The following is a 141,963-nucleotide window of genomic DNA, read 5'->3' on the forward strand; positions in this document are numbered from 1 at the left end:
CTCATCTATCCAGGAGCTCCAATCCCAGCTTCAGGAAAGTTCAAATGATATAGAGTTTAAGGGCCCCCACCTCAGTCTCTTTGTCTCTCTATCTCACCCCCCACTTCTATCCAGGAGCTCCAATCCCAGCTTCAGGAAGCTTCAAATGATATGGAGTTTAAGGCCCCCACCTCAGTCTCTTTGTCTCTGTGACTCACCCCTCATCTATCCAGGAGCTCCAATCCCAGCTTCAGGAACGTTCAAATGATATGGAGTTCAAGGGCCCCCACCTCAGTCTCTTTGTCTCTCTCTCTCACCCCCCCCCCAATTCTATCCAGGAGCTCCAATCCCAGCTTCAGGAAAGTTCAAATGATATGGAGTTTAAGGCCCCCACCTCAGTCTCTTTGTCTCTGTGACTCACCCCCCTTCTATCCAGCAGCTCCAATCCCAGCTTCAGGAAGGTTCAAATGTTATGGAGTTTAAGGGCCCCCAACTCAGTCTCTTTGTCTCTGTGACTCACCCCCCTTCTATCCAGCAGCTCCAATCCCAGCTTCAGGAAGGTTCAAATGATATTGAGTTTAAGGGCCCCCACATCAGTCTCTTTGTCTCTCTATCTCACCCCCCACTTCTATCCAGGAGCTCCAATCCCAGCTTCAGGAACGTTCAAATGATATGGAGTTTAAGGGCCCCTACCTCAGTCTCTTTGTCTCTGTGACTCACCCCCTTCTATCCAGGAACTCCAATCCCAGCTTCAGGAAAGTTCAAATGATATGGAGTTCAAGGGCCCCCACCTCAGTCTCTTTGTCTCTGTGACTCACCCCCTTCTATCCAGGAACTCCAATCCCAGCTTCAGGAAAATTCAAATGATATAGAGTTTAAGGGCCCCCACCTCAGTCTCTTTGTCTCTCTATCTCACCCCCCACTTCTATCCAGGAGCTCCAATCCTAGCTTCAGGAAGCTTCAAATGATATGGAGTTTAAGGCCCCCACCTCAGTCTCTTTGTCTCTGTGACTCACCCCCCTTCTATCCAGCAGCTCCAATCCCAGCTTCAGGAAGGTTCAAATGATATGGAGTTTAAGGGCCCCCACATCAGTCTCTTTGTCTCTGTGACTCACCCCCCTTCTATCCAGGAGCTCCAATCCCAGCTTCAGGAAAGTTCAAATGATATGGAGTTTAAGGGCCCCCACCTCAGTCTCTTTGTCTCTGTGACTCACCCCTCATCTATCCAGGAGCTCCAATCCCAGCTTCAGGAACGTTCAAATGATATGGAGTTCAAGGGCCCCCACCTCAGTCTCTTTGTCTCTCTCTCTCACCCCCCCCCCCCAATTCTATCCAGGAGCTCCAATCCCAGCTTCAGGAAAGTTCAAATGATATGGAGTTTAAGGGCCACTACCCCAGTCTCTTTTTCTCTGTGACTCACCCCCCTTCTATCCAGCAGCTCCAATCCCAGCTTCAGGAAAGTTCAAATGATATGGAGTTTAAGGGCCCCCACCTCAGTCTCTTTGTCTCTGTGACTCACCCCTCATCTATCCAGGAGCTCCAAACCCAGCTTCAGGAAAGTTCAAATGATATAGAGTTTAAGGGCCCCCACCTCAGTCTCTTTGTCTCTCTATCTCACCCCCCACTTCTATCCAGGAGCTCCAATCCCAGCTTCAGGAAGCTTCAAATGATATGGAGTTTAAGGCCCCCACTTCAGTCTCTTTGTCTCTGTGACTCACCCCCCTTCTATCCAGCAGCTCCAATCCCAGCTTCAGGAAGGTTCAAATGTTATGGAGTTTAAGGGCCCCCACCTCAGTCTCTTTGTCTCTGTGACTCACCCCCCTTCTATCCAGCAGCTCCAATCCCAGCTTCAGGAAGGGTCAAATGATATGGAGTTTAAGGGCCCCCACATCAGTCTCTTTGTCTCTGTGACTCACCCCCCTTCTATCCAGCAGCTCCAATCCCAGCTTCAGGAACGTTCAAATGATATGGAGTTTAAGGGCCCCCACCTCAGTCTCTTTGTCTCTGTGACTCACCCCCCTTCCATCCAGCAGCTCCAATCCCAGCTTCAGGAAGGTTCAAATGATATGGAGTTTAAGGGCCCCCACATCAGTCTCTTTGTCTCTGTGACTCACCCCCCTTCTATCCAGGAGCTCCAATCCCAGCTTCAGGAAAGTTCAAATGATATGGAGTTTAAGGGCCCCCACCTCAGTCTCTTTGTCTCTGTGACTCACCCCTCATCTATCCAGGAGCTCCAAACCCAGCTTCAGGAAAGTTCAAATGATATAGAGTTTATGGGCCCCCACCTCAGTCTCTTTGTCTCTCTATCTCACCCCCCACTTCTATCCAGGAGCTCCAATCCCAGCTTCAGGAAGCTTCAAATGATATGGAGTTTAAGGCCCCCACCTCAGTCTCTTTGTCTCTGTGACTCACCCCCCTTCTATCCAGCAGCTCCAATCCCAGCTTCAGGAAGGTTCAAATGATATGGAGTTTAAGGGCCCCCACATCAGTCTCTTTGTCTCTGTGACTCACCCCCCTTCTATCCAGGAGCTCCAATCCCAGCTTCAGGAAAGTTCGAATGATATGGAGTTTAAGGGCCCCCACCTCAGTCTCTTTGTCTCTGTGACTCACCCCTCATCTATCCAGGAGCTCCAATCCCAGCTTCAGGAAAGTTCAAATGATATAGAGTTTAAGGGCCCCCACCTCAGTCTCTTTGTCTCTCTATCTCACCCCCCACTTCTATCCAGGAGCTCCAATCCCAGCTTCAGGAAGCTTCAAATGATATGGAGTTTAAGGCCCCCACCTCAGTCTCTTTGTCTCTGTGACTCACCCCCCTTCTATCCAGCAGCTCCAATCCCAGCTTCAGGAACGTTCAAATGATATGGAGTTTAAGGGCCCCCACCTCAGTCTCTTTGTCTCTGTGACTCACCCCCCTTCTATCCAGCAGCTCCAATCCCAGCTTCAGGAAGGTTCAAATGATATGGAGTTTAAGGGCCCCCACATCAGTCTCTTTGTCTCTGTGACTCACCCCCCTTCTATCCAGGAGCTCCAATCCCAGCTTCAGGAAAGTTCGAATGATATGGAGTTTAAGGGCCCCCACCTCAGTCTCTTTGTCTCTGTGACTCACCCCTCATCTATCCAGGAGCTCCAATCCCAGCTTCAGGAAAGTTCAAATGATATAGAGTTTAAGGGCCCCCACCTCAGTCTCTTTGTCTCTCTATCTCACCCCCCACTTCTATCCAGGAGCTCCAATCCCAGCTTCAGGAAGCTTCAAATGATATGGAGTTTAAGGCCCCCACCTCAGTCTCTTTGTCTCTGTGACTCACCCCCCTTCTATCCAGCAGCTCCAATCCCAGCTTCAGGAACGTTCAAATGATATGGAGTTTAAGGGCCCCCACCTCAGTCTCTTTGTCTCTGTGATTCACCCCCCTTCTATCCAGCAGCTCCAATCCCAGCTTCAGGAAGGTTCAAATGATATGGAGTTTAAGGGCCCCCACATCAGTCTCTTTGTCTCTGTGACTCACCCCCCTTCTATCCAGGAGCTCCAATCCCAGCTTCAGGAAAGTTCAAATGATATGGAGTTTAAGGGCCCCCACCTCAGTCTCTTTGTCTCTGTGACTCACCCCTCATCTATCCAGGAGCTCCAAACCCAGCTTCAGGAAAGTTCAAATGATATAGAGTTTATGGGCCCCCACCTCAGTCTCTTTGTCTCTCTATCTCACCCTCCACTTCTATCCAGGAGCTCCAATCCCAGCTTCAGGAAGCTTCAAATGATATGGAGTTTAAGGCCCCCACCTCAGTCTCTTTGTCTCTGTGACTCACCCCCCTTCTATCCAGCAGCTCCAATCCCAGCTTCAGGAAGGTTCAAATGATATGGAGTTTAAGGGCCCCCACATCAGTCTCTTTGTCTCTGTGACTCACCCCCCTTCTATCCAGGAGCTCCAATCCCAGCTTCAGGAAAGTTCGAATGATATGGAGTTTAAGGGCCCCCACCTCAGTCTCTTTGTCTCTGTGACTCACCCCTCATCTATCCAGGAGCTCCAATCCCAGCTTCAGGAAAGTTCAAATGATATAGAGTTTAAGGGCCCCCACCTCAGTCTCTTTGTCTCTCTATCTCACCCCCCACTTCTATCCAGGAGCTCCAATCCCAGCTTCAGGAAGCTTCAAATGATATGGAGTTTAAGGCCCCCACCTCAGTCTCTTTGTCTCTGTGACTCACCCCCCTTCTATCCAGCAGCTCCAATCCCAGCTTCAGGAACGTTCAAATGATCTGGAGTTTAAGGGCCCCCACCTCAGACTCTTTGTCTCTGTGACTCACCCCCCTTCTATCCAGCAGCTCCAATCCCAGCTTCAGGAAGGTTCAAATGATATGGAGTTTAAGGGCCCCCACATCAGTCTCTTTGTCTCTGTGACTCACCCCCCTTCTATCCAGGAGTTCCAATCCCAGCTTCAGGAAAGTTCAAATGATATGGAGTTTAAGGGCCCCCACCTCAGTCTCTTTGTCTCTGTGACTCACCCCTCATCTATCCAGGAGCTCCAAACTCAGCTTCAGGAAAGTTCAAATGATATAGAGTTTATGGGCCCCCACCTCAGTCTCTTTGTCTCTCTATCTCACCCCCCACTTCTATCCAGGAGCTCCAATCCCAGCTTCAGGAAGCTTCAAATGATATGGAGTTTAAGGCCCCCACCTCAGTCTCTTTGTCTCTGTGACTCACCCCCCTTCTATCCAGGAGCTCCAATCCCAGCTTCAGGAAGCTTCAAATGATATGGAGTTTAAGGGCCCCCACATCAGTCTCTTTGTCTCTGTGACTCACCCCCCTTCTATCCAGGAGCTCCAATCCCAGCTTCAGGAAAGTTCGAATGATATGGAGTTTAAGGGCCCCCACCTCAGTCTCTTTGTCTCTGTGACTCACCCCTCATCTATCCAGGAGCTCCTATCCCAGCTTCAGGAAAGTTCAAATGATATAGAGTTTAAGGGCCCCCACCTCAGTCTCTTTGTCTCTCTATCTCACCCCCCACTTCTATCCAGGAGCTCCAATCCCAGCTTCAGGAAGCTTCAAATGATATGGAGTTTAAGGCCCCCACCTCAGTCTCTTTGTCTCTGTGACTCACCCCCCTTCTATCCAGCAGCTCCAATCCCAGCTTCAGGAAGGTTCAAATGTTATGGAGTTTAAGGGCCCCCAACTCAGTCTCTTTGTCTCTGTGACTCACCCCCCTTCTATCGAGCAGCTCCAATCCCAGCTTCAGGAAGGTTCAAATGATATGGAGTTTAAGGGCCCCCACATCAGTCTCTTTGTCTCTGTGACTCACCCCCCTTCTATCCAGGAGCTCCAATCCCAGCTTCAGGAAAGTTCAAATGATATGGAGTTTAAGGGCCCCCACCTCAGTCTCTTTGTCTCTGTGACTCACCCCTCATCTATCCAGGAGCTCCAATCCCAGCTTCAGGAACGTTCAAATGATATGGAGTTCAAGGGCTCCCACCTCAGTCTCTTTGTCTCTCTCTCTCACACCCCCCCCCCCAATTCTATCCAGGAGCTCCAATCCCAGATTCAGGAAAGTTCAAATGATATGGAGTTTAAGGGCCACTACCCCAGTCTCTTTGTCTCTGTGACTCACCCCCCTTCTATCCAGCAGCTCCAATCCCAGCTTCAGGAAAGTTCAAAGGATATGGAGTTTAAGGGCCCCCACCTCAGTCTCTTTGTCTCTGTGACTCACCCCTCATCTATCCAGGAGCTCCAAACCCAGCTTCAGGAAAGTTCAAATGATATAGAGTTTAAGGGCCCCCACCTCAGTCTCTTTGTCTCTCTATCTCACCCCCCACTTCTATCCAGGAGCTCCAATCCCAGCTTCAGGAAGCTTCAAATGATATGGAGTTTAAGGCCCCCACCTCAGTCTCTTTGTCTCTGTGACTCACCCCCCTTCTATCCAGCAGCTCCAATCCCAGCTTCAGGAAGGTTCAAATGATATGGAGTTTAAGGGCCCCCACATCAGTCTCTTTGTCTCTGTGACTCACCCCCCTTCTATCCAGGAGCTCCAATCCCAGCTTCAGGAAAGTTCGAATGATATGGAGTTTAAGGGCCCCCACCTCAGTCTCTTTGTCTCTGTGACTCACCCCTCATCTATCCAGGAGCTCCAATCCCAGCTTCAGGAAAGTTCAAATGATATAGAGTTTAAGGGCCCCCACATCAGTCTCTTTGTCTCTCTATCTCACCCCCCACTTCTATCCAGGAGCTCCAATCCCAGCTTCAGGAACGTTCAAATGATATGGAGTTTAAGGGCCCCTACCTCAGTCTCTTTGTCTCTGTGACTTACCCCCTTCTATCCAGGAACTCCAATCCCAGCTTCAGGAAAGTTCAAATGATATGGAGTTCAAAGGCCCCCACCTCAGTCTCTTTGTCTCTGTGACTCACCCCCTTCTATCCAGGAACTCCAATCCCAGCTTCAGGAAAATTCAAATGATATAGAGTTTAAGGGCCCCCACCTCAGTCTCTTTGTCTCTCTATCTCACCCCCCACTTCTATCCAGGAGCTCCAATCCCTGCTTCAGGAAGCTTCAAATGATATGGAGTTTAAGGCCCCCACCTCAGTCTCTTTGTCTCTGTGACTCAACCCCCTTCTATCCAGCAGTTCCAATCCCAGTTTCAGGAAGGTTCAAAATTTATGGAGTTTAAGGGCCCCCACCTCAGTCTCTTTGTCTCTGTGACTCACCCCCCTTCTATCCAGCAGCTCCAATCCCAGCTTCAGGAAGGTTCAAATGATATGGAGTTTAAGGGCCCCCACATCAGTCTCTTTGTCTCTGTGACTCACCCCCCTTCTATCCAGGAGCTCTAATCCCAGCTTCAGGAAAGTTCAAAGGATATGGAGTTTAAGGGCCCCCACCTCAGTCTCTTTGTCTCTGTGACTCACCCCTCATCTATCCAGGAGCTCCAAACCCAGCTTCAGGAAAGTTCAAATGATATAGAGTTTAAGGGCCCCCACCTCAGTCTCTTTGTCTCTCTATCTCACCCCCCACTTCTATCCAGGAGCTCCAATCCCAGCTTCAGGAAGCTTCAAATGATATGGAGTTTAAGGCCCCCACCTCAGTCTCTTTGTCTCTGTGACTCACCCCCCTTCTATCCAGCAGCTCCAATCCCAGCTTCAGGAACGTTCAAATGATATGGAGTTTAAGGGCCCCCACCTCAGTCTCTTTGTCTCTGTGACTCACCCCCCTTCTATCCAGCAGCTCCAATCCCAGCTTCAGGAAGGTTCAAATGATATGGAGTTTAAGGGCCCCCACATCAGTCTCTTTGTCTCTGTGACTCACCCCCCTTCTATCCAGGAGCTCCAATCCCAGCTTCAGGAAAGTTCGAATGATATGGAGTTTAAGGGCCCCCACCTCAGTCTCTTTGTCTCTGTGACTCACCCCTCATCTATCCAGGAGCTCCAATCCCAGCTTCAGGAAAGTTCAAATGATATAGAGTTTAAGGGCCCCCACCTCAGTCTCTTTGTCTCTCTATCTCACCCCCCACTTCTATCCAGGAGCTCCAATCCCAGCTTCAGGAAGCTTCAAATGATATGGAGTTTAAGGCCCCCACCTCAGTCTCTTTGTCTCTGTGACTCACCCCCCTTCTATCCAGCAGCTCCAATCCCAGCTTCAGGAACGTTCAAATGATATGGAGTTTAAGGGCCCCCACCTCAGTCTCTTTGTCTCTGTGATTCACCCCCCTTCTATCCAGCAGCTCCAATCCCAGCTTCAGGAAGGTTCAAATGATATGGAGTTTAAGGGCCCCCACATCAGTCTCTTTGTCTCTGTGACTCACCCCCCTTCTATCCAGGAGCTCCAATCCCAGCTTCAGGAAAGTTCAAATGATATGGAGTTTAAGGGCCCCCACCTCAGTCTCTTTGTCTCTGTGACTCACCCCTCATCTATCCAGGAGCTCCAAACCCAGCTTCAGGAAAGTTCAAATGATATAGAGTTTATGGGCCCCCACCTCAGTCTCTTTGTCTCTCTATCTCACCCCCCACTTCTATCCAGGAGCTCCAATCCCAGCTTCAGGAAGCTTCAAATGATATGGAGTTTAAGGCCCCCACCTCAGTCTCTTTGTCTCTGTGACTCACCCCCCTTCTATCCAGCAGCTCCAATCCCAGCTTCAGGAAGGTTCAAATGATATGGAGTTTAAGGGCCCCCACATCAGTCTCTTTGTCTCTGTGACTCACCCCCCTTCTATCCAGGAGCTCCAATCCCAGCTTCAGGAAAGTTCGAATGATATGGAGTTTAAGGGCCCCCACCTCAGTCTCTTTGTCTCTGTGACTCACCCCTCATCTATCCAGGAGCTCCAATCCCAGCTTCAGGAAAGTTCAAATGATATAGAGTTTAAGGGCCCCCACCTCAGTCTCTTTGTCTCTCTATCTCACCCCCCACTTCTATCCAGGAGCTCCAATCCCAGCTTCAGGAAGCTTCAAATGATATGGAGTTTAAGGCCCCCACCTCAGTCTCTTTGTCTCTGTGACTCACCCCCCTTCTATCCAGCAGCTCCAATCCCAGCTTCAGGAACGTTCAAATGATCTGGAGTTTAAGGGCCCCCACCTCAGACTCTTTGTCTCTGTGACTCACCCCCCTTCTATCCAGCAGCTCCAATCCCAGCTTCAGGAAGGTTCAAATGATATGGAGTTTAAGGGCCCCCACATCAGTCTCTTTGTCTCTGTGACTCACCCCCCTTCTATCCAGGAGTTCCAATCCCATCTTCAGGAAAGTTCAAATGATATGGAGTTTAAGGGCCCCCACCTCAGTCTCTTTGTCTCTGTGACTCACCCCTCATCTATCCAGGAGCTCCAAACTCAGCTTCAGGAAAGTTCAAATGATATAGAGTTTATGGGCCCCCACCTCAGTCTCTTTGTCTCTCTATCTCACCCCCCACTTCTATCCAGGAGCTCCAATCCCAGCTTCAGGAAGCTTCAAATGATATGGAGTTTAAGGCCCCCACCTCAGTCTCTTTGTCTCTGTGACTCACCCCCCTTCTATCCAGCAGCTCCAATCCCAGCTTCAGGAAGGTTCAAATGATATGGAGTTTAAGGGCCCCCACATCAGTCTCTTTGTCTCTGTGACTCACCCCCCTTCTATCCAGGAGCTCCAATCCCAGCTTCAGGAAAGTTCAAATGATATGGAGTTTAAGGGCCCCCACCTCAGTCTCTTTGTCTCTCTATCTCAGCCCCCACTTCTATCCAGGAGCTCCAATCCCAGCTTCAGGAAGCTTCAAATGATATGGAGTTTAAGGCCCCCACCTCAGTCTCTTTGTCTCTGTGACTCACCCCCCTTCTATCCAGCAGCTCCAATCCCAGCTTCAGGAACGTTCAAATGATCTGGAGTTTAAGGGCCCCCACCTCAGACTCTTTGTCTCTGTGACTCACCCCCCTTCTATCCAGCAGCTCCAATCCCAGCTTCAGGAAGGTTCAAATGATATGGAGTTTAAGGGCCCCCACATCAGTCTCTTTGTCTCTGTGACTCACCCCCCTTCTATCCAGGAGTTCCAATCCCAGCTTCAGGAAAGTTCAAATGATATGGAGTTTAAGGGCCCCCACATCAGTCTCTTTGTCTCTGTGACTCACCCCCCTTCTATCCAGCAGCTCCAATCCCAGCTTCAGGAACGTTCAAATGATATGGAGTTTAAGGGCCCCCACCTCAGTCTCTTTGTCTCTGTGACTCACCCCCCTTCTATCCAGCAGCTCCAATCCCAGCTTCAGGAAGGTTCAAATGATATGGAGTTTAAGGGCCCCCACATCAGTCTCTTTGTCTCTGTGACTCACCCCCCTTCTATCCAGGAGCTCCAATCCCAGCTTCAGGAAAGTTCAAATGATATGGAGTTTAAGGGCCCCCACCTCAGTCTCTTTGTCTCTGTGACTCACCCCTCATCTATCCAGGAGCTCCAAACCCAGCTTCAGGAAAGTTCAAATGATATAGAGTTTATGGGCCCCCACCTCAGTCTCTTTGTCTCTCTATCTCACCCCCCACTTCTATCCAGGAGCTCCAATCCCAGCTTCAGGAAGCTTCAAATGATATGGAGTTTAAGGCCCCCACCTCAGTCTCTTTGTCTCTGTGACTCACCCCCCTTCTATCCAGCAGCTCCAATCCCAGCTTCAGGAAGGTTCAAATGATATGGAGTTTAAGGGCCCCCACATCAGTCTCTTTGTCTCTGTGACTCACCCCCCTTCTATCCAGGAGCTCCAATCCCAGCTTCAGGAAAGTTCGAATGATATGGAGTTTAAGGGCCCCCACCTCAGTCTCTTTGTCTCTGTGACTCACCCCTCATCTATCCAGGAGCTCCAATCCCAGCTTCAGGAAAATTCAAATGATATAGAGTTTAAGGGCCCCCACCTCAGTCTCTTTGTCTCTCTATCTCACCCCCCACTTCTATCCAGGAGCTCCAATCCCAGCTTCAGGAACGTTCAAATGATATGGAGTTTAAGGGCCCCTACCTCAGTCTCTTTGTCTCTGTGACTCACCCCCTTCTATCCAGGAACTCCAATCCCAGCTTCAGGAAAGTTCAAATGATATGGAGTTCAAAGGCCCCCACCTCAGTCTCTTTGTCTCTGTGACTCACCCCCTTCTACACAGGAACTCCAATCCCAGCTTCAGGAAAATTCAAATGATATAGAGTTTAAGGGCCCCCACCTCAGTCTCTTTGTCTCTCTATCTCACCCCCCACTTCTATCCAGGAGCTCCAATCCCTGCTTCAGGAAGCTTCAAATGATATGGAGTTTAAGGCCCCCACCTCAGTCTCTTTGTCTCTGTGACTCAACCCCCTTCTATCCAGCAGTTCCAATCCCAGTTTCAGGAAGGTTCAAAATTTATGGAGTTTAAGGGCCCCCACCTCAGTCTCTTTGTCTCTGTGACTCACCCCCCTTCTATCCAGCAGCTCCAATCCCAGCTTCAGGAAGGTTCAAATGATATGGAGTTTAAGGGCCCCCACATCAGTCTCTTTGTCTCTGTGACTCACCCCCCTTCTATCCAGGAGCTCTAATCCCAGCTTCAGGAAAGTTCAAATGATATGGAGTTTAAGGGCCCCCACCTCAGTCTCTTTGTCTCTGTGACTCACCCCCTTCTATCCAGGAACTCCAATCCCAGCTTCAGGAAAGTTCAAATGATATGGAGTTCAAAGGCCCCCACCTCAGTCTCTTTGTCTCTGTGACTCACCCCCTTCTATCCAGGAACTCCAATCCCAGCTTCAGGAAAATTCAAAAGATATAGAGTTTAAGGGCCCCCACCTCAGTCTCTTTGTCTCTCTATCTCACCCCCCACTTCTATCCAGGAGCTCCAATCCCTGCTTCAGGAAGCTTCAAATGATATGGAGTTTAAGGCCCCCACCTCAGTCTCTTTGTCTCTGTGACTCAACCCCCTTCTATCCAGCAGTTCCAATCCCAGTTTCAGGAAGGTTCAAAATTTATGGAGTTTAAGGGCCCCCACCTCAGTCTCTTTGTCTCTGTGACTCACCCCCCTTCTATCCAGCAGCTCCAATCCCAGCTTCAGGAAGGTTCAAATGATATGGAGTTTAAGGGCCCCCACATCAGTCTCTTTGTCTCTGTGACTCACCCCCCTTCTATCCAGGAGCTCCAATCCCAGCTTCAGGAAAGTTCAAATGATATGGAGTTTAAGGGCCCCCACCTCAGTCTCTTTGTCTCTGTGACTCACCCCTCATCTATCCAGGAGCTCCAATCCCAGCTTCAGGAACGTTCAAATGATATGGAGTTTAAGGGCCCCCACCTCAGTCTCTTTGTCTCTCTCTCTCACCCCCCCCCCCCAATTCTATCCAGGAGCTCCAATCCCAGCTTCAGGAAGGTTCAAATGATATGGAGATTAAGGGCCACTACCCCAGTCTCTTTGTCTCTGTGACTCACCCCCCTTCTATCCAGGAGCTCCAATCCCAGCTTCAGGAAAGTTCGAATGATATGGAGTTTAAGGGCCCCCACCTCAGTCTCTTTGTCTCTGTGACTCACCCCTCATCTATCCAGGAGCTCCAATCCCAGCTTCAGGAAAGTTCAAATGATATAGAGTTTAAGGGCCCCCACATCAGTCTCTTTGTCTCTCTATCTCACCCCCCACTTCTATCCAGGAGCTCCAATCCCAGCTTCAGGAACGTTCAAATGATATGGAGTTTAAGGGCCCCTACCTCAGTCTCTTTGTCTCTGTGACTCACCCCCTTCTATCCAGGAACTCCAATCCCAGCTTCAGGAAAGTTCAAATGATATGGAGTTCAAAGGCCCCCACCTCAGTCTCTTTGTCTCTGTGACTCACCCCCTTCTATCCAGGAACTCCAATCCCAGCTTCAGGAAAATTCAAATGATATAGAGTTTAAGGGCCCCCACCTCAGTCTCTTTGTCTCTCTATCTCACCCCCCACTTCTATCCAGGAGCTCCAATCCCTGCTTCAGGAAGCTTCAAATGATATGGAGTTTAAGGCCCCCACCTCAGTCTCTTTGTCTCTGTGACTCAACCCCCTTCTATCCAGCAGTTCCAATCCCAGTTTCAGGAAGGTTCAAAATTTATGGAGTTTAAGGGCCCCCACCTCAGTCTCTTTGTCTCTGTGACTCACCCCCCTTCTATCCAGCAGCTCCAATCCCAGCTTCAGGAAGGTTCAAATGATATGGAGTTTAAGGGCCCCCACATCAGTCTCTTTGTCTCTGTGACTCACCCCCCTTCTATCCAGGAGCTCTAATCCCAGCTTCAGGAAAGTTCAAATGATATGGAGTTTAAGGGCCCCCACATCAGTCTCTTTGTCTCTGTGACTCACCCCCTTCTATCCAGGAACTCCAATCCCAGCTTCAGGAAAGTTCAAATGATATGGAGTTCAAAGGCCCCCACCTCAGTCTCTTTGTCTCTGTGACTCACCCCCTTCTATCCAGGAACTCCAATCCCAGCTTCAGGAAAATTCAAATGATATAGAGTTTAAGGGCCCCCACCTCAGTCTCTTTGTCTCTCTATCTCACCCCCCACTTCTATCCAGGAGCTCCAATCCCTGCTTCAGGAAGCTTCAAATGATATGGAGTTTAAGGCCCCCACCTCAGTCTCTTTGTCTCTGTGACTCAACCCCCTTCTATCCAGCAGTTCCAATCCCAGCTTCAGGAAGGTTCAAATGATATGGAGTTTAAGGGCCCCCACCTCAGTCTCTTTGTCTCTGTGACTCACCCCCCTTCTATCCAGCAGCTCCAATCCCAGCTTCAGGAAGGTTCAAATGATATGGAGTTTAAGGGCCCCCACATCAGTCTCTTTGTCTCTGTGACTCACCCCCCTTCTATCCAGGAGCTCCAATCCCAGCTTCAGGAAAGTTCAAATGATATGGAGTTTAAGGGCCCCCACCTCAGTCTCTTTGTCTCTGTGACTCACCCCTCATCTATCCAGGAGCTCCAATCCCAGCTTCAGGAACGTTCAAATGATATGGAGTTTAAGGGCCCCCACCTCAGTCTCTTTGTCTCTCTCTCTCACCCCCCCCCAATTCTATCCAGGAGCTCCAATCCCAGCTTCAGGAAAGTTCAAATGATATGGAGTTTAAGGGCCACTACCCCAGTCTCTTTGTCTCTGTGACTCACCCCCCTTCTATCCAGCAGCTCCAATCCCAGCTTCAGGAAGCTTCAAATGATATGGAGTTTAAGGCCCCCACCTCAGTCTCTTTGTCTCTGTGACTCACCCCTCTTCTATCCAGCAGCTCCAATCCCAGCTTCAGGAAGGTTCAAACGATATGGAGATTAAGGGCCCCCACCTCAGTCTCTTTGTCTCTGTGACTCACCCCCCTTCTATCCAGGAGCTCCAATCCCAGCTTCAGGAAAGTTCAAATGATATGGAGTTTAAGGGCCCCCACCTCAGTCTCTTTGTCTCTGTGACTCACCCCCCTTCTATCCAGCAGCTCCAATCCCAGCTTCAGGAACGTTCAAATGATATGGAGTTTAAGGGCCCCCACCTCAGTCTCTTTGTCTCTGTGACTCACCCCCCTTCTATCCAGGAGCTCTAATCCCAGCTTCAGCAAAGTTCAAATGATATAGAGTTTAAGGGGCCCCACCTCAGTCTCTTTGTCTCTCTATCTCACCCCCCACTTCTATCCAGGAGCTCCAATCCCAGCTTCAGGAACGTTCAAATGATATGGAGTTTAAAGGCCCCTACCTCAGTCTCTTTGTCTCTGTGACTCACCCCCTTCTATCCAGGAACTCCAATCCCAGCTTCAGGAAAGTTCAAATGATATGGAGTTCAAAGGCCCCCACCTCAGTCTCTTTGTCTCTGTGACTCACCCCCTTCTATCCAGGAACTCCAATCCCAGCTTCAGGAAAATTCAAATGATATAGAGTTTAAGGGCCCCCACCTCAGTCTCTTTGTCTCTCTATCTCACCCCCCACTTCTATCCAGGAGCTCCAATCCCTGCTTCAGGTAGCTTCAAATGATATGGAGTTTAAGGCCCCCACCTCAGTCTCTTTGTCTCTGTGACTCAACCCCCTTCTATCCAGCAGTTCCAATCCCAGTTTCAGGAAGGTTCAAAATTTATGGAGTTTAAGGGCCCCCACCTCAGTCTCTTTGTCTCTGTGACTCACCCCCCTTCTATCCAGCAGCTCCAATCCCAGCTTCAGGAAGGTTCAAATGATATGGAGTTTAAGGGCCCCCACATCAGTCTCTTTGTCTCTGTGACTCACCCCCATTCTATTGAGGAGCTCCAAACCCAGCTTCAGGAAAGTTCAAATGATATAGAGTTTAAGGGCCCCCACCTCAGTCTCTTTGTCTCTCTATCTCACCCCCCACTTCTATCCAGGAGCTCCAATCCCAGCTTCAGGAAGCTTCAAATGATATGGAGTTTAAGGCCCCCACCTCAGTCTCTTTGTCTCTGTGACTCACCCCCCTTCTATCCAGCAGCTCCAATCCCAGCTTCAGGAAGGTTCAAATGATATGGAGTTTAAGGGCCCCCACATCAGTCTCTTTGTCTCTGTGACTCACCCCCCTTCTATCCAGGAGCTCCAATCCCAGCTTCAGGAAAGTTCGAATGATATGGAGTTTAAGGGCCCCTACCTCAGTCTCTTTGTCTCTGTGACTCACCCCTCATCTATCCAGGAGCTCCAATCCCAGCTTCAGGAAAGTTCAAATGATATAGAGTTTAAGGGCCCCCACATCAGTCTCTTTGTCTCTCTATCTCACCCCCCACTTCTATCCAGGAGCTCCAATCCCAGCTTCAGGAACGTTCAAATGATATGGAGTTTAAGGGCCCCTACCTCAGTCTCTTTGTCTCTGTGACTCACCCCCTTCTATCCAGGAACTCCAATCCCAGCTTCAGGAAAGTTCAAATGATATGGAGTTCAAAGGCCCCCACCTCAGTCTCTTTGTCTCTGTGACTCACCCCCTTCTATCCAGGAACTCCAATCCCAGCTTCAGGAAAATTCAAATGATATAGAGTTTAAGGGCCCCCACCTCAGTCTCTTTGTCTCTCTATCTCACCCCCCACTTCTATCCAGGAGCTCCAATCCCTGCTTCAGGTAGCTTCAAATGATATGGAGTTTAAGGCCCCCACCTCAGTCTCTTTGTCTCTGTGACTCAACCCCCTTCTATCCAGCAGTTCCAATCCCAGTTTCAGGAAGGTTCAAAATTTATGGAGTTTAAGGGCCCCCACCTCAGTCTCTTTGTCTCTGTGACTCACCCCCCTTCTATCCAGCAGCTCCAATCCCAGCTTCAGGAAGGTTCAAATGATATGGAGTTTAAGGGCCCCCACATCAGTCTCTTTGTCTCTGTGACTCACCCCCATTCTATTGAGGAGCTCCAATCCCAGCTTCAGGAAAGTTCAAATGATATGGAGTTTAAGGGCCCCCACCTCAGTCTCTTTGTCTCTGTGACTCACCCCTCATCTATCCAGGAGCTCCAATCCCAGCTTCAGGAACGTTCAAATGATATGGAGTTTAAGGGCCCCCACCTCAGTCTCTTTGTCTCTGTGACTCACCCCCCTTCTATCCAGGAGCTCTAATCCCAGCTTCAGCAAAGTTCAAATGATATAGAGTTTAAGGGGCCCCACCTCAGTCTCTTTGTCTCTCTATCTCACCCCCCACTTCTATGCAGGAGCTCCAATCCCAGCTTCAGGACGTTCAAATGATATGGAGTTTAAGGGCCCCCACCTCAGTCTCTTAGTCTCTGTGACTCACCCCCCTTCTATCCAGCAGCTCCAATCCCAGCTTCAGGAAGGTTCAAATGATATGGAGATTAAGGGCCCCCAACTCAGTCTCTTTCTCTCTGTTACTCACCCCCCTTCTATCCAGCAGCTCCAATCCCAGCTTCAGGAAGGTTCAAATGTTATGGAGTTTAAGGGCCCCCACATCAGTCTCTTTGTCTCTGTGACTCACCCCCCTTCTATCCAGGAGCTCCAATCCCAGCTTCAGTAAAGTTCAAATGATATGGAGTTTAAGGGTCCCCACCTCAGTCTCTTTGTCTCTGTGACTCACCCCCCTTCTATCCAGCAGCTCCAATCCCAGCTTCAGGAAAGTTCAAATGATATAGAATTTAAGGGCCCACACCTCAGTGTCTTTGTCTCTCTATCTCACCCCCCACTTCTATCCAGGAGCTCCAATCCCAGCTTCAGGACGTTCAAATGATATGGAGTTTAAGGGCCCCCACCTCAGTCTCTTTGTCTCTGTGACTCACCCCCCTTCTATCCAGGAGCTCCAATCCCAGCTTAAGGAAAGTTCAAATGATATGGAGTTTAAGGGCCCCCACCTCAGTCTCTTTGTCTCTGTGACAAACCCCCTTCTATCCAGCAGCTCCAATCCCAGCTTCAGGAAGGTTCAAACGATATGGAGATTAAGGGCCCCCACCTCAGTCTCTTTGTCTCTGTGACTCACCCCCCTTCTATCCAGGAGCTCCAATCCCAGCTTCAGGAAAGTTCAAATGATATGGAGTTTAAGGGCCCCCACCTCAGTCTCTTTGTCTCTGTGACTCACCCCCCTTCTATCCAGCAGCTCCAATCCCAGCTTCAGGAAGGTTCAAGTGATATGGAGTTCAAGGGCCCCCACCTCAGTCTCTTTGTCTCTCTCTCTCACCCCCCCCCCCCCAATTCTATCCAGGAGCTCCAATCCCAGCTTCAGGAAAGTTCAAATGATATGGAGTTTAAGGGCCACTACCCCAGTCTCTTTGTCTCTGTGACTCACCCCCCTTCTATCCAGCAGCTCCAATCCCAGCTTCAGGAAAGTTCAAATGATATGGAGTTTAAGGGCCCCCACCTCAGTCTCTTTGTCTCTGTGACTCACCCCTCATCTATCCAGGAGCTCCAAACCCAGCTTCAGGAAAGTTCAAATGATATAGAGTTTAAGGGCCCCCACCTCAGTCTCTTTGTCTCTCTATCTCACCCCCCACTTCTATCCAGGAGCTCCAATCCCAGCTTCAGGAAGCTTCAAATGATATGGAGTTTAAGGCCCCCACCTCAGTCTCTTTGTCTCTGTGACTCACCCCCCTTCTATCCAGCAGCTCCAATCCCAGCTTCAGGAGGGTTCAAATGATATGGAGTTTAAGGGCCCCCACATCAGTCTCTTTGTCTCTGTGACTCACCCCCCTTCTATCCAGGAGCTCCAATCCCAGCTTCAGGAAAGTTCGAATGATATGGAGTTTAAGGGCCCCCACCTCAGTCTCTTTGTCTCTCTATCTCACCCCCCACTTCTATCCAGGAGCTCCAATCCCAGCTTCAGGAAGCTTCAAATGATATGGAGTTTAAGGCCCACACCTCAGTCTCTTTGTCTCTGTGACTCACCCCCCTTCTATCCAGCAGCTCCAATCCCAGCTTCAGGAACGTTCAAATGATATGGAGTTTAAGGGCCCCCACCTCAGTCTCTTTGTCTCTGTGACTCACCCCCCTTCTATCCAGGAGCTCTAATCCCAGCTTCAGCAAAATTCAAATGATATAGAGTTTAAGGGGCCCCACCTCAGTCTCTTTGTCTCTCTATCTCACCCCCCACTTCTATGCAGGAGCTCCAATCCCAGCTTCAGGACGTTCAAATGATATGGAGTTTAAGGGCCCCCACCTCAGTCTCTTAGTCTCTGTGACTCACCCCGCTTCTATCCAGCAGCTCCAATCCCAGCTTCGGGAAGGTTCAAATGATATGGAGATTAAGGGCCCCCAACTCAGTCTATTTCTCTCTGTGACTCACCCCCCTTCTATCCAGGAGCTCCAATCCCAGCTTCAGGAAAGTTCAAATGATATGGAGTTTAAGGGCCCCCACCTCAGTCTCTTTGTCTCTGTGACTCACCCCCCTTCTATCCAGCAGCTCCAATCCCAGCTTCAGGAAGGTTCAAATGATATGGAGTTTAAGGGCCCCCACATCAGTCTCTTTGTCTCTGTGACTCACCCCCCTTCTATCCAGGAGCTCTAATCCCAGCTTCAGGAAAGTTCAAATGATATGGAGTTTAAGGGCCCCCACCTCAGTCTCTTTGTCTCTGTGACTCACCCCCTTCTATCCAGGAACTCCAATCCCAGCTTCAGGAAAATTCAAAAGATATAGAGTTTAAGGGCCCCCACCTCAGTCTCTTTGTCTCTCTATCTCACCCCCCACTTCTATCCAGGAGCTCCAATCCCTGCTTCAGGAAGCTTCAAATGATATGGAGTTTAAGGCCCCCACCTCAGTCTCTTTGTCTCTGTGACTCAACCCCCTTCTATCCAGCAGTTCCAATCCCAGTTTCAGGAAGGTTCAAAATTTATGGAGTTTAAGGGCCCCCACCTCAGTCTCTTTGTCTCTGTGACTCACCCCCCTTCTATCCAGCAGCTCTAATCCCAGCTTCAGGAAGGTTCAAATGATATGGAGTTTAAGGGCCCCCACATCAGTCTCTTTGTCTCTGTGACTCACCCCCCTTCTATCCAGGAGCTCCAATCCCAGCTTCAGGAAAGTTCAAATGATATGGAGTTTAAGGGCCCCCACCTCAGTCTCTTTGTCTCTGTGACTCACCCCTCATCTATCCAGGAGCTCCAATCCCAGCTTCAGGAACGTTCAAATGATATGGAGTTTAAGGGCCCCCACCTCAGTCTCTTTGTCTCTCTCTCTCACCCCCCCCCCCCCCCAATTCTATCCAGGAGCTCCAATCCCAGCTTCAGGAAGGTTCAAATGATATGGAGATTAAGGGCCACTACCCCAGTCTCTTTGTCTCTGTGACTCACCCCCCTTCTATCCAGGAGCTCCAATCCCAGCTTCAGGAAAGTTCGAATGATATGGAGTTTCAGGGCCCCCACCTCAGTCTCTTTGTCTCTGTGACTCACCCCTCATCTATCCAGGAGCTCCAATCCCAGCTTCAGGAAAGTTCAAATGATATAGAGTTTAAGGGCCCCCACATCAGTCTCTTTGTCTCTCTATCTCACCCCCCACTTCTATCCAGGAGCTCCAATCCCAGCTTCAGGAACGTTCAAATGATATGGAGTTTAAGGGCCCCTACCTCAGTCTCTTTGTCTCTGTGACTCACCCCCTTCTATCCAGGAACTCCAATCCCAGCTTCAGGAAAGTTCAAATGATATGGAGTTCAAAGGCCCCCACCTCAGTCTCTTTGTCTCTGTGACTCACCCCCTTCTATCCAGGAACTCCAATCCCAGCTTCAGGAAAATTCAAATGATATAGAGTTTAAGGGCCCCCACCTCAGTCTCTTTGTCTCTCTATCTCACCCCCCACTTCTATCCAGGAGCTCCAATCCCTGCTTCAGGAAGCTTCAAATGATATGGAGTTTAAGGCCCCCACCTCAGTCTCTTTGTCTCTGTGACTCAACCCCCTTCTATCCAGCAGTTCCAATCCCAGTTTCAGGAAGGTTCAAAATTTATGGAGTTTAAGGGCCCCCACCTCAGTCTCTTTGTCTCTGTGACTCACCCCCCTTCTATCCAGCAGCTCCAATCCCAGCTTCAGGAAGGTTCAAATGATATGGAGTTTAAGGGCCCCCACATCAGTCTCTTTGTCTCTGTGACTCACCCCCCTTCTATCCAGGAGCTCTAATCCCAGCTTCAGGAAAGTTCAAATGATATGGAGTTTAAGGGCCCCCACATCAGTCTCTTTGTCTCTGTGACTCACCCCCTTCTATCCAGGAACTCCAATCCCAGCTTCAGGAAAGTTCAAATGATATGGAGTTCAAAGGCCCCCACCTCAGTCTCTTTGTCTCTGTGACTCACCCCCTTCTATCCAGGAACTCCAATCCCAGCTTCAGGAAAATTCAAATGATATAGAGTTTAAGGGCCCCCACCTCAGTCTCTTTGTCTCTCTATCTCACCCCCCACTTCTATCCAGGAGCTCCAATCCCTGCTTCAGGAAGCTTCAAATGATATGGAGTTTAAGGCCCCCACCTCAGTCTCTTTGTCTCTGTGACTCAACCCCCTTCTATCCAGCAGTTCCAATCCCAGCTTCAGGAAGGTTCAAATGATATGGAGTTTAAGGGCCCCCACCTCAGTCTCTTTGTCTCTGTGACTCACCCCCCTTCTATCCAGCAGCTCCAATCCCAGCTTCAGGAAGGTTCAAATGATATGGAGTTTAAGGGCCCCCACATCAGTCTCTTTGTCTCTGTGACTCACCCCCCTTCTATCCAGGAGCTCCAATCCCAGCTTCAGGAAAGTTCAAATGATATGGAGTTTAAGGGCCCCCACCTCAGTCTCTTTGTCTCTGTGACTCACCCCTCATCTATCCAGGAGCTCCAATCCCAGCTTCAGGAACGTTCAAATGATATGGAGTTTAAGGGCCCCCACCTCAGTCTCTTTGTCTCTCTCTCTCACCCCCCCCCAATTCTATCCAGGAGCTCCAATCCCAGCTTCAGGAAAGTTCAAATGATATGGAGTTTAAGGGCCACTACCCCAGTCTCTTTGTCTCTGTGACTCACCCCCCTTCTATCCAGCAGCTCCAATCCCAGCTTCAGGAAGCTTCAAATGATATGGAGTTTAAGGCCCCCACCTCAGTCTCTTTGTCTCTGTGACTCACCCCTCTTCTATCCAGCAGCTCCAATCCCAGCTTCAGGAAGGTTCAAACGATATGGAGATTAAGGGCCCCCACCTCAGTCTCTTTGTCTCTGTGACTCACCCCCCTTCTATCCAGGAGCTCCAATCCCAGCTTCAGGAAAGTTCAAATGATATGGAGTTTAAGGGCCCCCACCTCAGTCTCTTTGTCTCTGTGACTCACCCCCCTTCTATCCAGCAGCTCCAATCCCAGCTTCAGGAACGTTCAAATGATATGGAGTTTAAGGGCCCCCACCTCAGTCTCTTTGTCTCTGTGACTCACCCCCCTTCTATCCAGGAGCTCTAATCCCAGCTTCAGCAAAGTTCAAATGATATAGAGTTTAAGGGGCCCCACCTCAGTCTCTTTGTCTCTCTATCTCACCCCCCACTTCTATCCAGGAGCTCCAATCCCAGCTTCAGGAACGTTCAAATGATATGGAGTTTAAAGGCCCCTACCTCAGTCTCTTTGTCTCTGTGACTCACCCCCTTCTATCCAGGAACTCCAATCCCAGCTTCAGGAAAGTTCAAATGATATGGAGTTCAAAGGCCCCCACCTCAGTCTCTTTGTCTCTGTGACTCACCCCCTTCTATCCAGGAACTCCAATCCCAGCTTCAGGAAAATTCAAATGATATAGAGTTTAAGGGCCCCCACCTCAGTCTCTTTGTCTCTCTATCTCACCCCCCACTTCTATCCAGGAGCTATAATCCCTGCTTCAGGTAGCTTCAAATGATATGGAGTTTAAGGCCCCCACCTCAGTCTCTTTGTCTCTGTGACTCAACCCCCTTCTATCCAGCAGTTCCAATCCCAGTTTCAGGAAGGTTCAAAATTTATGGAGTTTAAGGGCCCCCACCTCAGTCTCTTTGTCTCTGTGACTCACCCCCCTTCTATCCAGCAGCTCCAATCCCAGCTTCAGGAAGGTTCAAATGATATGGAGTTTAAGGGCCCCCACATCAGTCTCTTTGTCTCTGTGACTCACCCCCATTCTATTGAGGAGCTCCAAACCCAGCTTCAGGAAAGTTCAAATGATATAGAGTTTAAGGGCCCCCACCTCAGTCTCTTTGTCTCTCTATCTCACCCCCCACTTCTATCCAGGAGCTCCAATCCCAGCTTCAGGAAGCTTCAAATGATATGGAGTTTAAGGCCCCCACCTCAGTCTCTTTGTCTCTGTGACTCACCCCCCTTCTATCCAGCAGCTCCAATCCCAGCTTCAGGAAGGTTCAAATGATATGGAGTTTAAGGGCCCCCACATCAGTCTCTTTGTCTCTGTGACTCACCCCCCTTCTATCCAGGAGCTCCAATCCCAGCTTCAGGAAAGTTCGAATGATATGGAGTTTAAGGGCCCCTACCTCAGTCTCTTTGTCTCTGTGACTCACCCCTCATCTATCCAGGAGCTCCAATCCCAGCTTCAGGAAAGTTCAAATGATATAGAGTTTAAGGGCCCCCACATCAGTCTCTTTGTCTCTCTATCTCACCCCCCACTTCTATCCAGGAGCTCCAATCCCAGCTTCAGGAACGTTCAAATGATATGGAGTTTAAGGGCCCCTACCTCAGTCTCTTTGTCTCTGTGACTCACCCCCTTCTATCCAGGAACTCCAATCCCAGCTTCAGGAAAGTTCAAATGATATGGAGTTCAAAGGCCCCCACCTCAGTCTCTTTGTCTCTGTGACTCACCCCCTTCTATCCAGGAACTCCAATCCCAGCTTCAGGAAAATTCAAATGATATAGAGTTTAAGGGCCCCCACCTCAGTCTCTTTGTCTCTCTATCTCACCCCCCACTTCTATCCAGGAGCTCCAATCCCTGCTTCAGGTAGCTTCAAATGATATGGAGTTTAAGGCCCCCACCTCAGTCTCTTTGTCTCTGTGACTCAACCCCCTTCTATCCAGCAGTTCCAATCCCAGTTTCAGGAAGGTTCAAAATTTATGGAGTTTAAGGGCCCCCACCTCAGTCTCTTTGTCTCTGTGACTCACCCCCCTTCTATCCAGCAGCTCCAATCCCAGCTTCAGGAAGGTTCAAATGATATGGAGTTTAAGGGCCCCCACATCAGTCTCTTTGTCTCTGTGACTCACCCCCATTCTATTGAGGAGCTCCAATCCCAGCTTCAGGAAAGTTCAAATGATATGGAGTTTAAGGGCCCCCACCTCAGTCTCTTTGTCTCTGTGACTCACCCCTCATCTATCCAGGAGCTCCAATCCCAGCTTCAGGAACGTTCAAATGATATGGAGTTTAAGGGCCCCCACCTCAGTCTCTTTGTCTCTGTGACTCACCCCCCTTCTATCCAGGAGCTCTAATCCCAGCTTCAGCAAAGTTCAAATGATATAGAGTTTAAGGGGCCCCACCTCAGTCTCTTTGTCTCTCTATCTCACCCCCCACTTCTATGCAGGAGCTCCAATCCCAGCTTCAGGACGTTCAAATGATATGGAGTTTAAGGGCCCCCACCTCAGTCTCTTAGTCTCTGTGACTCACCCCCCTTCTATCCAGCAGCTCCAATCCCAGCTTCAGGAAGGTTCAAATGATATGGAGATTAAGGGCCCCCAACTCAGTCTCTTTCTCTCTGTTACTCACCCCCCTTCTATCCAGCAGCTCCAATCCCAGCTTCAGGAAGGTTCAAATGTTATGGAGTTTAAGGGCCCCCACATCAGTCTCTTTGTCTCTGTGACTCACCCCCCTTCTATCCAGGAGCTCCAATCCCAGCTTCAGTAAAGTTCAAATGATATGGAGTTTAAGGGTCCCCACCTCAGTCTCTTTGTCTCTGTGACTCACCCCCCTTCTATCCAGCAGCTCCAATCCCAGCTTCAGGAAAGTTCAAATGATATAGAATTTAAGGGCCCACACCTCAGTGTCTTTGTCTCTCTATCTCACCCCCCACTTCTATCCAGGAGCTCCAATCCCAGCTTCAGGACGTTCAAATGATATGGAGTTTAAGGGCCCCCACCTCAGTCTCTTTGTCTCTGTGACTCACCCCCCTTCTATCCAGGAGCTCCAATCCCAGCTTAAGGAAAGTTCAAATGATATGGAGTTTAAGGGCCCCCACCTCAGTCTCTTTGTCTCTGTGACAAACCCCCTTCTATCCAGCAGCTCCAATCCCAGCTTCAGGAAGGTTCAAACGATATGGAGATTAAGGGCCCCCACCTCAGTCTCTTTGTCTCTGTGACTCACCCCCCTTCTATCCAGGAGCTCCAATCCCAGCTTCAGGAAAGTTCAAATGATATGGAGTTTAAGGGCCCCCACCTCAGTCTCTTTGTCTCTGTGACTCACCCCCCTTCTATCCAGCAGCTCCAATCCCAGCTTCAGGAAGGTTCAAGTGATATGGAGTTCAAGGGCCCCCACCTCAGTCTCTTTGTCTCTCTCTCTCACCCCCCCCCCCAATTCTATCCAGGAGCTCCAATCCCAGCTTCAGGAAAGTTCAAATGATATGGAGTTTAAGGGCCACTACCCCAGTCTCTTTGTCTCTGTGACTCACCCCCCTTCTATCCAGCAGCTCCAATCCCAGCTTCAGGAAAGTTCAAATGATATGGAGTTTAAGGGCCCCCACCTCAGTCTCTTTGTCTCTGTGACTCACCCCTCATCTATCCAGGAGCTCCAAACCCAGCTTCAGGAAAGTTCAAATGATATAGAGTTTAAGGGCCCCCACCTCAGTCTCTTTGTCTCTCTATCTCACCCCCCACTTCTATCCAGGAGCTCCAATCCCAGCTTCAGGAAGCTTCAAATGATATGGAGTTTAAGGCCCCCACCTCAGTCTCTTTGTCTCTGTGACTCACCCCCCTTCTATCCAGCAGCTCCAATCCCAGCTTCAGGAGGGTTCAAATGATATGGAGTTTAAGGGCCCCCACATCAGTCTCTTTGTCTCTGTGACTCACCCCCCTTCTATCCAGGAGCTCCAATCCCAGCTTCAGGAAAGTTCGAATGATATGGAGTTTAAGGGCCCCCACCTCAGTCTCTTTGTCTCTCTATCTCACCCCCCACTTCTATCCAGGAGCTCCAATCCCAGCTTCAGGAAGCTTCAAATGATATGGAGTTTAAGGCCCACACCTCAGTCTCTTTGTCTCTGTGACTCACCCCCCTTCTATCCAGCAGCTCCAATCCCAGCTTCAGGAACGTTCAAATGATATGGAGTTTAAGGGCCCCCACCTCAGTCTCTTTGTCTCTGTGACTCACCCCCCTTCTATCCAGGAGCTCTAATCCCAGCTTCAGCAAAATTCAAATGATATAGAGTTTAAGGGGCCCCACCTCAGTCTCTTTGTCTCTCTATCTCACCCCCCACTTCTATGCAGGAGCTCCAATCCCAGCTTCAGGACGTTCAAATGATATGGAGTTTAAGGGCCCCCACCTCAGTCTCTTAGTCTCTGTGACTCACCCCGCTTCTATCCAGCAGCTCCAATCCCAGCTTCGGGAAGGTTCAAATGATATGGAGATTAAGGGCCCCCAACTCAGTCTATTTCTCTCTGTGACTCACCCCCCTTCTATCCAGGAGCTCCAATCCCAGCTTCAGGAAAGTTCAAATGATATGGAGTTTAAGGGCCCCCACCTCAGTCTCTTTGTCTCTGTGACTCACCCCCCTTCTATCCAGCAGCTCCAATCCCAGCTTCAGGAAGGTTCAAATGATATGGAGTTTAAGGGCCCCCACATCAGTCTCTTTGTCTCTGTGACTCACCCCCCTTCTATCCAGGAACTCCAATCCCAGCTTCAGGAAAATTCAAATGATATAGAGTTTAAGGGCCCCCACCTCAGTCTCTTTGTCTCTCTATCTCACCCCCCACTTCTATCCAGGAGCTCCAATCCCATCTTCAGGAAGCTTCAAATGATATGGAGTTTAAGGCCCCCACCTCAGTCTCTTTGTCTCTGTGACTCACCCCCCTTCTATCCAGCAGCTCCAATCCCAGCTTCAGGAACGTTCAAATGATATGGAGTTTAAGGGCCCCCACCTCAGTCTCTTTGTCTCTGTGACTCACCCCCCTTCTATCCAGGAGCTCTAATCCCAGCTTCAGCAAAGTTCAAATGATATAGAGTTTAAGGGGCCCCACCTCAGTCTCTTTGTCTCTCTATCTCACCCCCCACTTCTATGCAGGAGCTCCAATCCCAGCTTCAGGACGTTCAAATGATATGGAGTTTAAGGGCCCCCACCTCAGTCTCTTAGTCTCTGTGACTCACCCCCCTTCTATCCAGCAGCTCCAATCCCAGCTTCGGGAAGGTTCAAATGATATGGAGATTAAGGGCCCCCAACTCAGTCTATTTCTCTCTGTGACTCACCCCCCTTCTATCCAGGAGCTCCAATCCCAGCTTCAGCAAAGTTCAAATGATATGGAGTTTAAGGGCCCCCACCTCAGTCTCTTTGTCTCTGTGACTCACTCCCCTTCTATCCAGCAGCTCCAATCCCAGCTTCAGGAAAGTTCAAATGATATAGAGTTTAAGGGCCCCCACCTCAGTGTCTTTGTCTCTCTATCTCACCCCTCACTTCTATCCAGGAGCTCCAATCCCAGCTTCAGGACGTTCAAATGATATGGAGTTTAAGGGCCCCCACCTCAGTCTCTTTGTCTCTGTGACTCACCCCCCTTCTATCCAGGAGCTCCAATCCCAGCTTAAGGAAAGTTCAAATGATATGGAGTTTAAGGGCCCCCACCTCAGTCTCTTTGACTCTGTGACAAACCCCCTTCTATCCAGCAGCTCCAATCCCAGCTTCAGGAAGGTTCAAATGATATGGAGTTTAAGGGCCCCCACATCAGTCTCTTTGTCTCTGTGACTCACCCCTCATCTATCCAGGAGCTCCAATCCCAGCTTCAGGAAAGTTCAAATGATATAGAGTTTAAGGGCCCCCACCTCAGTCTCTTTGTCTCTCTATTTCACCCCCCAATTCTATCCAGGAGCTCCAATCCCAGGTTCAGGAAGCTTCAAATGATATGGAGTTTAAGGGCACCCACCTCAGTCTCTTTGTCTCTGTGACTCACCCCGCTTCTATCCAGCAGCTCCAATCCCAGCTTCAGGAAGGTTCAAATGATATGGAGTTTAAGGGCCCCCACCTCAGTCTCTTTGTCTCTGTGACTCACCCCGCTTCTATCCAGCAGCTCCAAACCCAGCTTCACGAAGGTTCAAACGATATGGAGTTTAAGGGCCCCCACATCAGTCTCTTTGTCTCTGTGACTCACCCCTCATCTATCCAGGAGCTCCAATCCCAGCTTCAGGAAAGTTCAAATGATATAGAGTTTAAGGGCCCCCACCTCAGTCTCTTTGTCTCTCTATTTCACCCCCCAATTCTATCCAGGAGCTCCAATCCCAGGTTCAGGAAGCTTCAAATGATATGGAGTTTAAGGGCACCCACCTCAGTCTCTTTGTCTCTGTGACTCACCCCGCTTCTATCCAGCAGCTCCAATCCCAGCTTCAGGAAGGTTCAAATGATATGGAGTTTAAGGGCCCCCACCTCAGTCTCTTTGTCTCTGTGACTCACCCCGCTTCTATCCAGCAGCTCCAAACCCAGCTTCACGAAGGTTCAAACGATATGGAGTTTAAGGGCCCCCACCTCAGTCTCTTTGTCTCTGTGACTCACCCCCCTTCCATCCAGGAGCTCCAATCCCAGCTTCAGGAAAGTTCAAATGATATAGAGTTTAAGGGCCCCCACCTCAGTCTCTTTGTCTCTCTATCTCACCCCCCACTTCTATCCAGGAGCTCCAATCCCAGCTTCAGGAACGTTCAAATGATATGGAGTTTAAGGGCCCCTACCTCAGTCTCTTTGTCTCTGTGACTCACCCCCCTTCTATCCAGCAGCTCCAATCCCAGCTTCAGGAAGGTTCAAATGATATGGAGTTTAAGGGCCCCCACATCAGTCCCTTTGTCTCTGTGACTCACCCCCCTTCTATCCAGGAGCTCCAATCCCAGCTTCAGGAAAGTTCAAATGATATGGAGTTTAAGGGCCCCCACCTCAGTCTCTTTGTCTCTGTGACTCACCCCCCTTCTATCCAGCAGCTCCAATCCCAGCTTCAGGAAAGTTCAAATGATATGGAGTTTAAGGGCCCCCACCTCAGTCTCTTTGTCTCTGTGACTCACCCCCCTTCTATCCAGCAGCTCCAATCCCAGCTTCAGGAAGGTTCAAATGATATGGAGTTTAAGGGCCCCTACCTCAGTCTCTTTGTCTCTGTGACTCACCCCCCTTCTATCCAGCAGCTCCAATCCCAGCTTCAGGAACGTTCAAATGATATGGAGTTTAAGGGCCCCCACCTCAGTCTCTTTGTCTCTGTGACTCACCCCCCTTCTATCCAGGAGATCTAATCCCAGCTTCAGCAAAGTTCAAATGATATAGAGTTTAAGGGGCCCCACCTCAGTCTCTTTGTCTCTCTATCTCACCCCCCACTTCTATGCAGGAGCTCCAATCCCAGCTTCAGGACGTTCAAATGATATGGAGTTTAAGGGCCCCCACCTCAGTCTCTTAGTCTCTGTGACTCACCCCCCTTCTATCCAGCAGCTCCAATCCCAGCTTCAGGAAGGTTCAAATGATATGGAGATTAAGGGCCCCCAACTCAGTCTCTTTCTCTCTGTTACTCACCCCCCTTCTATCCAGCAGCTCCAATCCCAGCTTCAGGAAGGTTCAAATGTTATGGAGTTTAAGGGCCCCCACATCAGTCTCTTTGTCTCTGTGACTCACCCCCCTTCTATCCAGGAGCTCCAATCCCAGCTTCAGTAAAGTTCAAATGATATGGAGTTTAAGGGCCCCCACCTCAGTCTCTTTGTCTCTGTGACTCACCCCCCTTCTATCCAGCAGTTCCAATCCCAGCTTCAGGAAAGTTCAAATGATATAGAATTTAAGGGCCCCCACCTCAGTGTCTTTGTCTCTCTATCTCACCCCCCACTTCTACCCAGGAGCTCCAATCCCAGCTTCAGGACGTTCAAATGATATGGAGTTTAAGGGCCCCCACCTCAGTCTCTTTGTCTCTGTGACTCACCCCCCTTCTATCCAGGAGCTCCAATCCCAGCTTAAGGAAAGTTCAAATGATATGGAGTTTAAGGGCCCCCACCTCAGTCTCTTTGTCTCTGTGACAAACCCCCTTCTATCCAGCAGCTCCAATCCCAGCTTCAGGAAGGTTCAAACGATATGGAGATTAAGGGCCCCCACCTCAGTCTCTTTGTCTCTGTGACTCACCCCCCTTCTATCCAGGAGCTCCAATCCCAGCTTCAGGAAAGTTCAAATGATATGGAGTTTAAGGGCCCCCACCTCAGTCTCTTTGTCTCTGTGACTCACCCCCCTTCTATCCAGCAGCTCCAATCCCAGCTTCAGGAAGGTTCAAATGATATGGAGTTTAAGGGCCCCTACCTCAGTCTCTTTGTCTCTGTGACTCACCCCCCATCTATCCAGCAGCTCCAATCCCAGCTTCAGGAACGTTCAAATGATATGGAGTTTAAGGGCCCCCACCTCAGTCTCTTTGTCTCTGTGACTCACCCCCCTTCTATCCAGGAGCTCTAATCCCAGCTTCAGCAAAGTTCAAATGATATAGAGTTTAAGGGGCCCCACCTCAGTCTCTTTGTCTCTGTCACTCACCCCCCACTTCTATGCAGGACCTCCAATCCCAGCTTCAGGACGTTCAAATGATATGGAGTTTAAGGGCCCCCACCTCAGTCTCTTAGTCTCTGTGACTCACCCCCCTTCTATCCAGCAGCTCCAATCCCAGCTTCGGGAAGGTTCAAATGATATGGAGATTAAGGGCCCCCAACTCAGTCTATTTCTCTCTGTTACTCACCCCCCTTCTATCCAGCAGCTCCAATCACAGCTTCAGGAAGGTTCAAATGTTATGGAGTTTAAGGGCCCCCACATTAGTCTCTTTGTCTCTGTGACTCACCCCCCTTCTATCCAGGAGCTCCAATCCCAGCTTCAGGAAAGTTCAAATGATATGGAGTTTAAGGGCCCCCACCTCAGTCTCTTTGTCTCTGTGACTCACCCCCCTTCTATCCAGCAGCTCCAATCCCAGCTTCAGGAAGGTTCAAATGATATGGAGTTTAAGGGCCCCTACCTCAGTCTCTTTGTCTCTGTGACTCACCCCCCATCTATCCAGCAGCTCCAATCCCAGCTTCAGGAACGTTCAAATGATATGGAGTTTAAGGGCCCCCACCTCAGTCTCTTTGTCTCTGTGACTCACCCCCCTTCTATCCAGGAGCTCTAATCCCAGCTTCAGCAAAGTTCAAATGATATAGAGTTTAAGGGGCCCCACCTCAGTCTCTTTGTCTCTGTCACTCACCCCCCACTTCTATGCAGGACCTCCAATCCCAGCTTCAGGACGTTCAAATGATATGGAGTTTAAGGGCCCCCACCTCAGTCTCTTAGTCTCTGTGACTCACCCCCCTTCTATCCAGCAGCTCCAATCCCAGCTTCGGGAAGGTTCAAATGATATGGAGATTAAGGGCCCCCAACTCAGTCTATTTCTCTCTGTTACTCACCCCCCTTCTATCCAGCAGCTCCAATCACAGCTTCAGGAAGGTTCAAATGTTATGGAGTTTAAGGGCCCCCACATTAGTCTCTTTGTCTCTGTGACTCACCCCCCTTCTATCCAGGAGCTCCAATCCCAGCTTCAGGAAAGTTCAAATGATATGGAGTTTAAGGGCCCCCACCTCAGTCTCTTTGTCTCTGTGACTCACCCCCCTTCTATCCAGCAGCTCCAATCCCAGCTTCAGGAAAGTTCAAATGATATAGAGTTTAAGGGCCCCCACCTCAGTGTCTTTGTCTCTCTATCTCACCCCTCACTTCTATCCAGGAGCTCCAATCCCAGCTTCAGGACGTTCAAATGATATGGAGTTTAAGGGCCCCCACATCAGTCTCTGTCTCTGTGATCACCCCCCTTCTATCCAGGAGCTCCAATCCCAGCTTCAGTAAAGTTCAAATGATATGGAGTTTAAGGGCCCCCACCTCAGTCTCTTTGTCTCTGTGACTCACCCCCCTTCTATCCAGCAGCTCCAATCCCAGCTTCAGGAAAGTTCAAATGATATAGAATTTAAGGGCCCCCACCTCAGTGTCTTTGTCTCTCTATCTCACCCCCCACTTCTATCCAGGAGCTCCAATCCCAGCTTCAGGACGTTCAAATGATATGGAGTTTAAGGGCCCCCACCTCAGTCTCTTTGTCTCTGTGACTCACCCCCCTTCTATCCAGGAGCTCCAATCCCAGCTTAAGGAAAGTTCAAATGATATGGAGTTTAAGGGCCCCCACCTCAGTCTCTTTGTCTCTGTGACAAACCCCCTTCTATCCAGCAGCTCCAATCCCAGCTTCAGGAAGGTTCAAACGATATGGAGATTAAGGGCCCCCACCTCAGTCTCTTTGTCTCTGTGACTCACCCCCCTTCTATCCAGGAGCTCCAATCCCAGCTTCAGGAAAGTTCAAATGATATGGAGTTTAAGGGCCCCCACCTCAGTCTCTTTGTCTCTGTGACTCACCCCCCTTCTATCCAGCAGCTCCAATCCCAGCTTCAGCAAAGTTCAAATGATATAGAGTTTAAGGGGCCCCACCTCAGTCTCTTTGTCTCTCTATCTCACCCCCCACTTCTATGCAGGAGCTCCAATCCCAGCTTCAGGACGTTCAAATGATATGGAGTTTAAGGGCCCCCACCTCAGTCTCTTAGTCTCTGTGACTCACCCCCCTTCTATCCAGCAGCTCCAATCCCAGCTTCGGGAAGGTTCAAATGATATGGAGATTAAGGGCCCCCAACTCAGTCTATTTCTCTCTGTTACTCACCCCCCTTCTATCCAGCAGCTCCAATCCCAGCTTCAGGAAGGTTCAAATGTTATGGAGTTTAAGGGCCCCCACATCAGTCTCTTTGTCTCTGTGACTCACCCCCCTTCTATCCAGGAGCTCCAATCCCAGCTTCAGGAAAGTTCAAATGATATGGAGTTTAAGGGCCCCCACCTCAGTCTCTTTGTCTCTGTGACTCACCCCCCTTCTATCCAGCAGCTCCAATCCCAGCTTCAGGAAAGTTCAAATGATATAGAGTTTAAGGGCCCCCACCTCAGTGTCTTTGTCTCTCTATCTCACCCCTCACTTCTATCCAGGAGCTCCAATCCCAGCTTCAGGACGTTCAAATGATATGGAGTTTAAGGGCCCCCACCTCAGTCTCTTTGTCTCTGTGACTCACCCCCCTTCTATCCAGGAGCTCCAATCCCAGCTTAAGGAAAGTTCAAATGATATGGAGTTTAAGGGCCCCCACCTCAGTCTCTTTGTCTCTGTGACAAACCCCCTTCTATCCAGCAGCTCCAATCCCAGCTTCAGGAAGGTTCAAATGATATGGAGTTTAAGGGCCCCCACCTCAGTCTCTTTGTCTCTGTGACAAACCCCCTTCTATCCAGCAGCTCCAATCCCAGCTTCAGGAAGGTTCAAATGATATGGAGTTTAAGGGCCACTACCCCAGTCTCTTTGTCTCTGTGACTCACCCCCCTTCTATACAGCAGCTCCAATCCCAGCTTCAGGAAGCTTCAAATGATATGGAGTTTAAGGCCCCCACCTCAGTCTCTTTGTCTCTGTGACTCACCCCTCTTCTATCCAGCAGCTCCAATCCCAGCTTCAGGAAGGTTCAAACGATATGGAGATTAAGGGCCCCCACCTCAGTCTCTTTGTCTCTGTGACTCACCCCCCTTCTATCCAGGAGCTCCAATCCCAGCTTCAGGAAAGTTCAAATGATATGGAGTTTAAGGGCCCCCACCTCAGTCTCTTTGTCTCTGTGACTCACCCCCCTTCTATCCAGCAGCTCCAATCCCAGCTTCAGGAAGGTTCAAATGATATCGAGTTTAAGGGCCCCTACCTCAGTCTCTTTGTCTCTGTGACTCACCCCCCTTCTATCCAGCAGCTCCAATCCCAGCTTCAGGAACGTACAAATGATATGGAGTTTAAGGGCCCCCACCTCAGTCTCTTTGTCTCTGTGACTCACCCCCCTTCTATCCAGGAGCTCTAATCCCAGCTTCAGCAAAGTTCAAATGATATAGAGTTTAAGGGGCCCCACCTCAGTCTCTTTGTCTCTCTATCTCACCCCCCACTTCTATGCAGGAGCTCCAATCCCAGCTTCAGGACGTTCAAATGATATGGAGTTTAAGGGCCCCCACCTCAGTCTCTTAGTCTCTGTGACTCACCCCCCTTCTATCCAGCAGCTCCAATCCCAGCTTCAGGAAGGTTCAAATGATATGGAGATTAAGGGCCCCCAACTCAGTCTATTTCTCTCTGTTACTCACCCCCCTTCTATCCAGCAGCTCCAATCCCAGCTTCAGGAAGGTTCAAATGTTATGGAGTTTAAGGGCCCCCACATCAGTCTCTTTGTCTCTGTGACTCACCCCCCTTCTATCCAGCAGCTCCAATCCCAGCTTCAGGAAGGTTCAAATGTTATGGAGTTTAAGGGCCCCCACCTCAGTCTCTTTGTCTCTGTGACTCACCCCCCTTCTATCCAGCAGCTCCAATCCCAGCTTCAGGAAGGGTCAAATGATATGGAGTTTAAGGGCCCCCACATCAGTCTCTTTGTCTCTGTGACTCACCCCCCTTCTATCCAGCAGCTCCAATCCCAGCTTCAGGAACGTTCAAATGATATGGAGTTTAAGGGCCCCCACCTCAGTCTCTTTGTCTCTGTGACTCACCCCCCTTCTATCCAGCAGCTCCAATCCCAGCTTCAGGAAGGTTCAAATGATATGGAGTTTAAGGGCCCCCACATCAGTCTCTTTGTCTCTGTGACTCACCCCCCTTCTATCCAGGAGCTCCAATCCCAGCTTCAGGAAAGTTCAAATGATATGGAGTTTAAGGGCCCCCACCTCAGTCTCTTTGTCTCTGTGACTCACCCCTCATCTATCCATGAGCTCCAAACCCAGCTTCAGGAAAGTTCAAATGACATAGAGTTTATGGGCCCCCACCTCAGTCTCTTTGTCTCTCTATCTCACCCCCCACTTCTATCCAGGAGCTCCAATCCCAGCTTCAGGAAGCTTCAAATGATATGGAGTTTAAGGCCCCGACCTCAGTCTCTTTGTCTCTGTGACTCACCCCACTTCTATCCAGGAGCTCCAATCCCAGCTTCAGGACGTTCAAATGATATGGAGTTTAAGGGCCCCCACCTCAGTCTCTTTGTCTCTGTGACAAACCCCCTTCTATCCAGCAGCTCCAATCCCAGCTTCAGGAAGGTTCAAATGATATGGAGTTTAAGGGCCACTACCCCAGTCTCTTTGTCTCTGTGACTCACCCCCCTTCTATCCAGCAGCTCCAATCCCAGCTTCAGGAAGCTTCAAATGATATGGAGTTTAAGGCCCCCACCTCAGTCTCTTTGTCTCTGTGACTCACCCCTCTTCTATCCAGCAGCTCCAATCCCAGCTTCAGGAAGGTTCAAACGATATGGAGATTAAGGGCCCCCACCTCAGTCTCTTTGTCTCTGTGACTCACCCCCCTTCTATCCAGCAGCTCCAATACCAGCTTCAGGAAAGTTCAAATGATATGGAGTTTAAGGGCCCCCACCTCAGTCTCTTTGTCTCTGTGACTCACCCCCCTTCTATCCAGCAGCTCCAATCCCAGGTTCAGGAAGGTTCAAATGATATCGAGTTTAAGGGCCCCTACCTCAGTCTCTTTGTCTCTGTGACTCACCCCCCTTCTATCCAGCAGCTCCAATCCCAGCTTCAGGAACGTACAAATGATATGGAGTTTAAGGGCCCCCACCTCAGTCTCTTTGTCTCTGTGACTCACCCCCCTTCTATCCAGGAGCTCTAATCCCAGCTTCAGCAAAGTTCAAATGATATAGAGTTTAAGGGGCCCCACCTCAGTCTCTTTGTCTCTCTATCTCACCCCCCACTTCTATGCAGGAGCTCCAATCCCAGCTTCAGGACGTTCAAATGATATGGAGTTTAAGGGCCCCCACCTCAGTCTCTTTGTCTCTGTGACTCACCCCCCTTCTATCCAGCAGCTCCAATCCCAGCTTCAGGAACGTTCAAATGATATGGAGTTTAAGGGCCCCCACCTCAGTCTCTTTGTCTCTGTGACTCACCCCCCTTCTATCCAGCAGCTCCAATCCCAGCTTCAGGAAGGTTCAAATGATATGGAGTTTAAGGGCCCCCACATCAGTCTCTTTGTCTCTGTGACTCACCCCCCTTCTATCCAGGAGCTCCAATCCCAGCTTCAGGAAAGTTCGAATGATATGGAGTTTAAGGGCCCCCACCTCAGTCTCTTTGTCTCTGTGACTCACCCCTCATCTATCCAGGAGCTCCAATCCCAGCTTCAGGAAAGTTCAAATGATATAGAGTTTAAGGGCCCCCACCTCAGTCTCTTTGTCTCTCTATCTCACCCCCCACTTCTATCCAGGAGCTCCAATCCCAGCTTCAGGAAGCTTCAAATGATATGGAGTTTAAGGCCCCCACCTCAGTCTCTTTGTCTCTGTGACTCACCCCCCTTCTATCCAGCAGCTCCAATCCCAGCTTCAGGAACGTTCAAATGATATGGAGTTTAAGGGCCCCCACCTCAGTCTCTTTGTCTCTGTGACTCACCCCCCTTCTATCCAGCAGCTCCAATCCCAGCTTCAGGAACGTTCAAATGATATGGAGTTTAAGGGCCCCCACCTCAGTCTCTTTGTCTCTGTGACTCACCCCCCTTCTATCCAGCAGCTCCAATCCCAGCTTCAGGAACGATCAAATGATATGGAGTTTAAGGGCCCCCACCTCAGTCTCTTTGTCTCTGTGACTCACCCCCCTTCTATCCAGCAGCTCCAATCCCAGCTTCAGGAAGGTTCAAATGATATGGAGTTTAAGGGCCCCCACATCAGTCTCTTTGTCTCTCTATCTCACCCCTCAATTCTATCCAGGAGCTCCAATCCCAGCTTCAGGAAGCTTCAAATGATATGGAGTTTAAGGGCACCCACCTCAGTCTCTTTGTCTCTGTGACTCACCCCCCTTCTATCCAGCAGCTCCAATCCCAGCTTCAGGAAGGTTCAAATGATATGGAGTTTAAGGGCCCTCACATCAGTCTCTTTGTCTCTGTGACTCACCCCCCTTCTATCCAGGAGCTCCAATCCCAGCTTCAGGAAAGTTCGAATGATATGGAGTTTAAGGGCCCCCACCTCAGTCTCTTTGTCTCTGTGACTCACCCCTCATCTATCCAGGAGCTCCAATCCCAGCTTCAGGAAAGTTCAAATGATATAGAGTTTAAGGGCCCCCACCTCAGTCTCTTTGTCTCTCTATCTCACCCCCCACTTCTATCCAGGAGCTCCAATCCCAGCTTCAGAAATCTTCAAATGATATGGAGTTTAAGGCCCCTACCTCAGTCTCTTTGTCTCTGTGACTCACCCCCCTTCTATCCAGCAGCTCCAATCCCAGCTTCAGGAACGTACAAATGATATGGAGTTTAAGGGCCCCCACCTCAGTCTCTTTGTCTCTGTGACTCACCCCCCTTCTATCCAGGAGCTCTAATCCCAGCTTCAGCAAAGTTCAAATGATATAGAGTTTAAGGGGCCCCACCTCAGTCTCTTTGTCTCTCTATCTCACCCCCCACTTCTATGCAGGAGCTCCAATCCCAGCTTCAGGACGTTCAAATGATATGGAGTTTAAGGGCCCCCACCTCAGTCTCTTAGTCTCTGTGACTCACCCCCCTTCTATCCAGCAGCTCCAATCCCAGCTTCAGGAAGGTTCAAATGATATGGAGATTAAGGGCCCCCAACTCAGTCTATTTCTCTCTGTTACTGACCCCCCTTCTATCCAGCAGCTCCAATCCCAGCTTCAGGAAGGTTCAAATGTTATGGAGTTTAAGGGCCCCCACATCAGTCTCTTTGTCTCTGTGACTCACCCCCCTTCTATCCAGCAGCTCCAATCCCAGCTTCAGGAAGGTTCAAATGTTATGGAGTTTAAGGGCCCCCACCTCAGTCTCTTTGTCTCTGTGACTCACCCCCCTTCTATCCAGCAGCTCCAATCCCAGCTTCAGGAAGGGTCAAATGATATGGAGTTTAAGGGCCCCCACATCAGTCTCTTTGTCTCTGTGACTCACCCCCCTTCTATCCAGCAGCTCCAATCCCAGCTTCAGGAACGTTCAAATGATATGGAGTTTAAGGGCCCCCACCTCAGTCTCTTTGTCTCTGTGACTCACCCCCCTTCTATCCAGCAGCTCCAATCCCAGCTTCAGGAAGGTTCAAATGATATGGAGTTTAAGGGCCCCCACATCAGTCTCTTTGTCTCTGTGACTCACCCCCCTTCTATCCAGGAGCTCCAATCCCAGCTTCAGGAAAGTTCAAATGATATGGAGTTTAAGGGCCCCCACCTCAGTCTCTTTATCTCTGTGACTCACCCCTCATCTATCCATGAGCTCCAAACCCAGCTTCAGGAAAGTTCAAATGATATAGAGTTTATGGGCCCCCACCTCAGTCTCTTTGTCTCTCTATCTCACCCCCCACTTCTATCCAGGAGCTCCAATCCCAGCTTCAGGAAGCTTCAAATGATATGGAGTTTAAGGCCCCGACCTCAGTCTCTTTGTCTCTGTGACTCACCCCCCTTCTATCCAGCAGCTCCAATCCCAGCTTCAGGAAGGTTCAAATGATATGGAGTTTAAGGGCCCCCACATCAGTCTCTTTGTCTCTGTGACTCACCCCCCTTCTATCCAGGAGCTCCAATCCCAGCTTCAGGAAAGTTCGAATGATATGGAGTTTAAGGGCCCCCACCTCAGTCTCTTTGTCTCTGTGACTCACCCCCCTTCTATCCAGCAGCTCCAATACCAGCTTCAGGAAAGTTCAAATGATATAGAGTTTAAGGGCCCCCACCTCAGTGTCTTTGTCTCTCTATCTCACCCCCCACTTCTATCCAGGAGCTCCAATCCCAGCTTCAGGACGTTCAAATGATATGGAGTTTAAGGGCCCCCACCTCAGTCTCTTTGTCTCTGTGACAAACCCCCTTCTATCCAGCAGCTCCAATCCCAGCTTCAGGAAGGTTCAAATGATATGGAGTTTAAGGGCCACTACCCCAGTCTCTTTGTCTCTGTGACTCACCCCCCTTCTATCCAGCAGCTCCAATCCCAGCTTCAGGAAGCTTCAAATGATATGGAGTTTAAGGCCCCCACCTCAGTCTCTTTGTCTCTGTGACTCACCCCTCTTCTATCCAGCAGCTCCAATCCCAGCTTCAGGAAGGTTCAAACGATATGGAGATTAAGGGCCCCCACCTCAGTCTCTTTGTCTCTGTGACTCACCCCCCTTCTATCCAGGAGCTCCAATCCCAGCTTCAGGAAAGTTCAAATGATATGGAGTTTAAGGGCCCCCACCTCAGTCTCTTTGTCTCTGTGACTCACCCCCCTTCTATCCAGCAGCTCCAATCCCAGGTTCAGGAAGGTTCAAATGATATCGAGTTTAAGGGCCCCTACCTCAGTCTCTTTGTCTCTGTGACTCACCCCCCTTCTATCCAGCAGCTCCAATCCCAGCTTCAGGAACGTACAAATGATATGGAGTTTAAGGGCCCCCACCTCAGTCTCTTTGTCTCTGTGACTCACCCCCCTTCTATCCAGGAGCTCTAATCCCAGCTTCAGCAAAGTTCAAATGATATAGAGTTTAAGGGGCCCCACCTCAGTCTCTTTGTCTCTCTATCTCACCCCCCACTTCTATGCAGGAGCTCCAATCCCAGCTTCAGGACGTTCAAATGATATGGAGTTTAAGGGCCCCCACCTCAGTCTCTTAGTCTCTGTGACTCACCCCCCTTCTATCCAGCAGCTCCAATCCCAGCTTCAGGAAGGTTCAAATGATATGGAGATTAAGGGCCCCCAACTCAGTCTATTTCTCTCTGTTACTCACCCCCCTTCTATCCAGCAGCTCCAATCCCAGCTTCAGGAAGGTTCAAATGTTATGGAGTTTAAGGGCCCCCACATCAGTCTCTTTGTCTCTGTGACTCACCCCCCTTCTATCCAGCAGCTCCAATCCCAGCTTCAGGAAGGTTCAAATGTTATGGAGTTTAAGGGCCCCCACCTCAGTCTCTTTGTCTCTGTGACTCACCCCCCTTCTATCCAGCAGCTCCAATCCCAGCTTCAGGAAGGGTCAAATGATATGGAGTTTAAGGGCCCCCACATCAGTCTCTTTGTCTCTGTGACTCACCCCCCTTCTATCCAGCAGCTCCAATCCCAGCTTCAGGAACGTTCAAATGATATGGAGTTTAAGGGCCCCCACCTCAGTCTCTTTGTCTCTGTGACTCACCCCCCTTCTATCCAGCAGCTCCAATCCCAGCTTCAGGAAGGTTCAAATGATATGGAGTTTAAGGGCCCCCACATCAGTCTCTTTGTCTCTGTGACTCACCCCCCTTCTATCCAGGAGCTCCAATCCCAGCTTCAGGAAAGTTCAAATGATATGGAGTTAAAGGGCCCCCACCTCAGTCTCTTTGTCTCTGTGACTCACCCCTCATCTATCCAGGAGCTCCAAACCCAGCTTCAGGAAAGTTCAAATGATATAGAGTTTAAGGGCCCCCACCTCAGTCTCTTTGTCTCTCTATCTCACCCCCCACTTCTATCCAGGAGCTCCAATCCCAGCTTCAGGAAGCTTCAAATGAAATGGAGTTTAAGGCCCCCACCTCAGTCTCTTTGTCTCTGTGACTCACCCCCCTTCTATGCAGCAGCTCCAATCCCAGCTTCAGGAAGGTTCAAATGATATGGAGTTTAAGGGCCCCCACATCAGTCTCTTTGTCTCTGTGACTCACCCCCCTTCTATCCAGGAGCTCCAATCCCAGCTTCAGGAAAGTTCGAATGATATGGAGTTTAAGGGCCCCCACCTCAGTCTCTTTGTCTCTGTGACTCACCCCTCATCTATCCAGGAGCTCCAATCCCAGCTTCAGGAAAGTTCAAATGATATAGAGTTTAAGGGCCCCCACCTCAGTCTCTTTGTCTCTCTATCTCACCCCCCACTTCTATCCAGGAGCTCCAATCCCAGCTTCAGGAAGCTTCAAATGATATGGAGTTTAAGGCCCCCACCTCAGTCTCTTTGTCTCTGTGACTCACCCCCCTTCTATCCAGCAGCTCCAATCCCAGCTTCAGGAAGGTTCAAATGTTATGGAGTTTAAGGGCCCCCAACTCAGTCTCTTTGTCTCTGTGACTCACCCCCCTTCTATCCAGCAGCTCCAATCCCAGCTTCAGGAAGGTTCAAATGATATGGAGTTTAAGGGCCCCCACATCAGTCTCTTTGTCTCTCTATCTCACCCCCCACTTCTATCCAGGAGCTCCAATCCCAGCTTCAGGAACGTTCAAATGATATGGAGTTTAAGGGCCCCTACCTCAGTCTCTTTGTCTCTGTGACTCACCCCCTTCTATCCAGGAACTCCAATCCCAGCTTCAGGAAAGTTCAAATGATATGGAGTTCAAGGGCCCCCACCTCAGTCTCTTTGTCTCTGTGACTCACCCCCTTCTATCCAGGAACTCCAATCCCAGCTTCAGGAAAATTCAAATGATATAGAGTTTAAGGGCCCCCACCTCAGTAGCTTTGTCTCTCTATCTCACCCCCCACTTCTATCCAGGAGCTCCAATCCCAGCTTCAGGAAGCTTCAAATGATATGGAGTTTAAGGCCCCCACCTCAGTGTCTTTGTCTCTGTGACTCACCCCCCTTCTATCCAGCAGCTCCAATCCCAGCTTCAGGAAGCTTCAAATGTTATGGAGTTTAAGGGCCCCCACCTCAGTCTCTTTGTCTCTGTGACTCACCCCCCTTCTATCCAGCAGCTCCAATCCCAGCTTCAGGAAAGTTCAAATGATATGGAGTTCAAGGGCCCCCACCTCAGTCTCTTTGTCTCTCTCTCTCACCCCCCCCCCCAATTCTATCCAGGAGCTCCAATCCCAGCTTCAGGAAAGTTCAAATGATATGGAGTTTAAGGGCCACTACCCCAGTCTCTTTGTCTCTGTGACTCACCCCCCTTCTATCCAGCAGCTCCAATCCCAGCTTCAGGAAAGTTCAAATGATATGGAGTTTAAGGGCCCCCACCTCAGTCTCTTTGTCTCTGTGACTCACCCCTCATCTATCCAGGAGCTCCAAACCCAGCTTCAGGAAAGTTCAAATGATATGGAGTTCAAGGGCCCCCACCTCAGTCTCTTTGTCTCTCTCTCTCACCCCCCCCCCCCAATTCTATCCAGGAGCTCCAATCCCAGCTTCAGGAAAGTTCAAATGATATGGAGTTTAAGGGCCACTACCCCAGTCTCTTTGTCTCTGTGACTCACCCCCCTTCTATCCAGCAGCTCCAATCCCAGCTTCAAGAAAGTTCAAATGATATGGAGTTTAAGGGCCCCCACCTCAGTCTCTTTGTCTCTGTGACTCACCCCTCATCTATCCAGGAGCTCCAATCCCAGCTTCAGGAAAGTTCAAATGATATGGAGTTTAAGGGCCCCCACCTCAGTCTCTTTGTTTCTCTATCTCACCCCCCACTTCTATCCAGGAGCTCCAATCCCAGCTTCAGGAAGCTTCAAATGATATGGAGTTTAAGGCCCCCACCTCAGTCTCTTTGTCTCTGTGACTCACCCCCCTTCTATCCAGCAGCTCCAATTCCAGCTTCAGGAAGGTTCAAATGATATGGAGTTTAAGGGCCCCCACATCAGTCTCTTTGTCTCTGTGACACACCACCCTTCTATCCAGGAGCTCCAATCCCAGCTTCAAGAAAGTTCGAATGATATGGAGTTTAAGGGCCCCCACCTCAGTCTCTTTGTCTCTGTGACTCACCCCTCATCTATCCAGGAGCTCCAATCCCAGCTTCAGGAAAGTTCAAATGATATAGAGTTTAAGGGCCCCCACCTCAGTCTCTTTGTCTCTCTATCTCACCCCCCACTTCTATCCAGGAGCTCCAATCCCAGCTTCAGGAAGCTTCAAATGATATGGAGTTTAAGGCCCCCACCTCAGTCTCTTTGTCTCTGTGACTCACCCCTCATCTATCCAGGAGCTCCAATCCCAGCTTCAGGAACGTTCAAATGATATGGAGTTCAAGGGCCCCCACCTCAGTCTCTTTGTCTCTCTCTCTCACCCCCCCCCCCAATTCTATTCAGGAGCTCCAATCCCAGCTTCAGGAAAGTTCAAATGATATGGAGTTTAAGGCCCCCACCTCAGTCTCTTTGTCTCTGTGACTCACCCCCCTTCTATCCAGCAGCTCCAATCCCAGCTTCAGGAAGGTTCAAATGTTATGGAGTTTAAGGGCCCCCAACTCAGTCTCTTTGTCTCTGTGACTCACCCCCCTTCTATCCAGCAGCTCCAATCCCAGCTTCAGGAAGGTTCAAATGATATTGAGTTTAAGGGCCCCCACATCAGTCTCTTTGTCTCTCTATCTCACCCCCCACTTCTATCCAGGAGCTCCAATCCCAGCTTCAGGAACGTTCAAATGATATGGAGTTTAAGGGCCCCTACCTCAGTCTCTTTGTCTCTGTGACTCACCCCCTTCTATCCAGGAACTCCAATCCCAGCTTCAGGAAAGTTCAAATGATATGGAGTTCAAGGGCCCCCACCTCAGTCTCTTTGTCTCTGTGACTCACCCCCTTCTATCCAGGAACTCCAATCCCAGCTTCAGGAAAATTCAAATGATATAGAGTTTAAGGGCCCCCACCTCAGTCTCTTTGTCTCTCTATCTCACCCCCCACTTCTATCCAGGAGCTCCAATCCTAGCTTCAGGAAGCTTCAAATGATATGGAGTTTAAGGCCCCCACCTCAGTCTCTTTGTCTCTGTGACTCACCCCCCTTCTATCCAGCAGCTCCAATCCCAGCTTCAGGAAGGTTCAAATGATATGGAGTTTAAGGGCCCCCACATCAGTCTCTTTGTCTCTGTGACTCACCCCCCTTCTATCCAGGAGCTCCAATCCCAGCTTCAGGAAAGTTCAAATGATATGGAGTTTAAGGGCCCCCACCTCAGTCTCTTTGTCTCTGTGACTCACCCCTCATCTATCCAGGAGCTCCAATCCCAGCTTCAGGAACGTTCAAATGATATGGAGTTCAAGGGCCCCCACCTCAGTCTCTTTGTCTCTGTGACTCACCCCCTTCTATCCAGGAACTCCAATCCCAGCTTCAGGAAAGTTCAAATGATATGGAGTTCAAGGGCCCCCACCTCAGTCTCTTTGTCTCTGTGACTCACCCGCTTCTATCCAGGAACTCCAATCCCAGCTTCAGGAAAATTCAAATGATATAGAGTTTAAGGGCCCCCACCTCAGTCTCTTTGTCTCTCTATCTCACCCCCCACTTCTATCCAGGAGCTCCAATCCTAGCTTCAGGAAGCTTCAAATGATATGGAGTTTAAGGCCCCCACCTCAGTCTCTTTGTCTCTGTGACTCACCCCCCTTCTATCCAGCAGCTCCAATCCCAGCTTCAGGAAGGTTCAAATGATATGGAGTTTAAGGGCCCCCACCTCAGTCTCTTTGTCTCTGTGACTCACCCCCCTTCTATCCAGGAGCTCCAATCCCAGCTTCAGGAAGGTTCAAATGATATGGAGTTTAAGGGCCCCCACATCAGTCTCTTTGTCTCTCTATCTCACCCCCCAATTCTATCCAGGAGCTCCAATCCCAGCTTCAGGAAGCTTCAAATGATATGGAGTTTAAGGGCACCCACCTCAGTCTCTTTGTCTCTGTGACTCACCCCCCTTCTATCCAGCAGCTCCAATCCCAGCTTCAGGAAGGTTCAAATGATATGGAGTTTAAGGGTCCCCACATCAGTCTCTTTGTCTCTGTGACTCACCCCCCTTCTATCCAGGAGCTCCAATCCCAGCTTCAGGAAAGTTCAAATGATATGGAGTTTAAGGGCCCCCACCTCAGTCTCTTTGTCTCTGTGACTCACCCCTCATCTATCCAGGAGCTCCAAACCCAGCTTCAGGAAAGTTCAAATGATATAGAGTTTAAGGGCCCCCACCTCAGTCTCTTTGTCTCTCTATCTCACCCCCCACTTCTATCCAGGAGCTCCAATCCCAGCTTCAGGAAGCTTCAAATGATATGGAGTTTAAGGCCCCCACCTCAGTCTCTTTGTCTCTGTGACTCACCCCCCTTCTATCCAGCAGCTCCAATCCCAGCTACAGGAAGGTTCAAATGATATGGAGTTTAAGGGCCCTCACATCAGTCTCTTTGTCTCTGTGACTCACCCCCCTTCTATCCAGGAGCTCCAATCCCAGCTTCAGGAAAGTTCGAATGATATGGAGTTTAAGGGCCCCCACCTCAGTCTCTTTGTCTCTGTGACTCACCCCTCATCTATCCAGGAGCTCCAATCCCAGCTTCAGGAAAGTTCAAATGATATGGAGTTTAAGGGCACCCACCTCAGTCTCTTTGTCTCTCTATCTCACCCCCCAATTCTATCCAGGAGCTCCAATCCCAGCTTCAGGAAGCTTCAAATGATATGGAGTTTAAGGGCACCCACCTCAGTCTCTTTGTCTCTGTGAATCACCCCGGTTCTATCCAGCAGCTTCAATCCCAGCTTCAGGAAGGTTCAAATGATATGGAGTTTAAGGGCCCCCACCTCAGTCTCTTTGTCTCTGTGACTCACCCCTCATCTATCCAGGAGCTCCAATCCCAGCTTCAGGGAAGTTCAAATGATATAGAGTTTAAGGGCCCCCACCTCAGTCTCTTTGTCTCTCTATCTCAACCCCCAATTCTATCCAGGAGCTCCAATCCCAGCTTCAGGAAGCTTCAAATGATATGGAGTTTAAGGGCACCCACCTCAGTCTCTTTGTCTCTGTGACTCACCCCCCTTCTATCCAGCAGCTCCAATCCCAGCTTCAGGAAGGTTCAAATGATATGGAGTTTAAGGGCCCCCACCTCAGTCTCTTTGTCTCTGTGACTCACCCCCCTTCCATCCAGGAGCTCCAATCCCAGCTTCAGGAAAGTTCAAATGATATAGAGTTTAAGGGCCCCCACCTCAGTCTCTTTGTCTCTCTATCTCACCCCCCACTTCTATCCAGGAGCTCCAATCCCAGCTTCAGGAATCTTCAAATGATATGGAGTTTAAGGCCCCCACCTCAGTCTCTTTGTCTCTGTGACTCACCCCCCTTCTATCCAGCAGCTCCAATCCCAGCTTCACGAAGGTTCAAATGTTATGGAGTTTAAGGGCCCCCACCTCAGTCTCTTTGTCTCTGTGACTCACCCCCCTTCTATCCAGCAGCTCCAATCCCAGCTTCAGGAAGGTTCAAATGATATGGAGTTTAAGGGCCCCCACATCAGTCTCTTTGTCTCTGTGACTCACCCCCCTTCTATCCAGCAGCTCCAATCCAAGCTTCAGGAACGTTCAAATGATATGGAGTTTAAGGGCCCCCACCTCAGTCTCTTTGTCTCTGTGACTCACCCCCCTTCTATCCAGCAGCTCCAATCCCAGCTTCAGGAAGGTTCAAATGATATGGAGTTTAAGGGCCCCCACATCAGTCTCTTTGTCTCTGTGAATCACCCCGGTTCTATCCAGCAGCTTCAATCCCAGCTTCAGGAAGGTTCAAATGATATGGAGTTTAAGGGCCCCCACCTCAGTCTCTTTGTCTCTGTGACTCACCCCTCATCTATCCAGGAGCTCCAATCCCAGCTTCAGGAAAGTTCAAATGATATAGAGTTTAAGGGCCCCCACCTCATTCTCTTTGTCTCTCTATCTCACCCCCCACTTCTATCCAGGAGCTCCAATCCCAGCTTCAGGAATCTTCAAATGATATGGAGTTTAAGGCCCCCACCTCAGTCTCTTTGTCTCTGTGACTCACCCCCCTTCTATCCAGCAGCTCCAATCCCAGCTTCACGAAGGTTCAAATGTTATGGAGTTTAAGGGCCCCCACCTCAGTCTCTTTGTCTCTGTGACTCACCCCCCTTCTATCCAGCAGCTCCAATCCCAGCTTCAGGAAGGTTCAAATGATATGGAGTTTAAGGGCCCCCACATCAGTCTCTTTGTCTCTGTGACTCACCCCCCTTCTATCCAGCAGCTCCAATCCCAGCTTCACGAACGTTCAAATGATATGGAGTTTAAGGGCCCCCACCTCAGTCTCTTTGTCTCTGTGACTCATCCCCCTTCTATCCAGCAGCTCCAATCCCAGCTTCAGGAAGGTTCAAATGATATGGAGTTTAAGGGCCCCCACATCAGTCTCTTTGTCTCTGTGACTCACCCCCCTTCTATCCAGGAGCTCCAATCCCAGCTTCAGGAAAGTTCAAATGATATGGAGTTAAAGGGCCCCCACCTCAGTCTCTTTGTCTCTGTGACTCACCCCTCATCTATCCAGGAGCTCCAAACCCAGCTTCAGGAAAGTTCAAATGATATAGAGTTTAAGGGCCCCCACCTCAGTCTCTTTGTCTCTCTATCTCACCCCCCACTTCTATCCAGGAGCTCCAATCCCAGCTTCAGGAAGCTTCAAATGAAATGGAGTTTAAGGCCCCCACCTCAGTCTCTTTGTCTCTGTGACTCACCCCCCTTCTATGCAGCAGCTCCAATCCCAGCTTCAGGAAGGTTCAAATGATATGGAGTTTAAGGGCCCCCACATCAGTCTCTTTGTCTCTGTGACTCACCCCCCTTCTATCCAGGAGCTCCAATCCCAGCTTCAGGAAAGTTCGAATGATATGGAGTTTAAGGGCCCCCACCTCAGTCTCTTTGTCTCTGTGACTCACCCCTCATCTATCCAGGAGCTCCAATCCCAGCTTCAGGAAAGTTCAAATGATATAGAGTTTAAGGGCCCCCACCTCAGTCTCTTTGTCTCTCTATCTCACCCCCCACTTCTATCCAGGAGCTCCAATCCCAGCTTCAGGAAGCTTCAAATGATATGGAGTTTAAGGCCCCCACCTCAGTCTCTTTGTCTCTGTGACTCACCCCCCTTCTATCCAGCAGCTCCAATCCCAGCTTCAGGAAGGTTCAAATGTTATGGAGTTTAAGGGCCCCCAACTCAGTCTCTTTGTCTCTGTGACTCACCCCCCTTCTATCCAGCAGCTCCAATCCCAGCTTCAGGAAGGTTCAAATGATATGGAGTTTAAGGGCCCCCACATCAGTCTCTTTGTCTCTCTATCTCACCCCCCACTTCTATCCAGGAGCTCCAATCCCAGCTTCAGGAACGTTCAAATGATATGGAGTTTAAGGGCCCCTACCTCAGTCTCTTTGTCTCTGTGACTCACCCCCTTCTATCCAGGAACTCCAATCCCAGCTTCAGGAAGGTTCAAATGATATGGAGTTTAAGGGCCCCCACATCAGTCTCTTTGTCTCTCTATCTCACCCCCCAATTCTATCCAGGAGCTCCAATCCCAGCTTCAGGAAGCTTCAAATGATATGGAGTTTAAGGGCACCCACCTCAGTCTCTTTGTCTCTGTGACTCACCCCCCTTCTATCCAGCAGCTCCAATCCCAGCTTCAGGAAGGTTCAAATGATATGGAGTTTAAGGGTCCCCACATCAGTCTCTTTGTCTCTGTGACTCACCCCCCTTCTATCCAGGAGCTCCAATCCCAGCTTCAGGAAAGTTCAAATGATATGGAGTTTAAGGGCCCCCACCTCAGTCTCTTTGTCTCTGTGACTCACCCCTCATCTATCCAGGAGCTCCAAACCCAGCTTCAGGAAAGTTCAAATGATATAGAGTTTAAGGGCCCCCACCTCAGTCTCTTTGTCTCTCTATCTCACCCCCCACTTCTATCCAGGAGCTCCAATCCCAGCTTCAGGAAGCTTCAAATGATATGGAGTTTAAGGCCCCCACCTCAGTCTCTTTGTCTCTGTGACTCACCCCCCTTCTATCCAGCAGCTCCAATCCCAGCTACAGGAAGGTTCAAATGATATGGAGTTTAAGGGCCCTCACATCAGTCTCTTTGTCTCTGTGACTCACCCCCCTTCTATCCAGGAGCTCCAATCCCAGCTTCAGGAAAGTTCGAATGATATGGAGTTTAAGGGCCCCCACCTCAGTCTCTTTGTCTCTGTGACTCACCCCTCATCTATCCAGGAGCTCCAATCCCAGCTTCAGGAAAGTTCAAATGATATGGAGTTTAAGGGCACCCACCTCAGTCTCTTTGTCTCTCTATCTCACCCCCCAATTCTATCCAGGAGCTCCAATCCCAGCTTCAGGAAGCTTCAAATGATATGGAGTTTAAGGGCACCCACCTCAGTCTCTTTGTCTCTGTGAATCACCCCGGTTCTATCCAGCAGCTTCAATCCCAGCTTCAGGAAGGTTCAAATGATATGGAGTTTAAGGGCCCCCACCTCAGTCTCTTTGTCTCTGTGACTCACCCCTCATCTATCCAGGAGCTCCAATCCCAGCTTCAGGGAAGTTCAAATGATATAGAGTTTAAGGGCCCCCACCTCAGTCTCTTTGTCTCTCTATCTCAACCCCCAATTCTATCCAGGAGCTCCAATCCCAGCTTCAGGAAGCTTCAAATGATATGGAGTTTAAGGGCACCCACCTCAGTCTCTTTGTCTCTGTGACTCACCCCCCTTCTATCCAGCAGCTCCAATCCCAGCTTCAGGAAGGTTCAAATGATATGGAGTTTAAGGGCCCCCACCTCAGTCTCTTTGTCTCTGTGACTCACCCCCCTTCCATCCAGGAGCTCCAATCCCAGCTTCAGGAAAGTTCAAATGATATAGAGTTTAAGGGCCCCCACCTCAGTCTCTTTGTCTCTCTATCTCACCCCCCACTTCTATCCAGGAGCTCCAATCCCAGCTTCAGGAATCTTCAAATGATATGGAGTTTAAGGCCCCCACCTCAGTCTCTTTGTCTCTGTGACTCACCCCCCTTCTATCCAGCAGCTCCAATCCCAGCTTCACGAAGGTTCAAATGTTATGGAGTTTAAGGGCCCCCACCTCAGTCTCTTTGTCTCTGTGACTCACCCCCCTTCTATCCAGCAGCTCCAATCCCAGCTTCAGGAAGGTTCAAATGATATGGAGTTTAAGGGCCCCCACATCAGTCTCTTTGTCTCTGTGACTCACCCCCCTTCTATCCAGCAGCTCCAATCCAAGCTTCAGGAACGTTCAAATGATATGGAGTTTAAGGGCCCCCACCTCAGTCTCTTTGTCTCTGTGACTCACCCCCCTTCTATCCAGCAGCTCCAATCCCAGCTTCAGGAAGGTTCAAATGATATGGAGTTTAAGGGCCCCCACATCAGTCTCTTTGTCTCTGTGAATCACCCCGGTTCTATCCAGCAGCTTCAATCCCAGCTTCAGGAAGGTTCAAATGATATGGAGTTTAAGGGCCCCCACCTCAGTCTCTTTGTCTCTGTGACTCACCCCTCATCTATCCAGGAGCTCCAATCCCAGCTTCAGGAAAGTTCAAATGATATAGAGTTTAAGGGCCCCCACCTCATTCTCTTTGTCTCTCTATCTCACCCCCCACTTCTATCCAGGAGCTCCAATCCCAGCTTCAGGAATCTTCAAATGATATGGAGTTTAAGGCCCCCACCTCAGTCTCTTTGTCTCTGTGACTCACCCCCCTTCTATCCAGCAGCTCCAATCCCAGCTTCACGAAGGTTCAAATGTTATGGAGTTTAAGGGCCCCCACCTCAGTCTCTTTGTCTCTGTGACTCACCCCCCTTCTATCCAGCAGCTCCAATCCCAGCTTCAGGAAGGTTCAAATGATATGGAGTTTAAGGGCCCCCACATCAGTCTCTTTGTCTCTGTGACTCACCCCCCTTCTATCCAGCAGCTCCAATCCCAGCTTCACGAACGTTCAAATGATATGGAGTTTAAGGGCCCCCACCTCAGTCTCTTTGTCTCTGTGACTCATCCCCCTTCTATCCAGCAGCTCCAATCCCAGCTTCAGGAAGGTTCAAATGATATGGAGTTTAAGGGCCCCCACATCAGTCTCTTTGTCTCTGTGACTCACCCCCCTTCTATCCAGGAGCTCCAATCCCAGCTTCAGGAAAGTTCAAATGATATGGAGTTAAAGGGCCCCCACCTCAGTCTCTTTGTCTCTGTGACTCACCCCTCATCTATCCAGGAGCTCCAAACCCAGCTTCAGGAAAGTTCAAATGATATAGAGTTTAAGGGCCCCCACCTCAGTCTCTTTGTCTCTCTATCTCACCCCCCACTTCTATCCAGGAGCTCCAATCCCAGCTTCAGGAAGCTTCAAATGAAATGGAGTTTAAGGCCCCCACCTCAGTCTCTTTGTCTCTGTGACTCACCCCCCTTCTATGCAGCAGCTCCAATCCCAGCTTCAGGAAGGTTCAAATGATATGGAGTTTAAGGGCCCCCACATCAGTCTCTTTGTCTCTGTGACTCACCCCCCTTCTATCCAGGAGCTCCAATCCCAGCTTCAGGAAAGTTCGAATGATATGGAGTTTAAGGGCCCCCACCTCAGTCTCTTTGTCTCTGTGACTCACCCCTCATCTATCCAGGAGCTCCAATCCCAGCTTCAGGAAAGTTCAAATGATATAGAGTTTAAGGGCCCCCACCTCAGTCTCTTTGTCTCTCTATCTCACCCCCCACTTCTATCCAGGAGCTCCAATCCCAGCTTCAGGAAGCTTCAAATGATATGGAGTTTAAGGCCCCCACCTCAGTCTCTTTGTCTCTGTGACTCACCCCCCTTCTATCCAGCAGCTCCAATCCCAGCTTCAGGAAGGTTCAAATGTTATGGAGTTTAAGGGCCCCCAACTCAGTCTCTTTGTCTCTGTGACTCACCCCCCTTCTATCCAGCAGCTCCAATCCCAGCTTCAGGAAGGTTCAAATGATATGGAGTTTAAGGGCCCCCACATCAGTCTCTTTGTCTCTCTATCTCACCCCCCACTTCTATCCAGGAGCTCCAATCCCAGCTTCAGGAACGTTCAAATGATATGGAGTTTAAGGGCCCCTACCTCAGTCTCTTTGTCTCTGTGACTCACCCCCTTCTATCCAGGAACTCCAATCCCAGCTTCAGGAAAGTTCAAATGATATGGAGTTCAAGGGCCCCCACCTCAGTCTCTTTGTCTCTGTGACTCACCCCCTTCTATCCAGGAACTCCAATCCCAGCTTCAGGAAAATTCAAATGATATAGAGTTTAAGGGCCCCCACCTCAGTAGCTTTGTCTCTCTATCTCACCCCCCACTTCTATCCAGGAGCTCCAATCCCAGCTTCAGGAAGCTTCAAATGATATGGAGTTTAAGGCCCCCACCTCAGTGTCTTTGTCTCTGTGACTCACCCCCCTTCTATCCAGCAGCTCCAATCCCAGCTTCAGGAAGCTTCAAATGTTATGGAGTTTAAGGGCCCCCACCTCAGTCTCTTTGTCTCTGTGACTCACCCCCCTTCTATCCAGCAGCTCCAATCCCAGCTTCAGGAAAGTTCAAATGATATGGAGTTCAAGGGCCCCCACCTCAGTCTCTTTGTCTCTCTCTCTCACCCCCCCCCCCCAATTCTATCCAGGAGCTCCAATCCCAGCTTCAGGAAAGTTCAAATGATATGGAGTTTAAGGGCCACTACCCCAGTCTCTTTGTCTCTGTGACTCACCCCCCTTCTATCCAGCAGCTCCAATCCCAGCTTCAGGAAAGTTCAAATGATATGGAGTTTAAGGGCCCCCACCTCAGTCTCTTTGTCTCTGTGACTCACCCCTCATCTATCCAGGAGCTCCAAACCCAGCTTCAGGAAAGTTCAAATGATATGGAGTTCAAGGGCCCCCACCTCAGTCTCTTTGTCTCTCTCTCTCACCCCCCCCCCCAATTCTATCCAGGAGCTCCAATCCCAGCTTCAGGAAAGTTCAAATGATATGGAGTTTAAGGGCCACTACCCCAGTCTCTTTGTCTCTGTGACTCACCCCCCTTCTATCCAGCAGCTCCAATCCCAGCTTCAGGAAAGTTCAAATGATATGGAGTTTAAGGGCCCCCACCTCAGTCTCTTTGTCTCTGTGACTCACCCCTCATCTATCCAGGAGCTCCAATCCCAGCTTCAGGAAAGTTCAAATGATATGGAGTTTAAGGGCCCCCACCTCAGTCTCTTTGTTTCTCTATCTCACCCCCCACTTCTATCCAGGAGCTCCAATCCCAGCTTCAGGAAGCTTCAAATGATATGGAGTTTAAGGCCCCCACCTCAGTCTCTTTGTCTCTGTGACTCACCCCCCTTCTATCCAGCAGCTCCAATTCCAGCTTCAGGAAGGTTCAAATGATATGGAGTTTAAGGGCCCCCACATCAGTCTCTTTGTCTCTGTGACACACCACCCTTCTATCCAGGAGCTCCAATCCCAGCTTCAAGAAAGTTCGAATGATATGGAGTTTAAGGGCCCCCACCTCAGTCTCTTTGTCTCTGTGACTCACCCCTCATCTATCCAGGAGCTCCAATCCCAGCTTCAGGAAAGTTCAAATGATATAGAGTTTAAGGGCCCCCACCTCAGTCTCTTTGTCTCTCTATCTCACCCCCCACTTCTATCCAGGAGCTCCAATCCCAGCTTCAGGAAGCTTCAAATGATATGGAGTTTAAGGCCCCCACCTCAGTCTCTTTGTCTCTGTGACTCACCCCTCATCTATCCAGGAGCTCCAATCCCAGCTTCAGGAACGTTCAAATGATATGGAGTTCAAGGGCCCCCACCTCAGTCTCTTTGTCTCTCTCTCTCACCCCCCCCCCCAATTCTATTCAGGAGCTCCAATCCCAGCTTCAGGAAAGTTCAAATGATATGGAGTTTAAGGCCCCCACCTCAGTCTCTTTGTCTCTGTGACTCACCCCCCTTCTATCCAGCAGCTCCAATCCCAGCTTCAGGAAGGTTCAAATGTTATGGAGTTTAAGGGCCCCCAACTCAGTCTCTTTGTCTCTGTGACTCACCCCCCTTCTATCCAGCAGCTCCAATCCCAGCTTCAGGAAGGTTCAAATGATATTGAGTTTAAGGGCCCCCACATCAGTCTCTTTGTCTCTCTATCTCACCCCCCACTTCTATCCAGGAGCTCCAATCCCAGCTTCAGGAACGTTCAAATGATATGGAGTTTAAGGGCCCCTACCTCAGTCTCTTTGTCTCTGTGACTCACCCCCTTCTATCCAGGAACTCCAATCCCAGCTTCAGGAAAGTTCAAATGATATGGAGTTCAAGGGCCCCCACCTCAGTCTCTTTGTCTCTGTGACTCACCCCCTTCTATCCAGGAACTCCAATCCCAGCTTCAGGAAAATTCAAATGATATAGAGTTTAAGGGCCCCCACCTCAGTCTCTTTGTCTCTCTATCTCACCCCCCACTTCTATCCAGGAGCTCCAATCCTAGCTTCAGGAAGCTTCAAATGATATGGAGTTTAAGGCCCCCACCTCAGTCTCTTTGTCTCTGTGACTCACCCCCCTTCTATCCAGCAGCTCCAATCCCAGCTTCAGGAAGGTTCAAATGATATGGAGTTTAAGGGCCCCCACATCAGTCTCTTTGTCTCTGTGACTCACCCCCCTTCTATCCAGGAGCTCCAATCCCAGCTTCAGGAAAGTTCAAATGATATGGAGTTTAAGGGCCCCCACCTCAGTCTCTTTGTCTCTGTGACTCACCCCTCATCTATCCAGGAGCTCCAATCCCAGCTTCAGGAACGTTCAAATGATATGGAGTTCAAGGGCCCCCACCTCAGTCTCTTTGTCTCTGTGACTCACCCCCTTCTATCCAGGAACTCCAATCCCAGCTTCAGGAAAGTTCAAATGATATGGAGTTCAAGGGCCCCCACCTCAGTCTCTTTGTCTCTGTGACTCACCCCCTTCTATCCAGGAACTCCAATCCCAGCTTCAGGAAAATTCAAATGATATAGAGTTTAAGGGCCCCCACCTCAGTCTCTTTGTCTCTCTATCTCACCCCCCACTTCTATCCAGGAGCTCCAATCCTAGCTTCAGGAAGCTTCAAATGATATGGAGTTTAAGGCCCCCACCTCAGTCTCTTTGTCTCTGTGACTCACCCCCCTTCTATCCAGCAGCTCCAATCCCAGCTTCAGGAAGGTTCAAATGATATGGAGTTTAAGGGCCCCCACCTCAGTCTCTTTGTCTCTGTGACTCACCCCCCTTCTATCCAGGAGCTCCAATCCCAGCTTCAGGAAGGTTCAAATGATATGGAGTTTAAGGGCCCCCACATCAGTCTCTTTGTCTCTCTATCTCACCCCCCAATTCTATCCAGGAGCTCCAATCCCAGCTTCAGGAAGCTTCAAATGATATGGAGTTTAAGGGCACCCACCTCAGTCTCTTTGTCTCTGTGACTCACCCCCCTTCTATCCAGCAGCTCCAATCCCAGCTTCAGGAAGGTTCAAATGATATGGAGTTTAAGGGTCCCCACATCAGTCTCTTTGTCTCTGTGACTCACCCCCCTTCTATCCAGGAGCTCCAATCCCAGCTTCAGGAAAGTTCAAATGATATGGAGTTTAAGGGCCCCCACCTCAGTCTCTTTGTCTCTGTGACTCACCCCTCATCTATCCAGGAGCTCCAAACCCAGCTTCAGGAAAGTTCAAATGATATAGAGTTTAAGGGCCCCCACCTCAGTCTCTTTGTCTCTCTATCTCACCCCCCACTTCTATCCAGGAGCTCCAATCCCAGCTTCAGGAAGCTTCAAATGATATGGAGTTTAAGGCCCCCACCTCAGTCTCTTTGTCTCTGTGACTCACCCCCCTTCTATCCAGCAGCTCCAATCCCAGCTACAGGAAGGTTCAAATGATATGGAGTTTAAGGGCCCTCACATCAGTCTCTTTGTCTCTGTGACTCACCCCCCTTCTATCCAGGAGCTCCAATCCCAGCTTCAGGAAAGTTCGAATGATATGGAGTTTAAGGGCCCCCACCTCAGTCTCTTTGTCTCTGTGACTCACCCCTCATCTATCCAGGAGCTCCAATCCCAGCTTCAGGAAAGTTCAAATGATATGGAGTTTAAGGGCACCCACCTCAGTCTCTTTGTCTCTCTATCTCACCCCCCAATTCTATCCAGGAGCTCCAATCCCAGCTTCAGGAAGCTTCAAATGATATGGAGTTTAAGGGCACCCACCTCAGTCTCTTTGTCTCTGTGAATCACCCCGGTTCTATCCAGCAGCTTCAATCCCAGCTTCAGGAAGGTTCAAATGATATGGAGTTTAAGGGCCCCCACCTCAGTCTCTTTGTCTCTGTGACTCACCCCTCATCTATCCAGGAGCTCCAATCCCAGCTTCAGGGAAGTTCAAATGATATAGAGTTTAAGGGCCCCCACCTCAGTCTCTTTGTCTCTCTATCTCAACCCCCAATTCTATCCAGGAGCTCCAATCCCAGCTTCAGGAAGCTTCAAATGATATGGAGTTTAAGGGCACCCACCTCAGTCTCTTTGTCTCTCTATCTCACCCCCCACTTCTATCCAGGAGCTCCAATCCCAGCTTCAGGAATCTTCAAATGATATGGAGTTTAAGGCCCCCACCTCAGTCTCTTTGTCTCTGTGACTCACCCCCCTTCTATCCAGCAGCTCCAATCCCAGCTTCACGAAGGTTCAAATGTTATGGAGTTTAAGGGCCCCCACCTCAGTCTCTTTGTCTCTGTGACTCACCCCCCTTCTATCCAGCAGCTCCAATCCCAGCTTCAGGAAGGTTCAAATGATATGGAGTTTAAGGGCCCCCACATCAGTCTCTTTGTCTCTGTGACTCACCCCCCTTCTATCCAGCAGCTCCAATCCAAGCTTCAGGAACGTTCAAATGATATGGAGTTTAAGGGCCCCCACCTCAGTCTCTTTGTCTCTGTGACTCACCCCCCTTCTATCCAGCAGCTCCAATCCCAGCTTCAGGAAGGTTCAAATGATATGGAGTTTAAGGGCCCCCACATCAGTCTCTTTGTCTCTGTGAATCACCCCGGTTCTATCCAGCAGCTTCAATCCCAGCTTCAGGAAGGTTCAAATGATATGGAGTTTAAGGGCCCCCACCTCAGTCTCTTTGTCTCTGTGACTCACCCCTCATCTATCCAGGAGCTCCAATCCCAGCTTCAGGAAAGTTCAAATGATATAGAGTTTAAGGGCCCCCACCTCATTCTCTTTGTCTCTCTATCTCACCCCCCACTTCTATCCAGGAGCTCCAATCCCAGCTTCAGGAATCTTCAAATGATATGGAGTTTAAGGCCCCCACCTCAGTCTCTTTGTCTCTGTGACTCACCCCCCTTCTATCCAGCAGCTCCAATCCCAGCTTCACGAAGGTTCAAATGTTATGGAGTTTAAGGGCCCCCACCTCAGTCTCTTTGTCTCTGTGACTCACCCCCCTTCTATCCAGCAGCTCCAATCCCAGCTTCAGGAAGGTTCAAATGATATGGAGTTTAAGGGCCCCCACATCAGTCTCTTTGTCTCTGTGACTCACCCCCCTTCTATCCAGCAGCTCCAATCCCAGCTTCACGAACGTTCAAATGATATGGAGTTTAAGGGCCCCCACCTCAGTCTCTTTGTCTCTGTGACTCATCCCCCTTCTATCCAGCAGCTCCAATCCCAGCTTCAGGAAGGTTCAAATGATATGGAGTTTAAGGGCCCCCACATCAGTCTCTTTGTCTCTGTGACTCACCCCCCTTCTATCCAGGAGCTCCAATCCCAGCTTCAGGAAAGTTCAAATGATATGGAGTTAAAGGGCCCCCACCTCAGTCTCTTTGTCTCTGTGACTCACCCCTCATCTATCCAGGAGCTCCAAACCCAGCTTCAGGAAAGTTCAAATGATATAGAGTTTAAGGGCCCCCACCTCAGTCTCTTTGTCTCTCTATCTCACCCCCCACTTCTATCCAGGAGCTCCAATCCCAGCTTCAGGAAGCTTCAAATGAAATGGAGTTTAAGGCCCCCACCTCAGTCTCTTTGTCTCTGTGACTCACCCCCCTTCTATGCAGCAGCTCCAATCCCAGCTTCAGGAAGGTTCAAATGATATGGAGTTTAAGGGCCCCCACATCAGTCTCTTTGTCTCTGTGACTCACCCCCCTTCTATCCAGGAGCTCCAATCCCAGCTTCAGGAAAGTTCGAATGATATGGAGTTTAAGGGCCCCCACATCAGTCTCTTTGTCTCTCTATCTCACCCCCCACTTCTATCCAGGAGCTCCAATCCCAGCTTCAGGAACGTTCAAATGATATGGAGTTTAAGGGCCCCTACCTCAGTCTCTTTGTCTCTGTGACTCACCCCCTTCTATCCAGGAACTCCAATCCCAGCTTCAGGAAAGTTCAAATGATATGGAGTTCAAGGGCCCCCACCTCAGTCTCTTTGTCTCTGTGACTCACCCCCTTCTATCCAGGAACTCCAATCCCAGCTTCAGGAAAATTCAAATGATATAGAGTTTAAGGGCCCCCACCTCAGTAGCTTTGTCTCTCTATCTCACCCCCCACTTCTATCCAGGAGCTCCAATCCCAGCTTCAGGAAGCTTCAAATGATATGGAGTTTAAGGCCCCCACCTCAGTGTCTTTGTCTCTGTGACTCACCCCCCTTCTATCCAGCAGCTCCAATCCCAGCTTCAGGAAGCTTCAAATGTTATGGAGTTTAAGGGCCCCCACCTCAGTCTCTTTGTCTCTGTGACTCACCCCCCTTCTATCCAGCAGCTCCAATCCCAGCTTCAGGAAAGTTCAAATGATATGGAGTTCAAGGGCCCCCACCTCAGTCTCTTTGTCTCTCTCTCTCACCCCCCCCCCCAATTCTATCCAGGAGCTCCAATCCCAGCTTCAGGAAAGTTCAAATGATATGGAGTTTAAGGGCCACTACCCCAGTCTCTTTGTCTCTGTGACTCACCCCCCTTCTATCCAGCAGCTCCAATCCCAGCTTCAGGAAAGTTCAAATGATATGGAGTTTAAGGGCCCCCACCTCAGTCTCTTTGTCTCTGTGACTCACCCCTCATCTATCCAGGAGCTCCAAACCCAGCTTCAGGAAAGTTCAAATGATATGGAGTTCAAGGGCCCCCACCTCAGTCTCTTTGTCTCTCTCTCTCACCCCCCCCCCCCCAATTCTATCCAGGAGCTCCAATCCCAGCTTCAGGAAAGGTCAAATGATATGGAGTTTAAGGGCCACTACCCCAGTCTCTTTGTCTCTGTGACTCACCCCCCTTCTATCCAGCAGCTCCAATCCCAGCTTCAGGAAAGTTCAAATGATATGGAGTTTAAGGGCCCCCACCTCAGTCTCTTTGTCTCTGTGACTCACCCCTCATCTATCCAGGAGCTCCAATCCCAGCTTCAGGAAAGTTCAAATGATATGGAGTTTAAGGGCCCCCACCTCAGTCTCTTTGTTTCTCTATCTCACCCCCCACTTCTATCCAGGAGCTCCAATCCCAGCTTCAGGAAGCTTCAAATGATATGGAGTTTAAGGCCCCCACCTCAGTCTCTTTGTCTCTGTGACTCACCCCCCTTCTATCCAGCAGCTCCAATTCCAGCTTCAGGAAGGTTCAAATGATATGGAGTTTAAGGGCCCCCACATCAGTCTCTTTGTCTCTGTGACACACCACCCTTCTATCCAGGAGCTCCAATCCCAGCTTCAAGAAAGTTCGAATGATATGGAGTTTAAGGGCCCCCACCTCAGTCTCTTTGTCTCTGTGACTCACCCCTCATCTATCCAGGAGCTCCAATCCCAGCTTCAGGAAAGTTCAAATGATATAGAGTTTAAGGGCCCCCACCTCAGTCTCTTTGTCTCTCTATCTCACCCCCCACTTCTATCCAGGAGCTCCAATCCCAGCTTCAGGAAGCTTCAAATGATATGGAGTTTAAGGCCCCCACCTCAGTCTCTTTGTCTCTGTGACTCACCCCTCATCTATCCAGGAGCTCCAATCCCAGCTTCAGGAACGTTCAAATGATATGGAGTTCAAGGGCCCCCACCTCAGTCTCTTTGTCTCTCTCTCTCACCCCCCCCCCCAATTCTATTCAGGAGCTCCAATCCCAGCTTCAGGAAAGTTCAAATGATATGGAGTTTAAGGCCCCCACCTCAGTCTCTTTGTCTCTGTGACTCACCCCCCTTCTATCCAGCAGCTCCAATCCCAGCTTCAGGAAGGTTCAAATGTTATGGAGTTTAAGGGCCCCCAACTCAGTCTCTTTGTCTCTGTGACTCACCCCCCTTCTATCCAGCAGCTCCAATCCCAGCTTCAGGAAGGTTCAAATGATATTGAGTTTAAGGGCCCCCACATCAGTCTCTTTGTCTCTCTATCTCACCCCCCACTTCTATCCAGGAGCTCCAATCCCAGCTTCAGGAACGTTCAAATGATATGGAGTTTAAGGGCCCCTACCTCAGTCTCTTTGTCTCTGTGACTCACCCCCTTCTATCCAGGAACTCCAATCCCAGCTTCAGGAAAGTTCAAATGATATGGAGTTCAAGGGCCCCCACCTCAGTCTCTTTGTCTCTGTGACTCACCCCCTTCTATCCAGGAACTCCAATCCCAGCTTCAGGAAAATTCAAATGATATAGAGTTTAAGGGCCCCCACCTCAGTCTCTTTGTCTCTCTATCTCACCCCCCACTTCTATCCAGGAGCTCCAATCCTAGCTTCAGGAAGCTTCAAATGATATGGAGTTTAAGGCCCCCACCTCAGTCTCTTTGTCTCTGTGACTCACCCCCCTTCTATCCAGCAGCTCCAATCCCAGCTTCAGGAAGGTTCAAATGATATGGAGTTTAAGGGCCCCCACATCAGTCTCTTTGTCTCTGTGACTCACCCCCCTTCTATCCAGGAGCTCCAATCCCAGCTTCAGGAAAGTTCAAATGATATGGAGTTTAAGGGCCCCCACCTCAGTCTCTTTGTCTCTGTGACTCACCCCTCATCTATCCAGGAGCTCCAATCCCAGCTTCAGGAACGTTCAAATGATATGGAGTTCAAGGGCCCCCACCTCAGTCTCTTTGTCTCTCTCTCTCACCCCCCCCCCAATTCTATCCAGGAGCTCCAATCCCAGCTTCAGGAAAGTTCAAATGATATGGAGTTTAAGGGCCACTACCCCAGTCTCTTTTTCTCTGTGACTCACCCCCCTTCTATCCAGCAGCTCCAATCCCAGCTTCAGGAAAGTTCAAATGATATGGAGTTTAAGGGCCCCCACCTCAGTCTCTTTGTCTCTGTGACTCACCCCTCATCTATCCAGGAGCTCCAAACCCAGCTTCAGGAAAGTTCAAATGATATAGAGTTTAAGGGCCCCCACCTCAGTCTCTTTGTCTCTCTATCTCACCCCCCACTTCTATCCAGGAGCTCCAATCCCAGCTTCAGGAAGCTTCAAATGATATGGAGTTTAAGGCCCCCACTTCAGTCTCTTTGTCTCTGTGACTCACCCCCCTTCTATCCAGCAGCTCCAATCCCAGCTTCAGGAAGGTTCAAATGATATGGAGTTTAAGGGCCCCCACATCAGTCTCTTTGTCTCTGTGACACACCACCCTTCTATCCAGGAGCTCCAATCCCAGCTTCAGGAAAGTTCGAATGATATGGAGTTTAAGGGCCCCCACCTCAGTCTCTTTGTCTCTGTGACTCACCCCCCTTCTATCCAGCAGCTCCAATACCAGCTTCAGGAAAGTTCAAATGATATAGAGTTTAAGGGCCCCCACCTCAGTGTCTTTGTCTCTCTATCTCACCCCCCACTTCTATCCAGGAGCTCCAATCCCAGCTTCAGGACGTTCAAATGATATGGAGTTTAAGGGCCCCCACCTCAGTCTCTTTGTCTCTGTGACAAACCCCCTTCTATCCAGCAGCTCCAATCCCAGCTTCAGGAAGGTTCAAATGATATGGAGTTTAAGGCCCCCACCTCAGTCTCTTTGTCTCTGTGACTCACCCCTCTTCTATCCAGCAGCTCCAATCCCAGCTTCAGGAAGGTTCAAACGATATGGAGATTAAGGGCCCCCACCTCAGTCTCTTTGTCTCTGTGACTCACCCACCTTCTATCCAGGAGCTCCAATCCCAGCTTCAGGAAAGTTCAAATGATATGGAGTTTAAGGGCCCCCACCTCAGTCTCTTTGTCTCTGTGACTCACCCCCCTTCTATCCAGCAGCTCCAATCCCAGCTTCAGGAAGGTTCAAATGATATCGAGTTTAAGGGCCCCTACCTCAGTCTCTTTGTCTCTGTGACTCACCCCCCTTCTATCCAGCAGCTCCAATCCCAGCTTCAGGAACGTTCAAATGATATGGAGTTTAAGGGCCCCCACCTCAGTCTCTTTGTCTCTGTGACTCACCCCCCCTTCTATCCAGGAGCTCTAATCCCAGCTTCAGCAAAGTTCAAATGATATAGAGTTTAAGGGGCCCCACCTCAGTCTCTTTGTCTCTCTATCTCACCCCCCACTTCTATGCAGGAGCTCCAATCCCAGCTTCAAGACGTTCAAATGATATGGAGTTTAAGGGCCCCCACCTCAGTCTATTTCTCTCTGTGACTCACCCCCCTTCTATCCAGCAGCTCCAATCCCAGCTTCAGGAAGGTTCAAATGATATGGAGATTAAGGGCCCCCAACTCAGTCTATTTCTCTCTGTTACTCACCCCCCTTCTATCCAGCAGCTCCAATCCCAGCTTCAGGAAGGTTCAAATGTTATGGAGTTTAAGGGCCCCCACATCAGTCTCTTTGTCTCTGTGACTCACCCCCCTTCTATCCAGCAGCTCCAATCCCAGCTTCAGGAAGGTTCAAATGTTATGGAGTTTAAGGGCCCCCACCTCAGTCTCTTTGTCTCTGTGACTCACCCCCCTTCTATCCAGCAGCTCCAATCCCAGCTTCAGGAAGGGTCAAATGATATGGAGTTTAAGGGCCCCCACATCAGTCTCTTTGTCTCTGTGACTCACCCCCCTTCTATCCAGCAGCTCCAATCCCAGCTTCAGGAACGTTCAAATGATATGGAGTTTAAGGGCCCCCACCTCAGTCTCTTTGTCTCTGTGACTCACCCCCCTTCTATCCAGGAGCTCCAATCCCAGCTTCAGGAAGCTTCAAATGATATGGAGTTTAAGGCCCCCACCTCAGTCTCTTTGTCTCTGTGACTCACCCCCCTTCTATCCAGCAGCTCCAATCCCAGCTTCAGGAAGGTTCAAATGATATGGAGTTTAAGGGCCCCCACATCAGTCTCTTTGTCTCTGTGACTCACCCCCCTTCTATCCAGGAGCTCCAATCCCAGCTTCAGGAAAGTTCGAATGATATGGAGTTTAAGGGCCCCCACCTCAGTCTCTTTGTCTCTGTGACTCACCCCTCATCTATCCAGGAGCTCCAATCCCAGCTTCAGGAAAGTTCAAATGATATAGAGTTTAAGGGCCCCCACCTCAGTCTCTTTGTCTCTCTATCTCACCCCCCACTTCTATCCAGGAGCTCCAATCCCAGCTTCAGGAAGCTTCAAATGATATGGAGTTTAAGGCCCCCACCTCAGTCTCTTTGTCTCTGTGACTCACCCCTCATCTATCCAGGAGCTCCAATCCCAGCTTCAGGAACGTTCAAATGATATGGAGTTCAAGGGCCCCCACCTCAGTCTCTTTGTCTCTCTCTCTCACCCCCCCCCCCCAATTCTATCCAGGAGCTCCAATCCCAGCTTCAGGAAAGTTCAAATGATATGGAGTTTAAGGCCCCCACCTCAGTCTCTTTGTCTCTGTGACTCACCCCCCTTCTATCCAGCAGCTCCAATCCCAGCTTCAGGAAGGTTCAAATGTTATGGAGTTTAAGGGCCCCCAACTCAGTCTCTTTGTCTCTGTGACTCACCCCCCTTCTATCCAGCAGCTCCAATCCCAGCTTCAGGAAGGTTCAAATGATATTGAGTTTAAGGGCCCCCACATCAGTCTCTTTGTCTCTCTATCTCACCCCCCACTTCTATCCAGGAGCTCCAATCCCAGCTTCAGGAACGTTCAAATGATATGGAGTTTAAGGGCCCCTACCTCAGTCTCTTTGTCTCTGTGACTCACCCCCTTCTATCCAGGAACTCCAATCCCAGCTTCAGGAAAGTTCAAATGATATGGAGTTCAAGGGCCCCCACCTCAGTCTCTTTGTCTCTGTGACTCACCCCCTTCTATCCAGGAACTCCAATCCCAGCTTCAGGAAAATTCAAATGATATAGAGTTTAAGGGCCCCCACCTCAGTCTCTTTGTCTCTCTATCTCACCCCCCACTTCTATCCAGGAGCTCCAATCCTAGCTTCAGGAAGCTTCAAATGATATGGAGTTTAAGGCCCCCACCTCAGTCTCTTTGTCTCTGTGACTCACCCCCCTTCTATCCAGCAGCTCCAATCCCAGCTTCAGGAAGGTTCAAATGATATGGAGTTTAAGGGCCCCCACATCAGTCTCTTTGTCTCTGTGACTCACCCCCCTTCTATCCAGGAGCTCCAATCCCAGCTTCAGGAAAGTTCAAATGATATGGAGTTTAAGGGCCCCCACCTCAGTCTCTTTGTCTCTGTGACTCACCCCTCATCTATCCAGGAGCTCCAATCCCAGCTTCAGGAACGTTCAAATGATATGGAGTTCAAGGGCCCCCACCTCAGTCTCTTTGTCTCTCTCTCTCACCCCCCCCCCCAATTCTATCCAGGAGCTCTAATCCCAGCTTCAGGAAAGTTCAAATGATATGGAGTTTAAGGGCCACTACCCCAGTCTCTTTTTCTCTGTGACTCAACCCCCTTCTATCCAGCAGCTCCAATCCCAGCTTCAGGAAAGTTCAAATGATATGGAGTTTAAGGGCCCCCACCTCAGTCTCTTTGTCTCTGTGACTCACCCCTCATCTATCCAGGAGCTCCAAACCCAGCTTCAGGAAAGTTCAAATGATATAGAGTTTAAGGGCCCCCACCTCAGTCTCTTTGTCTCTCTATCTCACCCCCCACTTCTATCCAGGAGCTCCAATCCCAGCTTCAGGAAGCTTCAAATGATATGGAGTTTAAGGCCCCCACTTCAGTCTCTTTGTCTCTGTGACTCACCCCCCTTCTATCCAGCAGCTCCAATCCCAGCTTCAGGAAGGTTCAAATGATATGGAGTTTAAGGGCCCCCACATCAGTCTCTTTGTCTCTGTGACACACCACCCTTCTATCCAGGAGCTCCAATCCCAGCTTCAGGAAAGTTCGAATGATATGGAGTTTAAGGGCCCCCACCTCAGTCTCTTTGTCTCTGTGACTCACCCCCTTTCTATCCAGCAGCTCCAATACCAGCTTCAGGAAAGTTCAAATGATATAGAGTTTAAGGGCCCCCACCTCAGTGTCTTTGTCTCTCTATCTCACCCCCCACTTCTATCCAGGAGCTCCAATCCCAGCTTCAGGACGTTCAAATGATATGGAGTTTAAGGGCCCCCACCTCAGTCTCTTTGTCTCTGTGACAAACCCCCTTCTATCCAGCAGCTCCAATCCCAGCTTCAGGAAGGTTCAAATGATATGGAGTTTAAGGCCCCCACCTCAGTCTCTTTGTCTCTGTGACTCACCCCTCTTCTATCCAGCAGCTCCAATCCCAGCTTCAGGAAGGTTCAAACGATATGGAGATTAAGGGCCCCCACCTCAGTCTCTTTGTCTCTGTGACTCACCCACCTTCTATCCAGGAGCTCCAATCCCAGCTTCAGGAAAGTTCAAATGATATGGAGTTTAAGGGCCCCCACCTCAGTCTCTTTGTCTCTGTGACTCACCCCCCTTCTATCCAGCAGCTCCAATCCCAGCTTCAGGAAGGTTCAAATGATATCGAGTTTAAGGGCCCCTACCTCAGTCTCTTTGTCTCTGTGACACACCACCCTTCTATCCAGGAGCTCCAATCCCAGCTTCAGGAAAGTTCGAATGATATGGAGTTTAAGGGCCCCCACCTCAGTCTCTTTGTCTCTGTGACTCACCCCCCTTCTATCCAGCAGCTCCAATACCAGCTTCAGGAAAGTTCAAATGATATAGAGTTTAAGGGCCCCCACCTCAGTGTTTTTGTCTCTCTATCTCACCCCCCACTTCTATCCAGGAGCTCCAATCCCAGCTTCAGGACGTTCAAATGATATGGAGTTTAAGGGCCCCCACCTCAGTCTCTTTGTCTCTGTGACAAACCCCCTTCTATCCAGCAGCTCCAATCCCAGCTTCAGGAAGGTTCAAATGATATGGAGTTTAAGGCCCCCACCTCAGTCTCTTTGTCTCTGTGACTCACCCCTCTTCTATCCAGCAGCTCCAATCCCAGCTTCAGGAAGGTTCAAACGATATGGAGATTAAGGGCCCCCACCTCAGTCTCTTTGTCTCTGTGACTCACCCACCTTCTATCCAGGAGCTCCAATCCCAGCTTCAGGAAAGTTCAAATGATATGGAGTTTAAGGGCCCCCACCTCAGTCTCTTTGTCTCTGTGACTCACCCCCCTTCTATCCAGCAGCTCCAATCCCAGCTTCAGGAAGGTTCAAATGATATCGAGTTTAAGGGCCCCTACCTCAGTCTCTTTGTCTCTGTGACTCACCCCCCTTCTATCCAGCAGCTCCAATCCCAGCTTCAGGAACGTTCAAATGATATGGAGTTTAAGGGCCCCCACCTCAGTCTATTTCTCTCTGTGACTCACCCCCCTTCTATCCAGCAGCTCCAATCCCAGCTTCAGGAAGGTTCAAATGATATGGAGATTAAGGGCCCCCAACTCAGTCTATTTCTCTCTGTTACTCACCCCCCTTCTATCCAGCAGCTCCAATCCCAGCTTCAGGAAGGTTCAAATGTTATGGAGTTTAAGGGCCCCCACATCAGTCTCTTTGTCTCTGTGACTCACCCCCCTTCTATCCAGCAGCTCCAATCCCAGCTTCAGGAAGGTTCAAATGTTATGGAGTTTAAGGGCCCCCACCTCAGTCTCTTTGTCTCTGTGACTCACCCCCCTTCTATCCAGCAGCTCCAATCCCAGCTTCAGGAAGGGTCAAATGATATGGAGTTTAAGGGCCCCCACATCAGTCTCTTTGTCTCTGTGACTCACCCCCCTTCTATCCAGCAGCTCCAATCCCAGCTTCAGGAACGTTCAAATGATATGGAGTTTAAGGGCCCCCACCTCAGTCTCTTTGTCTCTGTGACTCACCCCCCTTCTATCCAGCAGCTCCAATCCCAGCTTCAGGAAGGTTCAAATGATATGGAGTTTAAGGGCCCCCACATCAGTCTCTTTGTCTCTGTGACTCACCCCCCTTCTATCCAGGAGCTCCAATCCCAGCTTCAGGAAAGTTCAAATGATATGGAGTTTAAGGGCCCCCACCTCAGTCTCTTTGTCTCTGTGACTCACCCCTCATCTATCCAGGAGCTCCAAACCCAGCTTCAGGAAAGTTCAAATGATATAGAGTTTATGGGCCCCCACCTCAGTCTCTTTGTCTCTCTATCTCACCCCCCACTTCTATCCAGGAGCTCCAATCCCAGCTTCAGGAAGCTTCAAATGATATGGAGTTTAAGGCCCCCACCTCAGTCTCTTTGTCTCTGTGACTCACCCCCCTTCTATCCAGCAGCTCCAATCCCAGCTTCAGGAAGGTTCAAATGATATGGAGTTTAAGGGCCCCCACATCAGTCTCTTTGTCTCTGTGACTCACCCCCCTTCTATCCAGGAGCTCCAATCCCAGCTTCAGGAAAGTTCGAATGATATGGAGTTTAAGGGCCCCCACCTCAGTCTCTTTGTCTCTGTGACTCACCCCTCATCTATCCAGGAGCTCCAATCCCAGCTTCAGGAAAGTTCAAATGATATAGAGTTTAAGGGCCCCCACCTCAGTCTCTTTGTCTCTCTATCTCACCCCCCACTTCTATCCAGGAGCTCCAATCCCAGCTTCAGGAAGCTTCAAATGATATGGAGTTTAAGGCCCCCACCTCAGTCTCTTTGTCTCTGTGACTCACCCCCCTTCTATCCAGCAGCTCCAATCCCAGCTTCAGGAACGTTCAAATGATATGGAGTTTAAGGGCCCCCACCTCAGTCTCTTTGTCTCTGTGACTCACCCCCCTTCTATCCAGCAGCTCCAATCCCAGCTTCAGGAAGGTTCAAATGATATGGAGTTTAAGGGCCCCCACATCAGTCTCTTTGTCTCTGTGACTCACCCCCCTTCTATCCAGGAGCTCCAATCCCAGCTTCAGGAAAGTTCGAATGATATGGAGTTTAAGGGCCCCCACCTCAGTCTCTTTGTCTCTGTGACTCACCCCTCATCTATCCAGGAGCTCCAATCCCAGCTTCAGGAAAGTTCAAATGATATAGAGTTTAAGGGCCCCCACCTCAGTCTCTTTGTCTCTCTATCTCACCCCCCACTTCTATCCAGGAGCTCCAATCCCAGCTTCAGGAAGCTTCAAATGATATGGAGTTTAAGGCCCCCACCTCAGTCTCTTTGTCTCTGTGACTCACCCCCCTTCTATCCAGCAGCTCCAATCCCAGCTTCAGGAACGTTCAAATGATATGGAGTTTAAGGGCCCCCACCTCAGTCTCTTTGTCTCTGTGATTCACCCCCCTTCTATCCAGCAGCTCCAATCCCAGCTTCAGGAAGGTTCAAATGATATGGAGTTTAAGGGCCCCCACATCAGTCTCTTTGTCTCTGTGACTCACCCCCCTTCTATCCAGGAGCTCCAATCCCAGCTTCAGGAAAGTTCAAATGATATGGAGTTTAAGGGCCCCCACCTCAGTCTCTTTGTCTCTGTGACTCACCCCTCATCTATCCAGGAGCTCCAAACCCAGCTTCAGGAAAGTTCAAATGATATAGAGTTTATGGGCCCCCACCTCAGTCTCTTTGTCTCTCTATCTCACCCCCCACTTCTATCCAGGAGCTCCAATCCCAGCTTCAGGAAGCTTCAAATGATATGGAGTTTAAGGCCCCCACCTCAGTCTCTTTGTCTCTGTGACTCACCCCCCTTCTATCCAGCAGCTCCAATCCCAGCTTCAGGAAGGTTCAAATGATATGGAGTTTAAGGGCCCCCACATCAGTCTCTTTGTCTCTGTGACTCACCCCCCTTCTATCCAGGAGCTATAATCCCAGCTTCAGGAAAGTTCGAATGATATGGAGTTTAAGGGCCCCCACCTCAGTCTCTTTGTCTCTGTGACTCACCCCTCATCTATCCAGGAGCTCCAATCCCAGCTTCAGGAAGGTTCAAATGATATGGAGTTTAAGGGCCCCCACATCAGTCTCTTTGTCTCTGTGACTCACCCCCCTTCTATCCAGGAGCTCCAATCCCAGCTTCAGGAAAGTTCGAATGATATGGAGTTTAAGGGCCCCCACCTCAGTCTCTTTGTCTCTGTGACTCACCCCTCATCTATCCAGGAGCTCCAATCCCAGCTTCAGGAAAGTTCAAATGATATAGAGTTTAAGGGCCCCCACCTCAGTCTCTTTGTCTCTCTATCTCACCCCCCACTTCTATCCAGGAGCTCCAATCCCAGCTTCAGGAAGCTTCAAATGATATGGAGTTTAAGGCCCCCACCTCAGTCTCTTTGTCTCTGTGACTCACCCCCCTTCTATCCAGCAGCTCCAATCCCAGCTTCAGGAACGTTCAAATGATATGGAGTTTAAGGGCCCCCACCTCAGTCTCTTTGTCTCTGTGACTCACCCCCCTTCTATCCAGCAGCTCCAATCCCAGCTTCAGGAAGGTTCAAATGATATGGAGTTTAAGGGCCCCCACATCAGTCTCTTTGTCTCTGTGACTCACCCCCCTTCTATCCAGGAGCTCCAATCCCAGCTTCAGGAAAGTTCGAATGATATGGAGTTTAAGGGCCCCCACCTCAGTCTCTTTGTCTCTGTGACTCACCCCTCATCTATCCAGGAGCTCCAATCCCAGCTTCAGGAAAGTTCAAATGATATAGAGTTTAAGGGCCCCCACCTCAGTCTCTTTGTCTCTCTATCTCACCCCCCACTTCTATCCAGGAGCTCCAATCCCAGCTTCAGGAAGCTTCAAATGATATGGAGTTTAAGGCCCCCACCTCAGTCTCTTTGTCTCTGTGACTCACCCCCCTTCTATCCAGCAGCTCCAATCCCAGCTTCAGGAACGTTCAAATGATATGGAGTTTAAGGGCCCCCACCTCAGTCTCTTTGTCTCTGTGATTCACCCCCCTTCTATCCAGCAGCTCCAATCCCAGCTTCAGGAAGGTTCAAATGATATGGAGTTTAAGGGCCCCCACATCAGTCTCTTTGTCTCTGTGACTCACCCCCCTTCTATCCAGGAGCTCCAATCCCAGCTTCAGGAAAGTTCAAATGATATGGAGTTTAAGGGCCCCCACCTCAGTCTCTTTGTCTCTGTGACTCACCCCTCATCTATCCAGGAGCTCCAAACCCAGCTTCAGGAAAGTTCAAATGATATAGAGTTTATGGGCCCCCACCTCAGTCTCTTTGTCTCTCTATCTCACCCCCCACTTCTATCCAGGAGCTCCAATCCCAGCTTCAGGAAGCTTCAAATGATATGGAGTTTAAGGCCCCCACCTCAGTCTCTTTGTCTCTGTGACTCACCCCCCTTCTATCCAGCAGCTCCAATCCCAGCTTCAGGAAGGTTCAAATGATATGGAGTTTAAGGGCCCCCACATCAGTCTCTTTGTCTCTGTGACTCACCCCCCTTCTATCCAGGAGCTCCAATCCCAGCTTCAGGAAAGTTCGAATGATATGGAGTTTAAGGGCCCCCACCTCAGTCTCTTTGTCTCTGTGACTCACCCCTCATCTATCCAGGAGCTCCAATCCCAGCTTCAGGAAAGTTCAAATGATATAGAGTTTAAGGGCCCCCACCTCAGTCTCTTTGTCTCTCTATCTCACCCCCCACTTCTATCCAGGAGCTCCAATCCCAGCTTCAGGAAGCTTCAAATGATATGGAGTTTAAGGCCCCCACCTCAGTCTCTTTGTCTCTGTGACTCACCCCCCTTCTATCCAGCAGCTCCAATCCCAGCTTCAGGAACGTTCAAATGATATGGAGTTTAAGGGCCCCCACCTCAGTCTCTTTGTCTCTGTGATTCACCCCCCTTCTATCCAGCAGCTCCAATCCCAGCTTCAGGAAGGTTCAAATGATATGGAGTTTAAGGGCCCCCACATCAGTCTCTTTGTCTCTGTGACTCACCCCCCTTCTATCCAGGAGCTCCAATCCCAGCTTCAGGAAAGTTCAAATGATATGGAGTTTAAGGGCCCCCACCTCAGTCTCTTTGTCTCTGTGACTCACCCCTCATCTATCCAGGAGCTCCAAACCCAGCTTCAGGAAAGTTCAAATGATATAGAGTTTATGGGCCCCCACCTCAGTCTCTTTGTCTCTGTGACTCACCCCCCTTCTATCCAGCAGCTCCAATCCCAGCTTCAGGAAGGTTCAAATGATATGGAGTTTAAGGGCCCCCACATCAGTCTCTTTGTCTCTGTGACTCACCCCCCTTCTATCCAGGAGTTCCAATCCCAGCTTCAGGAAAGTTCAAATGATATGGAGTTTAAGGGCCCCCACCTCAGTCTCTTTGTCTCTGTGACTCACCCCTCATCTATCCAGGAGCTCCAAACCCAGCTTCAGGAAAGTTCAAATGATATAGAGTTTATGGGCCCCCACCTCAGTCTCTTTGTCTCTCTATCTCACCCCCCACTTCTATCCAGGAGCTCCAATCCCAGCTTCAGGAAGCTTCAAATGATATGGAGTTTAAGGCCCCCACCTCAGTCTCTTTGTCTCTGTGACTCACCCCCCTTCTATCCAGGAGCTCCAATCCCAGCTTCAGGAAGCTTCAAATGATATGGAGTTTAAGGGCCCCCACATCAGTCTCTTTGTCTCTGTGACTCACCCCCCTTCTATCCAGGAGCTCCAATCCCAGCTTCAGGAAAGTTCGAATGATATGGAGTTTAAGGGCCCCCACCTCAGTCTCTTTGTCTCTGTGACTCACCCCTCATCTATCCAGGAGCTCCAATCCCAGCTTCAGGAAAGTTCAAATGATATAGAGTTTAAGGGCCCCCACCTCAGTCTCTTTGTCTCTCTATCTCACCCCCCACTTCTATCCAGGAGCTCCAATCCCAGCTTCAGGAAGCTTCAAATGATATGGAGTTTAAGGCCCCCACCTCAGTCTCTTTGTCTCTGTGACTCACCCCCCTTCTATCCAGCAGCTCCAATCCCAGCTTCAGGAAGGTTCAAATGTTATGGAGTTTAAGGGCCCCCAACTCAGTCTCTTTGTCTCTGTGACTCACCCCCCTTCTATCGAGCAGCTCCAATCCCAGCTTCAGGAAGGTTCAAATGATATGGAGTTTAAGGGCCCCCACATCAGTCTCTTTGTCTCTGTGACTCACCCCCCTTCTATCCAGGAGCTCCAATCCCAGCTTCAGGAAAGTTCAAATGATATGGAGTTTAAGGGCCCCCACCTCAGTCTCTTTGTCTCTGTGACTCACCCCTCATCTATCCAGGAGCTCCAATCCCAGCTTCAGGAACGTTCAAATGATATGGAGTTCAAGGGCTCCCACCTCAGTCTCTTTGTCTCTCTCTCTCACCCCCCCCCCCCAATTCTATCCAGGAGCTCCAATCCCAGCTTCAGGAAAGTTCAAATGATATGGAGTTTAAGGGCCACTACCCCAGTCTCTTTGTCTCTGTGACTCACCCCCCTTCTATCCAGCAGCTCCAATCCCAGCTTCAGGAAAGTTCAAAGGATATGGAGTTTAAGGGCCCCCACCTCAGTCTCTTTGTCTCTGTGACTCACCCCTCATCTATCCAGGAGCTCCAAACCCAGCTTCAGGAAAGTTCAAATGATATAGAGTTTAAGGGCCCCCACCTCAGTCTCTTTGTCTCTCTATCTCACCCCCCACTTCTATCCAGGAGCTCCAATCCCAGCTTCAGGAAGCTTCAAATGATATGGAGTTTAAGGCCCCCACCTCAGTCTCTTTGTCTCTGTGACTCACCCCCCTTCTATCCAGCAGCTCCAATCCCAGCTTCAGGAAGGTTCAAATGATATGGAGTTTAAGGGCCCCCACATCAGTCTCTTTGTCTCTGTGACTCACCCCCCTTCTATCCAGGAGCTCCAATCCCAGCTTCAGGAAAGTTCGAATGATATGGAGTTTAAGGGCCCCCACCTCAGTCTCTTTGTCTCTGTGACTCACCCCTCATCTATCCAGGAGCTCCAATCCCAGCTTCAGGAAAGTTCAAATGATATAGAGTTTAAGGGCCCCCACATCAGTCTCTTTGTCTCTCTATCTCACCCCCCACTTCTATCCAGGAGCTCCAATCCCAGCTTCAGGAACGTTCAAATGATATGGAGTTTAAGGGCCCCTACCTCAGTCTCTTTGTCTCTGTGACTCACCCCCTTCTATCCAGGAACTCCAATCCCAGCTTCAGGAAAGTTCAAATGATATGGAGTTCAAAGGCCCCCACCTCAGTCTCTTTGTCTCTGTGACTCACCCCCTTCTATCCAGGAACTCCAATCCCAGCTTCAGGAAAATTCAAATGATATAGAGTTTAAGGGCCCCCACCTCAGTCTCTTTGTCTCTCTATCTCACCCCCCACTTCTATCCAGGAGCTCCAATCCCTGCTTCAGGAAGCTTCAAATGATATGGAGTTTAAGGCCCCCACCTCAGTCTCTTTGTCTCTGTGACTCAACCCCCTTCTATCCAGCAGTTCCAATCCCAGTTTCAGGAAGGTTCAAAATTTATGGAGTTTAAGGGCCCCCACCTCAGTCTCTTTGTCTCTGTGACTCACCCCCCTTCTATCCAGCAGCTCCAATCCCAGCTTCAGGAAGGTTCAAATGTTATGGAGTTTAAGGGCCCCCAACTCAGTCTCTTTGTCTCTGTGACTCACCCCCCTTCTATCGAGCAGCTCCAATCCCAGCTTCAGGAAGGTTCAAATGATATGGAGTTTAAGGGCCCCCACATCAGTCTCTTTGTCTCTGTGACTCACCCCCCTTCTATCCAGGAGCTCCAATCCCAGCTTCAGGAAAGTTCAAATGATATGGAGTTTAAGGGCCCCCACCTCAGTCTCTTTGTCTCTGTGACTCACCCCTCATCTATCCAGGAGCTCCAATCCCAGCTTCAGGAACGTTCAAATGATATGGAGTTCAAGGGCTCCCACCTCAGTCTCTTTGTCTCTCTCTCTCACCCCCCCCCCCCCCAATTCTATCCAGGAGCTCCAATCCCAGCTTCAGGAAAGTTCAAATGATATGGAGTTTAAGGGCCACTACCCCAGTCTCTTTGTCTCTGTGACTCACCCCCCTTCTATCCAGCAGCTCCAATCCCAGCTTCAGGAAAGTTCAAAGGATATGGAGTTTAAGGGCCCCCACCTCAGTCTCTTTGTCTCTGTGACTCACCCCTCATCTATCCAGGAGCTCCAAACCCAGCTTCAGGAAAGTTCAAATGATATAGAGTTTAAGGGCCCCCACCTCAGTCTCTTTGTCTCTCTATCTCACCCCCCACTTCTATCCAGGAGCTCCAATCCCAGCTTCAGGAAGCTTCAAATGATATGGAGTTTAAGGCCCCCACCTCAGTCTCTTTGTCTCTGTGACTCACCCCCCTTCTATCCAGCAGCTCCAATCCCAGCTTCAGGAAGGTTCAAATGATATGGAGTTTAAGGGCCCCCACATCAGTCTCTTTGTCTCTGTGACTCACCCCCCTTCTATCCAGGAGCTCCAATCCCAGCTTCAGGAAAGTTCGAATGATATGGAGTTTAAGGGCCCCCACCTCAGTCTCTTTGTCTCTGTGACTCACCCCTCATCTATCCAGGAGCTCCAATCCCAGCTTCAGGAAAGTTCAAATGATATAGAGTTTAAGGGCCCCCACATCAGTCTCTTTGTCTCTCTATCTCACCCCCCACTTCTATCCAGGAGCTCCAATCCCAGCTTCAGGAACGTTCAAATGATATGGAGTTTAAGGGCCCCTACCTCAGTCTCTTTGTCTCTGTGACTCACCCCCTTCTATCCAGGAACTCCAATCCCAGCTTCAGGAAAGTTCAAATGATATGGAGTTCAAAGGCCCCCACCTCAGTCTCTTTGTCTCTGTGACTCACCCCCTTCTATCCAGGAACTCCAATCCCAGCTTCAGGAAAATTCAAATGATATAGAGTTTAAGGGCCCCCACCTCAGTCTCTTTGTCTCTCTATCTCACCCCCCACTTCTATCCAGGAGCTCCAATCCCTGCTTCAGGAAGCTTCAAATGATATGGAGTTTAAGGCCCCCACCTCAGTCTCTTTGTCTCTGTGACTCAACCCCCTTCTATCCAGCAGTTCCAATCCCAGTTTCAGGAAGGTTCAAAATTTATGGAGTTTAAGGGCCCCCACCTCAGTCTCTTTGTCTCTGTGACTCACCCCCCTTCTATCCAGCAGCTCCAATCCCAGCTTCAGGAAGGTTCAAATGATATGGAGTTTAAGGGCCCCCACATCAGTCTCTTTGTCTCTGTGACTCACCCCCCTTCTATCCAGGAGCTCTAATCCCAGCTTCAGGAAAGTTCAAATGATATGGAGTTTAAGGGCCCCCACCTCAGTCTCTTTGTCTCTGTGACTCACCCCCTTCTATCCAGGAACTCCAATCCCAGCTTCAGGAAAGTTCAAATGATATGGAGTTCAAAGGCCCCCACCTCAGTCTCTTTGTCTCTGTGACTCACCCCCTTCTATCCAGGAACTCCAATCCCAGCTTCAGGAAAATTCAAATGATATAGAGTTTAAGGGCCCCCACCTCAGTCTCTTTGTCTCTCTATCTCACCCCCCACTTCTATCCAGGAGCTCCAATCCCTGCTTCAGGAAGCTTCAAATGATATGGAGTTTAAGGCCCCCACCTCAGTCTCTTTGTCTCTGTGACTCAACCCCCTTCTATCCAGGAGCTCCAATCCCAGTTTCAGGAAGGTTCAAAATTTATGGAGTTTAAGGGCCCCCACCTCAGTCTCTTTGTCTCTGTGACTCACCCCCCTTCTATCCAGCAGCTCCAATCCCAGCTTCAGGAAGGTTCAAATGATATGGAGTTTAAGGGCCCCCACATCAGTCTCTTTGTCTCTGTGACTCACCCCCCTTCTATCCAGGAGCTCCAATCCCAGCTTCAGGAAAGTTCAAATGATATGGAGTTTAAGGGCCCCCACCTCAGTCTCTTTGTCTCTGTGACTCACCCCTCATCTATCCAGGAGCTCCAATCCCAGCTTCAGGAACGTTCAAATGATATGGAGTTTAAGGGCCCCCACCTCAGTCTCTTTGTCTCTCTCTCTCACCCCCCCCCCCAATTCTATCCAGGAGCTCCAATCCCAGCTTCAGGAAGGTTCAAATGATATGGAGATTAAGGGCCACTACCCCAGTCTCTTTGTCTCTGTGACTCACCCCCCTTCTATCCAGGAGCTCCAATCCCAGCTTCAGGAAAGTTCGAATGATATGGAGTTTAAGGGCCCCCACCTCAGTCTCTTTGTCTCTGTGACTCACCCCCCTTCTATCCAGGAGCTCCAATCCCAGCTTCAGGAAAGTTCAAATGATATGGAGTTTAAGGGCCCCCACCTCAGTCTCTTTGTCTCTGTGACTCACCCCTCATCTATCCAGGAGCTCCAATCCCAGCTTCAGGAACGTTCAAATGATATGGAGTTCAAGGGCTCCCACCTCAGTCTCTTTGTCTCTCTCTCTCACCCCCCCCCCCAATTCTATCCAGGAGCTCCAATCCCAGCTTCAGGAAAGTTCAAATGATATGGAGTTTAAGGGCCACTACCCCAGTCTCTTTGTCTCTGTGACTCACCCCCCTTCTATCCAGCAGCTCCAATCCCAGCTTCAGGAAAGTTCAAAGGATATGGAGTTTAAGGGCCCCCACCTCAGTCTCTTTGTCTCTGTGACTCACCCCTCATCTATCCAGGAGCTCCAAACCCAGCTTCAGGAAAGTTCAAATGATATAGAGTTTAAGGGCCCCCACCTCAGTCTCTTTGTCTCTCTATCTCACCCCCCACTTCTATCCAGGAGCTCCAATCCCAGCTTCAGGAAGCTTCAAATGATATGGAGTTTAAGGCCCCCACCTCAGTCTCTTTGTCTCTGTGACTCACCCCCCTTCTATCCAGCAGCTCCAATCCCAGCTTCAGGAAGGTTCAAATGATATGGAGTTTAAGGGCCCCCACATCAGTCTCTTTGTCTCTGTGACTCACCCCCCTTCTATCCAGGAGCTCCAATCCCAGCTTCAGGAAAGTTCGAATGATATGGAGTTTAAGGGCCCCCACCTCAGTCTCTTTGTCTCTGTGACTCACCCCTCATCTATCCAGGAGCTCCAATCCCAGCTTCAGGAAAGTTCAAATGATATAGAGTTTAAGGGCCCCCACATCAGTCTCTTTGTCTCTCTATCTCACCCCCCACTTCTATCCAGGAGCTCCAATCCCAGCTTCAGGAACGTTCAAATGATATGGAGTTTAAGGGCCCCTACCTCAGTCTCTTTGTCTCTGTGACTCACCCCCTTCTATCCAGGAACTCCAATCCCAGCTTCAGGAAAGTTCAAATGATATGGAGTTCAAAGGCCCCCACCTCAGTCTCTTTGTCTCTGTGACTCACCCCCTTCTATCCAGGAACTCCAATCCCAGCTTCAGGAAAATTCAAATGATATAGAGTTTAAGGGCCCCCACCTCAGTCTCTTTGTCTCTCTATCTCACCCCCCACTTCTATCCAGGAGCTCCAATCCCTGCTTCAGGAAGCTTCAAATGATATGGAGTTTAAGGCCCCCACCTCAGTCTCTTTGTCTCTGTGACTCAACCCCCTTCTATCCAGCAGTTCCAATCCCAGTTTCAGGAAGGTTCAAAATTTATGGAGTTTAAGGGCCCCCACCTCAGTCTCTTTGTCTCTGTGACTCACCCCCCTTCTATCCAGCAGCTCCAATCCCAGCTTCAGGAAGGTTCAAATGATATGGAGTTTAAGGGCCCCCACATCAGTCTCTTTGTCTCTGTGACTCACCCCCCTTCTATCCAGGAGCTCTAATCCCAGCTTCAGGAAAGTTCAAATGATATGGAGTTTAAGGGCCCCCACCTCAGTCTCTTTGTCTCTGTGACTCACCCCCTTCTATCCAGGAACTCCAATCCCAGCTTCAGGAAAGTTCAAATGATATGGAGTTCAAAGGCCCCCACCTCAGTCTCTTTGTCTCTGTGACTCACCCCCTTCTATCCAGGAACTCCAATCCCAGCTTCAGGAAAATTCAAATGATATAGAGTTTAAGGGCCCCCACCTCAGTCTCTTTGTCTCTCTATCTCACCCCCCACTTCTATCCAGGAGCTCCAATCCCTGCTTCAGGAAGCTTCAAATGATATGGAGTTTAAGGCCCCCACCTCAGTCTCTTTGTCTCTGTGACTCAACCCCCTTCTATCCAGGAGCTCCAATCCCAGTTTCAGGAAGGTTCAAAATTTATGGAGTTTAAGGGCCCCCACCTCAGTCTCTTTGTCTCTGTGACTCACCCCCCTTCTATCCAGCAGCTCCAATCCCAGCTTCAGGAAGGTTCAAATGATATGGAGTTTAAGGGCCCCCACATCAGTCTCTTTGTCTCTGTGACTCACCCCCCTTCTATCCAGGAGCTCCAATCCCAGCTTCAGGAAAGTTCAAATGATATGGAGTTTAAGGGCCCCCACCTCAGTCTCTTTGTCTCTGTGACTCACCCCTCATCTATCCAGGAGCTCCAATCCCAGCTTCAGGAACGTTCAAATGATATGGAGTTTAAGGGCCCCCACCTCAGTCTCTTTGTCTCTCTCTCTCACCCCCCCCCCCCAATTCTATCCAGGAGCTCCAATCCCAGCTTCAGGAAGGTTCAAATGATATGGAGATTAAGGGCCACTACCCCAGTCTCTTTGTCTCTGTGACTCACCCCCCTTCTATCCAGGAGCTCCAATCCCAGCTTCAGGAAAGTTCGAATGATATGGAGTTTAAGGGCCCCCACCTCAGTCTCTTTGTCTCTGTGACTCACCCCTCATCTATCCAGGAGCTCCAATCCCAGCTTCAGGAAAGTTCAAATGATATAGAGTTTAAGGGCCCCCACATCAGTCTCTTTGTCTCTCTATCTCACCCCCCACTTCTATCCAGGAGCTCCAATCCCAGCTTCAGGAACGTTCAAATGATATGGAGTTTAAGGGCCCCTACCTCAGTCTCTTTGTCTCTGTGACTCACCCCCTTCTATCCAGGAACTCCAATCCCAGCTTCAGGAAAGTTCAAATGATATGGAGTTCAAAGGCCCCCACCTCAGTCTCTTTGTCTCTGTGACTCACCCCCTTCTATCCAGGAACTCCAATCCCAGCTTCAGGAAAATTCAAATGATATAGAGTTTAAGGGCCCCCACCTCAGTCTCTTTGTCTCTCTATCTCACCCCCCACTTCTATCCAGGAGCTCCAATCCCTGCTTCAGGAAGCTTCAAATGATATGGAGTTTAAGGCCCCCACCTCAGTCTCTTTGTCTCTGTGACTCAACCCCCTTCTATCCAGCAGTTCCAATCCCAGTTTCAGGAAGGTTCAAAATTTATGGAGTTTAAGGGCCCCCACCTCAGTCTCTTTGTCTCTGTGACTCACCCCCCTTCTATCCAGCAGCTCCAATCCCAGCTTCAGGAAGGTTCAAATGATATGGAGTTTAAGGGCCCCCACATCAGTCTCTTTGTCTCTGTGACTCACCCCCCTTCTATCCAGGAGCTCTAATCCCAGCTTCAGGAAAGTTCAAATGATATGGAGTTTAAGGGCCCCCACATCAGTCTCTTTGTCTCTGTGACTCACCCCCTTCTATCCAGCAGTTCCAATCCCAGTTTCAGGAAGGTTCAAAATTTATGGAGTTTAAGGGCCCCCACCTCAGTCTCTTTGTCTCTGTGACTCACCCCCCTTCTATCCAGCAGCTCCAATCCCAGCTTCAGGAAGGTTCAAATGATATGGAGTTTAAGGGCCCCCACATCAGTCTCTTTGTCTCTGTGACTCACCCCCCTTCTATCCAGGAGCTCCAATCCCAGCTTCAGGAAAGTTCAAATGATATGGAGTTTAAGGGCCCCCACCTCAGTCTCTTTGTCTCTGTGACTCACCCCTCATCTATCCAGGAGCTCCAATCCCAGCTTCAGGAACGTTCAAATGATATGGAGTTTAAGGGCCCCCACCTCAGTCTCTTTGTCTCTCTCTCTCACCCCCCCCCCCCCCAATTCTATCCAGGAGCTCCAATCCCAGCTTCAGGAAGGTTCAAATGATATGGAGATTAAGGGCCACTACCCCAGTCTCTTTGTCTCTGTGACTCACCCCCCTTCTATCCAGGAGCTCCAATCCCAGCTTCAGGAAAGTTCGAATGATATGGAGTTTAAGGGCCCCCACCTCAGTCTCTTTGTCTCTGTGACTCACCCCTCATCTATCCAGGAGCTCCAATCCCAGCTTCAGGAAAGTTCAAATGATATAGAGTTTAAGGGCCCCCACATCAGTCTCTTTGTCTCTCTATCTCACCCCCCACTTCTATCCAGGAGCTCCAATCCCAGCTTCAGGAACGTTCAAATGATATGGAGTTTAAGGGCCCCTACCTCAGTCTCTTTGTCTCTGTGACTCACCCCCTTCTATCCAGGAACTCCAATCCCAGCTTCAGGAAAGTTCAAATGATATGGAGTTCAAAGGCCCCCACCTCAGTCTCTTTGTCTCTGTGACTCACCCCCTTCTATCCAGGAACTCCAATCCCAGCTTCAGGAAAATTCAAATGATATAGAGTTTAAGGGCCCCCACCTCAGTCTCTTTGTCTCTCTATCTCACCCCCCACTTCTATCCAGGAGCTCCAATCCCTGCTTCAGGAAGCTTCAAATGATATGGAGTTTAAGGCCCCCACCTCAGTCTCTTTGTCTCTGTGACTCAACCCCCTTCTATCCAGCAGTTCCAATCCCAGTTTCAGGAAGGTTCAAAATTTATGGAGTTTAAGGGCCCCCACCTCAGTCTCTTTGTCTCTGTGACTCACCCCCCTTCTATCCAGCAGCTCCAATCCCAGCTTCAGGAAGGTTCAAATGATATGGAGTTTAAGGGCCCCCACATCAGTCTCTTTGTCTCTGTGACTCACCCCCCTTCTATCCAGGAGCTCTAATCCCAGCTTCAGGAAAGTTCAAATGATATGGAGTTTAAGGGCCCCCACATCAGTCTCTTTGTCTCTGTGACTCACCCCCTTCTATCCAGGAACTCCAATCCCAGCTTCAGGAAAGTTCAAATGATATGGAGTTCAAAGGCCCCCACCTCAGTCTCTTTGTCTCTGTGACTCACCCCCTTCTATCCAGGAACTCCAATCCCAGCTTCAGGAAAATTCAAATGATATAGAGTTTAAGGGCCCCCACCTCAGTCTCTTTGTCTCTCTATCTCACCCCCCACTTCTATCCAGGAGCTCCAATCCCTGCTTCAGGAAGCTTCAAATGATATGGAGTTTAAGGCCCCCACCTCAGTCTCTTTGTCTCTGTGACTCAACCCCCTTCTATCCAGCAGTTCCAATCCCAGTTTCAGGAAGGTTCAAAATTTATGGAGTTTAAGGGCCCCCACCTCAGTCTCTTTGTCTCTGTGACTCACCCCCCTTCTATCCAGCAGCTCCAATCCCAGCTTCAGGAAGGTTCAAATGATATGGAGTTTAAGGGCCCCCACATCAGTCTCTTTGTCTCTGTGACTCACCCCCCTTCTATCCAGGAGCTCCAATCCCAGCTTCAGGAAAGTTCAAATGATATGGAGTTTAAGGGCCCCCACCTCAGTCTCTTTGTCTCTGTGACTCACCCCTCATCTATCCAGGAGCTCCAATCCCAGCTTCAGGAACGTTCAAATGATATGGAGTTTAAGGGCCCCCACCTCAGTCTCTTTGTCTCTCTCTCTCACCCCCCCCCCAATTCTATCCAGGAGCTCCAATCCCAGCTTCAGGAAAGTTCAAATGATATGGAGTTTAAGGGCCACTACCCCAGTCTCTTTGTCTCTGTGACTCACCCCCCTTCTATCCAGCAGCTCCAATCCCAGCTTCAGGAAGCTTCAAATGATATGGAGTTTAAGGCCCCCACCTCAGTCTCTTTGTCTCTGTGACTCACCCCTCTTCTATCCAGCAGCTCCAATCCCAGCTTCAGGAAGGTTCAAACGATATGGAGATTAAGGGCCCCCACCTCAGTCTCTTTGTCTCTGTGACTCACCCCCCTTCTATCCAGGAGCTCCAATCCCAGCTTCAGGAAAGTTCAAATGATATGGAGTTTAAGGGCCCCCACCTCAGTCTCTTTGTCTCTGTGACTCACCCCCCTTCTATCCAGCAGCTCCAATCCCAGCTTCAGGAACGTTCAAATGATATGGAGTTTAAGGGCCCCCACCTCAGTCTCTTTGTCTCTGTGACTCACCCCCCTTCTATCCAGGAGCTCTAATCCCAGCTTCAGCAAAGTTCAAATGATATAGAGTTTAAGGGGCCCCACCTCAGTCTCTTTGTCTCTCTATCTCACCCCCCACTTCTATCCAGGAGCTCCAATCCCAGCTTCAGGAACGTTCAAATGATATGGAGTTTAAGGGCCCCTACCTCAGTCTCTTTGTCTCTGTGACTCACCCCCTTCTATCCAGGAACTCCAATCCCAGCTTCAGGAAAGTTCAAATGATATGGAGTTCAAAGGCCCCCACCTCAGTCTCTTTGTCTCTGTGACTCACCCCCTTCTATCCAGGAACTCCAATCCCAGCTTCAGGAAAATTCAAATGATATAGAGTTTAAGGGCCCCCACCTCAGTCTCTTTGTCTCTCTATCTCACCCCCCACTTCTATCCAGGAGCTCCAATCCCTGCTTCAGGTAGCTTCAAATGATATGGAGTTTAAGGCCCCCACCTCAGTCTCTTTGTCTCTGTGACTCACCCCCCTTCTATCCAGCAGCTCCAATCCCAGCTTCAGGAAGGTTCAAATGATATGGAGTTTAAGGGCCCCTACCTCAGTCTCTTTGTCTCTGTGACTCACCCCCCTTCTATCCAGCAGCTCCAATCCCAGCTTCAGGAACGTTCAAATGATATGGAGTTTAAGGGCCACTACCCCAGTCTCTTTGTCTCTGTGACTCACCCCCCTTCTATCCAGCAGCTCCAATCCCAGCTTCAGGAAAGTTCAAATGATATGGAGTTTAAGGGCCCCCACCTCAGTCTCTTTGTCTCTGTGACTCACCCCTCATCTATCCAGGAGCTCCAAACCCAGCTTCAGGAAAGTTCAAATGATATAGAGTTTAAGGGCCCCCACCTCAGTCTCTTTGTCTCTCTATCTCACCCCCCACTTCTATCCAGGAGCTCCAATCCCAGCTTCAGGAAGCTTCAAATGATATGGAGTTTAAGGCCCCCACCTCAGTCTCTTTGTCTCTGTGACTCACCCCCCTTCTATCCAGCAGCTCCAATCCCAGCTTCGGGAAGGTTCAAATGATATGGAGATTAAGGGCCCCCAACTCAGTCTATTTCTCTCTGTGACTCACCCCCCTTCTATCCAGCAGCTCCAATCCCAGCTTCAGGAAGGTTCAAATGATATGGAGTTTAAGGGCCCCCACATCAGTCTCTTTGTCTCTGTGACTCACCCCCCTTCTATCCAGGAACTCCAATCCCAGCTTCAGGAAAATTCAAATGATATAGAGTTTAAGGGCCCCCACCTCAGTCTCTTTGTCTCTCTATCTCACCCCCCACTTCTATCCAGGAGCTCCAATCCCATCTTCAGGAAGCTTCAAATGATATGGAGTTTAAGGCCCCCACCTCAGTCTCTTTGTCTCTGTGACTCACCCCCCTTCTATCCAGCAGCTCCAATCCCAGCTTCAGGAACGTTCAAATGATATGGAGTTTAAGGGCCCCCACCTCAGTCTCTTTGTCTCTGTGACTCACCCCCCTTCTATCCAGGAGCTCTAATCCCAGCTTCAGCAAAGTTCAAATGATATAGAGTTTAAGGGGCCCCACCTCAGTCTCTTTGTCTCTCTATCTCACCCCCCACTTCTATGCAGGAGCTCCAATCCCAGCTTCAGGACGTTCAAATGATATGGAGTTTAAGGGCCCCCACCTCAGTCTCTTAGTCTCTGTGACTCACCCCCCTTCTATCCAGCAGCTCCAATCCCAGCTTCGGGAAGGTTCAAATGATATGGAGATTAAGGGCCCCCAACTCAGTCTATTTCTCTCTGTGACTCACCCCCCTTCTATCCAGGAGCTCCAATCCCAGCTTCAGGAAAGTTCAAATGATATGGAGTTTAAGGGCCCCCACCTCAGTCTCTTTGTCTCTGTGACTCACCCCCCTTCTATCCAGCATCTCCAATCCCAGCTTCAGGAAAGTTCAAATGATATAGAGTTTAAGGGCCCCCACCTCAGTGTCTTTGTCTCTCTATCTCACCCCTCACTTCTATCCAGGAGCTCCAATCCCAGCTTCAGGACGTTCAAATGATATGGAGTTTAAGGGCCCCCACCTCAGTCTCTTTGTCTCTGTGACTCACCCCCCTTCTATCCAGGAGCTCCAATCCCAGCTTAAGGAAAGTTCAAATGATATGGAGTTTAAGGGCCCCCACCTCAGTCTCTTTGACTCTGTGACAAACCCCCTTCTATCCAGCAGCTCCAATCCCAGCTTCAGGAAGGTTCAAATGATATGGAGTTTAAGGGCCCCCACATCAGTCTCTTTGTCTCTGTGACTCACCCCTCATCTATCCAGGAGCTCCAATCCCAGCTTCAGGAAAGTTCAAATGATATAGAGTTTAAGGGCCCCCACCTCAGTCTCTTTGTCTCTCTATTTCACCCCCCAATTCTATCCAGGAGCTCCAATCCCAGGTTCAGGAAGCTTCAAATGATATGGAGTTTAAGGGCACCCACCTCAGTCTCTTTGTCTCTGTGACTCACCCCGCTTCTATCCAGCAGCTCCAATCCCAGCTTCAGGAAGGTTCAAATGATATGGAGTTTAAGGGCCCCCACCTCAGTCTCTTTGTCTCTGTGACTCACCCCGCTTCTATCCAGCAGCTCCAAACCCAGCTTCACGAAGGTTCAAACGATATGGAGTTTAAGGGCCCCCACATCAGTCTCTTTGTCTCTGTGACTCACCCCTCATCTATCCAGGAGCTCCAATCCCAGCTTCAGGAAAGTTCAAATGATATAGAGTTTAAGGGCCCCCACCTCAGTCTCTTTGTCTCTCTATTTCACCCCCCCAATTCTATCCAGGAGCTCCAATCCCAGGTTCAGGAAGCTTCAAATGATATGGAGTTTAAGGGTACCCACCTCAGTCTCTTTGTCTCTGTGACTCACCCCGCTTCTATCCAGCAGCTCCAATCCCAGCTTCAGGAAGGTTCAAATGATATGGAGTTTAAGGGCCCCCACCTCAGTCTCTTTGTCTCTGTGACTCACCCCCCTTCCATCCAGGAGCTCCAATCCCAGCTTCAGGAAAGTTCAAATGATATAGAGTTTAAGGGCCCCCACCTCAGTCTCTTTGTCTCTCTATCTCACCCCCCACTTCTATCCAGGAGCTCCAATCCCAGCTTCAGGAACGTTCAAATGATATGGAGTTTAAGGGCCCCTACCTCAGTCTCTTTGTCTCTGTGACTCACCCCCCTTCTATCCAGCAGCTCCAATCCCAGCTTCAGGAAGGTTCAAATGATATGGAGTTTAAGGGCCCCCACATCAGTCCCTTTGTCTCTGTGACTCACCCCCCTTCTATCCAGGAGCTCCAATCCCAGCTTCAGGAAAGTTCAAATGATATGGAGTTTAAGGGCCCCCACCTCAGTCTCTTTGTCTCTGTGACTCACCCCCCTTCTATCCAGCAGCTCCAATCCCAGCTTCAGGAAAGTTCAAATGATATGGAGTTTAAGGGCCCCCACCTCAGTCTCTTTGTCTCTGTGACTCACCCCCCTTCTATCCAGCAGCTCCAATCCCAGCTTCAGGAAGGTTCAAATGATATGGAGTTTAAGGGCCCCTACCTCAGTCTCTTTGTCTCTGTGACTCAGCCCCCTTCTATCCAGCAGCTCCAATCCCAGCTTCAGGAACGTTCAAATGATATGGAGTTTAAGGGCCCCCACCTCAGTCTCTTTGTCTCTGTGACTCACCCCCCTTCTATCCAGGAGCTCTAATCCCAGCTTCAGCAAAGTTCAAATGATATAGAGTTTAAGGGGCCCCACCTCAGTCTCTTTGTCTCTCTATCTCACCCCCCACTTCTATGCAGGAGCTCCAATCCCAGCTTCAGGACGTTCAAATGATATGGAGTTTAAGGGCCCCCACCTCAGTCTCTTAGTCTCTGTGACTCACCCCCCTTCTATCCAGCAGCTCCAATCCCAGCTTCAGGAAGGTTCAAATGATATGGAGATTAAGGGCCCCCAACTCAGTCTCTTTCTCTCTGTTACTCACCCCCCTTCTATCCAGCAGCTCCAATCCCAGCTTCAGGAAGGTTCAAATGTTATGGAGTTTAAGGGCCCCCACATCAGTCTCTTTGTCTCTGTGACTCACCCCCCTTCTATCCAGGAGCTCCAATCCCAGCTTCAGTAAAGTTCAAATGATATGGAGTTTAAGGGCCCCCACCTCAGTCTCTTTGTCTCTGTGACTCACCCCCCTTCTATCCAGCAGTTCCAATCCCAGCTTCAGGAAAGTTCAAATGATATAGAATTTAAGGGCCCCCACCTCAGTGTCTTTGTCTCTCTATCTCACCCCCCACTTCTACCCAGGAGCTCCAATCCCAGCTTCAGGACGTTCAAATGATATGGAGTTTAAGGGCCCCCACCTCAGTCTCTTTGTCTCTGTGACTCACCCCCCTTCTATCCAGGAGCTCCAATCCCAGCTTAAGGAAAGTTCAAATGATATGGAGTTTAAGGGCCCCCACCTCAGTCTCTTTGTCTCTGTGACAAACCCCCTTCTATCCAGCAGCTCCAATCCCAGCTTCAGGAAGGTTCAAACGATATGGAGATTAAGGGCCCCCACCTCAGTCTCTTTGTCTCTGTGACTCACCCCCCTTCTATCCAGGAGCTCCAATCCCAGCTTCAGGAAAGTTCAAATGATATGGAGTTTAAGGGCCCCCACCTCAGTCTCTTTGTCTCTGTGACTCACCCCCCTTCTATCCAGCAGCTCCAATCCCAGCTTCAGGAAGGTTCAAATGATATGGAGTTTAAGGGCCCCTACCTCAGTCTCTTTGTCTCTGTGACTCACCCCCCATCTATCCAGCAGCTCCAATCCCAGCTTCAGGAACGTTCAAATGATATGGAGTTTAAGGGCCCCCACCTCAGTCTCTTTGTCTCTGTGACTCACCCCCCTTCTATCCAGGAGCTCTAATCCCAGCTTCAGCAAAGTTCAAATGATATAGAGTTTAAGGGGCCCCACCTCAGTCTCTTTGTCTCTGTCACTCACCCCCCACTTCTATGCAGGACCTCCAATCCCAGCTTCAGGACGTTCAAATGATATGGAGTTTAAGGGCCCCCACCTCAGTCTCTTAGTCTCTGTGACTCACCCCCCTTCTATCCAGCAGCTCCAATCCCAGCTTCGGGAAGGTTCAAATGATATGGAGATTAAGGGCCCCCAACTCAGTCTATTTCTCTCTGTTACTCACCCCCCTTATATCCAGCAGCTCCAATCACAGCTTCAGGAAGGTTCAAATGTTATGGAGTTTAAGGGCCCCCACATTAGTCTCTTTGTCTCTGTGACTCACCCCCCTTCTATCCAGGAGCTCCAATCCCAGCTTCAGGAAAGTTCAAATGATATGGAGTTTAAGGGCCCCCACCTCAGTCTCTTTGTCTCTGTGACTCACCCCCCTTCTATCCAGCAGCTCCAATCCCAGCTTCAGGAAAGTTCAAATGATATAGAGTTTAAGGGCCCCCACCTCAGTGTCTTTGTCTCTCTATCTCACCCCTCACTTCTATCCAGGAGCTCCAATCCCAGCTTCAGGACGTTCAAATGATATGGAGTTTAAGGGCCCCCACCTCAGTCTCTTTGTCTCTGTGACTCACCCCCCTTCTATCCAGCAGCTCCAATCCCAGCTTCAGGAAGGTTCAAATGATATGGAGATTAAGGGCCCCCAACTCAGTCTCTTTTTCTCGGTCACTCACCCCCCTTCTATCCAGCAGCTCCAATCCCAGCTTCAGGAAGGTTCAAATGTTATGGAGTTTAAGGGCCCCCACATCAGTCTCTTTGTCTCTGTGATCACCCCCCTTCTATCCAGGAGCTCCAATCCCAGCTTCAGTAAAGTTCAAATGATATGGAGTTTAAGGGCCCCCACCTCAGTCTCTTTGTCTCTGTGACTCACCCCCCTTCTATCCAGCAGCTCCAATCCCAGCTTCAGGAAAGTTCAAATGATATAGAATTTAAGGGCCCCCACCTCAGTGTCTTTGTCTCTCTATCTCACCCCCCACTTCTATCCAAGAGCTCCAATCCCAGCTTCAGGACGTTCAAATGATATGGAGTTTAAGGGCCCCCACCTCAGTCTCTTTGTCTCTGTGACTCACCCCCCTTCTATCCAGGAGCTCCAATCCCAGCTTAAGGAAAGTTCAAATGATATGGAGTTTAAGGGCCCCCACCTCAGTCTCTTTGTCTCTGTGACAAACCCCCTTCTATCCAGGAGCTCCAATCCCAGCTTCAGGAAGGTTCAAACGATATGGAGATTAAGGGCCCCCACCTCAGTCTCTTTGTCTCTGTGACTCACCCCCCTTCTATCCAGGAGCTCCAATCCCAGCTTCAGGAAAGTTCAAATGATATGGAGTTTAAGGGCCCCCACCTCAGTCTCTTTGTCTCTGTGACTCACCCCCCTTCTATCCAGCAGCTCCAATCCCAGCTTCAGGAAGGTTCAAATGATATGGAGTTTAAGGGCCCCTACCTCAGTCTCTTTGTCTCTGTGACTCACCCCCCTTCTATCCAGCAGCTCCAATCCCAGCTTCAGGAACGTTCAAATGATATGGAGTTTAAGGGCCCCCACCTCAGTCTCTTTGTCTCTGTGACTCACCCCCCTTCTATCCAGGAGCTCTAATCCCAGCTTCAGCAAAGTTCAAATGATATAGAGTTTAAGGGGCCCCACCTCAGTCTCTTTGTCTCTCTATCTCACCCCCCACTTCTATGCAGGAGCTCCAATCCCAGCTTCAGGACGTTCAAATGATATGGAGTTTAAGGGCCCCCACCTCAGTCTCTTTGTCTCTGTGACTCACCCCCCTTCTATCCAGCAGCTCCAATCCCAGCTTCAGGAAGGTTCAAATGATATGGAGATTAAGGGCCCCCACATCGGTCTCTTTGTCTCTGTTACTCACCCCCCTTCTATCCAGCAGCTCCAATCCCAGCTTCAGGAAGGTTCAAATGTTATGGAGTTTAAGGGCCCCCACATCAGTCTCTTTGTCTCTGTGACTCACCCCCCTTCTATCCAGCAGCTCCAATCCCAGCTTCGGGAAGGTTCAAATGATATGGAGATTAAGGGCCCCCAACTCAGTCTATTTCTCTCTGTGACTCACCCCCCTTCTATCCAGGAACTCCAATCCCAGCTTCAGGAAAGTTCAAATGATATGGAGTTCAAAGGCCCCCACCTCAGTCTCTTTGTCTCTGTGACTCACCCCCTTCTATCCAGGAACTCCAATCCCAGCTTCAGGAAAATTCAAATGATATAGAGTTTAAGGGCCCCCACCTCAGTCTCTTTGTCTCTCTATCTCACCCCCCACTTCTATCCAGGAGCTCCAATCCCTGCTTCAGGTAGCTTCAAATGATATGGAGTTTAAGGCCCCCACCTCAGTCTCTTTGTCTCTGTGACTTAACCCCCTTCTATCCAGCAGTTCCAATCCCAGTTTCAGGAAGGTTCAAAATTTATGGAGTTTAAGGGCCCCCACCTCAGTCTCTTTGTCTCTGTGACTCACCCCCCTTCTATCCAGCAGCTCCAATCCCAGCTTCAGGAAAGTTCAAATGATATAGAATTTAAGGGCCCCCACCTCAGTGTCTTTGTCTCTCTATCTCACCCCCCACTTCTATCCAGGAGCTCCAATCCCAGCTTCAGGACGTTCAAATGATATGGAGTTTAAGGGCCCCCACCTCAGTCTCTTTGTCTCTGTGACTCACCCCCCTTCTATCCAGGAGCTCCAATCCCAGCTTAAGGAAAGTTCAAATGATATGGAGTTTAAGGGCCCCCACCTCAGTCTCTTTGTCTCTGTGACAAACCCCCTTCTATCCAGCAGCTCCAATCCCAGCTTCAGGAAGGTTCAAACGATATGGAGATTAAGGGCCCCCACCTCAGTCTCTTTGTCTCTGTGACTCACCCCTCTTCTATCCAGGAGCTCCAATCCCAGCTTCAGGAAAGTTCAAATGATATGGAGTTTAAGGGCCCCCACCTCAGTCTCTTTGTCTCTGTGACTCACCCCCCTTCTATCCAGCAGCTCCAATCCCAGCTTCAGGAAGGTTCAAGTGATATGGAGTTCAAGGGCCCCCACCTCAGTCTCTTTGTCTCTCTCTCTCACCCCCCCCCCCAATTCTATCCAGGAGCTCCAATCCCAGCTTCAGGAAAGTTCAAATGATATGGAGTTTAAGGGCCACTACCCCAGTCTCTTTGTCTCTGTGACTCACCCCCCTTCTATCCAGCAGCTCCAATCCCAGCTTCAGGAAAGTTCAAATGATATGGAGTTTAAGGGCCCCCACCTCAGTCTCTTTGTCTCTGTGACTCACCCCTCATCTATCCAGGAGCTCCAAACCCAGCTTCAGGAAAGTTCAAATGATCTAGAGTTTAAGGGCCCCCACCTCAGTCTCTTTGTCTCTCTATCTCACCCCCCACTTCTATCCAGGAGCTCCAATCCCAGCTTCAGGAAGCTTCAAATGATATGGAGTTTAAGGCCCCCACCTCAGTCTCTTTGTCTCTGTGACTCACCCCCCTTCTATCCAGCAGCTCCAATCCCAGCTTCGGGAAGGTTCAAATGATATGGAGATTAAGGGCCCCCAACTCAGTCTATTTCTCTCTGTGACTCACCCCCCTTCTATCCAGGAACTCCAATCCCAGCTTCAGGAAAGTTCAAATGATATGGAGTTCAAAGGCCCCCACCTCAGTCTCTTTGTCTCTGTGACTCACCCCCTTCTATCCAGGAACTCCAATCCCAGCTTCAGGAAAATTCAAATGATATAGAGTTTAAGGGCCCCCACCTCAGTCTCTTTGTCTCTCTATCTCACCCCCCACTTCTATCCAGGAGCTCCAATCCCTGCTTCAGGTAGCTTCAAATGATATGGAGTTTAAGGCCCCCACCTCAGTCTCTTTGTCTCTGTGACTCAACCCCCTTCTATCCAGCAGTTCCAATCCCAGTTTCAGGAAGGTTCAAAATTTATGGAGTTTAAGGGCCCCCACCTCAGTCTCTTTGTCTCTGTGACTCACCCCCTTCTATCCAGCAGCTCCAATCCCAGCTTCAGGAAGGTTCAAATGATATGGAGTTTAAGGGCCCCCACATCAGTCTCTTTGTCTCTGTGACTCACCCCCATTCTATTGAGGAGCTCCAATCCCAGCTTCAGGAAAGTTCAAATGATATAGAGTTTAAGGGCCCCCACCTCAGTCTCTTTGTCTCTCTATCTCACCCCCCACTTCTATCCAGGAGCTCCAATCCCAGCTTCAGGAAGCTTCAAATGATATGGAGTTTAAGGCCCCCACCTCAGTCTCTTTGTCTCTGTGACTCACCCCCCTTCTATCCAGCAGCTCCAATCCCAGCTTCAGGAAGGTTCAAATGATATGGAGTTTAAGGGCCCCCACCTCAGTCTCTTTGTCTCTGTGACTCACCCCCCTTCTATCCAGGAGCTCCAATCCCAGCTTCAGGAAAGTTCGAATGATATGGAGTTTAAGGGCCCCCACCTCAGTCTCTTTGTCTCTGTGACTCACCCCTCATCTATCCAGGAGCTCCAATCCCAGCTTCAGGAAAGTTCAAATGATATGGAGTTTAAGGCCCCCACCTCAGTCTCTTTGTCTCTGTGACTCACCCCCCTTCTATCCAGCAGCTCCAATCCCAGCTTCAGGAAAGTTCAAATGATATGGAGTTTAAGGGCCCCTACCTCAGTCTCTTTGTCTCTGTGACTCACCCCTCATCTATCCAGGAGCTCCAATCCCAGCTTCAGGAAAGTTCAAATGATATAGAGTTTAAGGGCCCCCACATCAGTCTCTTTGTCTCTCTATCTCACCCCCCACTTCTATCCAGGAGCTCCAATCCCAGCTTCAGGAACGTTCAAATGATATGGAGTTTAAGGGCCCCTACCTCAGTCTCTTTGTCTCTGTGACTCACCCCCTTCTATCCAGGAACTCCAATCCCAGCTTCAGGAAAGTTCAAATGATATGGAGTTCAAAGGCCCCCACCTCAGTCTCTTTGTCTCTGTGACTCACCCCCTTCTATCCAGGAACTCCAATCCCAGCTTCAGGAAAATTCAAATGATATAGAGTTTAAGGGCCCCCACCTCAGTCTCTTTGTCTCTCTATCTCACCCCCCACTTCTATCCAGGAGCTCCAATCCCTGCTTCAGGTAGCTTCAAATGATATGGAGTTTAAGGCCCCCACCTCAGTCTCTTTGTCTCTGTGACTCAACCCCCTTCTATCCAGCAGTTCCAATCCCAGTTTCAGGAAGGTTCAAAATTTATGGAGTTTAAGGGCCCCCACCTCAGTCTCTTTGTCTCTGTGACTCACCCCCCTTCTATCCAGCAGCTCCAATCCCAGCTTCAGGAAGGTTCAAATGATATGGAGTTTAAGGGCCCCCACATCAGTCTCTTTGTCTCTGTGACTCACCCCCATTCTATTGAGGAGCTCCAATCCCAGCTTCAGGAAAGTTCAAATGATATGGAGTTTAAGGGCCCCCACCTCAGTCTCTTTGTCTCTGTGACTCACCCCTCATCTATCCAGGAGCTCCAATCCCAGCTTCAGGAACGTTCAAATGATATGGAGTTTAAGGGCCCCCACCTCAGTCTCTTTGTCTCTGTGACTCACCCCCCTTCTATCCAGGAGCTCTAATCCCAGCTTCAGCAAAGTTCAAATGATATAGAGTTTAAGGGGCCCCACCTCAGTCTCTTTGTCTCTCTATCTCACCCCCCACTTCTATGCAGGAGCTCCAATCCCAGCTTCAGGACGTTCAAATGATATGGAGTTTAAGGGCCCCCACCTCAGTCTCTTAGTCTCTGTGACTCACCCCCCTTCTATCCAGCAGCTCCAATCCCAGCTTCAGGAAGGTTCAAATGATATGGAGATTAAGGGCCCCCAACTCAGTCTCTTTCTCTCTGTTACTCACCCCCCTTCTATCCAGCAGCTCCAATCCCAGCTTCAGGAAGGTTCAAATGTTATGGAGTTTAAGGGCCCCCACATCAGTCTCTTTGTCTCTGTGACTCACCCCCCTTCTATCCAGGAGCTCCAATCCCAGCTTCAGTAAAGTTCAAATGATATGGAGTTTAAGGGTCCCCACCTCAGTCTCTTTGTCTCTGTGACTCACCCCCCTTCTATCCAGCAGCTCCAATCCCAGCTTCAGGAAAGTTCAAATGATATAGAATTTAAGGGCCCACACCTCAGTGTCTTTGTCTCTCTATCTCACCCCCCACTTCTATCCAGGAGCTCCAATCCCAGCTTCAGGACGTTCAAATGATATGGAGTTTAAGGGCCCCCACCTCAGTCTCTTTGTCTCTGTGACTCACCCCCCTTCTATCCAGGAGCTCCAATCCCAGCTTAAGGAAAGTTCAAATGATATGGAGTTTAAGGGCCCCCACCTCAGTCTCTTTGTCTCTGTGACAAACCCCCTTCTATCCAGCAGCTCCAATCCCAGCTTCAGGAAGGTTCAAACGATATGGAGATTAAGGGCCCCCACCTCTGTCTCTTTGTCTCTGTGACTCACCCCTCTTCTATCCAGGAGCTCCAATCCCAGCTTCAGGAAAGTTCAAATGATATGGAGTTTAAGGGCCCCCACCTCAGTCTCTTTGTCTCTGTGACTCACCCCCCTTCTATCCAGCAGCTCCAATCCCAGCTTCAGGAAGGTTCAAGTGATATGGAGTTCAAGGGCCCCCACCTCAGTCTCTTTGTCTCTCTCTCTCACCCCCCCCCCCCCAATTCTATCCAGGAGCTCCAATCCCAGCTTCAGGAAAGTTCAAATGATATGGAGTTTAAGGGCCACTACCCCAGTCTCTTTGTCTCTGTGACTCACCCCCCTTCTATCCAGCAGCTCCAATCCCAGCTTCAGGAAAGTTCAAATGATATGGAGTTTAAGGGCCCCCACCTCAGTCTCTTTGTCTCTGTGACTCACCCCTCATCTATCCAGGAGCTCCAAACCCAGCTTCAGGAAAGTTCAAATGATCTAGAGTTTAAGGGCCCCCACCTCAGTCTCTTTGTCTCTCTATCTCACCCCCCACTTCTATCCAGGAGCTCCAATCCCAGCTTCAGGAAGCTTCAAATGATATGGAGTTTAAGGCCCCCACCTCAGTCTCTTTGTCTCTGTGACTCACCCCCCTTCTATCCAGCAGCTCCAATCCCAGCTTCGGGAAGGTTCAAATGATATGGAGATTAAGGGCCCCCAACTCAGTCTATTTCTCTCTGTGACTCACCCCCCTTCTATCCAGCAGCTCCAATCCCAGCTTCAGGAAGGTTCAAATGATATGGAGTTTAAGGGCCCCCACATCAGTCTCTTTGTCTCTGTGACTCACCCCCCTTCTATCCAGGAACTCCAATCCCAGCTTCAGGAAAATTCAAATGATATAGAGTTTAAGGGCCCCCACCTCAGTCTCTTTGTCTCTCTATCTCACCCCCCACTTCTATCCAGGAGCTCCAATCCCATCTTCAGGAAGCTTCAAATGATATGGAGTTTAAGGCCCCCACCTCAGTCTCTTTGTCTCTGTGACTCACCCCCCTTCTATCCAGCAGCTCCAATCCCAGCTTCAGGAACGTTCAAATGATATGGAGTTTAAGGGCCCCCACCTCAGTCTCTTTGTCTCTGTGACTCACCCCCCTTCTATCCAGGAGCTCTAATCCCAGCTTCAGCAAAGTTCAAATGATATAGAGTTTAAGGGGCCCCACCTCAGTCTCTTTGTCTCTCTATCTCACCCCCCACTTCTATGCAGGAGCTCCAATCCCAGCTTCAGGACGTTCAAATGATATGGAGTTTAAGGGCCCCCACCTCAGTCTCTTAGTCTCTGTGACTCACCCCCCTTCTAGCCAGCAGCTCCAATCCCAGCTTCGGGAAGGTTCAAATGATATGGAGATTAAGGGCCCCCAACTCAGTCTATTTCTCTCTGTGACTCACCCCCCTTCTATCCAGGAGCTCCAATCCCAGCTTCAGGAAAGTTCAAATGATATGGAGTTTAAGGGCCCCCACCTCAGTCTCTTTGTCTCTGTGACTCACCCCCCTTCTATCCAGCAGCTCCAATCCCAGCTTCAGGAAAGTTCAAATGATATAGAGTTTAAGGGCCCCCACCTCAGTGTCTTTGTCTCTCTATCTCACCCCTCACTTCTATCCAGGAGCTCCAATCCCAGCTTCAGGACGTTCAAATGATATGGAGTTTAAGGGCCCCCACCTCAGTCTCTTTGTCTCTGTGACTCACCCCCCTTCTATCCAGGAGCTCCAATCCCAGCTTAAGGAAAGTTCAAATGATATGGAGTTTAAGGGCCCCCACCTCAGTCTCTTTGACTCTGTGACAAACCCCCTTCTATCCAGCAGCTCCAATCCCAGCTTCAGGAAGGTTCAAATGATATGGAGTTTAAGGGCCCCCACATCAGTCTCTTTGTCTCTGTGACTCACCCCTCATCTATCCAGGAGCTCCAATCCCAGCTTCAGGAAAGTTCAAATGATATAGAGTTTAAGGGCCCCCACCTCAGTCTCTTTGTCTCTCTATTTCACCCCCCAATTCTATCCAGGAGCTCCAATCCCAGGTTCAGGAAGCTTCAAATGATATGGAGTTTAAGGGCACCCACCTCAGTCTCTTTGTCTCTGTGACTCACCCCGCTTCTATCCAGCAGCTCCAATCCCAGCTTCAGGAAGGTTCAAATGATATGGAGTTTAAGGGCCCCCACCTCAGTCTCTTTGTCTCTGTGACTCACCCCGCTTCTATCCAGCAGCTCCAAACCCAGCTTCACGAAGGTTCAAACGATATGGAGTTTAAGGGCCCCCACATCAGTCTCTTTGTCTCTGTGACTCACCCCTCATCTATCCAGGAGCTCCAATCCCAGCTTCAGGAAAGTTCAAATGATATAGAGTTTAAGGGCCCCCACCTCAGTCTCTTTGTCTCTCTATTTCACCCCCCAATTCTATCCAGGAGCTCCAATCCCAGGTTCAGGAAGCTTCAAATGATATGGAGTTTAAGGGCACCCACCTCAGTCTCTTTGTCTCTGTGACTCACCCCGCTTCTATCCAGCAGCTCCAATCCCAGCTTCAGGAAGGTTCAAATGATATGGAGTTTAAGGGCCCCCACCTCAGTCTCTTTGTCTCTGTGACTCACCCCCCTTCCATCCAGGAGCTCCAATCCCAGCTTCAGGAAAGTTCAAATGATATAGAGTTTAAGGGCCCCCACCTCAGTCTCTTTGTCTCTCTATCTCACCCCCCACTTCTATCCAGGAGCTCCAATCCCAGCTTCAGGAACGTTCAAATGATATGGAGTTTAAGGGCCCCTACCTCAGTCTCTTTGTCTCTGTGACTCACCCCCCTTCTATCCAGCAGCTCCAATCCCAGCTTCAGGAAGGTTCAAATGATATGGAGTTTAAGGGCCCCCACATCAGTCCCTTTGTCTCTGTGACTCACCCCCCTTCTATCCAGGAGCTCCAATCCCAGCTTCAGGAAAGTTCAAATGATATGGAGTTTAAGGGCCCCCACCTCAGTCTCTTTGTCTCTGTGACTCACCCCCCTTCTATCCAGCAGCTCCAATCCCAGCTTCAGGAAAGTTCAAATGATATGGAGTTTAAGGGCCCCCACCTCAGTCTCTTTGTCTCTGTGACTCACCCCCCTTCTATCCAGCAGCTCCAATCCCAGCTTCAGGAAGGTTCAAATGATATGGAGTTTAAGGGCCCCTACCTCAGTCTCTTTGTCTCTGTGACTCACCCCCCTTCTATCCAGCAGCTCCAATCCCAGCTTCAGGAACGTTCAAATGATATGGAGTTTAAGGGCCCCCACCTCAGTCTCTTTGTCTCTGTGACTCACCCCCCTTCTATCCAGGAGCTCTAATCCCAGCTTCAGCAAAGTTCAAATGATATAGAGTTTAAGGGGCCCCACCTCAGTCTCTTTGTCTCTCTATCTCACCCCCCACTTCTATGCAGGAGCTCCAATCCCAGCTTCAGGACGTTCAAATGATATGGAGTTTAAGGGCCCCCACCTCAGTCTCTTAGTCTCTGTGACTCACCCCCCTTCTATCCAGCAGCTCCAATCCCAGCTTCAGGAAGGTTCAAATGATATGGAGATTAAGGGCCCCCAACTCAGTCTCTTTCTCTCTGTTACTCACCCCCCTTCTATCCAGCAGCTCCAATCCCAGCTTCAGGAAGGTTCAAATGTTATGGAGTTTAAGGGCCCCCACATCAGTCTCTTTGTCTCTGTGACTCACCCCCCTTCTATCCAGGAGCTCCAATCCCAGCTTCAGTAAAGTTCAAATGATATGGAGTTTAAGGGCCCCCACCTCAGTCTCTTTGTCTCTGTGACTCACCCCCCTTCTATCCAGCAGTTCCAATCCCAGCTTCAGGAAAGTTCAAATGATATAGAATTTAAGGGCCCCCACCTCAGTGTCTTTGTCTCTCTATCTCACCCCCCACTTCTACCCAGGAGCTCCAATCCCAGCATCAGGACGTTCAAATGATATGGAGTTTAAGGGCCCCCACCTCAGTCTCTTTGTCTCTGTGACTCACCCCCCTTCTATCCAGGAGCTCCAATCCCAGCTTAAGGAAAGTTCAAATGATATGGAGTTTAAGGGCCCCCACCTCAGTCTCTTTGTCTCTGTGACAAACCCCCTTCTATCCAGCAGCTCCAATCCCAGCTTCAGGAAGGTTCAAACGATATGGAGATTAAGGGCCCCCACCTCAGTCTCTTTGTCTCTGTGACTCACCCCCCTTCTATCCAGGAGCTCCAATCCCAGCTTCAGGAAAGTTCAAATGATATGGAGTTTAAGGGCCCCCACCTCAGTCTCTTTGTCTCTGTGACTCACCCCCCTTCTATCCAGCAGCTCCAATCCCAGCTTCAGGACGTTCAAATGATATGGAGTTTAAGGGCCCCCACCTCAGTCTCTTTGTCTCTGTGACTCACCCCCCTTCTATCCAGCAGCTCCAATCCCAGCTTCAGGAAGGTTCAAGTGATATGGAGTTCAAGGGCCCCCACCTCAGTCTCTTTGTCTCTCTCTCTCACCCCCCCCCCCAATTCTATCCAGGAGCTCCAATCCCAGCTTCAGGAAAGTTCAAATGATATGGAGTTTAAGGGCCACTACCCCAGTCTCTTTGTCTCTGTGACTCACCCCCCTTCTATCCAGCAGCTCCAATCCCAGCTTCAGGAAAGTTCAAATGATATGGAGTTTAAGGGCCCCCACCTCAGTCTCTTTGTCTCTGTGACTCACCCCTCATCTATCCAGGAGCTCCAAACCCAGCTTCAGGAAAGTTCAAATGATCTAGAGTTTAAGGGCCCCCACCTCAGTCTCTTTGTCTCTCTATCTCACCCCCCACTTCTATCCAGGAGCTCCAATCCCAGCTTCAGGAAGCTTCAAATGATATGGAGTTTAAGGCCCCCACCTCAGTCTCTTTGTCTCTGTGACTCACCCCCCTTCTATCCAGCAGCTCCAATCCCAGCTTCGGGAAGGTTCAAATGATATGGAGATTAAGGGCCCCCAACTCAGTCTATTTCTCTCTGTGACTCACCCCCCTTCTATCCAGCAGCTCCAATCCCAGCTTCAGGAAGGTTCAAATGATATGGAGTTTAAGGGCCCCCACATCAGTCTCTTTGTCTCTGTGACTCACCCCCCTTCTATCCAGGAACTCCAATCCCAGCTTCAGGAAAATTCAAATGATATAGAGTTTAAGGGCCCCCACCTCAGTCTCTTTGTCTCTCTATCTCACCCCCCACTTCTATCCAGGAGCTCCAATCCCATCTTCAGGAAGCTTCAAATGATATGGAGTTTAAGGCCCCCACCTCAGTCTCTTTGTCTCTGTGACTCACCCCCCTTCTATCCAGCAGCTCCAATCCCAGCTTCAGGAACGTTCAAATGATATGGAGTTTAAGGGCCCCCACCTCAGTCTCTTTGTCTCTGTGACTCACCCCCCTTCTATCCAGGAGCTCTAATCCCAGCTTCAGCAAAGTTCAAATGATATAGAGTTTAAGGGGCCCCACCTCAGTCTCTTTGTCTCTCTATCTCACCCCCCACTTCTATGCAGGAGCTCCAATCCCAGCTTCAGGACGTTCAAATGATATGGAGTTTAAGGGCCCCCACCTCAGTCTCTTAGTCTCTGTGACTCACCCCCCTTCTAGCCAGCAGCTCCAATCCCAGCTTCGGGAAGGTTCAAATGATATGGAGATTAAGGGCCCCCAACTCAGTCTATTTCTCTCTGTGACTCACCCCCCTTCTATCCAGGAGCTCCAATCCCAGCTTCAGGAAAGTTCAAATGATATGGAGTTTAAGGGCCCCCACCTCAGTCTCTTTGTCTCTGTGACTCACCCCCCTTCTATCCAGCAGCTCCAATCCCAGCTTCAGGAAAGTTCAAATGATATAGAGTTTAAGGGCCCCCACCTCAGTGTCTTTGTCTCTCTATCTCACCCCTCACTTCTATCCAGGAGCTCCAATCCCAGCTTCAGGACGTTCAAATGATATGGAGTTTAAGGGCCCCCACCTCAGTCTCTTTGTCTCTGTGACTCACCCCCCTTCTATCCAGGAGCTCCAATCCCAGCTTAAGGAAAGTTCAAATGATATGGAGTTTAAGGGCCCCCACCTCAGTCTCTTTGACTCTGTGACAAACCCCCTTCTATCCAGCAGCTCCAATCCCAGCTTCAGGAAGGTTCAAATGATATGGAGTTTAAGGGCCCCCACATCAGTCTCTTTGTCTCTGTGACTCACCCCTCATCTATCCAGGAGCTCCAATCCCAGCTTCAGGAAAGTTCAAATGATATAGAGTTTAAGGGCCCCCACCTCAGTCTCTTTGTCTCTCTATTTCACCCCCCAATTCTATCCAGGAGCTCCAATCCCAGGTTCAGGAAGCTTCAAATGATATGGAGTTTAAGGGCACCCACCTCAGTCTCTTTGTCTCTGTGACTCACCCCGCTTCTATCCAGCAGCTCCAATCCCAGCTTCAGGAAGGTTCAAATGATATGGAGTTTAAGGGCCCCCACCTCAGTCTCTTTGTCTCTGTGACTCACCCCGCTTCTATCCAGCAGCTCCAAACCCAGCTTCACGAAGGTTCAAACGATATGGAGTTTAAGGGCCCCCACATCAGTCTCTTTGTCTCTGTGACTCACCCCTCATCTATCCAGGAGCTCCAATCCCAGCTTCAGGAAAGTTCAAATGATATAGAGTTTAAGGGCCCCCACCTCAGTCTCTTTGTCTCTCTATTTCACCCCCCAATTCTATCCAGGAGCTCCAATCCCAGGTTCAGGAAGCTTCAAATGATATGGAGTTTAAGGGCACCCACCTCAGTCTCTTTGTCTCTGTGACTCACCCCGCTTCTATCCAGCAGCTCCAATCCCAGCTTCAGGAAGGTTCAAATGATATGGAGTTTAAGGGCCCCCACCTCAGTCTCTTTGTCTCTGTGACTCACCCCCCTTCCATCCAGGAGCTCCAATCCCAGCTTCAGGAAAGTTCAAATGATATAGAGTTTAAGGGCCCCCACCTCAGTCTCTTTGTCTCTCTATCTCACCCCCCACTTCTATCCAGGAGCTCCAATCCCAGCTTCAGGAACGTTCAAATGATATGGAGTTTAAGGGCCCCTACCTCAGTCTCTTTGTCTCTGTGACTCACCCCCCTTCTATCCAGCAGCTCCAATCCCAGCTTCAGGAAGGTTCAAATGATATGGAGTTTAAGGGCCCCCACATCAGTCCCTTTGTCTCTGTGACTCACCCCCCTTCTATCCAGGAGCTCCAATCCCAGCTTCAGGAAAGTTCAAATGATATGGAGTTTAAGGGCCCCCACCTCAGTCTCTTTGTCTCTGTGACTCACCCCCCTTCTATCCAGCAGCTCCAATCCCAGCTTCAGGAAAGTTCAAATGATATGGAGTTTAAGGGCCCCCACCTCAGTCTCTTTGTCTCTGTGACTCACCCCCCTTCTATCCAGCAGCTCCAATCCCAGCTTCAGGAAGGTTCAAATGATATGGAGTTTAAGGGCCCCTACCTCAGTCTCTTTGTCTCTGTGACTCACCCCCCTTCTATCCAGCAGCTCCAATCCCAGCTTCAGGAACGTTCAAATGATATGGAGTTTAAGGGCCCCCACCTCAGTCTCTTTGTCTCTGTGACTCACCCCCCTTCTATCCAGGAGCTCTAATCCCAGCTTCAGCAAAGTTCAAATGATATAGAGTTTAAGGGGCCCCACCTCAGTCTCTTTGTCTCTCTATCTCACCCCCCACTTCTATGCAGGAGCTCCAATCCCAGCTTCAGGACGTTCAAATGATATGGAGTTTAAGGGCCCCCACCTCAGTCTCTTAGTCTCTGTGACTCACCCCCCTTCTATCCAGCAGCTCCAATCCCAGCTTCAGGAAGGTTCAAATGATATGGAGATTAAGGGCCCCCAACTCAGTCTCTTTCTCTCTGTTACTCACCCCCCTTCTATCCAGCAGCTCCAATCCCAGCTTCAGGAAGGTTCAAATGTTATGGAGTTTAAGGGCCCCCACATCAGTCTCTTTGTCTCTGTGACTCACCCCCCTTCTATCCAGGAGCTCCAATCCCAGCTTCAGTAAAGTTCAAATGATATGGAGTTTAAGGGCCCCCACCTCAGTCTCTTTGTCTCTGTGACTCACCCCCCTTCTATCCAGCAGTTCCAATCCCAGCTTCAGGAAAGTTCAAATGATATAGAATTTAAGGGCCCCCACCTCAGTGTCTTTGTCTCTCTATCTCACCCCCCACTTCTACCCAGGAGCTCCAATCCCAGCATCAGGACGTTCAAATGATATGGAGTTTAAGGGCCCCCACCTCAGTCTCTTTGTCTCTGTGACTCACCCCCCTTCTATCCAGGAGCTCCAATCCCAGCTTAAGGAAAGTTCAAATGATATGGAGTTTAAGGGCCCCCACCTCAGTCTCTTTGTCTCTGTGACAAACCCCCTTCTATCCAGCAGCTCCAATCCCAGCTTCAGGAAGGTTCAAACGATATGGAGATTAAGGGCCCCCACCTCAGTCTCTTTGTCTCTGTGACTCACCCCCCTTCTATCCAGGAGCTCCAATCCCAGCTTCAGGAAAGTTCAAATGATATGGAGTTTAAGGGCCCCCACCTCAGTCTCTTTGTCTCTGTGACTCACCCCCCTTCTATCCAGCAGCTCCAATCCCAGCTTCAGGAAGGTTCAAATGATATGGAGTTTAAGGGCCCCTACCTCAGTCTCTTTGTCTCTGTGACTCACCCCCCATCTATCCAGCAGCTCCAATCCCAGCTTCAGGAACGTTCAAATGATATGGAGTTTAAGGGCCCCCACCTCAGTCTCTTTGTCTCTGTGACTCACCCCCCTTCTATCCAGGAGCTCTAATCCCAGCTTCAGCAAAGTTCAAATGATATAGAGTTTAAGGGGCCCCACCTCAGTCTCTTTGTCTCTGTCACTCACCCCCCACTTCTATGCAGGACCTCCAATCCCAGCTTCAGGACGTTCAAATGATATGGAGTTTAAGGGCCCCCACCTCAGTCTCTTAGTCTCTGTGACTCACCCCCCTTCTATCCAGCAGCTCCAATCCCAGCTTCGGGAAGGTTCAAATGATATGGAGATTAAGGGCCCCCAACTCAGTCTATTTCTCTCTGTTACTCACCCCCCTTCTATCCAGCAGCTCCAATCACAGCTTCAGGAAGGTTCAAATGTTATGGAGTTTAAGGGCCCCCACATTAGTCTCTTTGTCTCTGTGACTCACCCCCCTTCTATCCAGGAGCTCCAATCCCAGCTTCAGGAAAGTTCAAATGATATGGAGTTTAAGGGCCCCCACCTCAGTCTCTTTGTCTCTGTGACTCACCCCCCTTCTATCCAGCAGCTCCAATCCCAGCTTCAGGAAAGTTCAAATGATATAGAGTTTAAGGGCCCCCACCTCAGTGTCTTTGTCTCTCTATCTCACCCCTCACTTCTATCCAGGAGCTCCAATCCCAGCTTCAGGACGTTCAAATGATATGGAGTTTAAGGGCCCCCACCTCAGTCTCTTTGTCTCTGTGACTCACCCCCCTTCTATCCAGCAGCTCCAATCCCAGCTTCAGGAAGGTTCAAATGATATGGAGATTAAGGGCCCCCAACTCAGTCTCTTTCTCTCGGTCACTCACCCCCCTTCTATCCAGCAGCTCCAATCCCAGCTTCAGGAAGGTTCAAATGTTATGGAGTTTAAGGGCCCCCACATCAGTCTCTTTGTCTCTGTGATCACCCCCCTTCTATCCAGGAGCTCCAATCCCAGCTTCAGTAAAGTTCAAATGATATGGAGTTTAAGGGCCCCCACCTCAGTCTCTTTGTCTCTGTGACTCACCCCCCTTCTATCCAGCAGCTCCAATCCCAGCTTCAGGAAAGTTCAAATGATATAGAATTTAAGGGCCCCCACCTCAGTGTCTTTGTCTCTCTATCTCACCCCCCACTTCTATCCAGGAGCTCCAATCCCAGCTTCAGGACGTTCAAATGATATGGAGTTTAAGGGCCCCCACCTCAGTCTCTTTGTCTCTGTGACTCACCCCCCTTCTATCCAGGAGCTCCAATCCCAGCTTAAGGAAAGTTCAAATGATATGGAGTTTAAGGGCCCCCACCTCAGTCTCTTTGTCTCTGTGACAAACCCCCTTCTATCCAGGAGCTCCAATCCCAGCTTCAGGAAGGTTCAAACGATATGGAGATTAAGGGCCCCCACCTCAGTCTCTTTGTCTCTGTGACTCACCCCCCTTCTATCCAGGAGCTCCAATCCCAGCTTCAGGAAAGTTCAAATGATATGGAGTTTAAGGGCCCCCACCTCAGTCTCTTTGTCTCTGTGACTCACCCCCCTTCTATCCAGCAGCTCCAATCCCAGCTTCAGGAAGGTTCAAATGATATGGAGTTTAAGGGCCCCTACCTCAGTCTCTTTGTCTCTGTGACTCACCCCCCTTCTATCCAGCAGCTCCAATCCCAGCTTCAGGAACGTTCAAATGATATGGAGTTTAAGGGCCCCCACCTCAGTCTCTTTGTCTCTGTGACTCACCCCCCTTCTATCCAGGAGCTCTAATCCCAGCTTCAGCAAAGTTCAAATGATATAGAGTTTAAGGGGCCCCACCTCAGTCTCTTTGTCTCTCTATCTCACCCCCCACTTCTATGCAGGAGCTCCAATCCCAGCTTCAGGACGTTCAAATGATATGGAGTTTAAGGGCCCCCACCTCAGTCTCTTTGTCTCTGTGACTCACCCCCCTTCTATCCAGCAGCTCCAATCCCAGCTTCAGGAAGGTTCAAATGATATGGAGATTAAGGGCCCCCACATCGGTCTCTTTGTCTCTGTTACTCACCCCCCTTCTATCCAGCAGCTCCAATCCCAGCTTCAGGAAGGTTCAAATGTTATGGAGTTTAAGGGCCCCCACATCAGTCTCTTTGTCTCTGTGATCACCCCCCTTCTATCCAGGAGCTCCAATCCCAGCTTCAGTAAAGTTCAAATGATATGGAGTTTAAGGGCCCCCACCTCAGTCTCTTTGTCTCTGTGACTCACCCCCCTTCTATCCAGCAGCTCCAATCCCAGCTTCAGGAAAGTTCAAATGATATAGAATTTAAGGGCCCCCACCTCAGTGTCTTTGTCTCTCTATCTCACCCCCCACTTCTATCCAGGAGCTCCAATCCCAGCTTCAGGACGTTCAAATGATATGGAGTTTAAGGGCCCCCACCTCAGTCTCTTTGTCTCTGTGACTCACCCCCCTTCTATCCAGGAGCTCCAATCCCAGCTTAAGGAACGTTCAAATGATATGGAGTTTAAGGGCCCCCACCTCAGTCTCTTTGTCTCTGTGACAAACCCCCTTCTATCCAGCAGCTCCAATCCCAGCTTCAGGAAGGTTCAAACGATATGGAGATTAAGGGCCCCCACCTCAGTCTCTTTGTCTCTGTGACTCACCCCCCTTCTATCCAGGAGCTCCAATCCCAGCTTCAGGAAAGTTCAAATGATATGGAGTTTAAGGGCCCCCACCTCAGTCTCTTTGTCTCTGTGACTCACCCCCCTTCTATCCAGCAGCTCCAATCCCAGCTTCAGGAAAGTTCAAATGATATGGAGTTTAAGGGCCCCTACCTCAGTCTCTTTGTCTCTGTGACTCACCCCCCTTCTATCCAGCAGCTCCAATCCCAGCTTCAGGAACGTTCAAATGATATGGAGTTTAAGGGCCCCCACCTCAGTCTCTTTGTCTCTGTGACTCACCCCCCTTCTATCCAGGAGCTCTAATCCCAGCTTCAGCAAAGTTCAAATGATATAGAGTTTAAGGGGCCCCACCTCAGTCTCTTTGTCTCTCTATCTCACCCCCCACTTCTATGCAGGAGCTCCAATCCCAGCTTCAGGACGTTCAAATGATATGGAGTTTAAGGGCCCCCACCTCAGTCTCTTAGTCTCTGTGACTCACCCCCCTTCTATCCAGCAGCTCCAATCCCAGCTTCGGGAAGGTTCAAATGATATGGAGATTAAGGGCCCCCAACTCAGTCTATTTCTCTCTGTTACTCACCCCCCTTCTATCCAGCAGCTCCAATCCCAGCTTCAGGAAGGTTCAAATGTTATGGAGTTTAAGGGCCCCCACATCAGTCTCTTTGTCTCTGTGACTCACCCCCCTTCTATCCAGGAGCTCCAATCCCAGCTTCAGGAAAGTTCAAATGATATGGAGTTTAAGGGCCCCCACCTCAGTCTCTTTGTCTCTGTGACTCACCCCCCTTCTATCCAGCAGCTCCAATCCCAGCTTCAGGAAAGTTCAAATGATATAGAGTTTAAGGGCCCCCACCTCAGTGTCTTTGTCTCTCTATCTCACCCCTCACTTCTATCCAGGAGCTCCAATCCCAGCTTCAGGACGTTCAAATGATATGGAGTTTAAGGGCCCCCACCTCAGTCTCTTTGTCTCTGTGACTCACCCCCCTTCTATCCAGGAGCTCCAATCCCAGCTTAAGGAAAGTTCAAATGATATGGAGTTTAAGGGCCCCCACCTCAGTCTCTTTGTCTCTGTGACAAACCCCCTTCTATCCAGCAGCTCCAATCCCAGCTTCAGGAAGGTTCAAATGATATGGAGTTTAAGGGCCCCCACATCAGTCTCTTTGTCTCTGTGACTCACCCCTCATCTATCCAGGAGCTCCAATCCCAGCTTCAGGAAAGTTCAAATGATATAGAGTTTAAGGGCCCCCACCTCAGTCTCTTTGTCTCTCTATTTCACCCCCCAATTCTATCCAGGAGCTCCAATCCCAGGTTCAGGAAGCTTCAAATGATATGGAGTTTAAGGGCACCCACCTCAGTCTCTTTGTCTCTGTGACTCACCCCGCTTCTATCCAGCAGCTCCAATCCCAGCTTCAAGAAGGTTCAAATGATATGGAGTTTAAGGGCCCCCACCTCAGTCTCTTTGTCTCTCTGACTCACCCCCCGTCTATCCAGCAGCTCCAATCCCACGTTCAGGAAGGTTCAAATGATATGGAGTTTAAGGGCCCCTACATCAGTCTCTTTGTCTCTCTGACTCACCCCCCTTCTATCCAGCAGCTCCAATGCCAGCTTCAGGAAGGTTCAAATGATGTGGAGCTAAAGGGCCCCCACATCAGTCTCTTTGTCTCTCTGACTCACCCCCCTTCTATCCAGCAGCTCCAATCCCAGCTTCAGGAAGGTTCAAATGATGTGGAGTTAAAGGGCCCCCACCTCAGTCTCTTTCTCTCTGACTCACCCCCCTTCTATCCAGGAGCTCCAATCCCAGCTTCAGGAAGGTTCAAATGATATGGAGTTTAAGGGCCCCCACCTCAGTCTCTTTGTCTCTGTGACTCACCCCCCTTCTATCCAGCAGCTCCAATCCCAGCTTCAGGAAAGTTCAAATGATATAGAGTTTAAGGGGCCCCACCTCAGTGTCTTTGTCTCTCTATCTCACCCCTCACTTCTATCCAGGAGCTCCAATCCCAGCTTCAGGACGTTCAAATGATATGGAGTTTAAGGGCCCCCACCTCAGTCTCTTTGTCTCTGTGACAAACCCCCTTCTATCCAGCAGCTCCATTCCCAGCTTCAGGAAGGTTCAAATGATATGGAGTTTAAGGGCCCCCACATCAGTCTCTTTGTCTCTGTGACTCACCCCTCATCTATCCAGGAGCTCCAATCCCAGCTTCAGGAAAGTTCAAATGATATAGAGTTTAAGGGCCCCCACCTCAGTCTCTTTGTCTCTCTATTTCACCCCCCCAATTCTATCCAGGAGCTCCAATCCCAGGTTCAGGAAGCTTCAAATGATATGGAGTTTAAGGGCACCCACCTCAGTCTCTTTGTCTCTGTGACTCACCCCGCTTCTATCCAGCAGCTCCAATCCCAGCTTCAGGAAGGTTCAAATGATATGGAGTTTAAGGGCCCCCACCTCAGTCTCTTTGTCTCTGTGACTCACCCCGCTTCTATCCAGCAGCTCCAAACCCAGCTTCACGAAGGTTCAAACGATATGGAGTTTAAGGGCCCCCACCTCAGTCTCTTTGTCTCTGTGACTCACCCCCCTTCCATCCAGGAGCTCCAATCCCAGCTTCAGGAAAGTTCAAATGATATAGAGTTTAAGGGCCCCCACCTCAGTCTCTTTGTCTCTCTATCTCACCCCCCACTTCTATCCAGGAGCTCCAATCCCAGCTTCAGGAACGTTCAAATGATATGGAGTTTAAGGGCCCCTACCTCAGTCTCTTTGTCTCTGTGACTCACCCCCCTTCTATCCAGCAGCTCCAATCCCAGCTTCAGGAAGGTTCAAATGATATGGAGTTTAAGGGCCCCCACATCAGTCCCTTTGTCTCTGTGACTCACCCCCCTTCTATCCAGGAGCTCCAATCCCAGCTTTAGAAAGGTTCAAATGATATAGAGTTAAAGGGCCCCCAACTCAGTCTCTTTGTCTCTCTGACTCACCCCCCCTTCTATCTAGCAGCTCCAATCCCAGGTTCAGGAAGGTTCAAATGATATGGAGTTAAGGGCCCCCCACCTTAGTCTCTTTGTCTCTCTGACTCACCCCCCCTTCTATCCAGCAGCTCCAATCCCAGCTTCAGGAAGGTTCAAATGATATGGAGTTAAAGGGCCCCCACCTCAGTCTCTTTGTCTCTCTGACTCACCCCCCCCCCCTTCTATCCAGCAGCTCCAATCCCAGCTTCAGGAAGGTTCAAATGATATGGAGTTTAAGGGCCCTCACATCAGTCTCTTTGTCTCTTTGACTTACCCCCCTTCTACCCAGCAGCTCCAATCCCAGCTTCAGGAAGGTTCAAATGATATGGAGTTAAAGGGCCCCCACCTCAATCTCTTTGTGTCACTGACTCACCCCCCCTTCTATCCAGCAGCTCCAATCCCAGCTTCAGGAAGGTTCAAATGATATGGAGTTAAGGGCCCCCCACCTCAGTCTCTTTGTCTCTCTGACTCACCCCCCCCTTCTATCCAGCAGCTCCAATCCCAGCTTCAGGAAGGTTCAAATGATATGGAGTTAAAGGGCCCCCACCTCAGTCTCTTTGTCTCTCTGACTCACCCCCCTTCTATCCAGCAGCTCCAATGCCAGCTTCAGGACGGTTCAAATGATATGGAGTTTCAGGGTCCCCACCTCAGTCTCTGTGTCTCCCTGACTCACCCCCCCTTCAATCCAGCAGCTCCAATCCCAGCTTCAGGAAGGTTCAAATGATATGGAGTTAAACGGCCCCCACATCAGTCTCTTTGTCTCTCTGACTCACCCCCTTCTATCCAGCAGGTCCAATCCCAGGTTCAGGAAGGTTCAAATGATATGGAGGTAAGGGCCCCCCACCTAAGTCTCTTTGTCTCTCTGACTCACCCCCCCCCTTCTATCCAGCAGCTCCAATCCCAGCTTCAGGAAGGTTCAAATGATATGGAGTTAAAGGGCCCCCTCCTCAGTCTCTTTGTCTCTCTGACTCACCCCACATCTATCTAGCAGTCCAAACCCAGCTTCAGGACGGTTCAAATGATATGGAGTTTAAGGGCTACCACATCACTCTCTTTGTCTCTCTGACTCACCCCCTTCTATCCAGCAGCTCCAATCCCAGCTTCAGGAAGGTTCAAATGATATGGAGTTAAAGGGCCCCCACGTCAGTCTCTTTGTCTCTCTGACTCACCCCCCTTCTATCCAGCAGGTCCAATCCCAGCTTCAGGAAGGTTCAAATAATATGGAGTTTAACGGCCCCCACCTCAGTCTCTTTGTCTCTCTGACTCACCCCCCCTTCTATCCAGCAGCTCCAATCCCAGCTTTAGAAAGGTTCAAATGATATGGAGTTTAGGGGCCCCCACCTCAGTCTCTTTGTCTCTCTGACTCACCCCCCTTCTATCCAGCAGCTCCAAAACCAGCTTCAGGAAGGTTCAAATGATATGGAGTTAAAGGTCCCCACATCAGTCATTTTGTCTCTCTGACTCACCCCCCTTCTATCCAGCAGCTCCAATCCCAGCTTCAGGAAGGTTAAAATGATATAGAGTTAAAGGGCCCCCAACTCAGTCTCTTTGTCTCTCTGACTCACCCCCCCTTCTATCTAGCAGCTCCAATCCCAGCTTCAGGGAGGTTCAAATGATATGGAGTTTAGGGGCCCCCACCTCAGTCTCTTTGTCTCTCTGACTCACCCCCCGTCTATCCAGCAGCTCCAATCCCAGGTTCAGGAAGGTTCAAATGATATGGAGTTTAAGGGCCCTCACATCAGTCTCTTTGTCTCTTTGAGTTACCCCCCTTCTACCCAGCAGCTCCAATCCCAGCTTCAGGAAGGTTCAAATGATATGGAGTTAAAGGGCCCCCACCTCAGTCTCTTTGTGTCACTGACTCACCCCCCCCCTTCTATCCAGCAGCTCCAATCCCAGCTTCAGGAAGGTTCAAATGATATGGAGTTAAAGGGCCCCCACCTCAGTCTCTTTGTCTCTCTGACTCACCCCCCCCTTCTATCCAGCAGCTCCAATCCCAGCTTCAGGAAGGTTCAAATGATATGGAGTTAAAGGGCCCCCACCTCAGTCTCTTTGTCTCTTTGACTTACCCCCCTTCTACCCAGCAGCTCCAATCCCAGCTTCAGGAAGGTTCAAATGATATGGAGTTAAAGGGCCCCCACCTCAGTCTCTTTGTGTCACTGACTCACCCCCCCTTCTATCCAGCAGCTCCAATCCCAGCTTCAGGAAGGTTCAAATGATATGGAGTTAAGGGCCCCCCACCTCAGTCTCTTTGTCTCTCTGACTCACGCCCCCCCCCCTTCTATCCAGCAGCTCCAATCCCAGCTTCAGGAAGGTTCAAATGATATGGAGTTAAAGGGCCCCCACCTCAGTCTCTTTGTCTCTCTGACTCACCCCCTTCTATCCAGCAGGTCCAATCCCAGGTTCAGGAAGGTTCAAATGATATGGAGGTAAGGGCCCCCCACCTCAGTCTCTTTGTCTCTCTGACTCACCCCCCCCCTTCTATCCAGCAGCTCCAATCCCAGCTTCAGGAAGGTTCAAATGATATGGAGTTAAAGGGCCCCCTCCTCAGTCTCTTTGTCTCTCTGACTCACCCCCCATCTATCTAGCAGCTCCAACCCCAGCTTCATGACGGTTCAAATGATATGGAGTTTAAGGGCTACCACATCACTCTCTTTGTCTCTCTGACTCACCCCCTTCTATCCAGCAGCTCCAATCCCAGCTTCAGGAAGGTTCAAATGATATGGAGTTTAAGGGCCCTCACATCAGTCTCTTTGTCTCTTTGACTCACCCCCCCTTCTATCAATCAGCTCCAATCCCAGCTTCAGGAAGGTTCAAATGATGTGGAGTTAAAGGGCCCCCACATTAGTCTCTTTGTCTCTCTGACTCACCCCCCTTCTATCAAGCAGGTCCAATCCCAGCTACAGGAAGGTTCAAATGATATGGAGTTTACAGGCCCCCACCTTAGTCTCTTTGTCTCTCTGACTCACCCCCCTTCTATCCAGCAGCTCCAATCCCAGCTTCAGGAAGGTTCAAATGATATGGAGTTTAAGGGCCCTCACATCAGTCTCTTTGTCTCTTTGACTTACCCCCCTTCTACCCAGCAGCTCCAATCCCAGCTTCAGGAAGGTTCAAATGATATGGAGTTAAAGGGCCCCCACCTCAGTCTCTTTGTGTCACTGACTCACCCCCCCTTCTATCCAGCAGCTCCAATCCCAGCTTCAGGAAGGTTCAAATGATATGGAGTTAAGGGCCCCCCACCTCAGTCTCTTTGTCTCTCTGACTCACCCCCCCCTTCTATCCAGCAGCTCCAATCCCAGCTTCAGGAAGGTTCAAATGATATGGAGTTAAAGGGCCCCCACCTCAGTCTCTTTGTCTCTCTGACTCACCCCCCCCTTCTATCCAGCAGCTCCAATCCCAGCTTCAGGAAGGTTCAAATGATATGGAGTTAAAGGGCCCCCACCTCAGTCTGTTTGTCTCTTTGACTTACCCCCCTTCTACCCAGCAGCTCCAATCCCAGCTTCAGGAAGGTTCAAATGATATGGAGTTAAAGGGCCCCCACCTCAGTCTCTTTGTGTCACTGACTCACCCCCCCTTCTATCCAGCAGCTCCAATCCCAGCTTCAGGAAGGTTCAAATGATATGGAGTTAAGGGCCCCCCACCTCAGTCTCTTTGTCTCTCTGACTCACCCCCCCCTTCTATCCAGCAGCTCCAATCCCAGCTTCAGGAAGGTTCAAATGATATGGAGTTAAAGGGCCCCCACCTCAGTCTCTTTGTCTCTCTGACTCACCCCCCCCCCCTTCTATCCAGCAGCTCCAATCCCAGCTTCAGGAAGGTTCAAATGATATGGAGTTTCAGGGTCCCCACCTCAGTCTCTTTGTCTCCCTGACTCACCCCCCCTTCTATCCAGCAGCTCCAATCCCAGCTTCAGGAAGGTTCAAATGATATGGAGTTAAACGGCCCCCACATCAGTCTCTTTGTCTCTCTGACTCCCCCCCCCCTTCTATCCAGAAGGTCCAATCCCAGCTTCAGGAAGATTCCAATGATATGGAGTTAAGGGCCCCCCACCTCAGTCTCTTTGTCTCTCTGACTCACCCCCCCTTCTATCCAGCAGCTCCAATCCCAGCTTCAGGAAGGTTCAAATGATATGGAGTTAAAGGGCCCCCACCTCAGTCTCTTTGTCTCTCTGACTCACCCCCCTTCTATCCAGCAGCTCCAATGCCAGCTTCAGGAAGGTTCAAATGATATGGAGTTAAAGGATCCCCACCTCAGTCTCTTTGTCTCTCTGACTCACCCCCCTTCTATCCAGCAGCTCCAATCCCAGCTTCAGGAAGGTTCAAATGATATGGAGTTAAATGGCCCCCACATCAGTCTCTTTGTCTCTCTGACTCACCCCCCTTCTATCCAGCAGCTCCAATCCCAGCTACAGGAAGGTTCAAATGATATGGAATTAAAGGGCCCCCACCTCAGTCTCTTTGTCTCTCTGACTCACCCCCCTTCTATCCAGCAGCTCCAATGCCAGCTTCAGGACGGTTCAAATGATATGGAGTTTCAGGGTCCCCACCTCAGTCTCTTTGTATCCCTGACTCACCCCCCCTTCTATCGATCACCTCCAATCCCAGCTTCAGGAAGGTTCAAATGATGTGGAGTTAAAGGGCCCCTACATCAGTCTCTTTGTCTCTCTGACTCACCCCCCCTTCTATCCAGCAGTTCCAATCCCAGCTACAGGAATGTTCAAATGATATGGAGTTTACAGGCCCCCACCTTAGTCTCTTTGTCTCTCTGACTCACCCCCCCCCTTCTATCCAGCAGCTCCAATGCCAGCTTCAGGAAGGTTCAAATGATGTGGAGTTAAAGGTCCCCACATCAGAAATTTTGTCTCTCTGACTCACCCCCCTTCTATCCAGCAGCTCCAATCCCAGCTTCAGGAAGGTTCAAATGATATAGAGTTAAAGGGCCCCCAACTCAGTCTCTTTGTCTCTCTGACTCACCCCCCCCCTTCTATCTAGCAGCTCCAATCCCAGCTTCAGGAAGGTTCAAATGATATGGAGTTTAGGGGCCCCCACCTCAGTCTCTTTGTCTTTCTGACTCACCCCCCGTCTATCCAGCAGCTCCAATCCCAGGTTCAGGAAGGTTCAAATGATATGGAGTTAAAGGGCCCCCACCTCAGTCTCTTTGTGTCACTGACTCACCCCCCCTTCTATCCAGCAGCTCCAATCCCAGCTTCAGGAAGGTTCAAATGATATGGAGTTAAGGGCCCCCCACCTCAGTCTCTTTGTCTCTCTGACTCACCCCCCCCTTCTATCCAGCAGCTCCAATCCCAGCTTCAGGAAGGTTCAAATGATATGGAGTTAAAGGGCCCCCACCTCAGTCTCTTTGTCTCTCTGACTCACCCCCCCCCTTCTATCCAGCAGCTCCAATCCCAGCTTCAGGAAGGTTCAAATGATATGGAGTTAAAGGGCCCCCACCTCAGTCTGTTTGTCTCTTTGACTTACCCCCCTTCTACCCAGCAGCTCCAATCCCAGCTTCAGGAAGGTTCAAATGATATGGAGTTAAAGGGCCCCCACCTCAGTCTCTTTGTGTCACTGACTCACCCCCCCTTCTATCCAGCAGCTCCAATCCCAGCTTCAGGAAGGTTCAAATGATATGGAGTTAAGGGCCCCCCACCTCAGTCTCTTTGTCTCTCTGACTCACCCCCCCTTCTATCCAGCAGCTCCAATCCCAGCTTCAGGAAGGTTCAAATGATATGGAGTTAAAGGGCCCCCACCTCAGTCTCTTTGTCTCTCTGACTCACCCCCCCCTTCTATCCAGCAGCTCCAATCCCAGCTTCAGGAAGGTTCAAATGATATGGAGTTAAAGGGCCCCCACCTCAGTCTGTTTGTCTCTTTGACTTACCCCCCTTCTACCCAGCAGCTCCAATCCCAGCTTCAGGAAGGTTCAAATGATATGGAGTTAAAGGGCCCCCACCTCAGTCTCTTTGTGTCACTGACTCACCCCCCCTTCTATCCAGCAGCTCCAATCCCAGCTTCAGGAAGGTTCAAATGATATGGAGTTAAGGGCCCCCCAGCTCAGTCTCTTTGTCTCTCTGACTCCCCCCCCCCCCCTTCTATCCAGCAGCTCCAATCCCAGCTTCAGGAAGGTTCAAATGATATGGAGTTAAAGGGCGCCCACCTCAGTCTCTTTGTCTCTCTGACTCACCCCCCCCCCCTTCTATCCAGCAGCTCCAATCCCAGCTTCAGGAAGGTTCAAATGATATGGAGTTTCAGGGTCCCCACCTCAGTCTCTTTGTCTCCCTGACTCACCCCCCCTTCTATCCAGCAGCTCCAATCCCAGCTTCAGGAAGGTTCAAATGATATGGAGTTAAACGGCCCCCACATCAGTCTCTTTGTCTCTCTGACTCCCCCCCCTTCTATCCAGAAGGTCCAATCCCAGCTTCAGGAAGATTCAAATGATATGGAGTTAAGGGCCCCCCACCTCAGTCTCTTTGTCTCTCTGACTCACCCCCCCCTTCTATCCAGCAGCTCCAATCCCAGCTTCAGGAAGGTTCAAATGATATGGAGTTAAAGGGCCCCCACCTCAGTCTCTTTGTCTCTCTGACTCACCCCCTTCTATCCAGCAGCTCCAATCCCAGCTTCAGGAAGGTTCAAATGATATGGAGTTAAAGGATCCCCACCTCAGTCTCTTTGTCTCTCTGACTCACCCCCCGTCTATCCAGCAGCTCCAATCCCACGTTCAGGAAGGTTCAAATGATATGGAGTTTAAGGGCCCCCACATCAGTCTCTTTGTCTCTCTGACTCACCCCCCTTCTATCCAGCAGCTCCAATGCCAGCTTCAGGAAGGTTCACATGATGTGGAGCTAAAGGGCCCCCACATCAGTCTCTTTGTCTCTCTGACTCACCCCCCTTCTATCCAGCAGCTCCAATCCCAGCTTCAGGAAGGTTCAAATGATATGGAGTTAAATGGCCCCCACATCAGTCTCTTTGTCTCTCTGACTCACCCCCCTTCTATCCAGCAGCTCCAATCCCAGCTACAGGAAGGTTCAAATGATATGGAATTAAAGGGCCCCCACCTCAGTCTCTTTGTCTCTCTGACTCACCCCCCTTCTATCCAGCAGCTCCAATGCCAGCTTCAGGACGGTTCAAATGATATGGAGTTTCAGGGTCCCCACCTCAGTCTCTTTGTATCCCTGACTCACCCCCCCTTCTATCGATCAGCTCCAATCCCAGCTTCAGGAAGGTTCAAATGATGTGGAGTTAAAGGGCCCCCACATCAATCTCTTTGTCTCTCTGACTCACCCCCCTTCTATCCAGCAGTTCCAATCCCAGCTACAGGAATGTTCAAATGATATGGAGTTTACAGGCCCCCACCTCAGTCTCTTTGTCTCTCTGACTCACCCCCCCCTTCTATCTAGCAGCTCCAATCCCAGCTTCAGGAAGGTTCAAATGATATGGAGTTTAGGGGGCCCCACCTCAGTCTCTTTGTCTCTCTGACTCACCCCCCGTCTATCCAGCAGCTCCAATCCCAGGTTCAGGAAGGTTCAAATGATATGGAGTTAAAGGTCCCCACATCAGTCATTTTGTCTCTCTGACTCACCCCCATTCTATCCCGCAGCTCCAATCCCAGCTTCAGGAAGGTTCAAATGATATAGAGTTAAAGGGCCCCCAACTCAGTCTCTTTGTCTCTCTGACTCACCCCCCCTTCTATCTAGCAGCTCCAATCCCAGCTTCAGGAAGGTTCAAATGATATGGAGTTTAGGGGGCCCCACCTCAGTCTCTTTGTCTCTCTGACTCACCCCCCGTCTATCCAGCAGCTCCAATCCCAGGTTCAGGAAGGTTCAAATGATATGGAGTTTAAGGGCCCCCACCTCAGTCTCTTTGTCTCTCTGACTCACCCCCCTTCTATCTAGCAGCTCCAATCCCAGCTTCAGGACGGTTCAAATGATATGGAGTTTAAGGGCTACCACATCAGTCTCTTTGTCTCTCTGACTCACCCCCTTCTATCCAGCAGCTCCAATCCCAGCTTCAGGAAGGTTCAAATGATATGGAGTTAAAGGGTCCCCACCTCAGTCTCTTTGTCTCTCTGACACACCCCCCTTCTATCCAGCAGGTCCAATCCCAGCTACAGGAAGGTTCAAATGATATGGAGTTAAAGGGCCCCCACCTCAGTCTCTTTGTCTCTCTGACTCACCCCCCTTCTATCCAGCAGCTCCAATCCCAGCTTCAGGAAGGTTCAAATGATATGGAGTTTCAGGGTCCCCACCTCAGTCTCTTTGTATCCCTGACTCACCCCCCTTCTATCCAGCAGGTCCAATCCCAGCTACAGGAAGGTTCAAATGATATGGAGTTTACAGGCCCCCACCTTAGTCTCTTTGTCTCTCTGACTCGCCCCCCTTCTATCCAGCAGGTCCAATCCCAGCTTCAGGAAGGTTCAAATGATATGGAGTTTATAGGCCCCCACCTCAGTCTCTTTGTCTCTCTGACTCACCCCCCGTCTATCCAGCAGCTCCAATCCCATGTTCAGAAAGGTTCAAATGATATGGAGTTAAAGGGCCCCCACCTCAGTCTCTTTGTCTCTCTGACTCACCCCCCTTCTATCCAGCAGCTCCAATCCCAGCTTCAGGAAGGTTCAAATGATATGGAGTTTCAGGGTCCCCACCTCAGTCTCTTTGTATCCCTGACTCACCCCCCTTCTATCCAGCAGGTCCAATCCCAGCTACAGGAAGGTTCAAATGATATGGAGTTTAGGGGGCCCCACCTCAGTCTCTTTGTCTCTCTGACTCACCCCCCGTCTATCCAGCAGCTCCAATCCCAGGTTCAGGAAGGTTCAAATGATATGGAGTTAAAGGTCCCCACATCAGTCATTTTGTCTCTCTGACTCACCCCCATTCTATCCCGCAGCTCCAATCCCAGCTTCAGGAAGGTTCAAATGATATAGAGTTAAAGGGCCCCCAACTCAGTCTCTTTGTCTCTCTGACTCACCCCCCCTTCTATCTAGCAGCTCCAATCCCAGCTTCAGGAAGGTTCAAATGATATGGAGTTTAGGGGGCCCCACCTCAGTCTCTTTGTCTCTCTGACTCACCCCCCGTCTATCCAGCAGCTCCAATCCCAGGTTCAGGAAGGTTCAAATGATATGGAGTTTAAGGGCCCCCACCTCAGTCTCTTTGTCTCTCTGACTCACCCCCCTTCTATCTAGCAGCTCCAATCCCAGCTTCAGGACGGTTCAAATGATATGGAGTTTAAGGGCTACCACATCAGTCTCTTTGTCTCTCTGACTCATCCCCTTCTATCCAGCAGCTCCAATCCCAGCTTCAGGAAGGTTCAAATGATATGGAGTTAAAGGGTCCCCACCTCAGTCTCTTTGTCTCTCTGACACACACCCCTTCTATCCAGCAGGTCCAATCCCAGCTACAGGAAGGTTCAAATGATATGGAGTTAAAGGGCCCCCACCTCAGTCTCTTTGTCTCTCTGACTCACCCCCCTTCTATCCAGCAGCTCCAATCCCAGCTTCAGGAAGGTTCAAATGATATGGAGTTTCAGGGTCCCCACCTCAGTCTCTTTGTATCCCTGACTCACCCCCCTTCTATCCAGCAGGTCCAATCCCAGCTACAGGAAGGTTCAAATGATATGGAGTTTACAGGCCCCCACCTTAGTCTCTTTGTCTCTCTGACTCGCCCCCCTTCTATCCAGCAGGTCCAATCCCAGCTTCAGGAAGGTTCAAATGATATGGAGTTTATAGGCCCCCACCTCAGTCTCTTTGTCTCTCTGACTCACCCCCCGTCTATCCAGCAGCTCCAATCCCATGTTCAGAAAGGTTCAAATGATATGGAGTTAAAGGGCCCCCACCTCAGTCTCTTTGTCTCTCTGACTCACCCCCCTTCTATCCAGCAGCTCCAATCCCAGCTTCAGGAAGGTTCAAATGATATGGAGTTTCAGGGTCCCCACCTCAGTCTCTTTGTATCCCTGACTCACCCCCCTTCTATCCAGCAGGTCCAATCCCAGCTACAGGAAGGTTCAAATGATATGGAGTTTACAGGCCCCCACCTTAGTCTCTTTGTCTCTCTGACTCACCCCCCTTCTATCCAGCAGGTCCAATCCCAGCTTCAGGAAGGTTCAAATGATATGGAGTTTAAGGGTCCCCAGCTCAGTCTCACTGTCTCCCTGACTCACCCCCCCCTTCTATCGATCAGCTCCAATCCCAGCTTCAGGAAGGTTCAAATGATGTGGAGTTAAAGGGCCCCCACCTCAGTCTCTTTCTCTCTGACTCACCCCCCTTCTATCCAGCAGGTCCAATCCCAGCTTCAGGAAGGTTCAAATGATATGGGGTTAAAGGTCCCCACATCAGTCATTTTGTCTCTCTGACTCACCCCCCTTCTATCCAGCAGCTCCAATCCCAGCTTCAGGAAGGTTCAAATGATATAGAGTTAAAGGGCCCCCATCTCAGTCTCTTTGTCTCTCTGACTCACCCCCCCCCTTCTATCTAGCAGCTCCAATCCCAGCTTCAGGAAGGTTCAAATGATATGGAGTTTAGGGGCCCCCACCTCAGTCTCTTTGTCTCTCTGACTCACCCCCCGTCTATCCAGCAGCTCCAATCCCAGGTTCAGGAATGTTCAAATGATATGGAGTTTAAGGGCCCTCACATCAGTCTCTTTGTCTCTTTGACTTACCCCCCTTCTACCCAGCAGCTCCAATCCCAGCTTCAGGAAGGTTCAAATGATATGGAGTTAAAGGGCCCCCACCTCAGTCTCTTTGTCTCTCTGACTCACCCCCCTTCTATCCAGCAGCTCCAATGCCAGCTTTAGGACGGTTCAAATGATATGGAGTTTCAGGGTCCCCACCTCAGTCTCTTTGTATCCCTGACTCACCCCCCTTCTATCCAGCAGGTCCAATCCCAGCTACAGGAAGGTTAAAATGATATGGAGTTTAAGGGTCCCCACCTCAGTCTCAATGTCTCCCTGACTCACCCCCCCTTCTATCGATCAGCTCCAATCCCAGCTTCAGGAAGGTTCAAATGATGTGGAGTTAAAGGGCCCCCACATCAGTCATTTTGTCTCTCTGACTCACCCCCCTTCTATCCAGCAGGTCCAATCCCAGCTACAGGAAGGTTCAAATGATATGGAGTTTACAGGCCCCCACCTTAGTCTCTTTGTCTCTCTGACTCGCCCCCCTTCTATCCAGCAGGTCCAATCCCAGCTTCAGGAAGGTTCAAATGATATGGAGTTTATAGGCCCCCACCTCAGTCTCTTTGTCTCTCTGACTCACCCCCCGTCTATCCAGCAGCTCCAATCCCATGTTCAGAAAGGTTCAAATGATATGGAGTTAAAGGGCCCCCACCTCAGTCTCTTTGTCTCTCTGACTCACCCCCCTTCTATCCAGCAGCTCCAATCCCAGCTTCAGGAAGGTTCAAATGATATGGAGTTTCAGGGTCCCCACCTCAGTCTCTTTGTATCCCTGACTCACCCCCCTTCTATCCAGCAGGTCCAATCCCAGCTACAGGAAGGTTCAAATGATATGGAGTTTACAGGCCCCCACCTTAGTCTCTTTGTCTCTCTGACTCACCCCCCTTCTATCCAGCAGGTCCAATCCCAGCTTCAGGAAGGTTCAAATGATATGGAGTTTAAGGGTCCCCAGCTCAGTCTCACTGTCTCCCTGACTCACCCCCCCCTTCTATCGATCAGCTCCAATCCCAGCTTCAGGAAGGTTCAAATGATGTGGAGTTAAAGGGCCCCCACCTCAGTCTCTTTCTCTCTGACTCACCCCCCTTCTATCCAGCAGGTCCAATCCCAGCTTCAGGAAGGTTCAAATGATATGGGGTTAAAGGTCCCCACATCAGTCATTTTGTCTCTCTGACTCACCCCCCTTCTATCCAGCAGCTCCAATCCCAGCTTCAGGAAGGTTCAAATGATATAGAGTTAAAGGGCCCCCATCTCAGTCTCTTTGTCTCTCTGACTCACCCCCCCCCTTCTATCTAGCAGCTCCAATCCCAGCTTCAGGAAGGTTCAAATGATATGGAGTTTAGGGGCCCCCACCTCAGTCTCTTTGTCTCTCTGACTCACCCCCCGTCTATCCAGCAGCTCCAATCCCAGGTTCAGGAATGTTCAAATGATATGGAGTTTAAGGGCCCTCACATCAGTCTCTTTGTCTCTTTGACTTACCCCCCTTCTACCCAGCAGCTCCAATCCCAGCTTCAGGAAGGTTCAAATGATATGGAGTTAAAGGGCCCCCACCTCAGTCTCTTTGTCTCTCTGACTCACCCCCCTTCTATCCAGCAGCTCCAATGCCAGCTTTAGGACGGTTCAAATGATATGGAGTTTCAGGGTCCCCACCTCAGTCTCTTTGTATCCCTGACTCACCCCCCTTCTATCCAGCAGGTCCAATCCCAGCTACAGGAAGGTTAAAATGATATGGAGTTTAAGGGTCCCCACCTCAGTCTCAATGTCTCCCTGACTCACCCCCCCTTCTATCGATCAGCTCCAATCCCAGCTTCAGGAAGGTTCAAATGATGTGGAGTTAAAGGGCCCCCACATCAGTCATTTTGTCTCTCTGACTCACCCCCCTTCTATCCAGCAGCTCCAATCCCAGCTTCAGGAAGGTTCAAATGATATAGAGTTAAAGGGCCCCCACATCAGTCTCTTTGTCTCTCTGACTCACCCCCCTTCTATCCAGCAGGTCCAATCCCAGCTACAGGAAGGTTCAAATGATATGGAGTTTACAGGCCCCCACCTCAGTCTCTTTCTCTCTGACTCACCCCCCTTCTATCCGGCAGGTCCAATCCCAGCTTCAGGAAGGTTCAAATGATATGGAGTTTAAGGGTCCCCACCTCAGTCTCAATGTCTCCCTGACTCACCCCCCCTTCTATCGATCAGCTCCAATCCCAGCTTCAGGAAGGTTCAAATGATGTGGAGTTAAAGGTCCCCACATCAGAAATTTTGTCTCTCTGACTCACCCCCCTTCTATCCAGCAGCTCCAATCCCAGCTTCAGGAAGGTTCAAATGATATAGAGTTAAAGGGCCCCCAACTCAGTCTCTTTGTCTCTGTGACTCACCCCCCCCTTCTATCTAGCAGCTCCAATCCCAGCTTCAGGAAGGTTCAAATGATATGGAGTTTAGGGGCCCCCACCTCAGTCTCTTTGTCTTTCTGACTCACCCCCCGTCTATCCAGCAGCTCCAATCCCAGGTTCAGTAAGGTTCAAATGATATGGAGTTTAAGGGCCCTCACATCAGTCTCTTTGTCTCTTTGACTCACCCCCCCTTCTATCAATCAGCTCCAATCCCAGCTTCAGGAAGGTTCAAATGATGTGGAGTTAAAGGGCCCCCACATTAGTCTCTTTGTCTCTCTGACTCACCCCCCTTCTATCAAGCAGGTCCAATCCCAGCTACAGGAAGGTTCAAATGATATGGAGTTTACAGGCCCCCACCTTAGTCTCTTTGTCTCTCTGACTCACCCCCCTTCTATCCAGCAGCTCCAATCCCAGCTTCAGGAAGGTTCAAATGATATGGAGTTTAAGGGCCCTCACATCAGTCTCTTTGTCTCTTTGACTTACCCCCCTTCTACCCAGCAGCTCCAATCCCAGCTTCAGGAAGGTTCAAATGATATGGAGTTAAAGGGCCCCCACCTCAGTCTCTTTGTGTCACTGACTCACCCCCCCTTCTATCCAGCAGCTCCAATCCCAGCTTCAGGAAGGTTCAAATGATATGGAGTTAAGGGCCCCCCATCTCAGTCTCTTTGTCTCTCTGACTCACCCCCCCCCCTTCTATCCAGCAGCTCCAATCCCAGCTTCAGGAAGGTTCAAATGATATGGAGTTAAAGGGCCCCCACCTCAGTCTCTTTGTCTCTCTGACTCACCCCCCCCCTTCTATCCAGCAGCTCCAATCCCAGCTTCAGGAAGGTTCAAATGATATGGAGTTAAAGGGCCCCCACCTCAGTCTGTTTGTCTCTTTGACTTACCCCCCTTCTACCCAGCAGCTCCAATCCCAGCTTCGGGAAGGTTCAAATGATATGGAGTTAAAGGGCCCCCACCTCAGTCTCTTTGTGTCACTGACTCACCCCCCCTTCTATCCAGCAGCTCCAATCCCAGCTTCAGGAAGGTTCAAATGATATGGAGTTAAGGGCCCCCCACCTCAGTCTCTTTGTGTCTCTGACTCACCCCCCCCTTCTATCCAGCAGCTCCAATCCCAGCTTCAGGAAGGTTCAAATGATATGGAGTTAAAGGGCCCCCACCTCAGTCTCTTTGTCTCTCTGACTCACCCCCCCCCCCCCTTCTATCCAGCAGCTCCAATCCCAGCTTCAGGAAGGTTCAAATGATATGGAGTTTCAGGGTCCCCACCTCAGTCTCTTTGTCTCCCTGACTCACCCCCCCTTCTATCCAGCAGCTCCAATCCCAGCTTCAGGAAGGTTCAAATGATATGGAGTTAAACGGCCCCCACATCAGTCTCTTTGTCTCTCTGACTCCCCCCCCCCTTCTATCCAGAAGGTCCAATCCCAGCTTCAGGAAGATTCAAATGATATGGAGTTAAGGGCCCCCCACCTCAGTCTCTTTGTCTCTCTGACTCACCCCCCCCTTCTATCCAGCAGCTCCAATCCCAGCTTCAGGAAGGTTCAAATGATATGGAGTTAAAGGGCCCCCACCTCAGTCTCTTTGTCTCTCTGACTCACCCCCTTCTATCCAGCAGCTCCAATCCCAGCTTCAGGAAGGTTCAAATGATATGGAGTTAAAGGATCCCCACCTCAGTCTCTTTGTCTCTCTGACTCACCCCCCGTCTATCCAGCAGCTCCAATCCCACGTTCAGGAAGGTTCAAATGATATGGAGTTTAAGGGCCCCCACATCAGTCTCTTTGTCTCTCTGACTCACCCCCCTTCTATCCAGCAGCTCCAATGCCAGCTTCAGGAAGGTTCACATGATGTGGAGCTAAAGGGCCCCCACATCAGTCTCTTTGTCTCTCTGACTCACCCCCCTTCTATCCAGCAGCTCCAATCCCAGCTACAGGAAGGTTCAAATGATATGGAATTAAAGGGCCCCCACCTCAGTCTCTTTGTCTCTCTGACTCACCCCCCTTCTATCCAGCAGCTCCAATGCCAGCTTCAGGACGGTTCAAATGATATGGAGTTTCAGGGTCCCCACCTCAGTCTCTTTGTATCCCTGACTCACCCCCCCTTCTATCGATCAGCTCCAATCCCAGCTTCAGGAAGGTTCAAATGATGTGGAGTTAAAGGGCCCCTACATCAGTCTCTTTGTCTCTCTGACTCACCCCCCCTTCTATCCAGCAGTTCCAATCCCAGCTACAGGAATGTTCAAATGATATGGAGTTTACAGGCCCCCACCTTAGTCTCTTTGTCTCTCTGACTCACCCCCCCCCTTCTATCCAGCAGCTCCAATGCCAGCTTCAGGAAGGTTCAAATGATGTGGAGTTAAAGGTCCCCACATCAGAAATTTTGTCTCTCTGACTCACCCCCCTTCTATCCAGCAGCTCCAATCCCAGCTTCAGGAAGGTTCAAATGATATAGAGTTAAAGGGCCCCCAACTCAGTCTCTTTGTCTCTCTGACTCACCCCCCCCCCTTCTATCTAGCAGCTCCAATCCCAGCTTCAGGAAGGTTCAAATGATATGGAGTTTAGGGGCCCCCACCTCAGTCTCTTTGTCTTTCTGACTCACCCCCCGTCTATCCAGCAGCTCCAATCCCAGGTTCAGGAAGGTTCAAATGATATGGAGTTAAAGGGCCCCCACCTCAGTCTCTTTGTGTCACTGACTCACCCCCCCTTCTATCCAGCAGCTCCAATCCCAGCTTCAGGAAGGTTCAAATGATATGGAGTTAAGGGCCCCCCACCTCAGTCTCTTTGTCTCTCTGACTCACCCCCCCCCCCCTTCTATCCAGCAGCTCCAATCCCAGCTTCAGGAAGGATCAAATGATATGGAGTTAAAGGGCCCCCACCTCAGTCTCTTTGTCTCTCTGACTCACCCCCCCCCCCCTTCTATCCAGCAGCTCCAATCCCAGCTTCAGGAAGGTTCAAATGATATGGAGTTAAAGGGCCCCCACCTCAGTCTGTTTGTCTCTTTGACTTACCCCCCTTCTACCCAGCAGCTCCAATCCCAGCTTCAGGAAGGTTCAAATGATATGGAGTTAAAGGGCCCCCACCTCAGTCTCTTTGTGTCACTGACTCACCCCCCCCCTTCTATCTAGCAGCTCCAATCCCAGCTTCAGGAAGGTTCAAATGATATGGAGTTTAGGGGCCCCCACCTCAGTCTCTTTGTCTTTCTGACTCACCCCCCGTCTATCCAGCAGCTCCAATCCCAGGTTCAGGAAGGTTCAAATGATATGGAGTTAAAGGGCCCCCACCTCAGTCTCTTTGTGTCACTGACTCACCCCCCCTTCTATCCAGCAGCTCCAATCCCAGCTTCAGGAAGGTTCAAATGATATGGAGTTAAGGGCCCCCCACCTCAGTCTCTTTGTCTCTCTGACTCACCCCCCCCTTCTATCCAGCAGCTCCAATCCCAGCTTCAGGAAGGTTCAAATGATATGGAGTTAAAGGGCCCCCACCTCAGTCTCTTTGTCTCTCTGACTCACCCCCCCCCTTCTATCCAGCAGCTCCAATCCCAGCTTCAGGAAGGTTCAAATGATATGGAGTTAAAGGGCCCCCACCTCAGTCTGTTTGTCTCTTTGACTTACCCCCCTTCTACCCAGCAGCTCCAATCCCAGCTTCAGGAAGGTTCAAATGATATGGAGTTAAAGGGCCCCCACCTCAGTCTCTTTGTGTCACTGACTCACCCCCCCCCCTTCTATCTAGCAGCTCCAATCCCAGCTTCAGGAAGGTTCAAATGATATGGAGTTTAGGGGCCCCCACCTCAGTCTCTTTGTCTTTCTGACTCACCCCCCGTCTATCCAGCAGCTCCAATCCCAGGTTCAGGAAGGTTCAAATGATATGGAGTTAAAGGGCCCCCACCTCAGTCTCTTTGTGTCACTGACTCACCCCCCCTTCTATCCAGCAGCTCCAATCCCAGCTTCAGGAAGGTTCAAATGATATGGAGTTAAGGGCCCCCCACCTCAGTCTCTTTGTCTCTCTGACTCACCCCCCCCCTTCTATCCAGCAGCTCCAATCCCAGCTTCAGGAAGGTTCAAATGATATGGAGTTAAAGGGCCCCCACCTCAGTCTCTTTGTCTCTCTGACTCACCCCCCCCCCTTCTATCCAGCAGCTCCAATCCCAGCTTCAGGAAGGTTCAAATGATATGGAGTTAAAGGGCCCCCACCTCAGTCTGTTTGTCTCTTTGACTTACCCCCCTTCTACCCAGCAGCTCCAATCCCAGCTTCAGGAAGGTTCAAATGATATGGAGTTAAAGGGCCCCCACCTCAGTCTCTTTGTGTCACTGACTCACCCCCCCTTCTATCCAGCAGCTCCAATCCCAGCTTCAGGAAGGTTCAAATGATATGGAGTTAAGGGCCCCCCACCTCAGTCTCTTTGTCTCTCTGACTCACCCCCCCTTCTATCCAGCAGCTCCAATCCCAGCTTCAGGAAGGTTCAAATGATATGGAGTTAAAGGGCCCCCACCTCAGTCTCTTTGTCTCTCTGACTCACCCCCCCCTTCTATCCAGCAGCTCCAATCCCAGCTTCAGGAAGGTTCAAATGATATGGAGTTAAAGGGCCCCCACCTCAGTCTGTTTGTCTCTTTGACTTACCCCCCTTCTACCCAGCAGCTCCAATCCCAGCTTCAGGAAGGTTCAAATGATATGGAGTTAAAGGGCCCCCACCTCAGTCTCTTTGTGTCACTGACTCACCCCCCCCTTCTATCTAGCAGCTCCAATCCCAGCTTCAGGAAGGTTCAAATGATATGGAGTTTAGGGGCCCCCACCTCAGTCTCTTTGTCTTTCTGACTCACCCCCCGTCTATCCAGCAGCTCCAATCCCAGGTTCAGGAAGGTTCAAATGATATGGAGTTAAAGGGCCCCCACCTCAGTCTCTTTGTGTCACTGACTCACCCCCCCTTCTATCCAGCAGCTCCAATCCCAGCTTCAGGAAGGTTCAAATGATATGGAGTTAAGGGCCCCCCACCTCAGTCTCTTTGTCTCTCTGACTCACCCCCCCCCTTCTATCCAGCAGCTCCAATCCCAGCTTCAGGAAGGTTCAAATGATATGGAGTTAAAGGGCCCCCACCTCAGTCTCTTTGTCTCTCTGACTCACCCCCCCCCCCTTCTATCCAGCAGCTCCAATCCCAGCTTCAGGAAGGTTCAAATGATATGGAGTTAAAGGGCCCCCACCTCAGTCTGTTTGTCTCTTTGACTTACCCCCCTTCTACCCAGCAGCTCCAATCCCAGCTTCAGGAAGGTTCAAATGATATGGAGTTAAAGGGCCCCCACCTCAGTCTCTTTGTGTCACTGACTCACCCCCCCTTCTATCCAGCAGCTCCAATCCCAGCTTCAGGAAGGTTCAAATGATATGGAGTTAAGGGCCCCCCACCTCAGTCTCTTTGTCTCTCTGACTCACCCCCCCTTCTATCCAGCAGCTCCAATCCCAGCTTCAGGAAGGTTCAAATGATATGGAGTTAAAGGGCCCCCACCTCAGTCTCTTTGTCTCTCTGACTCACCCCCCCCTTCTATCCAGCAGCTCCAATCCCAGCTTCAGGAAGGTTCAAATGATATGGAGTTAAAGGGCCCCCACCTCAGTCTGTTTGTCTCTTTGACTTACCCCCCTTCTACCCAGCAGCTCCAATCCCAGCTTCAGGAAGGTTCAAATGATATGGAGTTAAAGGGCCCCCACCTCAGTCTCTTTGTGTCACTGACTCACCCCCCCTTCTATCCAGCAGCTCCAATCCCAGCTTCAGGAAGGTTCAAATGATATGGAGTTAAGGGCCCCCCAGCTCAGTCTCTTTGTCTCTCTGACTCACCCCCCCCCCTTCTATCCAGCAGCTCCAATCCCAGCTTCAGGAAGGTTCAAATGATATGGAGTTAAAGGGCCCCCACCTCAGTCTCTTTGTCTCTCTGACTCACCCCCCCCCCTTCTATCCAGCAGCTCCAATCCCAGCTTCAGGAAGGTTCAAATGATATGGAGTTTCAGGGTCCCCACCTCAGTCTCTTTGTCTCCCTGACTCACCCCCCCTTCTATCCAGCAGCTCCAATCCCAGCTTCAGGAAGGTTCAAATGATATGGAGTTAAACGGCCCCCACATCAGTCTCTTTGTCTCTCTGACTCCCCCCCCCTTCTATCCAGAAGGTCCAATCCCAGCTTCAGGAAGATTCAAATGATATGGAGTTAAGGGCCCCCCACCTCAGTCTCTTTGTCTCTCTGACTCACCCCCCCCCCTTCTATCCAGCAGCTCCAATCCCAGCTTCAGGAAGGTTCAAATGATATGGAGTTAAAGGGCCCCCACCTCAGTCTCTTTGTCTCTCTGACTCACCCCCTTCTATCCAGCAGCTCCAATCCCAGCTTCAGGAAGGTTCAAATGATATGGAGTTAAAGGATCCCCACCTCAGTCTCTTTGTCTCTCTGACTCACCCCCCGTCTATCCAGCAGCTCCAATCCCACGTTCAGGAAGGTTCAAATGATATGGAGTTTAAGGGCCCCCACATCAGTCTCTTTGTCTCTCTGACTCACCCCCCTTCTATCCAGCAGCTCCAATGCCAGCTTCAGGAAGGTTCACATGATGTGGAGCTAAAGGGCCCCCACATCAGTCTCTTTGTCTCTCTGACTCACCCCCCTTCTATCCAGCAGCTCCAATCCCAGCTTCAGGAAGGTTCAAATGATATGGAGTTAAATGGCCCCCACATCAGTCTCTTTGTCTCTCTGACTCACCCCCCTTCTATCCAGCAGCTCCAATCCCAGCTACAGGAAGGTTCAAATGATATGGAGTTAAAGGGCCCCCACCTCAGTCTCTTTGTCTCTCTGACTCACCCCCCTTCTATCCAGCAGCTCCAATGCCAGCTTCAGGACGGTTCAAATGATATGGAGTTTCAGGGTCCCCACCTCAGTCTCTTTGTATCCCTGACTCACCCCCCCTTCTATCGATCAGCTCCAATCCCAGCTTCAGGAAGGTTCAAATGATGTGGAGTTAAAGGGCCCCCACATCAATCTCTTTGTTTCTCTGACTCACCCCCCTTCTATCCAGCAGTTCCAATCCCAGCTACAGGAATGTTCAAATGATATGGAGTTTACAGGCCCCCACCTTAGTCTCTTTGTCTCTCTGACTCACCCCCCTTCTATCCAGCAGCTCCAATGCCAGCTTCAGGAAGGTTCAAATGATATGGAGTTTTAGGGTCCCCACCTCAGTCTCAATGTCTCCCTGACTCACCCCCCCTTCTATCGATCAGCTCCAATCCCAGCTTCAGGAAGGTTCAAATGATATGGAGTTAAAGGTCCCCACATCAGTCATTTTGTCTCTCTGACTCACCCCCCTTCTATCCCGCAGCTCCAATCCCAGCTTCAGGAAGGTTCAAATGATATAGAGTTAAAGGGCCCCCAACTCAGTCTCTTTGTCTCTCTGACTCACCCCCCCCTTCTATCTAGCAGCTCCAATCCCAGCTTCAGGAAGGTTCAAATGATATGGAGTTTAGGGGCCCCCACCTCAGTCTCTTTGTCTTTCTGACTCACCCCCCGTCTATCCAGCAGCTCCAATCCCAGGTTCAGGAAGGTTCAAATGATATGGAGTTAAAGGGCCCCCACCTCAGTCTCTTTGTGTCACTGACTCACCCCCCCTTCTATCCAGCAGCTCCAATCCCAGCTTCAGGAAGGTTCAAATGATATGGAGTTAAGGGCCCCCCACCTCAGTCTCTTTGTCTCTCTGACTCACCCCCCCCTTCTATCCAGCAGCTCCAATCCCAGCTTCAGGAAGGTTCAAATGATATGGAGTTAAAGGGCCCCCACCTCAGTCTCTTTGTCTCTCTGACTCACCCCCCCCCTTCTATCCAGCAGCTCCAATCCCAGCTTCAGGAAGGTTCAAATGATATGGAGTTAAAGGGCCCCCACCTCAGTCTGTTTGTCTCTTTGACTTACCCCCCTTCTACCCAGCAGCTCCAATCCCAGCTTCAGGAAGGTTCAAATGATATGGAGTTAAAGGGCCCCCACCTCAGTCTCTTTGTGTCACTGACTCACCCCCCCTTCTATCCAGCAGCTCCAATCCCAGCTTCAGGAAGGTTCAAATGATATGGAGTTAAGGGCCCCCCACCTCAGTCTCTTTGTCTCTCTGACTCACCCCCCCTTCTATCCAGCAGCTCCAATCCCAGCTTCAGGAAGGTTCAAATGATATGGAGTTAAAGGGCCCCCACCTCAGTCTCTTTGTCTCTCTGACTCACCCCCCCCTTCTATCCAGCAGCTCCAATCCCAGCTTCAGGAAGGTTCAAATGATATGGAGTTAAAGGGCCCCCACCTCAGTCTGTTTGTCTCTTTGACTTACCCCCCTTCTACCCAGCAGCTCCAATCCCAGCTTCAGGAAGGTTCAAATGATATGGAGTTAAAGGGCCCCCACCTCAGTCTCTTTGTGTCACTGACTCACCCCCCCTTCTATCCAGCAGCTCCAATCCCAGCTTCAGGAAGGTTCAAATGATATGGAGTTAAGGGCCCCCCACCTCAGTCTCTTTGTCTCTCTGACTCACCCCCCCCCTTCTATCCAGCAGCTCCAATCCCAGCTTCAGGAAGGTTCAAATGATATGGAGTTAAAGGGCCCCCACCTCAGTCTCTTTGTCTCTCTGACTCACCCCCCCCCCCTTCTATCCAGCAGCTCCAATCCCAGCTTCAGGAAGGTTCAAATGATATGGAGTTAAAGGGCCCCCACCTCAGTCTGTTTGTCTCTTTGACTTACCCCCCTTCTACCCAGCAGCTCCAATCCCAGCTTCAGGAAGGTTCAAATGATATGGAGTTAAAGGGCCCCCACCTCAGTCTCTTTGTGTCACTGACTCACCCCCCCTTCTATCCAGCAGCTCCAATCCCAGCTTCAGGAAGGTTCAAATGATATGGAGTTAAGGGCCCCCCACCTCAGTCTCTTTGTCTCTCTGACTCACCCCCCCTTCTATCCAGCAGCTCCAATCCCAGCTTCAGGAAGGTTCAAATGATATGGAGTTAAAGGGCCCCCACCTCAGTCTCTTTGTCTCTCTGACTCACCCCCCCCTTCTATCCAGCAGCTCCAATCCCAGCTTCAGGAAGGTTCAAATGATATGGAGTTAAAGGGCCCCCACCTCAGTCTGTTTGTCTCTTTGACTTACCCCCCTTCTACCCAGCAGCTCCAATCCCAGCTTCAGGAAGGTTCAAATGATATGGAGTTAAAGGGCCCCCACCTCAGTCTCTTTGTGTCACTGACTCACCCCCCCCTTCTATCTAGCAGCTCCAATCCCAGCTTCAGGAAGGTTCAAATGATATGGAGTTTAGGGGCCCCCACCTCAGTCTCTTTGTCTTTCTGACTCACCCCCCGTCTATCCAGCAGCTCCAATCCCAGGTTCAGGAAGGTTCAAATGATATGGAGTTAAAGGGCCCCCACCTCAGTCTCTTTGTGTCACTGACTCACCCCCCCTTCTATCCAGCAGCTCCAATCCCAGCTTCAGGAAGGTTCAAATGATATGGAGTTAAGGGCCCCCCACCTCAGTCTCTTTGTCTCTCTGACTCACCCCCCCTTCTATCCAGCAGCTCCAATCCCAGCTTCAGGAAGGTTCAAATGATATGGAGTTAAAGGGCCCCCACCTCAGTCTCTTTGTCTCTCTGACTCACCCCCCCCTTCTATCCAGCAGCTCCAATCCCAGCTTCAGGAAGGTTCAAATGATATGGAGTTAAAGGGCCCCCACCTCAGTCTGTTTGTCTCTTTGACTTACCCCCCTTCTACCCAGCAGCTCCAATCCCAGCTTCAGGAAGGTTCAAATGATATGGAGTTAAAGGGCCCCCACCTCAGTCTCTTTGTGTCACTGACTCACCCCCCCTTCTATCCAGCAGCTCCAATCCCAGCTTCAGGAAGGTTCAAATGATATGGAGTTAAGGGCCCCCCAGCTCAGTCTCTTTGTCTCTCTGACTCACCCCCCCCCTTCTATCCAGCAGCTCCAATCCCAGCTTCAGGAAGGTTCAAATGATATGGAGTTAAAGGGCCCCCACCTCAGTCTCTTTGTCTCTCTGACTCACCCCCCCCCCTTCTATCCAGCAGCTCCAATCCCAGCTTCAGGAAGGTTCAAATGATATGGAGTTTCAGGGTCCCCACCTCAGTCTCTTTGTCTCCCTGACTCACCCCCCCTTCTATCCAGCAGCTCCAATCCCAGCTTCAGGAAGGTTCAAATGATATGGAGTTAAACGGCCCCCACATCAGTCTCTTTGTCTCTCTGACTCCCCCCCCCTTCTATCCAGAAGGTCCAATCCCAGCTTCAGGAAGATTCAAATGATATGGAGTTAAGGGCCCCCCACCTCAGTCTCTTTGTCTCTCTGACTCACCCCCCCCCTTCTATCCAGCAGCTCCAATCCCAGCTTCAGGAAGGTTCAAATGATATGGAGTTAAAGGGCCCCCACCTCAGTCTCTTTGTCTCTCTGACTCACCCCCTTCTATCCAGCAGCTCCAATCCCAGCTTCAGGAAGGTTCAAATGATATGGAGTTAAAGGATCCCCACCTCAGTCTCTTTGTCTCTCTGACTCACCCCCCGTCTATCCAGCAGCTCCAATCCCACGTTCAGGAAGGTTCAAATGATATGGAGTTTAAGGGCCCCCACATCAGTCTCTTTGTCTCTCTGACTCACCCCCCTTCTATCCAGCAGCTCCAATGCCAGCTTCAGGAAGGTTCACATGATGTGGAGCTAAAGGGCCCCCACATCAGTCTCTTTGTCTCTCTGACTCACCCCCCTTCTATCCAGCAGCTCCAATCCCAGCTTCAGGAAGGTTCAAATGATATGGAGTTAAATGGCCCCCCCATCAGTCTCTTTGTCTCTCTGACTCACCCCCCTTCTATCCAGCAGCTCCAATCCCAGCTACAGGAAGGTTCAAATGATATGGAGTTAAAGGGCCCCCACCTCAGTCTCTTTGTCTCTCTGACTCACCCCCCTTCTATCCAGCAGCTCCAATGCCAGCTTCAGGACGGTTCAAATGATATGGAGTTTCAGGGTCCCCACCTCAGTCTCTTTGTATCCCTGACTCACCCCCCCTTCTATCGATCAGCTCCAATCCCAGCTTCAGGAAGGTTCAAATGATGTGGAGTTAAAGGGCCCCCACATCAATCTCTTTGTTTCTCTGACTCACCCCCCTTCTATCCAGCAGTTCCAATCCCAGCTACAGGAATGTTCAAATGATATGGAGTTTACAGGCCCCCACCTTAGTCTCTTTGTCTCTCTGACTCACCCCCCTTCTATCCAGCAGCTCCAATGCCAGCTTCAGGAAGGTTCAAATGATATGGAGTTTTAGGGTCCCCACCTCAGTCTCAATGTCTCCCTGACTCACCCCCCCTTCTATCGATCAGCTCCAATCCCAGCTTCAGGAAGGTTCAAATGATATGGAGTTAAAGGTCCCCACATCAGTCATTTTGTCTCTCTGACTCACCCCCCTTCTATCCCGCAGCTCCAATCCCAGCTTCAGGAAGGTTCAAATGATATAGAGTTAAAGGGCCCCCAACTCAGTCTCTTTGTCTCTCTGACTCACCCCCCCCTTCTATCTAGCAGCTCCAATCCCAGCTTCAGGAAGGTTCAAATGATATGGAGTTTAGGGGCCCCCACCTCAGTCTCTTTGTCTTTCTGACTCACCCCCCGTCTATCCAGCAGCTCCAATCCCAGGTTCAGGAAGGTTCAAATGATATGGAGTTAAAGGGCCCCCACCTCAGTCTCTTTGTGTCACTGACTCACCCCCCCTTCTATCCAGCAGCTCCAATCCCAGCTTCAGGAAGGTTCAAATGATATGGAGTTAAGGGCCCCCCACCTCAGTCTCTTTGTCTCTCTGACTCACCCCCCCCTTCTATCCAGCAGCTCCAATCCCAGCTTCAGGAAGGTTCAAATGATATGGAGTTAAAGGGCCCCCACCTCAGTCTCTTTGTCTCTCTGACTCACCCCCCCCCTTCTATCCAGCAGCTCCAATCCCAGCTTCAGGAAGGTTCAAATGATATGGAGTTAAAGGGCCCCCACCTCAGTCTGTTTGTCTCTTTGACTTACCCCCCTTCTACCCAGCAGCTCCAATCCCAGCTTCAGGAAGGTTCAAATGATATGGAGTTAAAGGGCCCCCACCTCAGTCTCTTTGTGTCACTGACTCACCCCCCCTTCTATCCAGCAGCTCCAATCCCAGCTTCAGGAAGGTTCAAATGATATGGAGTTAAGGGCCCCCCACCTCAGTCTCTTTGTCTCTCTGACTCACCCCCCCTTCTATCCAGCAGCTCCAATCCCAGCTTCAGGAAGGTTCAAATGATATGGAGTTAAAGGGCCCCCACCTCAGTCTCTTTGTCTCTCTGACTCACCCCCCCCTTCTATCCAGCAGCTCCAATCCCAGCTTCAGGAAGGTTCAAATGATATGGAGTTAAAGGGCCCCCACCTCAGTCTGTTTGTCTCTTTGACTTACCCCCCTTCTACCCAGCAGCTCCAATCCCAGCTTCAGGAAGGTTCAAATGATATGGAGTTAAAGGGCCCCCACCTCAGTCTCTTTGTGTCACTGACTCACCCCCCCTTCTATCCAGCAGCTCCAATCCCAGCTTCAGGAAGGTTCAAATGATATGGAGTTAAGGGCCCCCCAGCTCAGTCTCTTTGTCTCTCTGACTCACCCCCCCCCTTCTATCCAGCAGCTCCAATCCCAGCTTCAGGAAGGTTCAAATGATATGGAGTTAAAGGGCCCCCACCTCAGTCTCTTTGTCTCTCTGACTCACCCCCCCCCTTCTATCCAGCAGCTCCAATCCCAGCTTCAGGAAGGTTCAAATGATATGGAGTTTCAGGGTCCCCACCTCAGTCTCTTTGTCTCCCTGACTCACCCCCCCTTCTATCCAGCAGCTCCAATCCCAGCTTCAGGAAGGTTCAAATGATATGGAGTTAAACGGCCCCCACATCAGTCTCTTTGTCTCTCTGACTCCCCCCCCTTCTATCCAGAAGGTCCAATCCCAGCTTCAGGAAGATTCAAATGATATGGAGTTAAGGGCCCCCCACCTCAGTCTCTTTGTCTCTCTGACTCACCCCCCCCTTCTATCCAGCAGCTCCAATCCCAGCTTCAGGAAGGTTCAAATGATATGGAGTTAAAGGGCCCCCACCTCAGTCTCTTTGTCTCTCTGACTCACCCCCCCTTCTATCCAGCAGCTCCAATCCCAGCTTCAGGAAGGTTCAAATGATATGGAGTTAAAGGATCCCCACCTCAGTCTCTTTGTCTCTCTGACTCACCCCCCGTCTATCCAGCAGCTCCAATCCCACGTTCAGGAAGGTTCAAATGATATGGAGTTTAAGGGCCCCCACATCAGTCTCTTTGTCTCTCTGACTCACCCCCCTTCTATCCAGCAGCTCCAATGCCAGCTTCAGGAAGGTTCACATGATGTGGAGCTAAAGGGCCCCCACATCAGTCTCTTTGTCTCTCTGACTCACCCCCCTTCTATCCAGCAGCTCCAATCCCAGCTTCAGGAAGGTTCAAATGATATGGAGTTAAATGGCCCCCACATCAGTCTCTTTGTCTCTCTGACTCACCCCCCTTCTATCCAGCAGCTCCAATGCCAGCTTCAGGACGGTTCAAATGATATGGAGTTTCAGGGTCCCCACCTCAGTCTCTTTGTATCCCTGACTCACCCCCCCTTCTATCGATCAGCTCCAATCCCAGCTTCAGGAAGGTTCAAATGATGTGGAGTTAAAGGGCCCCCACATCAATCTCTTTGTTTCTCTGACTCACCCCCCTTCTATCCAGCAGTTCCAATCCCAGCTACAGGAATGTTCAAATGATATGGAGTTTACAGGCCCCCACCTTAGTCTCTTTGTCTCTCTGACTCACCCCCCTTCTATCCAGCAGCTCCAATGCCAGCTTCAGGAAGGTTCAAATGATATGGAGTTTTAGGGTCCCCACCTCAGTCTCAATGTCTCCCTGACTCACCCCCCCTTCTATCGATCAGCTCCAATCCCAGCTTCAGGAAGGTTCAAATGATATGGAGTTAAAGGTCCCCACATCAGTCATTTTGTCTCTCTGACTCACCCCCCTTCTATCCCGCAGCTCCAATCCCAGCTTCAGGAAGGTTCAAATGATATAGAGTTAAAGGGCCCCCAACTCAGTCTCTTTGTCTCTCTGACTCACCCCCCCCTTCTATCTAGCAGCTCCAATCCCAGCTTCAGGAAGGTTCAAATGATATGGAGTTTAGGGGCCCCCACCTCAGTCTCTTTGTCTTTCTGACTCACCCCCCGTCTATCCAGCAGCTCCAATCCCAGGTTCAGGAAGGTTCAAATGATATGGAGTTAAAGGGCCCCCACCTCAGTCTCTTTGTGTCACTGACTCACCCCCCCTTCTATCCAGCAGCTCCAATCCCAGCTTCAGGAAGGTTCAAATGATATGGAGTTAAGGGCCCCCCACCTCAGTCTCTTTGTCTCTCTGACTCACCCCCCCCTTCTATCCAGCAGCTCCAATCCCAGCTTCAGGAAGGTTCAAATGATATGGAGTTAAAGGGCCCCCACCTCAGTCTCTTTGTCTCTCTGACTCACCCCCCCCCCCTTCTATCCAGCAGCTCCAATCCCAGCTTCAGGAAGGTTCAAATGATATGGAGTTAAAGGGCCCCCACCTCAGTCTGTTTGTCTCTTTGACTTACCCCCCTTCTACCCAGCAGCTCCAATCCCAGCTTCAGGAAGGTTCAAATGATATGGAGTTAAAGGGCCCCCACCTCAGTCTCTTTGTGTCACTGACTCACCCCCCCTTCTATCCAGCAGCTCCAATCCCAGCTTCAGGAAGGTTCAAATGATATGGAGTTAAGGGCCCCCCACCTCAGTCTCTTTGTCTCTCTGACTCACCCCCCCTTCTATCCAGCAGCTCCAATCCCAGCTTCAGGAAGGTTCAAATGATATGGAGTTAAAGGGCCCCCACCTCAGTCTCTTTGTCTCTCTGACTCACCCCCCCCTTCTATCCAGCAGCTCCAATCCCAGCTTCAGGAAGGTTCAAATGATATGGAGTTAAAGGGCCCCCACCTCAGTCTGTTTGTCTCTTTGACTTACCCCCCTTCTACCCAGCAGCTCCAATCCCAGCTTCAGGAAGGTTCAAATGATATGGAGTTAAAGGGCCCCCACCTCAGTCTCTTTGTGTCACTGACTCACCCCCCCTTCTATCCAGCAGCTCCAATCCCAGCTTCAGGAAGGTTCAAATGATATGGAGTTAAGGGCCCCCCAGCTCAGTCTCTTTGTCTCTCTGACTCACCCCCCCCCCTTCTATCCAGCAGCTCCAATCCCAGCTTCAGGAAGGTTCAAATGATATGGAGTTAAAGGGCCCCCACCTCAGTCTCTTTGTCTCTCTGACTCACCCCCCCCCCTTCTATCCAGCAGCTCCAATCCCAGCTTCAGGAAGGTTCAAATGATATGGAGTTTCAGGGTCCCCACCTCAGTCTCTTTGTCTCCCTGACTCACCCCCCCTTCTATCCAGCAGCTCCAATCCCAGCTTCAGGAAGGTTCAAATGATATGGAGTTAAACGGCCCCCACATCAGTCTCTTTGTCTCTCTGACTCCCCCCCCTTCTATCCAGAAGGTCCAATCCCAGCTTCAGGAAGATTCAAATGATATGGAGTTAAGGGCCCCCCACCTCAGTCTCTTTGTCTCTCTGACTCACCCCCCCCTTCTATCCAGCAGCTCCAATCCCAGCTTCAGGAAGGTTCAAATGATATGGAGTTAAAGGGCCCCCACCTCAGTCTCTTTGTCTCTCTGACTCACCCCCTTCTATCCAGCAGCTCCAATCCCAGCTTCAGGAAGGTTCAAATGATATGGAGTTAAAGGATCCCCACCTCAGTCTCTTTGTCTCTCTGACTCACCCCCCGTCTATCCAGCAGCTCCAATCCCACGTTCAGGAAGGTTCAAATGATATGGAGTTTAAGGGCCCCCACATCAGTCTCTTTGTCTCTCTGACTCACCCCCCTTCTATCCAGCAGCTCCAATGCCAGCTTCAGGAAGGTTCACATGATGTGGAGCTAAAGGGCCCCCACATCAGTCTCTTTGTCTCTCTGACTCACCCCCCTTCTATCCAGCAGCTCCAATCCCAGCTTCAGGAAGGTTCAAATGATATGGAGTTAAATGGCCCCCACATCAGTCTCTTTGTCTCTCTGACTCACCCCCCTTCTATCCAGCAGCTCCAATCCCAGCTACAGGAAGGTTCAAATGATATGGAGTTAAAGGGCCCCCACCTCAGTCTCTTTGTCTCTCTGACTCACCCCCCTTCTATCCAGCAGCTCCAATGCCAGCTTCAGGACGGTTCAAATGATATGGAGTTTCAGGGTCCCCACCTCAGTCTCTTTGTATCCCTGACTCACCCCCCCTTCTATCGATCAGCTCCAATCCCAGCTTCAGGAAGGTTCAAATGATGTGGAGTTAAAGGGCCCCCACATCAATCTCTTTGTTTCTCTGACTCACCCCCCTTCTATCCAGCAGTTCCAATCCCAGCTACAGGAATGTTCAAATGATATGGAGTTTACAGGCCCCCACCTTAGTCTCTTTGTCTCTCTGACTCACCCCCCTTCTATCCAGCAGCTCCAATGCCAGCTTCAGGAAGGTTCAAATGATATGGAGTTTTAGGGTCCCCACCTCAGTCTCAATGTCTCCCTGACTCACCCCCCCTTCTATCGATCAGCTCCAATCCCAGCTTCAGGAAGGTTCAAATGATATGGAGTTAAAGGTCCCCACATCAGTCATTTTGTCTCTCTGACTCACCCCCCTTCTATCCCGCAGCTCCAATCCCAGCTTCAGGAAGGTTCAAATGATATAGAGTTAAAGGGCCCCCAACTCAGTCTCTTTGTCTCTCTGACTCACCCCCCCCCTTCTATCCAGCAGCTCCAATCCCAGCTTCAGGAAGGTTCAAATGATATGGAGTTAAAGGGCCCCCACCTCAGTCTCTTTGTCTCTCTGACTCACCCCCCCCCTTCTATCCAGCAGCTCCAATCCCAGCTTCAGGAAGGTTCAAATGATATGGAGTTTCAGGGTCCCCACCTCAGTCTCTTTGTCTCCCTGACTCACCCCCCCTTCTATCCAGCAGCTCCAATCCCAGCTTCAGGAAGGTTCAAATGATATGGAGTTAAACGGCCCCCACATCAGTCTCTTTGTCTCTCTGACTCCCCCCCCTTCTATCCAGAAGGTCCAATCCCAGCTTCAGGAAGATTCAAATGATATGGAGTTAAGGGCCCCCCACCTCAGTCTCTTTGTCTCTCTGACTCACCCCCCCCCCTTCTATCCAGCAGCTCCAATCCCAGCTTCAGGAAGGTTCAAATGATATGGAGTTAAAGGGCCCCCACCTCAGTCTCTTTGTCTCTCTGACTCACCCCCTTCTATCCAGCAGCTCCAATCCCAGCTTCAGGAAGGTTCAAATGATATGGAGTTAAAGGATCCCCACCTCAGTCTCTTTGTCTCTCTGACTCACCCCCCGTCTATCCAGCAGCTCCAATCCCACGTTCAGGAAGGTTCAAATGATATGGAGTTTAAGGGCCCCCACATCAGTCTCTTTGTCTCTCTGACTCACCCCCCTTCTATCCAGCAGCTCCAATGCCAGCTTCAGGAAGGTTCACATGATGTGGAGCTAAAGGGCCCCCACATCAGTCTCTTTGTCTCTCTGACTCACCCCCCTTCTATCCAGCAGCTCCAATCCCAGCTTCAGGAAGGTTCAAATGATATGGAGTTAAATGGCCCCCACATCAGTCTCTTTGTCTCTCTGACTCACCCCCCTTCTATCCAGCAGCTGCAATCCCAGCTACAGGAAGGTTCAAATGATATGGAGTTAAAGGGCCCCCACCTCAGTCTCTTTGTCTCTCTGACTCACCCCCCTTCTATCCAGCAGCTCCAATGCCAGCTTCAGGACGGTTCAAATGATATGGAGTTTCAGGGTCCCCACCTCAGTCTCTTTGTATCCCTGACTCACCCCCCCTTCTATCGATCAGCTCCAATCCCAGCTTCAGGAAGGTTCAAATGATGTGGAGTTAAAGGGCCCCCACATCAATCTCTTTGTTTCTCTGACTCACCCCCCTTCTATCCAGCAGTTCCAATCCCAGCTACAGGAAGGTTCAAATGATATGGAGTTTTAGGGTCCCCACCTCAGTCTCAATGTCTCCCTGACTCACCCCCCCTTCTATCGATCAGCTCCAATCCCAGCTTCAGGAAGGTTCAAATGATATGGAGTTAAAGGTCCCCACATCAGTCATTTTGTCTCTCTGACTCACCCCCCTTCTATCCCGCAGCTCCAATCCCAGCTTCAGGAAGGTTCAAATGATATAGAGTTAAAGGGCCCCCAACTCAGTCTCTTTGTCTCTCTGACTCACCCCCCCCTTCTATCTAGCAGCTCCAATCCCAGCTTCAGGAAGGTTCAAATGATATGGAGTTTAGGGGGCCCCACCTCAGTCTCTTTGTCTCTCTGACTCACCCCCCGTCTATCCAGCAGCTCCAATCCCAGGTTCAGGAAGGTTCAAATGATATGGAGTTTAAGGGCCCCCACCTCAGTCTCTTTGTCTCTCTGACTCACCCCCCTTCTATCTAGCAGCTCCAATCCCAGCTTCAGGACGGTTCAAATGATATGGAGTTTAAGGGCTACCACATCAGTCTCTTTGTCTCTCTGACTCACCCCCTTCTATCCAGCAGCTCCAATCCCAGCTTCAGGAAGGTTCAAATGATATGGAGTTAAAGGGTCCCCACCTCAGTCTCTTTGTCTCTCTGACTCACCCCCCTTCTATCCAGCAGGTCCAATCCCAGCTACAGGAAGGTTCAAATGATATGGAGTTAAAGGGCCCCCACCTCAGTCTCTTTGTCTCTCTGACTCACCCCCCTTCTATCCAGCAGCTCCAATCCCAGCTTCAGGAAGGTTCAAATGATATGGAGTTTCAGGGTCCCCACCTCAGTCTTTTTGTATCCCTGACTCACCCCCCTTCTATCCAGCAGGTCCAATCCCAGCTACAGGAAGGTTCAAATGATATGGAGTTTACAGGCCCCCACCTTAGTCTCTTTGTCTCTCTGACTCGCCCCCCTTCTATCCAGCAGGTCCAATCCCAGCTTCAGGAAGGTTCAAATGATATGGAGTTTATAGGCCCCCACCTCAGTCTCTTTGTCTCTCTGACTCACCCCCCGTCTATCCAGCAGCTCCAATCCCATGTTCAGAAAGGTTCAAATGATATGGAGTTAAAGGGCCCCCACCTCAGTCTCTTTGTCTCTCTGACTCACCCCCCTTCTATCCAGCAGCTCCAATCCCAGCTTCAGGAAGGTTCAAATGATATGGAGTTTCAGGGTCCCCACCTCAGTCTCTTTGTATCCCTGACTCACCCCCCGTCTATCCAGCAGCTCCAATCCCAGGTTCAGGAAGGTTCAAATGATATGGAGTTTAAGGGCCCCCACCTCAGTCTCTTTGTCTCTCTGACTCACCCCCCTTCTATCCAGCAGGTCCAATCCCAGCTACAGGAAGGTTCAAATGATATGGAGTTAAAGGGCCCCCACCTCAGTCTCTTTGTCTCTCTGACTCACCCCCCTTCTATCCAGCAGCTCCAATCCCAGCTTCAGGAAGGTTCAAATGATATGGAGTTTCAGGGTCCCCACCTCAGTCTTTTTGTATCCCTGACTCACCCCCCTTCTATCCAGCAGGTCCAATCCCAGCTACAGGAATGTTCAAATGATATGGAGTTTACAGGCCCCCACCTTAGTCTCTTTGTCTCTCTGACTCGCCCCCCTTCTATCCAGCAGGTCCAATCCCAGCTTCAGGAAGGTTCAAATGATATGGAGTTTATAGGCCCCCACCTCAGTCTCTTTGTCTCTCTGACTCACCCCCCGTCTATCCAGCAGCTCCAATCCCATGTTCAGAAAGGTTCAAATGATATGGAGTTAAAGGGCCCCCACCTCAGTCTCTTTGTCTCTCTGACTCACCCCCCTTCTATCCAGCAGCTCCAATCCCAGCTTCAGGAAGGTTCAAATGATATGGAGTTTCAGGGTCCCCACCTCAGTCTCTTTGTATCCCTGACTCATCCCCCTTCTATCCAGCAGGTCCAATCCCAGCTACAGGAAGGTTCAAATGATATGGAGTTTACAGGCCCCCACCTTAGTCTCTTTGTCTCTCTGACTCACCCCCCTTCTATCCAGCAGGTCCAATCCCAGCTTCAGGAAGGTTCAAATGATATGGAGTTTAAGGGTCCCCAGCTCAGTCTCACTGTCTCCCTGACTCACCCCCCCCTTCTATCGATCAGCTCCAATCCCAGCTTCAGGAAGGTTCAAATGATGTGGAGTTAAAGGGCCCCCACCTCAGTCTCTTTCTCTCTGACTCACCCCCCTTCTATCCAGCAGGTCCAATCCCAGCTTCAGGAAGGTTCAAATGATATGGAGTTAAAGGTCCCCACATCAGTCATTTTGTCTCTCTGACTCACCCCCCTTCTATCCAGCAGGTCCAATCCCAGCTTCAGGAAGGTTCAAATGATATAGAGTTTAAGGGTCCCCAGCTCAGGCTCACTGTCTCCCTGACTCACCCCCCCTTCTATCGATCAGCTCCAATCCCAGCTTCAGGAAGGTTCAAATGATGTGGAGTTAAAGGGCCCCCACCTCAGTCTCTTTCTCTCTGACTCACCCCCCTTCTATCCAGCAGGTCCAATCCCAGCTTCAGGAAGGTTCAAATGATATGGAGTTAAAGGTCCCCACATCAGTCATTTTGTCTCTCTGACTCACCCCCCTTCTATCCAGCAGCTCCAATCCCAGCTTCAGGAAGGTTCAAATGATATAGAGTTAAAGGGCCCCCATCTCAGTCTCTTTGTCTCTCTGACTCACCCCCCCCCCCTTCTATCTAGCAGCTCCAATCCCAGCTTCAGGAAGGTTCAAATGATATGGAGTTAAGGGCCCCCCACCTCAGTCTCTTTGTCTCTCTGACTCACCCCCCGTCTATCCAGCAGCTCCAATCCCAGGTTCAGGAATGTTCAAATGATATGGAGTTTAAGGGCCCTCACATCAGTCTCTTTGTCTCTTTGACTTACCCCCCTTCTACCCAGCAGCTCCAATCCCAGCTTCAGGAAGGTTCAAATGATATGGAGTTAAAGGGCCCCCACCTCAGTCTCTTTGTCTCTCTGACTCACCCCCCTTCTATCCAGCAGCTCCAATGCCAGCTTTAGGACGGTTCAAATGATATGGAGTTTCAGGGTCCCCACCTCAGTCTCTTTGTATCCCTGACTCACCCCCCTTCTATCCAGCAGGTCCACTCCCAGCTACAGGAAGGTTCAAATGATATGGAGTTTAAGGGTCCCCACCTCAGTCTCAATGTCTCCCTGACTCACCCCCCCTTCTATCGATCAGCTCCAATCCCAGCTTCAGGAAGGTTCAAATGATGTGGAGTTAAAGGGCCCCCACATCAGTCATTTTGTCTCTCTGACTCACCCCCCTTCTATCCAGCAGCTCCAATCCCAGCTTCAGGAAGGTTCAAATGATATAGAGTTAAAGGGCCCCCACATCAGTCTCTTTGTCTCTCTGACTCACCCCCCTTCTATCCAGCAGGTCCAATCCCAGCTACAGGAAGGTTCAAATGATATGGAGTTAAAGGGCCCCCACCTCAGTCTCTTTGTCTCTCTGACTCACCCCCCTTCTATCCAGCAGCTCCAATCCCAGCTTCAGGAAGGTTCAAATGATATGGAGTTAAAGGGCCCCCACCTCAGTCTCTTTGTCTCTCTGACTCACCCCCCTTCTATCCAGCAGCTCCAATGCCAGCTTTAGGACGGTTCAAATGATATGGAGTTTCAGGGTCCCCACCTCAGTCTCTTTGTATCCCTGACTCACCCCCCTTCTATCCAGCAGGTCCAATCCCAGCTACAGGAAGGTTCAAATGATATGGAGTTTACAGGCCCCCACCTTAGTCTCTTTGTCTCTCTGACTCACCCCCCTTCTATCCAGCAGGTCCAATCCCAGCTTCAGGAAGGTTCAAATGATATGGAGTTTAAGGGTCCCCACCTCAGTCTCAATGTCTCCCTGACTCACCCCCCCTTCTATCAATCAGCTCCAATCCCAGCTTCAGGAAGGTTCAAATGATGTGGAGTTAAAGGGCCCCCACATCAGTCTCTTTGTCTCTCTGACTCACCCCCCTTCTATCAAGCAGGTCCAATCCCAGCTTCAGGAAGGTTCAAATGATATGGAGTTTAAGGGCCCTCACATCAGTCTCTTTGTCTCTTTGACTTACCCCCCTTCTACCCAGCAGCTCCAATCCCAGCTTCAGGAAGGTTCAAATGATATGGAGTTAAAGGGCCCCCACCTCAGTCTCTTTGTGTCACTGACTCACCCCCCCTTCTATCCAGCAGCTCCAATCCCAGCTTCAGGAAGGTTCAAATGATATGGAGTTAAGGGCCCCCCACCTCAGTCTCTTTGTCTCTCTGACTCACCCCCCCACTTCTATCCAGCAGCTCCAATCCCAGCTTCAGGAAGGTTCAAATGATATGGAGTTAAAGGGCCCCCACCTCAGTCTCTTTGTCTCTCTGACTCACCCCCCCCCTTCTATCCAGCAGCTCCAATCCCAGCTTCAGGAAGGTTCAAATGATATGGAGTTAAAGGGTCCCCACCTCAGTCTGTTTGTCTCTTTGACTTACCCCCCTTCTACCCAGCAGC

Source organism: Natrix helvetica (assembly GCF_964273705.1).
Source record: "Natrix helvetica genome assembly, chromosome: W".
NCBI classification, from domain to species: Eukaryota; Metazoa; Chordata; class Lepidosauria; order Squamata; family Natricidae; genus Natrix; species Natrix helvetica.